Source organism: Dromiciops gliroides, chromosome 3, assembly GCF_019393635.1.
Source record: "Dromiciops gliroides isolate mDroGli1 chromosome 3, mDroGli1.pri, whole genome shotgun sequence".
NCBI classification, from domain to species: Eukaryota; Metazoa; Chordata; class Mammalia; order Microbiotheria; family Microbiotheriidae; genus Dromiciops; species Dromiciops gliroides.
This window is the reverse complement of record NC_057863.1, coordinates 320,817,967-320,920,768: the sequence shown is the minus strand read 5'-3', so window position 1 is coordinate 320,920,768 and position 102,802 is coordinate 320,817,967. Positions and strand designations below refer to the sequence as shown.

General features: G+C 38.5%; 2 protein-coding genes across 2 annotated transcripts; one reads left to right on the top strand and one right to left on the bottom strand.

Moving 5' to 3' along the window:
• The first annotated feature begins 29,365 nt into the window (after positions 1 to 29,365).
• LOC122750877 (germinal center-associated signaling and motility protein-like) lies at positions 29,366 to 48,746 on the top strand. The gene is made up of 6 exons (XM_043997749.1): positions 29,366 to 29,481; positions 36,670 to 36,732; positions 38,407 to 38,456; positions 45,255 to 45,283; positions 45,792 to 46,092; positions 48,539 to 48,746. Exons 1-5 carry the CDS (start codon positions 29,453 to 29,455, stop codon positions 46,089 to 46,091), a joined length of 471 nt encoding a protein of 156 aa, XP_043853684.1. The 5' UTR covers positions 29,366 to 29,452; the 3' UTR covers position 46,092; positions 48,539 to 48,746.
• Positions 48,747 to 57,780: 9,034 nt separating this feature from the next.
• On the bottom strand, positions 57,781 to 102,507 carry C3H3orf52 (chromosome 3 C3orf52 homolog). Its single transcript, XM_043993489.1, has 7 exons — positions 102,400 to 102,507; positions 87,411 to 87,540; positions 75,644 to 75,774; positions 71,038 to 71,108; positions 62,567 to 62,748; positions 60,702 to 60,744; positions 57,781 to 57,820 (listed from the first exon to the last, which is right to left on the bottom strand). Exons 1-7 carry the CDS (start codon positions 102,505 to 102,507, stop codon positions 57,781 to 57,783), a joined length of 705 nt encoding a protein of 234 aa, XP_043849424.1.
• Positions 102,508 to 102,802: the final 295 nt, after the last annotated feature.

The window sequence follows — 102,802 nt, the reverse complement described above, 5'->3', positions numbered from 1 at the left end:
TAAGTATACCATCATATCATCTGCAAAGAGTGATAGTTTTGTTTCCTCCTTGCCTATTCTAATTCCTTTAATTCCTTTCTCTTCTCTGATTGCTAAAGCTAACATTTCTAGAACAATATTAAATAATAGGGGTGATAATGGACATCCCTGTTTCACCCCTGATCTTATTGGGAAGGCCTCTAATTTATCTCCATTGCATATAATACTTGCTAATGGCTTTAGGTAGATACTGTTTATTATTCTAAGGAAAGCTCCACCTATTCCTAAACTCTCTAGTGTTTTTATTAGGAATGGGTGCTGTATTTTGTCAAAAGCTTTCTCTGCATCTATTGAGATAATCATATGATTTTGGTTGGTTTTCTTATTGGTGTGGTTCATTATGTTAATAGTTTTCCTAATGTTGAACCAGCCCTGCATTCCTGGTATAAATCCCACCTGGTCATAGTGTATTATCCTGGTGATCACTTGCTGCAATCTCCTTGCTAATATCTTATTTAAGATTTTAGCATCAATATTCATTAGGGAAATTGGTCTATAATTTTCTTTCTCTGTTTTTGCTTTGCCTGGTTTTGGTATCACCACCATATTTGTGTCATAAAACGAATTTGGTAGAACTCCTTCTTCAACTATTTTTCCAAATAATTTGTATAATATTGGAATTAATCTTTAAATGTTTGGTAAAATTCACCCGTAAACCCATCTGGCCCTGGGGATTTTTTCTTAGGGAGTTCATTAATAGCTTGTTCAATTTCTTTTTCTAATATGGGTTTATTTAAGGATTTTATTTCCTCTTCAGTTAACCTGGGCAGTTTGTATCTTTGTAAATAGTCATCCATTTCATTTAGATTGTCAAATTTATTGGCATACAGTTGGGCAAAATATTTCCTAATTATTGCTTTAATTTCCACTTCATGGGTGGTAACATCACCCTTTTCATTTTTGATACTGGTAATTTGGTTTTCTTCTTTCTTTTTTTAATCAAATTAACCAATATTTTATCTATTTTATTGGTTTTTTCATAAAACCAGCTCTTAGTTTTATTGATTAATTCTATAGTTTTTTTGCTTTCAATCTTATTAATTCCTCCTTTGATTTTCAGGATCTCTAATTTAGTGTCTAATTGGGGATTTCTAATTTGTTCTTTTTCTAGCTTTTTAAGTTGCATGCCCAATTCATTAATCTCCTCTTTCTCTTTTTTATTCATGTAAGCATTTAGAGCTATAAATTTTCCCCTAAGCACTGCTTTGGCTGCATCCCATAGATTTTGGTATGTTGTCTCATTATTGTCATTCTCTTGGATAAAGTTATTGATTGTTTCTATGATTTCTTGTTTGGCCCATTCATTCTTTAGAATGAAATTATTTAGTTTCCAATTGATTTTCATTCTACTTTTCCCTGGCTCTTTCTTACATGTAATTTTTATTGCATCATGATCTGAGAAGGATGCATTTACTATTTCTGCCTTTCTACATTTGACTATGACGTTTTTGTGCCCTAATACATGGTCAATTTTTGAAAATGTGCCATGTACTGCTGAGAAAAAGGCATATTCCTTTCTATCCCCATTCAATTTTCTCCAGACATCTATCATGCCTAACTTTTCTAGTAATCTATTCATCTCTTTCACTTCTTTCTTATTTATTTTTTGGCTAGATTTATCTAATTCTGAGAGGGGGAGATTCAGATCCCCCACTAGTATAGTATTACTATCTAATTCCTCTTGTAACTCATTTAACTTCTCCTCTAAGAACTTGGATGCTATACCACTTGGCGCATACATATTTAATATTGATATTACTTCATTATCTATAGTACCTTTAAGTAAGATGTAATTTCCTTCCTTATCTCTTTTAATGAGATCTATTTTTGCCTGCACTTTGTCTGAGATAAGGATTGCTACCCCTGCCTTTTTTACTTTAGCTGAGGCATAATATATTCTGCTCCAGCCTTTTACCTTTACTCTGTGTGTATCTCTCTGCTTCAAATGTGTTTCTTGTAAACAGCATATTGTAGGGTTCTGGTTTTTAATCCACTCTGCAATTTGCTTCCGTTTTGTAGCAGAGTTCATCCCATTCACATTCACAGTTATTATTACTGACTGTCTATTCCCCTCCATTCTATTTACCCCCTTTGTACTTTTCCCCCCCTTCTTTCACCCTATTCCTCCTCACCGACGTTTTACTTCTTACCCCTGCCTCCCCCGATCTGCCCTCCCTTTTTATCACCCCCCTCTCTTTTCTTTACCCTTTTCTCCCTTGCTTTTGTCCTCCCTTCTATCAGTCCCCCCCTTTCCCTTCCCCTTTTGTTTCCCTAAAGAATGAGTTAAGTTTCTTTATCCCAATGAACGTATATGTTATTCCCTCTTTGAGTCAAATCTAATGAGAATAGGGTTGAAACCATGTTCCCCCCTCCTTTCTTTCCCTCTATTGTAATAGGTTTTTTTCCACCTCTTCATATGATATAATTCATCCCATTCCACCTCCCCTTTCCTCTCCTCCCCATAGACTCCCTTTTTATCCCCTTAATTCTTTTGTATCATCACATCAAAGACAATTTATATTTATACCCTCTGTGTAAACTCCTTCTCTCTGCCCAAATACATTTCAGTTCTTAAGAGTTATGAGTATTATCTTCCTGTGTAGGGATATAAACAGTTTAACCTAATAGGGTAACTTTTTTTTCCCCTCTGTTTACCTTTTTAAACTTCTCTTGAGTCTTGTATGTTGAGATCAAATTTTCTATTCAGTTCTGGTCTTTTCACCAGGAAAGATTGAAAGTCCCCAATGTTATTAAATGTCCATCTTTTCCCCTGAAGGAAAATGCACATTTTTGCTGGGTAATAGATTCTCGGCTGCAATTCAAGCTCCTTTGCCTTCCAGAATATCATATTCCAAGCCTTGCGGTCCTTTAATGTTGAAGCTGCCAGGTCCTGAGCAATCCTGACTGTGGCTCCATGATATTTAAATTGCTTCTTTCTGGCTGCTTGGAGTATTTTCTCCTTCACCTGATAATTCTGGGATTTGGCTACAATATTCCTTGGAGTTTTCCTTTTGGGGTCTCTTTCAGGAGGTGATCGGTGGATTCTTTCAATGATGATTTTATCCTCTGATTCTATGATATCAGGGCAGTTCTCCTTAATAATTTCCTGGAATATGGTATCTAGATTCTTTTTCTGGTCATGGCTTTCAGGCAGTCCAATGATTCTCAAATTGTCTCTCCTGGATCTGTTTTCCAGATCAGTTGTCTTTCCAATGAGGTATTTCATATTTTCTTCTATTTTTTCATTTTTTTTATTCTGCTTGACTGATTCTTGGTGTCTCATGGATTCCTTATCTTCCAACTGTCCCACTTTAATTTTTAAGGCATTGTTTTCTTCAGTGAGATTATGCACCTTTTTTTCCATTTGGCTAAGTGAATTTTTTAAGGTATTGTTTTCTTCAGTGAGATTATGCAGCTTTTTTTCCATTTGGCCAAATGAATTTTTTAAGGCTTTGTTTTCTTCAGCTTCCTTTTCCAAGCTGCTGATTCTTTTTTCATAGTTTTTTTGTTTTCCTTTCATTTCTCTCCCCATTTTTTCTTCTACCTCTTGCAATTGATTTTTAAAATCCTTTTTGAGCTCTTCCAGGAAGGCTTTTTGTTCTTGCGACCAATTCATCTTCCCTTGTGAGGCTTCAGATGTAGACAATTTGAGGCTATTGTCCTCATCTGAGTTTGTGTTGGCTTCTTCCCTATTGATACAGAAGCTTTCAATGGAGAGGGCTCTTTTTTGCTTCTTACTCATTATTGCAGCTTATTTATTTATTCTTATATTGAGGTCTGCTCTGGGGGCACCAGGGTCCCTGTTTTGGGCTTCTTGTGCAGGGGTATAGGTGCTGTGTGACCGGGCTTTTACTCTGAGGCCTTTATGGTGTGTGGAGATCCCCCGCCCTGCACTTCCTGTCTGATTGCGCTCGGCCAGCCAGGCGCCAGACCCCGGCGTCTGATCCCGCCGTTCGTGGCCCTCTCGGCCGGTGCAGGTAGGTTTTTCCACTGTCCTTCTTGGCCACCAGATTTTTGAACCAGGTTCCGGGAGCCTCAGTTGTTCGGCTGTGGCCCGCAGCTCCTGCTGACTTGCCCTGACCCCCTTGGCGCTGGGTTGCTGCCCTGCGCTGGGCCTCCCTTTTGCCTGAGTCAGACCGACCTTTTCCTGAAGTCTTCTAAATTATCTCTGGTTGGAGGACTGTGTCTCTCTGTCTCTTTGCAGGTTCTGTAGTTTCAGAATCCGTCCAGAGGCTTGATTTAATGTTCGTTTTGAGGGAACAGAAGGAGAGCTCAGGCAGCTTGCTGCTTCCTCTCCGCCCCCCCAGATAGGCCTTTTCTTAACTCCATGTGTTCTTTTTTTTTTCTAATACCTAGTATGCTTTAATAAATGCTTAATGCCCAAAGACTGGTGCTAAATCTTCTAATTTAAGGTGACCACTTAGTAGGTTTTAGACATCATACCTAGAATTTTAGCCCTTACAATAAGCATCACTGGAATATTTTGGGGGGGAAAGCTTCTTTCCAAATAAAATCTCTCTGGTCCTGGTTTCCTGAAAATCCTTACATTCTAAATGACAACCTAAACCCTCTGGTTCTTTTATGTTTCTGTTCATTCCTTTCATGGGTGTAAGCTGTCCAGATCAGTTCCCTCTCCAACAAATGTTGATTAAGTCCATTCTTTACCCAGTATTGTACTAGGGAGAATAATAAATAACTGTAAAATATAGTCCCCAAATATTTTTGGAAGCTTACAATCAAGTCAGGAGATATGACATACATATAGGAAACAGTAGTATTATGGGGTAGTATAAAGGTTACTAAGTGATGTAGAGGGTAAGTACTATAGGAAGAAGTAGAAATTACTCTGCACAGCAGTGGAGATGGGACTCTAGCTGCATCTTGAAAAATGAGTGGGATTCAGATAAGCAAAGGTGGGGAAAAGTATAGCAGGTAGAGGAAAACTGCCTCAGTAAAGGCATGATGTTGAAAAAAGATCACTTGGAGGATAGTGAGGAGACCTATCCATTAATCTTCCTAGAGGAAATTAATTCATAAATGATAGTGATGAGAGATAAGGTTGGATATATTGGTTAGAACTAGATAGATCATGGGGGGATTTGAATGCCAAACTTGGTCTAGATTTTTTCCTATAAGTATAGAGGAGTCAAGGATTTTGAGGAGATGAGTAGCATAATGAAAGTGGTCCTTTTAATAATAATAATAATAATAGTAATAGTAATATGTATAGACTATGAAAGAGAATTCGAACTTAGGTAAAACTGGAAGCAGAGAAGATCCACATTAAAGGGCAATCGAGGGGCAGCTAGGTGGAACAGTGGATAAAGCACTGGCCCTAGATTCAGGAGGCCCTGAGTTCAAATCTGTTCTCAGACACTTGACACTTGCTAGATGTGTGACCCTGGGCAAGTCACTTAACCCTCATTGCCCCAACCAAAAAAAAAATAGACAGATTTTTAAAATATACAAAAACGGGGGCATCTGGGTGGTGCAATGGATAGAGCACTGGCCCTGGATTCAGGAGGACCTGAGTTCAAATCTGGCCTCAGACACTTGACACTAGCTGTGTGACCCTAGGCAAGTCACTTAACCCCAATTACCTTACAGAAAAACAAAACAAAACAAGAAAACAGGCAATTGCAATAGTCTAGATGTGTTAACTGTGGCACATATATGTACATAAAGGCATATATAGACAACCTGCATGTATGATGCATGCATATCTGTATACATATACATGTTATGTTATGTGCATATTTGATTTGGTCTCCAGCAATCCCTTTTCCTAGTCCACTATGCCTTTCTTTACAAAGGACTATATTTACCCTTAGAAGGTTTATTATACACCACCAATCTTGGCTCTGAAGAGGGTTTGAGAAAATGTACCTTATTTTCCTTTTTGCAGAGGTGGAAGGACTATGGATATGGTATTACATATACTATTAGGTATACAGTATTGCATATACCGTCAGGCACAATGTGTTGGTTGGTTTTGATGAACAGCTTTTTTTTCTCTTTTAAAATCTTTGCTCACTGAGTATAGAGGGATACTTTCAGAAATGAAGGTGATATAAGAACAAAATAAGTATTTAAAAATTAGATTAAAGAAAAATAATCTTTAAAAGGTTTAGGGCTTTAAATCAAATTGTGAACTATTAACGCTTGGAACTTAAAGAGGGGAAAAGGAGTCACTAAGGACATAGTAGAACTTACCTTGATCTGTCAAAAATGTACCCATACCAGGTGGTCAGAATGTAACTCCATAGAAAAGAGCAAATATGTCAACATGAAAGAACTGGGAAAACTTAAAAATGAGATTGTATTGTTATCTCAACCAGTCTTTGGTTAATTATTTCCTTCATCCAAATAGCTTTGGCAGCAACATCAATTGGTAGGATTCAGAGTTAAGGGTGAGGCATGAACTGCCTAAAAGTTCGTTAACTGATAACTGTTAGACTGTTTCCCATCTGTGTTCTGTCTCTGATACACTAAGACTGAGTAACTATGGGAGTGTTTTGAGTCATAAATTGCATAAAAGTTACCAACCTGTATTGGTAGAGAGAATTTTCTCATCCAGTAGTTCCCTATCAGAATGAAATTACAGTTTAAGTTCCTGCTCTCATTCCTTTTTGGGGAGGGAATGGATTGGCACAATACTCTAATTACTCACCCAAGTATCTGGGGGCTTAATCAGAACCTGACTTAACCTTCTATTCAGTTGTACTTTCAGAATAAAAAATTGATAATTTTTCATATCTTTCATTCTTTACACTCCCTTGCACAATATTCTTTCATTACCTCAAGAGATTCTGAGCTGAATTAATTTGACCTACTGTAATTACTGTAACAGTTGTAGTTAATCATTAAAAAATGTACCATGATATCTCAAAAGTCTTTAACGTCTTAAAATTTATTTTTTCCACCGTTTTTCTTAGGACTAGTTAACAAGGCTACCTTCCTTTCTTCCTTGAAGCATCCATTTTTGTGTGTAATATATGATGATTCCTGCTATTTGCTAGCACCCTGCTGTGAATAGATGAAGATATAAAACTTCAATGATTCTACCTTAACATCTCTTGCCAATGACCTCAGTAAAACCTGGATTAGACTCAGCATTTTTCTTAAAGACATTTTTAGGAATTCCTCATATCTAAATTTATGTTTTGTTCAAAGATCCCAGTATAAATTTCTGGTGTATTTTCTTACTCATAGAGATATGAAATAAGCTTATGTCACATAGTTAATATATTAATAATATTAGAGTTAAAATAACGATAATGCTGTATTTAAAAATTAAAGTGTCAATATTTGAATTTAAAACATTACTGCTGGACAAAGAGTCTTATTACCTTGTTTATTCCTGTACATATATTTTTCTTATCTTGGATTTCATTCAGGATGTTAAAGTGTTAGAGAAGAGGAACTATTTGAAGGGGTAGAGGAACCACAGAAAATTAGGGGTGAATTAATTTTTTCAGTTGTGTCTGACTCTTCATGACCCTATCTGGGGTTTTCTTGGCAGACATATTAGAGTGATTTGCCATTTCCTTCCCACTTCATTTTACAGATGAGGAAACTGAGGCAAATGTGGCCAAATGTTTGAGGCTGGATTTGAATTTACATAGATGATTCTTCATGACTCCAGACCAAGGACCGACCAGTGATCAGGGTATACCACCTATATTCCTGGACCAAGCTGCCAGTGCTTTAGAAGCCTGGAGCATTTCCCACCCATAGCTCTTTTCCAAAACAAAAAAAAAAGGAGAAACAAGCACATAGTTGAGTTCCTTGAGAATATGCTATAACATTTGAGAAAGTAGGAAGCTCAGGTGTCTGAGGAACCTCTATCTTTAGCAGAAAAGTCTTTCCTATGTTTGCGTCTGGAGTTTGACTGCAAAATTTGGGGAACTCCATCATTTATGAGCTGCCAAATAGTTGGAATTTTATTTAGTAAGTGTCTTACTAGCTCCTTTTAGAATACTAAAACTTAAACTTTGCAAGTCTCATACTGTAAGAAGATCATTTATTTGAGTTACTAATAGAACAACATAAAAAGATTTTTTTAAAAACTTGACTGGAAAACAGGTCAATAAGAGATAATTTAATAATCATAGGACTCCTTGAGAGTCCCCCCCACCCCAAGAAAAATTTGGACACTATATTTCAAGAAATCACAAATGAAAGCCATTCAGATCCATTAGAACTAGAAGACAAATTGTAGATAGAGTATATCAAAACCTCCTAAAATATCTCAAAAGGAAAAGTCCCATAAGTATCATTGTCAAAATCCAAGGGCTCTTAGGAAAGAAAAAATACAAGCATCCAGAAAGAAGTAGTTTGAGATCATAAGAAGAAGATAAGACTTGGAAATGAGAAAAATGTAATCTTCTAAGAAGCAAATGATAGAAGCTTGTAAGCAAGAATTTATCCTACAATGAGGAATATAATCCTAAAAGAAAAACAAATGGATCTTTAATGGAGGACTTTCAAGAATTTCTGAAGAAAAGGCTAGAGATTGGTAAGAATTTTGAAAACTGACATCTTTTTAGAACAGGAAGGGGTTCTTAATCTGGTATATGTGGATGGATTCCAGAGGGTTCCTGAAATTGGATGGAAAAATATAACTTCATTTTCACTCATCTTTAAATGAAATTTGGGGTTTCCTTCAATTATTTAATCATTATATCGAGGCAAGGGGTCTATATAATTCACTATACTGTATAAGGGGGTTATGATACAAAGTTTAAGATCCTCTGCTTTAAAATCTAAATATTTTCAGAATGTATGTGTGTGTCAGATAAGAAAAAACAGAGGTCCTAAGGGTTGATTGGTTCTGTTTTGAAGGTTCAAAGAGAAAAGAGAAAAGAGGGTAAAAGGAATATACTAGTGCAGAAAAGTGGAAGGAGTAAATGGAATTGATGTCTCCTAATTGGAGTATATGAGAATAAGAGTATACAAACATGGGGGAAGGGATGGATACCAGATAAGCCACACTCATCTGAAATGGATGATGAAAAGGTGAACCTACACACAAAGTGGTTTTTAAAATACTTAATGGGGGGCAGCTAGGTGGCACAGTAGATAAAGCACTGGCCCTGGATTCAGGAGGACCTGAGTTCAAATCTGGCCTCAGACACTCAACACTTACTAGCCGTGTAACCTTGGGCAAGTCACTTAACTCTCATTGCCCCACGAAAACAAACTACAACAACAATAAAATGCTTAATGCAAAGATTTATTTTTCTTAAAATAATTATTCTTTACTTTTAACATTTTTAAAAATTTTGAGGTCCAAATTCTCTTCCTCCCAACCCATTAAGAAGACAAGCTTGGTTGGTTGGTTGTTTATTGTCCTTCATTATTGAAAAGGACCCAAATGGCATCACTATATTAGCATTGTTATAGTGTATCTGACTGTAGCTGATCAGGTCAATATAAACTTGAATGCTATACCACAGGTCAGGTACAAATAGTCCATGGGAACATTTTTTCACATCTCATTTTTCTTTTGATCTACTTTAATTATGCTTTGACATTTTTTTTGTGTTTTGACCACAGGGTGGGATCCACACCTGTTGTGGCAAACAGACCAGGGTTGGGTAAACAGATCATTTTTGTGGCACCTTTTCCAGCCCCTTCCTCATACCAGGAGGTGAACAGTGTGGTCCTTAAAAAGCTGCTCAGACATAGAGGGTTCTGCCAAATCCCATCACTGCTTACAGTGAGAAGATTACCCTGTGGCTTGGGCTGCCTGTGTGCAGGGTTGTGGCTACAACTCCCAGTGTATCTGCACCTGCTACTTCATCACTTCCCTGTTGCCAGCAGACTTTGAGATAGGTAAAATGGTACGGGTAATGTCTTTTGGTTCATGCACAAATTGGATTGAAGGGAGGCAGAGTTGCTCAAAGTCATTGGCCTCACCCTCTCTTCCAGAGTCATCACCGTCCAGTGGAAGAACAGAGTCAAGATAGCTGGTGATGGCTCAAGATGCAGTGTCTTCAGTATCTAACCAAACTCTAAGTGCACCATAGTGCCTGCTTCAGCTGCCTTTATGGTTATTGGAATGTGTTGTTCTCATCTGCCCATTCCATTAGAGGAAGTCTAGACACCCTCCTAACTCACTGATAGGTTTGAAACTTCTCAGTTACCCTCAACCTAGTTGAGTCCATCTGCTGAAACAGTTTTCCAGGGTGTGGCCACTGCTCATGCAGTAGCTTCTTGGAGCCGCAGGTGAGAGTCAAAGGCTTAGTAGCTGTTACATCAGAGAAATACCCAGAAGGCAAGCAATATATCTTATAACTGAAATAGGTGAAATCATGCAAAAACATTGATATATTAGCAATGTTGCAAAAGGGCAAGAAAATCAAGAAAATGAAAGATTTATACTTCAATTTGCACTTAGAGTTCATCAGTTCTCTCTCTAGAGGGGCATAACATTTTAAAATATGAGTCTTTTGGAATTACCTTGGATCATTGTATAGATCAGAGTAACTAAGTCTTCCACAGTTCATCATTTTTACAGTGTTGCTGTTATTGTGTACAAGGATCTCCTAGTCATGTTCACTTCACTCTGCAACAATTCATGTAGGTCCTACCCAGGTTTTTCTGAGATCATCCTGCTCATCATTTGTTAATAGCACAATTGTATTCCTTCACAATCATCTCCACAATTTATTCAGACATTCTCCATTTGATGGACATTCCTTGTTTCCAATTATTTGCCCCCAGAAAAAGAACTGCTAGAATTATTTTTGTACAAATAGTTCCTTTTTTCTTTTTCTTTGGTCTCTTTGGGATACAGATCTTGTAGTGGTACTGCTGGGCCAAAGGGTATGCATTGTTTTATATCGCTTTGGACATAGGTCCAAATTGTTCTCCAGAACAGTTGGATTAATTCACAATTCCACCAACAGTACATTAGCATCCCTGCTTTTCCACATTCCTTCCAGCATCTGTCATTTCCTTTTTCTATCATGTTTAGCAAATCTGACATGTGTAGGGGCAGCCTAGGTGGTGCAGTGGATAAAGCACCAACCCTGGATTCAGGAGGACCTGAGTTCAAATCTGGCCTCAGACACTTGACACTTACTAGCTGTGTGACCCTGGGCAAGTCACTTAACCCCAATTGCCTCACCAAAAAAAAACAACACCTGACAGGTGTGAAGTGGAGGCTCAGAATTGTTTTAATTTGCATTCTTCTAATCAATAGTGATTTAAAGCATTTTTTCATGACAATAGGTAGCTTTGATTTCTTAATTTCAAAACTGCCTGTTCATATCCTTTGACCATTTGTAAATAGGGGAATGACTCATATTTTTGTAAAATTGACTCAGTTTGGGGCAGGTAGGTGGTACCATGGATAAAGCACCAGCCCTGGATTTAGGAGGACTTGAGTTCAAATTTGGCCTTAGACACTTACTTAATAGCTGTGCTGTCAGAGGCAGAGTCAAGATGGCGGAGAGGAATCAGCAAGCTGCCTGAGCTCTCCTTCTGTACCCTCAAAAAGAACATTCAATCAAGCCTCTGGATGGATTATGAAACTACAGAACCTGCAAAGAGACAGAGAGACACAGTCTTCCAACCAGAGATAATTTAGAAGACTTCAGGAAAAGGTCGGTCTGACTGGGGCAAAAGGGAGGCACAGCTCAGGGCAGCAGCCCAGTGCTGAGGGGGTCAGGGCAAGTTAGCAGGACCTGCGGGCCACAGCTGAACAACTGAGGCCCCTGGAACCTGGCTCAAAAATCTGGTGGCCAAGAAAGACAGTGGAAAAACCTTCCTGCACCAGCCAAGAAGGCAAGTTTCCAGCTGTAGGGCCACCTACAGGACAGGTGCGACTAGGCCTAGTGATATTAGCGCCCTCAGACAGGAAGGGGGGGGGCAGAACTGCACACACTTAAAGTCCTCAGTGTAAAAAGTTGGTGAAACAGCACCTATACCCCTGCACAAGAAGCCCAAAACAGGGACCCTGGTGCCCCCAGAGCAGACCTCAACTTAAAAAATAAATAAGCTGCAATAATGAGTAAGAAGTAAAAAAGAGCCCTCTCCATTGAGAGCTTCTGTATCGCTTGGGAAGAAGCCAACACAAACTCAGATAAGGACAATACCCTCAAATTGCCTACATGTGAAGCCTCGCAAGGGAAGGTGAATTGGTCTCAAGAACAAAAAGCCTTCCTGGAAGAGCTCACAAAGGATTTTAAAAATCAATTGAGGGGGCGGCTAGGTGGCACAGTGGATAAAGCACTGGCCTTGGATTTAGGAGGACCTGAGTTCAAATCCAGCCTCAGACACCTGACACTTACTAGCTGTGTGACCTTGGGCAGGTCACTTAACCCTCATTGCCCTACCAAAAAAAACCAAAACAAACAAAAAACAATTGAGAGAAGTAGAAGAAAAAATGGGGAGAGAAATGAAAGCAAAACAAGAAAATTATGAAAAAAGAATCAGCACCTTGGAAAAGGAAACACAAAGATTAACTGCAAAAAACAATTCCTTAAAAAATTCATCTGGCCAAATGGAAAAAAAAAAAAGGTGCATAATCTCACTGAAGAAAACAATGCCTTAAAAAATTCATTTGGCCAAATGGAAAAAAAAGGTGCATAATCTCACTGAAGAAAACAATGCCTTAAAAATTAAAATTTGACAGTTGGAAGATAAGGAATCCATGAGACACCAAGAATCAGTCAAGCAGAATAAAAAAAATGAAAAAATAGAAGAAAATGTGAAATACCTCACTGGAAAGACAATTGATCTGGAAAACAGATCCAGGAGAGACAATTTGAGAATCATTGGACTGCCTGAAAGCCATGACCAGGAAAAGAATCTAGACACCATATTCCAGGAAATTATTAAGGAGAACTGCCCTGATATCATAGAATCAGAGGATAAAATCATCATTGAAAGAATCCACCGATCACCTCCTGAAAGAGACCCCAAAAGGAAAACTCCAAGGAATATTGTACCCAAATCCCAGAATTATCAGGTGAAGGAGAAAATACTCCAAGCAGCCAGAAAGAAGCAATTTAAATATCATGGAGCCACAGTCAGGATTGCTCAGGACCTGGCAGCTTCAACATTAAAGGACCACAAGGCTTAGAATATGATATTCTGGAAGGCAAAGGAGCTTGAATTGCAGCCAAGAATCTATTACCCAGCAGAAATGTGCATTCTCTTTCAGGGGAAAAGATGTACATTCAATGACATTGGGGACTTTCAACGTTTCCTGATGAAAAGACCAGAACTGAATAGAAAATTTGATCTTAACATACAAGACTCAAGAGAAGATAAAAAAGGTAAACAGAGGGGAAAAAAAGTTACTCAATAAGGTTTAACTGTTTACATCCCTACACAGGAAGATAATAATCATAACTCTTAAGAACTATAAATTTATTTGGGCAGAGAGAAGGAGTTTACACAGAGGGTATAAATATAAATTGTCTTTGATGTGATGATACAAAGAATTAAGGGGATAAAAAGGGAGTCTATGGGGAGGAGAGGAAAGGGGAGGTGAAATGGGGTGAATTATATCATATGAAGAGGTGGGGAAAAAAACCTATTACAATAGAGGGAAAGAAAGGAGGGGGGAACATTGTTTCAACCCCAATGTCATTAGATTTGATTCAAAGAGGGAATAACATAAACGTTCATTGGGATAAAGAAACTTAGCACATTCTTTAGGGAAGCGAAATAGGGGCAGCTAGGTGGTGCAGTGGATAAGCACAAGCCCTGGATTCAGGAGTACCTGAGTTCAAATCCGGCCTCAGACATTTGACACTTACTAGCTGTGTAACCCTGGGTAAGTCACTTAACCCCAACTGCCTTACCCCCCTCAAAAAAAAAAAAAAAAGAATTGTCTTGTCTCACTTTAGGGAAGCGAAAGGGGAAGGGAAAGGGGGGGAACCGATAGAAGGGAGGACAAAATCAAGGGAGAAAAGGGTAAAGAAAAGGGAGCAGGGTGATAAAAAGGGAGGGCAGATTGGGGGAGACAGGGGTAAGAAGCAAAACATCGGTGAGGAGGAATAGGGTGAAAGAAGGGGGGAAAAGTACAAAGGGGGTAAATAAAATGGACGGGAATAGACAGTAATAATAACTGTGAATGTGAATGGGATGAACTCTGCTATAAAACGGAAGCGAATTGCAGAGTGGATTAAAAACCAGAATCCTACAATATGCTGTTTACAAGAAAAACATTTGAAGCAGAGAGATACACACAGAGTAAAGGTAAAAGGCTGGAGCAGAATATATTATGCTTCAGCTAAAGAGAAAAAAGCAGGGGTAGCAATCCTTATCTCAGACAAAGCACAGGCAAAAATAGATCTCATTAAAAGAGATAAGGAAGGAAACTACATCTTGCTAAAAGGTACTGCAGATAATGAAGTAATATCAATATTAAATATTTATGCGCCAAGTGGTATAGCATCCAAATTCTTAGGGGAAAAGTTAAATGAGTTACAAGAGGAATTAGACAGTAATACTATACTAGTGGTGGATCTGAATCTCCCCCTCTCAGAATTAGATAAATCTAGCCAAAAAATAAATAAGAAAGAAGTGAAAGAGATGAATAGATTACTAGAAAAGTTAGGCATGATAGATGTCTGGAGAAAATTGAATGGGGATAGAAAGGAATATACCTTTTTCTCAGCAGTACATAGCACATTTTCAAAAATTGACCATGTATTAAGGCACAAAAACATCATAGTCAAATGTAGAAAGGCAGAAATAGTAAATGCATCCTTCTCAGATTATCATGCAATAAAAATTACATGTAAAGGGGCAGCTAGGTGGCACAGTGGATAGAGCACCGGCCCTGAAGTCAGGAGTACCTGAGTTCAAATCCAGCCTCAGACACTTAACACTTACTAGCTGTGTGACCCTGAGCAAGTCACTTAACCCCAATTGCCTCACTAAAAAAAAAAAAAAAAAATTACATGTAAGAAAGAGCCAGGGAAAAGTAGAATGAAAATCAATTGGAAACTAAATAATTTGATTCTAAAGAATGAATGGGCCAAACAACAAATCATAGAAACAATCAATAACTATATCCAAGAGAATGACAATAATGAGACAACATACCAAAATCTATGGGATGCAGTCAAAGCAGTGCTTAGGGGAACATTTATAGCTCTAAATGCTTACATGAATAAAAAAGAGAAAGAGGAGATTAATGAATTGGGCATGCAACTTAAAAAGCTAGAAAAAGAACAAATTAGAAATCCCCAATTAGATACTAAACTAGAGATCCTGAAAATTAAAGGAGAAATTAATAAGATTGAAAGCAAAAAAAACTATAGAATTAATCAATACAACTAAGAGCTGGTTTTATGAAAAAATAGATAAAATATTGGTTAATTTGATTAAAAAGAAAAAGAAGAAAACCAAATTACCAGTATCAAAAATGAAAAGGGTGATGTTACCACGAACAAAGTGGAAATTAAATCAATAATTAGGAATTATTTTGCCCAACTGTATGCCAACAAATTTGACAATCTAAATGAAATGGATGAATATTTACAAAAATACAAACTGTCCAGGTTAACTGAAGAGGAAATAAAATCCTTAAATAAATCCATATTAGAAAAAGAAATTGAACAAGCCATTAATGAACTCCCTAAGAAAAAATCCCCAGGGCCAGATGGGTTTACAGGTGAATTTTACCAGACATTTAAAGAAAAATTAATTCCAATATTATAGAAATTATTTGGAAAAATAGGTGGAGTTCTACCAAATTCATTTTATGATACAAATATGGTGGTGATACCAAAACCAGGCAAAGCAAAAACAGAGAAAGAAAATTATAGACCAATTTCCCTAATGAATATTGATGCTAAAATCTTAAATAAGATATTAGCAAGGAGATTACAGCAAGTGATCACCAGGATAATACACTATGACCAGGTGGGATTTATACCAGGAATGCAGGGCTGGTTCAACATTAGGACAACTATTAACATAATGAACCACACCAATAAGAAAACCAACCAAAATCATATGATTATCTCAATAGATGCAGAGAAAGCTTTTGACAAAATACAGCACCCATTCCTAATAAAAACACTAGAGAGTTTAGGAATAGGTGGAGCTTTCCTTAAAATAATAAACAGTATCTACCTAAAGCCATCAGCAAGTATTATATGCAATGGAGATAAACTAGAGGCCTTCCCAATAAGATCAGGGGTGAAACAGGGATGTCCATTATCACCCCTATTATTTAATATTGTACTAGAAATGTTAGCTTTAGCACTCAGAGAAGAAAAAGAAATTAAAGGAATTAGAATAGGCAAGGAGGAAACAAAACTATCACTCTTTGCAGATGATATGATAGTATACTTAAAGAATCCTAGAGAATCAACTCAAAAATACTTGAAAAATTAACAACTTTAGCAAAGTAGCAGGATATAAAATAAATCCATATAAATCATCAGAATTTCTACACATGACCAACAAAGTCCAGGAGCAAGAGATAGAAAGAGAAATTCCATTTAAAGTAACAGTAGATAATATAAAATACTTGGGAGTCTACTTGCCGAGACAAACCCAGGAACTCTTTGAACACAACTACCAAACACTCTTCACACAAATCAAATCAGATCTAAATAATTGGAAAGATATCAATTGCTCATGGATAGGCAGAGCTAATATAGTAAAAGTGACAATACTACCTAAATTAATTTACTTATTCAGTGCCATACCAATCAGACTACCTAAAAATTATTTTATACAGCTAGAAAAAATAATAACAAAATTCATCTGGAAAAACAAAAAATCAAGAATATCCAGGGAAATAATGAAAAAAAAAATTCACAGGAAGGTGGGTTAGCAGTACCAAACCTGGAGCTTTACTATAAAGCGGCAGTCATCAAAACTATCTGGTACTGGCTAAGAAATAGAGTGGTAGATCAATGGAATAGGCTAGGCTCAGGAAATGCAGTAGTAAATGACACTAGTAATGTAGTGTTTGATAAACCCAAGGACTCCAGCTTCTGGGATAGGAACTCAGTATTTGACAAAAACTGCTGGGAAAACTGGAAGATAGTATGGCAGAAATTAGGCATAGACCAACATCTTACACCTTATAGTAAAATAAGGTCAAAATGGATACATGATTTAGACATAAGAAGTGATACCATAGGTAAATTAGGAGAGAAAGGAATAGTCTACCTATCAGATCTCTGGAAAGGAAAACAGTTTATGACCAAATAAGAGATAGAGAATATTATAAAATGCAAAATGGATGATTTTGATTACACTAAATTTAAAAAATTTCGTACAAACAGAAGCAATCCATCCAAAATTAGAAGGGAGGCAGAAAGCTGGGAAACAAGTTTTATGGCCAGTACTTCTGATAAAGGCTTCATTTCTAAAATATATAGGGAACTAAATCAAATTTATAAGAATCCAAGTTATTCCCTAATTGAGAAATGGTCAAAGGATATGAACAGGCAGTTTTCTGATGAAGAAACCAAAGCTATCTATTCCCATATGAAAAAATGCTCTAAATCTCTAATGATTAGAGAGATGCAAATTAAAACAACTCTGAGGTACCACCTGACACCTATCAAATTGGCTAAAATGACAAAAAAGGAAAATAATAAATGTTGGAGAAGCTGTGGAAGAATTGGAACACTAATGAATTATTGGTGGAGCTGTGAACTGATCTAACCATTCTGGAGAGCAATTTGGAATTATGCCCAAAGGGCGATAAAGCTGTGCATACCCTTTGACCTAGCAATACCACTTTTGGGTCTTTTTCCCAAAGAGATCATGGAAAGGGGAGAGGGACCCACATGTAGAAAAATATTTATGGCTGCTCTTTATGTGGTGGCAAGGAATTGGAAGTTGAGGGGATGCCCATCAATTGGGGAATGGCTGGACAAGTTGTGGTATATGAATGTAATGGAATACTATTGTGTTGTAAGAAAGATGAGCAGAAGGAGTTTAGAGAAACCTGGAGGGTCTTGCGTGAGCTGATGATGACTGAGATGACCAGAACCAGAAGAACATTGTACACAGTATCATTAACATTGTGTGTTGATCTACTGTGATGGACTATATTCTTCTCACCAATGCAATGGTACAGAAGAGTTACAGGGAATTCATGATAGAAGAGAATCTCCAAATCCAGGGGAAAAAAAGAACTGTGGAGTATAGATGCTGAATGAACCATACTATTTTGTCTTTGGTGCTGTTATTTTTCTATTTTGAGGTTTTTCATCATTGCTCTGATTTTTCTCTTATAACATGACTAATGCAGAAATATGTTTAATGTTATTATGTATATATATATCAGATTACCTGCTGTCTTGGGGAGGGGGGAGGGAGGGGAGGGAGGGAGAAAAATCTGAAATTGGAAAGCTTATATAAACAAAAGTTGAGAACTATCTTTACATGTAACAGGAAAAAAATAAAATACTTTATTACCAAAAAAAATAGCTGTGTTACCCTGGGCAAGTCACTTAACCCCAATTGCCTCAACCCCCCCCCAAAAAAATTGACTCAGTTCCCTATATATTTGAGAAATGAGACCTTTATCAGAAAAACTTGCTATAAAAATTCTTTCCCAGTTTCCTGCTTTCCTCATAATTTTAGTTGTACTGATTTGTTTGCACAATTTTTTAATTTTATGTAATCAAAATTATTCATTATAATTTCCATGATCTTTTCTATCTTGTTTGGTCATAAACTCTTCTCTTATCCATAGATCTGACAGGTAAAATTTCCTATGTTCTCATTTGTTTATGATATTACCCTTTATGTCTAAATCATGTACCCATTTTAATCTTATCTTGGTATCGTAAGGGGTTAAAATTCTAGCTAGTCTGTCTAAAATATCTAATGAGTGGTCAACAATAAATTATAAGCAAGAGTTAGACTTTTAAGCATTTATTAAGGAGAATAAGAATTTGGTAAAAAGAGAGAGAAAGGCCTGGATTCATCTATCTATTAAAGGGAGAGCACATTTCTAGCTCCCTTCGTCACCCGAGTCCTGAGGAAAGAGCGCAAGAGAGACAGCCACATCTCCTCTTCCTCCCACAAGCAAATGTCACTTCCTGAGGCCAAAGAAAAGCTGCATGGCCTTGCCCTCAGAGGCCTTCTCCTCACGGTGGAGCTTTCCTACAGTAAGTCTCCAGCAGGTGGCGTCATTCCAATTGTTACAGTATTGTGAGAATCAGGGTGCCACCCCCTCCTGAGAAAGACATTGTGAGAACCAGGGCAATGACCCCCTGAAAAGAAAGCATGTGACTAGTGTCCGAAGTTGTGTGGTATCCAGAAGTTATGCCTATTCATAGAATGCCTGTAAGTCATGTCAATCAATGGACCAGCCAATTAGCTTGGAGCTGTGTGTGGGGACTGCCCCTCTTCCTGTCCCACAGGAAGCTTCCACTGGAATGCATGGAGGATCATTCCTTTTCTTTTTTTTTTAATTTTTTAAAAAATTTTTTGTGAGACAGTTGGGGTTAAGTGACTTGCCCAGGGTCACACAGCTAGTAAGTGTTAAGTGTCTGAGGCCGGATTTGAACTCAGGTACTCCTGAATCCAGGGCCAGTGCTCTATCCACTGTGCCACCTAGCTGCCCCCCAAGGATCATTCCTTTTCATTCAGGAACCGGCATGTGGTGGCAGAACTTCATGTGTTCTCTTTGGAAGTATGGATAGCTACGTGAAGGCTGCTTCCTCTCTCTTCGCTAACCACTAATATAATTTAATAAATGCTTAAAAGCCTAAATTGTTGCCAAATTTATCAGTAAACTTAGTTAGTTCTGCCCCCCCCACACACACACTGAGGGGGCAGATAAGGCAGATAAGATACATTAGATTTTAAACATCATAGTACATAGTGTGAGATGTTGGTCTTCTAGTTTCTGCCAAACTACTTTCCAATTTTTGTCACATAGTGAGTTCTGACTCCAAAAGCCTGGATATTTTGGATTTTTCAAACACTAGATACTATGGTCATTTACTACACAAAGTGTTTTGTGTACAAATACATCAAACTCAATGAAACAAGCTGGGCATGAGTAGAAGCAATTTAAGGGAGGATAAAATGAGGTAAAGAATTGCAGCTATAAACAATAAACAGATTTCCCAATTCTAGAAGGTGATATAAAAACAAAACTGTAATTAAATGTGGTGCCTTAGATTTCCTCATAGACAATTGGGAAATGACTGAACAAGTCATGTTGTGTGAATGTAAGGCAATAATCTTGTACTATAAGGAATGGAGAAAAAAGTAACATCAAAGAATTCTGGATAATCTGAATTAATGTATAATAGAGAGGAAAGAACCAGGAGAAATGATTTCTCATAAATAGTCATTATCTTTCACTTGCCCAATTTTCATTTTCAAGGAATTATTTTCTTCAGTGAGCTTTTGTACCCCCTTTTTTATTTGGCTAATTCTATTTTTAAGGGGTTCTTTCCTTGGGTGAATTTTCATACAACTTTTTTCACTTGGACAATTCTACTTTTTAAGTCATTTTTTTCTTCAGTGGATTTTTGTTCCTTTTTTACCATCATGTCTATTCTGGCGTTTTCTTCAGTATTTTTCCCCTCCTTTACCAAGATGTTGACTCTTTTTTCATAACTTTCTTGCATCATTGTCATTTCTTTTTCCATTTTTTCTTCTCTCTCTCATTTGATTTTTAAAATCCTTTTTGAGTTCTTTCAGTAATTCTTCTTCGGCCTGAGACCAATTCACATTTTTCTTTGAGGCTTTGGATGTAGCCGTTTTGACTTTGTTATCTTCTTCTGAGTTTGTGTTTTGATCTTCCCTGTACCATAGTAACTTTTCATGGTCAGGTTCTTTTTTTGTTGTTTACCCATTTTCAGCCCTTACTTTTGTGCAACCGTTTTCAGAGCTAGATCTGGGTGTCTGTAATTTTTCAGTTCTTCCAGGGTGGTATGATCTAAGGAGACATGTGGTTACTGCTCCTCTGGCCTATGCTCCAGGCTGTGAGTAAGCATAAGTACTCTTTTCTACCCAGAAACTGTGACCAGGGTCCTCCACTCCTCAGAAACAAGTTCTGGTGTGCTAGTCCTCCTCATTTCCCTGGGATTGTGACCCAGATCTGTGTATAGTCAATGAAACAGAGTCCTGCAATCAGTGCCAGCAAAAGGACCCCTGTAATCTCCTTCTGACCAGTTGTCAGACCCCCTTACCATCTGTGGGCTGAAAGATCCACAAACCTTTGCTACAGTCACTGATTCAGTTTCCCCCAAGGCCTGCTGCTGGTTTGCTGGGTCTTGGCCTGCATTGGAGCAGCCTGCCCTGGAATACACTCCACTATCACCACAGTGTGAGAACTTTCCTACTTATCTTCTAGGTTGTCATGGGCTAGAAAATTGTTTCATCCTGCCCTTTTCTGGGTTCTGCCACTCCAGAATTCATTTTGAGACATTATTTAAAGTTGTTTGGAAGGGAAAATGGAAGAGTTCAGGTGAATCCCTGTCTTTTTTCTGCTATCTCGGCTCCACCTCCCATGCCACAACTTTTAAATACAAATAGTATTTTCCTCAGAATATTCTAGCAATTCATCTTCCAAATTTTAGAACTAATATGTTTGAATTATTAAATAATTTTAATTTGATTTGGTCTTTGGGTAAAGGGTCGAATTTTATCTCAATTGTTATGCCACATATCATATCTGTCTGCCACAAACAGAACACAAGTTTGACTCACCAAGCTATCATTAATGAACAGAAATTTATCCTGAACAAAGTAAATGTATTGTGACTGATTACGTGTGCATTAATTGGCTTCTGGTCACAGTTCCCTATCTGTTACTGTAGTTAATTCATTTCTACCCTGTTTTGTTCTTGTGACCTATGCCTAAAATGATATATCAGAGCAATATATATAGTTCAGAGACATCTATGAAACTCATCCCAAACCACCAACATTTCAGAAACTTTACAATCCAGGCACTAATCCAATCCCTGACCACTATTCATCATGGAAATAGAAAGTTGTAGCAAATGTAGCAAGGTAAAGAGAAAACTGTACTGAATAAGGGACACTCTATTTCTGGACTGTCCTGGGCCCTGAGTTCCCTCATCTATTAAATGAGGTTGGATGACATGACCCCAGAGGTACCTTCTAGCTCTAGATCTGTATTCCTATGATTTAATTCTATTAAGAAAGGAGGGAAGGCAGCTAGATGGTGCAGTGATTAAAGCACCGGCCCTGGATTCTGGAGGACCTGAGTTCAAATCCAGTCTCAGACACTTGACACTTACCAGCTGTGTGACCCTGGGCAAGTCATTTAATCCCAATTGCTCCATTTGGGGTTTTCTTGGCAAAAATACTATATTGGTTCACCATTTTCTTCCCTAGCTCATGTGCCAGATGAGGAAACTGAGGTCAACAGGCTTAAGTGACTTGTCCAGGGTCACACAGGTAGTAAGTGTCTGAGGATGGATTTGAACTCAGGAAAATGAGTCTTCCTGACTGTAGACCCAGTACTCTATCACTGTGCTGCCTAGATAACCACATGTTAGTTTATAGACTATAAAAACTGCATGTGACCCACTAACTGTCGGAGGAAAAAATAGTTGTTTTTTTTCTCTGCCTGGAAGGTTTGTACAGTTGCCACTAAAGTTCATTTTCCTTTATCCGCTACATATCAGATGCTCATATTGTTCCCTAGAGCCACTGTCATTCTTTCTCATAAAGTCCAGTGTCTGTGCCTGATAGCTACCATGAATTGAAGGTATTATGTCATTGGATCATAGATATAGAAATGGGACTGACACAAAGGCCATCTAGTCAATCCCCTCATTTTACAGAGGAAACACACAGAGTCATATGGACTAGTTAAGGCATTCCAAAATGAGACCATGACATGTTCAGTGGTTTATGAAGTAGGAGAGGGCTATATCTATAATAGTAAAGGAATTTACTTATTTGGCCTGGAGAATCCGAACACTGTGGGAAATAAGGGCAGTGAAGTGAAGTGGAGTGGGGATATGTGGGTTAAGAGATTTCAAAGCATTTAAATTTAATGTAAGAACTTTGGGATTCATTGCTGGATTTATAGGGTTTTATGAAGCACCCTCTCATTCCACTGTGCAAAAGTCTTTAGTGGTTCTCTTTTGCCCAAAGGTTGAAATAAAAACTACTTCCATGGTATTTTTTTTTTGCCTTTTTTAAAAAATCCTGAACTTCCCCAATAAAACAAATATTTCCATTGTACAAAATTAGAAAATTCATATACTAATGAGATGATTAAGACTTGTTAGAGTGGGCAGCTAGGTGGCACAGTGGTTAAAGCACCAGCCCTGGATGCAGGAGGATCTGAGTTCAAACCCAGCCTCAGACACTTGACACTAGCTGTGTGACCCTGGACAAGTCACTTAACCCTCATTGCCCCCCCCCACAAAAAAGACTTGTTAGAACTCCCTTATTTTACAGAGGAACTGTATGAAAACCAGGCCTAAAATGTCAAAAATCCTTTGCACATGACTAATGCATAACTATGTTTAATGTGATTGTCCATATATAACTTTTTTTAGTTAAGTATTTATTTATTTAAAGTTTTGAGTTCCAAATCCTATCCCTCTCTCATTCCCTCCCTCCCTACCCTCCCCCCTCCCCAAGGTTGCAAGCAATCAGTATAGACATGTGCAATTAGTACATATATAATTTAGATTGCTTTCCGTCTTGGGGAAGGGAAGGGAGGGAGGGAGGGGGAAAAATTTGGAACTCAAAATCTTATTTTAAAAATGTTGAAAACTATTTTTACATGTAACTGGAGAAAAATAAAATACTATTAAGATTGAAAAAAAAATTCTTTGTGGTAACAAAAGGTGGAGCTGTCAGGATGTGCAAGTAGTAAAAATTCTGAGGACAATAAGGAAATACTAGTCTATTTTTTTTGTCACCTATAAACCCTGGCGAGTTTCCCCTCCCCACCCCACCCCCTTTTAGGAGTTTATTAATGACTTGTCCAATTTCTTTTTCTGAAGTTCTTCAATTTAAATTCTCTCTTACTCTATTTATCTGAATATTTTTTTATTTTGTAGATATTTATCCATATCATTCAGATTTTCAGGGTTTTTTGTCTAGACCTTATGTTAACTCATAACTATTCTGCCTTTTGATACTAAACTTTGAAATCTTCTCAGATCACAACTTCTTATCTTTCCATCTTTCCCCCTGCTTGGTCCCTCTTAAACCTATTTTTTGATCCTCACTGTGACCTCCATTAACTCTAGCCCTTTGCCTTCTGTCTTTCCATCACTCCTACTCTGTCTTCACCTTCCTCTCATTGCACTCTTAATTAATCAATTATACATTGTAATTAACCAATTCAACTATAAAGTGTCCTCTCCCTTTGAATTTCTTATTTTCTTGTCCCGCTATTATCACTGCCTAACCCAAACCCTGTGTTATTCCCATCATCTGCCTTCCTAGATTTCCTTGAACTCAACATTTTGCTCAGGTTTGGACTAGACTCCTCCTCACTTCTCCCTTTTAGAACATTTAACTTCCTCCAAGGTTCAATTCAGCTGCCACTTAGCTCCTGACAGAGGTGATGGATTCAAGGTACATACCAATTTTGGACATGGTTATAGTGAAATGGTTGCTTATTTGTTACAAGAGCTTTGGGTTTTTCTGCTTTTTTCTCCTGGAAAGGAAGGGAAGAAGTAACAGGGAGATAAAATAATGTTTGTTAATTCAGGGGGAAAAAAGACTAGAAGGCATCTGATGTGCTCTATAACTGATGTTCTGTGATTCTGAGAATGATTGTGGATTATTTGGAGGTAGAAAGGTTCTCAATTTTTCTGAAATGGATCACTATAAACAATGAATTTTGGTTCTAAGAGAAAGCAGCACAAAACATGTTATTGTCAAGTCCCTCAAGTCAATTTTTTAAAGTTCATCAGGTTAAAAAAAGTACAAAAAATAATCAAGACAATTCACTAGACCATCAATGAAGATCTTAGGACAACAGCCCCATGAAGCAAAGCCCCAGGAAAGTGTTCCCCAGTGAAGAGAGACACTGAAATTTAAATCCTTTGGGCAAGGAGAGACCTTGACTCGCTTATCACTGTAGAACCCCAGGAAATCTATGATGACGAAAAGGCCACTGAAAAGTGAAACTGAGTAAGAGAGGAGGGGCTCTTTTGGAGTGAGGTTACTGGGAGGAAGAACTGCCTATCTGGTAGCTTTCCTTTTTAACTAAATATTCTAACTACTTAGGTCTTAAGCATGGTTATTTCTATGTTCCTGAGGAACACAAATGCTGTTAAAGTATAAATATAACAACTATTTAAATTATCTTATCATTCAAAGTATTTCTTTTAGTCTAGGACATCTTTTTTTTAAGTATCCAGGGGGCAAAATTCTGATTGCCTCACCCTAGTAATTTATTGTTGGGGTTCTTGTTGTGGAGTCATTATGTCCAACTCTTTGTGACCCCATTTAGGGTTTTCTTGGCAAAGATACTGGAGTGATTTGCTGTTTCCTTCTCCAGTTCATTTTAAAGATGAGGAAACTGAGACAAACAGGGTTCAGTGACTTGCCCGAAATCACACAGCTAGTAAGTGTCTGAGGCCAGATTTGAACTCAGGAAGATGAGTTTTCTTGACTCTAGAACCAGCTCTCTATCTACTGTACCACTTAGCTACACTACCCTAGTTATGACTCTGATAAAATCATAATGTGGGGCTTCTTAAATTCTCACCCACTTCCATCATTCTGTAGCTGGATCTGTAGGAGCAGTCAACAAGTTTACCAAGTCATCATACGGATTGGCTCATCAATCAAAATTTTGTCAAGTGACTGGCATTTCCAATATTATTTTGCAGTATTTCCCTTAACAGAAACAAAGTTCTCACTTTACATGAGAGGACCATTCCATAGACCTCTACTAAAGCTATTTTTACATAATGCTAATCCGTGCACAGATCTGGGGGAGAGAGGGAGGGAGGAAAAAAGAGAGGGAAGAGGGTCCATGCACCTGTGGAGGAAGGGGGCTGGCATATGGTTCAAGGACACATGGGGCCTGGGACAGAGAAGCAAGAACAGAAGGAGGAACAGACAAGTCAAGAAAGGGAGTGGGGGGAGCTCACACGTGGGGGCTGACATGGACACAGACAGGAAAGGACAGGTAACACACTGGGGGTTGGGGACAGACACATGGTACCCAAGTGCCATGTGACAGAAGCCAGAAGAACAGGCAGGTGGGCTGGCTCCTCCCTTTGGTGCTAGAGTTCTCAAGCCAAACCCCCAATCCTGTGCAGTCTGTCGGTTCTTCACTTTGGAGGATTTTCACTTGGAGGATTTTCTTTTTAGGGGTTGTGCGAGTGTGTGTGTGTGTGTGTGTGTGTGTGTGTGTGTGTGTGTGTGTGTGTGAGTGAGTGAGTTGGGGGTGGGGGCAGAGATTGAGCTGAGAGGCAAGAGCCAAAGGAGGGGATATACTGTGCAGTAAAGTTAACATAGGTGTTATGTTGTTGTTGTTGCTGTTGTTGTTTTTGCAATGCACATTTCTTTCAGAATTCTTTACATAAAGTTGAATTTGTATAATTTAAATTTACGTAAAGTGAGAACTACCTTATTCCATTCTGGTCAAACAGACTGGTGAAGTAGTTCCACCACACTGGATACTCCATTAGTGTTCAAAGGCCTTCAGAACCAGGTCCCTCCCTACTAGCTCCAGTCTCCTTATAACTTACTCCTGTCACATACTCTTCCACCCAGTGATGCTGGCCTGCTGGTTGTTGCAGCAACAAGACACTCCATCTCTGGGCTCTGGGCATTTTCTTTGGCTGTCCCCCATGCCTGGAATGCACTCTCCCACCATTTCCCAGTACTGACTCCCCTAGCTTCCTTCAAATCCAACTGCAGGAAGCCTTCCCCAACCCCTCTTAATTCTCATGCCTTTCTTCTGTTAATTACTTCCCATTTGTCTTGTCTATATCTTATTTGTATGGATTTGCTTCCTCATCTCTCCCATTAGATTATTAGATCCTTGAAAGCAAGAACTGTCTTTTGTTTGCTTTTATATCCCTAGAACCTAGTATATTGTCTGACATGTTGGATGTGCTTAATAAATTCTTATTGATTTACATTTCAGGAATATATTCCCACCTCATAGAATTCCTAGTTCTCTTCAAAACATAGTTCAAGTGACTTTTCCTTGGAGTTTAGTGGAGAAAGCACTGGACTTATGTCAGGAAGTCCTGGATTCCAATCCTGCCTCAGACATTAACTAGCTGTGTGACCCTGGGCTAGTCACAACCTCTTTGGACTCAGTCTCTTCACTTGTAAAATAAAGGGCTTTACTTGATGACCTCTAAAGTCCTTTTCATCTCTAAATCTTGTTGTTCAGTTGTTTTCAGTCCTGTCCAACTCTCCATGACCCTATTTGGGGTTTTCTTGGCAAAGATTCTTGGCATGGTTTGCCATTTTCTTCTCTAGCTCATTATACATATGAGGAAACTGAGGCAAATGAGGTGAAGTGACTTGCTCAGGGTCACACAGCTAGTGTCTGAGTCCAGATTTGAACTCAGGAAGATGTCTTCCTGACTCCAGGCCCCCCATTCTATCTACTGTACCACCTAGCTCCCAAAAAATAAGTTATACTCAGTTGGTATAAAGGCCATCTACAGTAGCCTGGTTACACATTTGTTGAGTATGTTAGTAGATTTCTTGGCAGCTGAGTCAATGGCCCTGAAGTCGTGACATATGCTGACTAATAGTGCACCACATGAAATTATCAACAAAATCATCGTGAAGTCTGATACAATAATGATGAGAGTGATACAGACCCAGAGAAAAAGTTCGAAGATGGTATAAGAAAGGGTGCTGGATTGAGAAATGTGGAGCCAGATTCAAATCCCCATTTTGCCAGTTAATTAGCTGAATGACTCAGACTCAGTTTCTTTCTTTACAAAATGTGGTTAAACTAAGTGATGTCTAAGGGTGCCCCCCAAGTCCTATGATCCTTTGTTTTCCAGCTCCTGCTTTATAATCAGCAGGGTGATAATTTCTGGGAATTGATCACTTTTTCCACCACCCGCCCCAAGTTTTTCACAGTCCCTGCCTTTCCCATCCTCATTTTGTCTCTTATCATAGGATCCTATTCTTAGAGCACTGAGACAATTTCCAAGGTCCTTTAGTCACAATTGTCCAACTCCTTCATTTTACTGATAAGGACTCGAGGCCCCAAGAGGTGAAGTCAGAGAAGTAGGTGGTAAGTAAGAAAGCTAGGGTTCCAACTCAAATTCTCGGCTTTTGAATCCAGTGTTCTTTCCCCAAAGTTTTTGATATATTGGAACCTATAGCACCAAAAAAAAAAAAAGAAATAAGTTAAGCTGGGGAATTGCATTCCTTGTCCCTGCTGTCCCTCACTCCCAAGGATGTAAGGCAATCCAGCCAAAAAGAAATCATGCAATTTCCTTCCTTTTTCTTTTCTTAAAGAAATATACATTTTGGAAGCAGCTAGGTGGCACAGTGGATAAAGCACCAGTCCTGGATTCAGGAGGACCTGAGTTCAAATCTGGTCTCAGACCCTTGACACTTACTAGCTGTGTGACCCTGGGCAAGTCACTTAACCCTCATTGCCCTGCAAAATAAAAAGAGAGAGAGAGAGAGAGAGAGAGAGAGAGAGAGAGAGAGAGAGAGAGAGAGAAGGGAAGAGAAGAGAAGAGAAGAGAAGAGAAGAGAAGAGAAGAGAAGAGAAGAGAAGAGAAGAGAAGAGAAGAGAAGAGAAGAGAAGAGAAGAGAAGAGAAGAGAAGAGAAGAGAAGAGAAGAGAAGAGAAGAGAAGAGAAGAGAAGAGAAGAGAAGAGAAACATACAACAAAGCTGAAAAAATAGATTTGGGATAAGGTTGTACAGAGCTTTAAAAGGTAACAAGAGGAGCCTAGATTCCATCTTAGAAGCAACAGGGAACCACTGGAGTTTATTGACTAGCAAAGTGACTTGGCTAGATCTGCCTTTAAGGACAATCACTTTGCCAGCCATGTGGAGGATGGGCTAAGAGCTGGGAAAGACTTGAGGCAGGGAGACCAATTTAGATGCCATTGAACTCATCTAGGAGAGAGGTGATGTGTGTCTGGACTGAGATTTCACACTAGTTTGCACATTCTATGTCTTCTCAGGGCTTATTGGAACATTGAGATGAGGACCACGAGCTTCATTATCTCACTCTCTAGCATTTCAGGAAGTCACATGCAGACCAAGGCACCCACAAAGCTGCAGATGCATTCCTTTCTTCTCCTCCCTCTGTTTCCTCCTTATTATCCTCCTCCCCTCTTTAGAAAACCCCTTTTCCTCCAGACCGAGCTTTAGACCAGCAGTTCAGTAGTGATGCTGTCCTCTACACATTAGAGTCGTCGCTCTTTCCCAAGGTCTGGTAAAGGGCAGACGAAGAGGGAAGTGAAACAAGGAGCCGGGCTTCAGAATCCTAATAAAAGGATGGGGAACTGTCTCCAAAGAAGATTCAGGTGAGTCCGGGCAGGCTCGGACCTGGGGGGTGGGGGGTGGGGAGCAAGGCAGCTACCATACAAGAAGAAACTTTGCACACAAAAAGGCTTTACATTTTTACATCTAGGATGGCTAGGAGTGGAGGATGTGGGTAGCAGAGGGAAGCTGCATAGCCTAAGACAGACCTGGACAGACCCAATAGAGTGAGAGGTGGAAGACACCTTATAAACCATCCAATCCAAGTTCTTCATTTGACAGATAAGGTCACCCGAGAGCTAGGTAATTTACCCTGGATCACACAGCTGGTCAGTGTCTGAGATGAGATTACCTGGGTTCAAACTCCAAATCTGATGCTTACTGCCTGTATCACCATGACAATGTCACTTAATCTCCTCGGGCAGCCTCAGATTCCTCTTTTACAAAATGGCAGTTTTGGAATAGATGGCCTCTGAGGTCTCCTCCAACTATCTAGCTCTACTATCCTATAATCCAAGTCTCCCTCTGTCCACTGCAGCAGCTACATGGCTCAGTGGATAGTGCTCTGGACTGGGAGTCAAGAAGTCTTTTTTTTGTCTTCCCAAGTTCAAATCCAGTCTCACCTACTTAGAGTTGTGTGACCCTGGACAAGTCCCTTAACTTCTATTTGTCTCAATTTCTTCAATTATAAAATAAGGATGATAATGGCACCTCCCTCACAAGGTTGTTGTGAAAATCAAAAATCAAACGAGATAATACCTGTAAAGCACTTAGAATAATGTCTGCTACATAATAGGCTCTGTATAAATACTCATTCCCTGGCCTGCTTCCTCTCTCTCTCTCTCTCTCTCTCTCTCTCTCTCTCTCTCTCTCTCTCTCTCTCTCTCTCTCTCTCTCTTGTTCTCACTCCAGCTTTTGTTCTCTCTCGCGCACGCTCTCTCTCTCTCTCTCTCTCTCTCTCTCTCTCTCTCTCTCTCTCTTATTCTAGCTCTTGCTCTCACTCTTGCTCTCTCCCTCACTCTCTCTCTCCAGAAGGGACCCATTTTCTGTGGGACAAATTCGCTTAAGCCTTTTCATGTCTCAGTTTTCTCATTTATACTTAGGGATTGCTTTACTGATCATTTGGGTGTTTGGAAAGAATAAGCCCATTATAGTGAAACATTCTGACGTGCTCAAAAATGGAATGTGCCAGTTTTTCTTTTCTTTGACAAGGGATTTCACTAGAGCAAAAAATCCCCAATGTAGAACCTCCTTCCACATAGGCAGATTAGCAATTCATCTGAAATTTATCATCTCAGTGCAAGGGTTCTCTACTTGTGACCTATAGAGGGGCATAGAATAGATTTTAAGTAGTCTGTGAACTTGAATGGGAAAAAATTCATCTTTATATTGATTAATATCTTATTTCCTTTGTAATTCGATGCATTTTGTTTTACACATTTAAAAACATAATTCTAAGAAGGGGGTTAGAAGCTTCAACAGACTGCCAAAGGGGTCCATAGTGGGAAAAAGGTGAAGATCCCTTGGTCTTAGAAAGTTAATTGCCTAGGACATTGAGAGGTCTACTGTGTTTGGGGGTAAGAGCAAGAGGCATGGTGTTGAGGGGCATCATGTGGAGGATCACACAGTTATGTGTCAGAGGCAAGATTTATATAATGCCTGCTGGGTCTGGTGCTCTACTGTGGATACAAAAACCAAAAATAAAACTAGTCTTTTTCTAAAGTTGCTTTCATTCTATTAGGAGATTTTACACACACACACACACACACACACACACACACACACACACACACACACACACACACACACACACACATTTTTGTGCAGTGCTTTTGGGAGTTTTAAGCTACTATAACTTAATCTCTGCTCCTGCCAGAGGCCTGCACTTTAGCTTCTCTGTCTGAGGGTGAGTAGAAGGTATGATGTTTCTGTCCAGATAAGCCTTTTTCATGTTTGAGAGTTCAAAAAAGAAGGGTGGGAGTAGTCCAGGGTACAGTCCAGGCTAGAGAATGAGGGATGTGTGCTTAGGAACAGTACAACTCTTGCAAGGACTCATAGGGTTCCAAATTTAATTAGATTCTGGGAAAGAGGATTCCGGGAAAGGAAGTGAACTCACAATAGTTGGTTCTTTCTCTAAAGTATTGTTTTTGTTTTTTAAGTTGCAAAAGGAAGTGTCTGGGGAGGGGATTGTAACTATTGACCAAAACAATTGGGACCCTCAGGGAGGGCATCTGACTCTAGTACCTCTGAGAGCTAAATGTCATCAGTTAAATGATGAATGATAGTTGAAATACATAGATGAGAAAAGGAAGAATGGGAGTAATTTAAAGTCAGAGCTGGGAGGTTTCTGGAAAGCCAAACTATTACAGGATAAAGAAAAGAAGTGATCATTGCCACTTGAAGTTCATAGCTTCTTTGTTACTGCAACAAACAACTACCTTCGGCAAAGAACTAGATGTTCTCTGTGCAAAATTTTACCCAATTAAAAAAAAAAAAGGAGGAAAACACAATACACAAAATCCCAGTTCAAACATAAGAAATAATGTTTTTTTAATAAGACTTTTCCCATCCCCAAGAGATTTTCTGTCTTTTCCAGAATCCCACATATTGTGTCTGCCTCAATATTATCTTTGAAAAAGGTAGGTCCCATGAGTCAGGAACTTTATATCTTTATTTCCTTCTATGTAAGCCACTGCCCTGTTCAAACAAGGTTAGGTAGCTAAGTAAACTTCTTCTTGAACTGGTTTTGGTTTCTAGTTCTGCTACTTCATGGCTGTGTGAACCTTGGTAAATTTCTTTACCTCTCTGGGCTTCATTTTCCATATCTGTAAAATAAGGCTAATAAAACCTGTATTGCCTGCTTGATAGTTATTAGAAGGATGAAGTGAAATAATAAATGGAAAATAATCTGTAAATTGTAAAGCACTACATAAACATAAGCTATTATTACCATTCCTCCCCAAATGGGAAGGGTGATTCAATACAATTCAATAAGTATTCCTTAAAATCCTATTATATTAGGGGCAGCTAGGTGGCACAGTGGATAAAGCACTGGCCCTGGATTCAGGATTACCTGAGTTCAAATCTGGCCTCAGACACTTGACACTTACTAGCTGTATGACCCTAAGCAAGTCACTTAACCCCAATTGCCCCACAAAACAACAACAAAAAAATCCTATTATATGACTAACATGGTAATGTTTTTCATATCTGATTGCTTACAACCTCAGGGAGGGGGTGGGGGAAAGGGAAGGAGGGATAAAAATTGGAACTCAAAACTGTAAATATGAATGTTTATTATTAAATAAACAAACAAACAAATGAGTAAATAAAAAGATGAGTGACTAAATGAATAAATAAATAAAATCCTATTATAAGCCAAGCACTGGTCTAGACTAGGGATAAAAAGACAAAGATGGCATAGTCCTTGTCCTTGGGGAGTTAATATTCTCTTTGAGGCATACAGTAAGTACCCATGTAAGTTAAACACAAGGTACATGCAACATAAATACAAAGTTTATCACATATAAAGAAGACTGGGTATGTAATGTGACACTAATCCTAACTTACTTCAATTATACTCATGTTGGCAAGTCTGAAGTTTTTCTAGAAAGGGAGCTAGCCACAGCTGCCACACTGCTACAAGTCACTTGTTACCCTAGGATGAAGGAAATATACATCTCTGCTCATGAACACGATCTACTGGGCTTCCAGTTATACTTTCCACTTATACAGTCAAGCACAATGACACCATTAGCTCTTAAGCATAAAGCTTTTGCTAAACAAACAAACAAAGCAAGAATACTATTTACTCAGTAGAAGAAAAAATAATGAACAATCAAAGCATAACAGTCCTCCCATAAACCTGGACCATGTATTTCCACCAGTGGACACAGGTTTTAGTTGTTATTTTGTTTTGTTTTTCTTAATTTGGTAAGGAGAGATAGAGTTGATAATCAGAAAAACTTAGCAGTGAGAAACATGAGTGGTGAACCTGATGTGTTGGACCTCAAGCCTAGATGTCTATGGTCTCTTGAGGGAAGTGTCTCAGCACATATCACCTGCTTCTCTTCTAATCCTCTCTGCTCCCCTGTTATTCTCAGGCTATTGAAACAGTGATAAGCTCTTTTGGTTAATAGCAGCTTTAAACCTGGTATCTACAGAGTTTCCCAGGTATCTGTTCCTTTAGCTAGTGTGACACTCTTTCAGCAAAAAGCATTCATCTTTAATACAGGAATCTATAAAGATATTCAGGTTTTGCTTTTTATAAATGTTGAAGGATTTCCCTTCTTCAGGCATAAAGGACAAGAAAAAGCAAAACAAGCATGCTTTTTTTTTTTTTTTTTGGTGAGGCAATTGGGGTTAAGTGACTTGTCCAGGGTCACACAGCTAGTAAGTGTTAAGTGTCTGAGGTCGGATTTGACTCCTGACTCCAGGGCCAGTGCGCTATCCACTGCACCACCTAGATGTCCCAAAACAAGCATGCTTTTGAAGGGGTTTCTCCTTTCTGATGCTGTAGCTGTCACTACATAGCAAGGAAGTTTGCTTTTCATCCACAGCAGAGGATTCTCCTTTTCTTCAATCCTCTATTTCAAACAGAAGATTTCCCCCAAACAGATCAGTTCCTCACATAAACAGCAGACCCTCTAGTTAGCTGGACTCTGCTTCCATCAACCCCTCAGCTCCAATAGCTTCTGAGTTCTGTCTTTTATCTTCAACCTTCTAATGTTTCAACTTTTCTCATCAGCATCTCTCATCAGTGTCTCTTATTCCTTCATTCAACTTCTTTGGTTGCTGACTCCTGATTGGCCTCAAATAATATCTCAAGTCAGAACTGCTTAGTATTCTTGTCATCTGTATCTCGTGTGCAGCTAAGTGGTACAGTGAATAGAGTGAGGAGCCTAAGATTTAGGAAGACCCTGGGCAAGGCTTGGGACAATTAAGGTATGTTTGAATGGGTAGCTAGGGGGCACAGCAGATAGCATGCTGGGGCTGGAGTCAAGAAGAATCATTTTCCTGAGTTCAAATCTGGCCTCAGACATGTACTAGCTCTGTGACCCTGGGCAAGTCATTTAACCCTGTTTGCCTCAGTTTTCTCATCTGTAACATGAGCTGGAGAAGGAAATGGCAAAATATTCCAGTATCTTAGGGTCATGAAGAGTGAGACACAACTAAAAAATGACCTAACGATCTCTCTCTCTCTCACACACACAAACACACACATACACACACACACACACACACACACACACACAGAGAGACACAATGCACACTCATCAGTAAATACCTAGAGATAATAATGGTGTTGATACACAAAGTATTTGTAATTTGATCACTATTACAGAATATGAATTACCATCTCAGAAAGGCACCTTAGTACTCCTTAACTGGGAAACCCTAGCCTTAAACCTAGGAGGAACCTTAGATGCTCTCTTGTTCACCAACATCCTTTTACAAATGGGGAAACTGTGGCTCAGAAACATTAAGTGATTTGTCTAAGGGTACACAGATAGTAAACAAGAGAGGCAGGATTTGAACCAAGGTTGCCTCTGATTCCAGATTAAGGACACTTTTTTCTCTTTCAGAAGAAGGGGGATGCATTTGATTTGCAATTAATAAATAGGAAAGGATTTGAATATTTTAGTTTGGGGAGGATGTTTGTTTCTTATTTTGTTTTCTTTTGGCTTAAGAGCCCAAAATATAAAAACCACCTGAGGAGGTTTTTTGTTTTGTTTTGTTTTGTTTTGTTTTGTTTTGTTTTGTTTTGTTTTGTTTTGTTTTGTTTTTCTTCAACGGTCATACTGGAAGTGGGGCTGAGAAATCTCCTTCCCTGGTTACTAGAGTCACATGGGCTAACAGGGAACCTGCTTTATCCTCAGCAGAGAATCTCCAGGGGAGGGGAAGGGGGGGGAGGGGAGGACAAAAGTGAAGGGCCTAATTTTACTGAAGGCAAGGTCCTATATGTAACATGCGGAACTTTTACAAAGAGAATATTAACCTCAAAAAGTATAATCACAAATATATAAATTTACTCCCCAATATGTGGGAAGTATAATCTCCTTCCCTATTGTTACCACCTCAGTCTCTGGGGAGGGGAAAGGGATTAGGTTCATATTTTATTTTGGTTCCCACAGAGCACAGTCCCAGTTTCAAGCCCAAAACCTATCCCTTGGGCTAGAGTCCCATGTGGCCTGGCTGATCTGGCTGGCTGCACCACCCTGCCTATGATCTTGTCCTAAGGTTCCCATGCCTCACACTCCCTATCTAATAATTATATCCCATCTCTGAAACTGAGAACAACATAGAACAGAAACAAACATTGCCAGGGCCATTTTTCAAAGCCAGGGGTAAAAAAAGGGAGCACATTCAGCTTCTTTGGTTGCCCATGTACACTAAGAGCAGCAAATATGAGGGACTGAAAAGAGTAGACTCAAAAAGTTGGTGGAAGAAAGAGTTAATGGCTCAGTCTTTCCATTTTTAAAGATTCCAGTATCCAATGGAGGGAGGCCGCTCCCACCCACAGGATAGGAGATAAAGAAGGCTCCATTTTAGCCCCTGCTACACTTGGAACAAATGGTAGAGTCTCATTGGACTGCGATTCAGTCTGCAGTCTTGCACAGAGGCAAAGGGGGTGAAGTTTATTAAGGGTTTAGCCATTGGAATAATGAAGAGGGAGGCACTGTGCTTGGTGTGAGAAATTTCTAGACTTGAAGTCAGAAAGACCTATGTTCTAATCCTAACTCATTTATTTGTGTAACTTTGACCAAGTCATTCAATCTGTCTGTACCTCAATTTCCTTATCTTTAAAATAAGTGGAGCACCGGCCCTGGATTCAGGAGGACCTGAGTTCAAATCTGGTCTCAGACACTTGACACTTACTAGCTGTGTGATCCTGGGCAAGTCACTTAACCCTCATTGCCCCACAAAAAACAAAACAAAACAAAAAATAGGAATAATAATAGCATCTGCCTAATAAAGCTGTGAGGATCACATGGAATAATGTATATTTCTTATAGCAAACCTTGAAGCTATTATAACAAATGTGAGTGGATAGATCACAGGCCCTGGAGTCATGAGGACCTCAGTTCAAATCTTCCTTCAGACACTTACTAGCTGTGTGACCCTGGGCAAGTCACTTAACTCCAGTTGCCTCTAAATATAAAAGATGGGGAGAATGGAAAGGGATTAAGAAGGACTCAGAGGAACACAGCATCTGGTATGTTTTATTGTAGATGGCCGAAGCTCACCCGAGACAAGAACAGGAAGGCCAGAATCTCAGAACAGAAAAAGTTCAGGTGAGAACCAAACTGAGCAAAATTTATTGCCAAACTGAATGTCATGTTATAGGGCCACTGACTTCAAAAAACACCTATGGAGGAGGCGTGGACTCCCGGCCTTGAGTCTCTCCTTTCTCCAATCTTTCCTTTACATAATTGTCAAAGTGATGCCTAAAACACAGGTCTGGGCACTCACTGCCTCAAAAAACTCCTTTAGCTTCCTGTTTGCCTAGAGGATCAAGTCTTGACTCCTTCAGTTGGCATTTAAATCCCTTCACAGTTTGACTCCAGCTTAACCTTTCTTGACTCATTACACATTACTCCCCTTTATGAACTCTCCTGGCTAGACAAATGGGCCCTCTTGCTATTCCTCAAATAAGACATGGCATCTCCTGTGTTCTTGCCTTTGCACAGGCTGTGGCCCATGCCTGGAATGCCTTCCCTCCTCATCCACAACTTTAAGAATCCCTAGATTCCTTTAAAGCCCAGCTCAAACACCACTTCTTACATGAAGCCCCAACTAATAGGCTAGTACCTAGATGGACCTAGAGTCAGGGAGACCTGAATTCAAATGTGACCTCAGACACTTAAAAGCTGTGTGACCCTGGGCAAGTCACTTAACCACCATCTGAATTAGTTTCCTCAACTGTAAAATAGAGATAATTTGTTATATATGTAACAGATATTATATGTTTATTATATCACAGAATAATAGCTTGTTGGGAGGATTAAATGAGATAATATTTATAAAGTGCTTAAAACAGTGACTAGCATACAGTAAGTGTTCAATACATGCTTATTCCCTCCCCTTCTTTCCAAAAAATTATCTCACATTTATTTTCTATCTCCCCTAAATGTTTGGGTGTTTTTTTTCTTTGTATTTGAATGCCCAATACACTGTGTCTGTCACATAGCAGATGTTTAAGAAATGCTTGATGATGATTGATTGTCCCCTTTGGACTCAGAAGACACCTTTAAACAGTGACTGACTGAAGGGAGAAGGCAAAACAGATCTCCTGTGCTTTTGAGTACTCTTGTCCCTTTAATATCCATTGCTATTCTGCACACTCACTTCACATATCTATGTAGCCAATCTCCTCGTCAATCATTTCATCTGTAGCTCTTGGTTTCTGTTTTTTTGAGGGGGCCACTTCCTGTCCCTCCTGCTTTACTGATAGTATTTGGAGGTTTGTGGGAAAGCGCCTTTACTGTCAGTTGTTCCGAAGTGGACTAAACTCTTTCCACCCCCTCCTTTCACAGTGGTCTGGGTCTGAAACACCAGAGGAGAATGGGAAACCAGGGGCTGTACATACAACCTCAGAAAACAAGAGTTGGCTGACAACAGTCTGTGGAGTAACTTGCGCTTGCTGCATTTTTTAAAGGAGGTGAAGGAAGAAAGAGCAATGAAGCAAACATCCACAGACATTTCTCAAGCAAAAATGTGCGCATGGTCATAGGCCTAGAAGTTTACGGTCTCCCTAGAACAATAGAACCTGTCAGGGGATCACAGCATTTCAGAGTTGCAAGGGACCTAATCCAAACATGGACTCAAAGTTTCAAGTTGTCATTAATGCAGTTAAAGCTTTGGGGGTATATTAAAAAGATTGGATCCAATCTCTTTCTGGCATTATAAGAACCTTTACAAATGTAGTAATTGTTGAGGTTTTACATTTTGTTTCCTTTCTTTTTTAGACAAATAGTGTCTATATTAAAGAGAAGAAAGAGGGAGCCCTACAAGGAAAGTAAGTTCTTAATTCCTGCTTTTTTTCATATTGATGTATTTATTTTATGAAGATTACATTTATAAAGGATAAATGTAAAGTCCTACACACAGATCTATAAAACTGAATAAATTGGTATAGGATATGTCAAGGCAAGGACTCAAATGAAAAAGTTCTGAAGTTTTATAGAAATTTGAGGTAAATGAATGAATACCCCTCAAACTGCTAATCTGAATTTAGATTGCATCAATAGAATATTGTCCAGGACTAAGGAAGTACTTGGTATTCACTCCTGATCACACATCTGAAGTACTGTGATCAAAAATTAGGCATCATATTGACATTGACAAACTAGAGTGTATTCAAAAGAGGGTAACTAGGATAGTGCTCCCACCAGGGAAGCAATTAAAGGATCCTGGAGAAGAGAGGTATTAGGGGAGATGATAATGATGGTGGTGGTGGTAACCAAAACTGTAGAGATGCTGACTTTTGAATAAATATAAGGTAAAACTTCTTAGTGATTAGTGCTGTCCAAAGATGGAATAGACTGCCTTGGGTAGAAATGTACCTCTCACAAGTTCACCAAGCAGAAGTTGTATGGCCATTTTTCAGAGAAGTATATACCTGTCATATATAGCCTTATAGTCTTATTTTTTAAAAATCTGCTTAGGTAAGCATGGAGTAGATGACTTCTGAGGTCCATTCCAATTCTGGGATTTTTATTTTAAATTTCTAAGCTGGCTAAACTATCCTGGTATGTATGTGCTTATGGAAGGAGTTCGAAGGGACCTATTTTAGTTGCTAAGGAGAAAGTCAAATAGACCTTTACAAAAAAAAAAAAAAAAAGGATGCATTTGAGGGCAAAAATGGAGAAAAACAGAGAGTATAATGGATCTTTGAGTCATCTACATATAGATGATAACTAACACATGAGAGTTGATAAGAGTGCAGAGAAAGAATAGAGAGATAGAAGAAAAGAGTTCTCAGTAAGGATTCTGGGCATACATCAGCAATTAAGGGACATAACATTGATGACTCAAAAAAAGTTGTTGGAGGAGTGATAAGTAGAAGGAAAACTAAGAGAGAACAGTTTCACCAAAACCCCTCGAGGAGAGAGAATCTAGGAAAAGAAAGTGGCCAACATTGTCAAATGCAGCAAAGAGGTCAAGAAGAATGAGGACTGAAAAAAAGAACATTAGATTTGTCAATTAAGAGGTCACCGATCACTTTGGGAAAATCCATTCAGGTGAATGATAGCACTGGAAGCTAGAATGGAAAATGTGATCCTATAAATTCACCATATTGATCCACCCTACATGCAGGAATGCTTCTCACCTTTTCCTGACATTACAAGGGTACCTGTGGACTTCTCTGGCTCTCCATCTGTCTTTATCCCTTACCCTCAACATATGACCAGTCTATCTTGTCTTCCTATTGTAACCCTGAATGGCTAACATGGCTAAAATTCAAACCCATGTCTTTTTACTCTAGAACTACTACATGATCTATCAACTAGGTGACACTGAGCCTGTCACTTAACTTCTGAGTGTCAGTTTACTCGTTACCATCATATTAATATCAGCTAAACCATTACCGTTATTATACCATGCTACTTCTCATTCTACTAAACGAAGCTTTTTCTTACAGCTTCAGTTGGGATATATTTATGTATGTATTCATGTTTATGCATATGTGAATAAAATTAATATGAAATCATATTTAAATATAATATAGAATACATATTTAATGTATGAACATATATAATATATATGAATACATAATATGGGTGTATAATCCAAGTTGAGCTCCAGGCCTGCATTGCCAATTGCCTATTGGACATTTTAAATTAGGTATACCACAGGCATCTCGAAGTCAACATGTCCAAGACATAACTCAATATCTTTCCTCCCAACCACACCCCACCATCCCTAAACTCCCTGTCTTGAAGGCATCATAGTTCTTCTAGACTTCTAGGTTCAAAACCTCAGTGTTAACCTCAACAACTCCTATCTCACATGTGCAATTATTCTGAAGAATCTCTTCTATCTAACCTCTTCCTTCTCTTCACACAGACACCTGATTAGTTCAAATCCCTCATGAATGCTTAACTATACTAAGAGAAATTGGTTTCTTAATTGGTTTTCCTACCTCAAGTTTCTCCCTACTTGAATTCATTCTCCCCATGAATGTCAACATGATTTTCCTTAAGCTCCGAATCTAACCATGTCACTAAATCAACTCTGCCTCACTTAAATCCAGTTCATGAATGGGTCAAGACATTACCCTATGATGTTATCAGTGCTCATCAAAAACTAAGAATAAATGACAACTGTGTCACTCCCCTACTCAATAAATGAGTGATACCTCCCCCCACCCCGTTGCCTCTAGAATAAAATACAAATCCCCCTGTTTGTTGGGGTTTTTTAAAAGTTCTTTAGGGTATTTAGGCATTTGGGGGTTTTTTCCCTTAATTTTAATTTTATTAGAGGAAAAATATATTTTTCTCTCCCTCTCCCCATTGGGAACAACAACAAAAAAGAATATTGTAACAAATAGGCATAGTCAAGCAAAACAAATTCCTGACTTGGCCATGTCCAAAAAAGATCTGCTCTGCTTGTTTTTTTTAAATGCTTCACAATTTTCTTCAAACTCTCTTTCACAATAATTATACAATCTTCTCTTTCCTATATTCTATAGTCTAGCTAAACTGGACTTCTTTCTGTTCCTCGCTAGGACACATATTCTAATGGAGAAAACTACAAAGATAAAATCTGTATCTGTAAATCAGATAGGCTCCATTGTTCTTAGGGTGCAGCAGCAAAGCATATGTTAATATGTTTTTGTTTAATATCATTTCCATGGATAAGGCCATATCCACTCCTGATGTTAAATCATTTTATGATGAAAAGGACTTTGTTACTGTCTAAAATCGTTCTTGTCTCAATCACTAATAGCTACCTTTGGTGTGGAGATAGAAGCTATGGAGGTTGCATCTCCATAAAGGTTGCTTCTTGAAACTATGTTTTGGGAACCAGGAAGTGGGTGGAACCAGTGATCTTGGGGTGTTTTATTCCTAGGGCTCCTGGGTTCTGGGTACTAGGTTTAATTAGACATAATGGGCAGACATGCCTGGTTCATGATCTCCTCCGGATAGACAAGGTCACAGATCCATTTAAGTATTTGAATTTATAGGAATGATTCCTTCCCAGTCTCTTTCTTTCCTTTTTATTCTAGATTTACTGCTTTTGGTTATCCATAAGTTCTTTATTTGACTCTGGTTAATAGTAAAATGATTCTATTTTTGTCTTTTGTAACTTCTATTTCCTAAACAGATAAGAATTCTTTATCTTACTGCAACTGCAATGTGTTCCATTAGTCCATCATATTTTTTAAAAAATTATGTCATCAGAAGACATACAATTGTTCTTATCGCATTAGTACTAATCTTATCTAAACCATCTCACACACACACACACACACCATACTCTGCCTATTTCACCCTCTGCTCTTCACTGCTCTTTTCTTTTTTCTCCTTCTTTATGATGCCTCAAATCAACATTTTCCTTTCCTTCTTCTTTTCTTCTTCAAGTCAGTTTGTGTCCCTCAATTATTTGTTTAAACAATACTATTATTTTCTGTAATTTCTGGGGCATGTTTATTTTTCTTCTTCTGTTTCTGATATTTTGCACTTCGGTAAAATACTTCTGATTTTCACTGAGTCTATGGTTTCATTTATATTTCTTCCAATATATTTCTTAATTGTCATTTCATTATCATTTTTAATGCATAGTACAGTGGTTGACACATATTGGACTCTTAATAATTATTTATTGATTGAATATTTATTGATTTTCCCTAAGATTTCTTTTAAGTACCCAGTTCTTCATTACATCTTTTGATTTTCTTTTGCTAATTTCATTTCTCCTTTTTTTCACTTCATTGTATTTATATCTACTCTATCTTGAGAAAATTCTAATTTTAGTTCTGATATTTCCTTTGTTGTTTCATGATATTTTTCATATAGCATTTTTCTCTCTTTTAACCCTTCATTGTGTCAGAAAGTTTTTGCCTGCTAATGTTTTGAGTTTTTCTAAAGGGAAATTTATTTTAGGGGTTTCTGCTCATTTGAGCTCCTTGAAATTCTATTGCTGTTTTTTGAGAGTGATATTCAGGAACTCTTCTGAATTATGGGTTTTTTGTTTTTGTTTTTGTTTTTTGTGGGGCAATGAGGGTTAAGTGAATTGTCCACAGTCACATAGCTAGTAAGTGTCAAGTGACTCAGGCCAAATTTGAACTCGGGTCCTCCTGAATCCAGGGCTGGTGCTTTATTCACTGCACCACCTAGCTGCCCTGACTCTTCTGAATTATAACTTCACTCTGTCATGCTCCTAAAAATTCTATCTTTATTTATATATCCTGGTAGCACAGTATTCTATAGATGGCAAGTAATTACTAATTTTTAAATTTTAGTGTGATATCATTCAATTAAATTCATGCCAGTTAAGGATTGCTTTAAAAAGTATATGGCATTGGGGGCAGCTAGGTGGCACATTGGATAAAGTACTGGCCCTGAATTCAGGAGGACCTGAGTTCAAATCTGGCATCAGACACTTGACAATTATTAGCTGTGTGACCCTGGGCAAGTCACTTAACCCTCATTGCCCCGCGCCCACCCCCCCAAAAAAAAGTATATGGTATTTTCCCACTAGTCTGTGGGGATACTTCTATTATGAAAGGGAGTAAGTAGTAGTGGTTGGCTACTCTGAAGACTGTGTCTGCCAGTCTAGCACTTTAAGGGTAGGGGTGAAGACTGTCTCCTAATCCAAAATCATAATATCCTTGTGCTGCCTCTGTGTGTAATCCATAAAAAAAATTAGGCTTTATTGAACTTGCTTGTTCCTTATCTGATTATGTTATTACTCAATCATTGAAATAAGATGAAAATATGTTTTTTTTTTAAACTGAGCAGGTTAGAAATCCCTCCATCACCCTATATCCGCTCCCCAATTTCTACCACAGGCTATAAGGGGTTGTAAATAATTTCCCCAATAGATTATTTCTATCTTCATCACTATGTGCATTATGCCTATTATTAGAAACCACACCAAAATTGGTTTCAAATGACTAACAACTGATGTCACTGCTTTGGTCAGATGTGAAACTCTAGCCACAATGCCAAACCACATCTATGTGATATAAATATCTCTCTAAATATATATCTATATATAATATATAATTCTATAAATTCCTCAGTAGTATATCATTTAGCTTCATGATACTCTTTCCTTCCTTCCTTCCTTCCTTCCTTCCTTCCTTGAGACTGAAGATCTTTTCCATGACCATTCCTCGGTAAGGTTTGGTGGCCTAAAGCAGTTCTCCTACATCCAGATCTGCTTCCTTGGGTAAACAATTTCCACCTCTCATTAAGTAGATGGTAGTGCCAAGGAAGGTAAAGGAAGAATGTTTTCCCTCTATTCAGATATTCCCTGCACCAAACTTTTCCCACCAATTTGATCTTCCAAGCAGCATATGGCAGTACAGGTTGTAAGGTTCTTTATTTCAGTTAATCTTTACAACAACCCTGTGGAAAAGGTGTGATTGTTATTATTATTCCATTCTACAGGTTAAGAAATTGAGGCAAGGGCAGCTAGGTGGTGCATTGGATAAAGCTCTGGCCTTGGATTCAGGAGGACCCTGTGCAAGTCACTTAACCTTCATTGTCCCACAAAAAAAAAAAAAAAAAGAAAAGAAAAAATTGAGGCAAACAGAGGTTAAGTGACTTTCTCAGAGCCACACAACTAGTAAATTTCTGAGATCTGATTTTGAACTTGGGTCTTCCTGACTTAAGGTCCAGTATTGCATCTATTGTGAAAACTAGCTGCCTAGGACATTTTGAGACTGAAGTGCTTATGGTATATTCAACCTGAAATATCCAATAGTCATTTGGTGATTTGAAACTGGAGTTTAGGAGTTTGAAACTAGGAGTTTAGGAAACTTCAATTACTTTTAAAGAGATGATCATTGAAACCATGGGATCTGAGGAAGTCAAACAAGTGAAAGATTATGAAGAGAAGAGAATAGGCCTAGGGCAGAATCTTAGGTTATACTTTCACTGAGGGACTGTGGTATGGATGAAAGTTTAGCTGAAAAGGGGGGAAAACATAACTTGAGGGGATGGAAAGGTCTAGTAAAGGTTTCTTAAGGATGAAGAGGTTTGGACATGTTTGTGGGCAGAAAGGACAGAAGAAGTAGATAGGAAGAGATTAAAGATGGATGAGAGGGTGGGAGGATGAGGGAAGGGTAATCTACGAAAGAAGATGAGAGGGCATGTGATCAAGAATATGTGGAGGGGCCTTGGTCTTGTTGAGAAAAAGGACTATCTCATCAGAGACTAAAGGAAGAATGAGAGATGATGTCAAGGGGTTTTGAAATAAAGAGAAGGGGAGAAGAACTCACAGTAAATGTTCTCTATTTTTTCATTAAAGTAAGAGGAGATGTCATCAGGTGAAAAAGTGGGGAGAGGGAGAGGAAGGTATGGGAACTTGGAACACCTTTTGTAGGGAATGGGAACAAGAAGCAATTAGGGAGAAGTAAAAGAATTGCCTTGCCATAGGGAAGTTAAATAACATGAATTTGGAGTGGACCTGGTCACCTCTGTCAGGACAGCAGTTCGTGCCTGCAGGAGAATAGGTGGTGGGTCCCAATAGAACAGACCTGCTCATTCATTTCCTCATCCCTAGCTCCATGCCTGTTAGCCCCTCAATCCTGCACCCCTAGAGGCCTGACCTTGTAGTGACTACTTTACTTTTCTTCTTCTAGGTGAAGAAGTTTCATCTGTTTACCATGAGGTAAGGAGAAACTCATTTTGCTTTTTTGAAACAGACATCCTAGAATGCAAACCCCACAGGTTTGGGCACCTCAAGGATGTGCGAGGGGCTGTAAATACAGGTATCATCTGGAGGGCATAAAAGGAAAGCCCTTTCCCTTCCAGCTGCCACAGAATTTGAGATTATTAGAAATCCACCCTTTTGCATGAAATGCTGTCCTCTCAAGTTTGAGAAATGCAGACCTTGGAAGGGGAACACACTAAGTTGTTATTTGTCACCAGTCTTCAAATGTTCATGGCTGAAGTTTTTCTCAATGATAGCTGGCTGAGAGCAGAGTACCCTAGCAAATTGGGCATCACTTGGACAGGGCAAGTCTGGGAGAGCACAATGCAGGATACTGTGTGTGAAGGAGGGATAGTTTATGGGTAGAATAGGAGAAGATGCAGCTGGAGGAGGGCTGTACAGAAGAGGGAGGCAGGAGAGTGTCTGAAGTGTACCTGAATGGCCTTTTTTTTTAATCAATTGGCAGGAAAACCATGAAGACAATGCAAAGGAGCCATTCTATGCCTGCATCGAGCACACGTCCCAACGAAGGCCTTCCATGAACTTCATAGAGGATAGTTATGAGAATATTGTCCCCAAGTGGAAGAGGCCCGAGGCTCAAAAGAATGAGACAGAATATGCCATTCTTAGGGTTGCTCCTAGCCCCAAGTCTTCCTCTAACTTGCAGGATGAGGAATACGAACTTATCATGCCCACTATCCAAAACTGTTGTCCTTCCCACCTTGACCTGATGAATTCAGGGAACTCTCCAAGAAACAGAAAGTAAGGTAATTACCCATAACAACAACAGTAATCATAGTAACAATCAATTCATGGCATTAGTAGAATGCTTTGTGGTTACAACGTGCTTTTATACACTTTCTCCTGATAGTGTAAGGCCCTAACGTAGGTCTCAGGGAAGCAGCATGGCACAATATGCTCTGAACTTGGAGTCAGAAAGACTTGGGTTCATATCCTGCCTCAAATGCTTATTAGCAGTGAGCCTGGTCAAGTCACTTAAACCCTTCTGTGCCTCAGCTTCTTCATGTGTAAAATTAGGGGGGGGTGGGGGTGGGTTAGATTTTCATTAGGGTCATTCTAGCTGTATATCTATGATGGAGTGACTGGTCCCAAAATAAGAAAAAAAGCCTACTCCTGAATCCCAACCCCCAAGCTCAGTGTTTCTTTCACTATACCACACTTTGTTGTTTGAGACCATGAAGTCACAAGGAAGCCTTACCAGAAAGACGACATTCTCAGGCTATGGCTTCGGGACCCATTTCCCCATATTGTTGTTGTTCATCCTTCTTCTCAAAGAGGACCAATGACATCATGAGGGTGATGTCTTGACTTGCAAGTGAATTGGATTTAAGTGAGGCAGCACTGGGCAAAGTCATTAGCCTCACTCTCTCCTCCAGGGTCATCTGAGTTTAACCAAGTCATAGGTCAGGATGACTGGTAATGGCCCAGGATACATTGGGAGATCTTGGCCTTTTTAAGTTCAGGTCTTTCCCAGGTCTCAGTTTGTCTGAGGTAACACCCATTCAGTGATTAAAGGCTTGGTAAGAATTGAGGCAAAAGATGGCCTAGTCTGTCATCATAAAAGAATAAATTTGGGAAGGGAAGACCTTCAGAGTTTCTGACCAAAATAGAAACAGTTGCTATTTACATTCATTTTGAGCCATCAAAACCCAAACGATCACCAAGTGTGGCTTGAGCTGGGGCATATTATTGGCCAATCAGTGAAAGCCAGAGTGATTTGGGTTTAAGGCATGATCCAGTAGCTCCATTTGAATCCCAATGGACTTTATCAAAGCCTGGTTTTCCAAAGCTCTCAAGAAATCATAAAGAAACTACATGGGAAAAAAGAGTTAATTGCCCCAGTTGTTTTGTTTTGGTTTTTGTTTGTTTGTTTTAATGATAGAATAAATAAGTAGGGAAGAGGAAAAAAAAAATCTAATTCCCAAACCCCAAGATACTTGTGAGGCTTCAACTATAAAAATTTATATATCTTTGGGCAGAACAGCCCATTCCAAACCCTTATCCTTCTCACCCAACCTTCCTAGTTTGAGGGAGAGGTCTTCCTGTACAAAAAAGAAAGGGTGGGGCAGCATCCTAAGGTAATCACTTACTTCTATGGCCAACGGCCAACTGGCCAATATTTTTTGCCTGCCTTGCCATTTTGTGTATAGGGAAACAGGAAGAACTTCAAACTCTGGAAGATGTAATCCATTTGATGAATTCCTCCCTCCTCTCTCCCTTCTTCCTTTCCTTCCTTCTTCCCTCATCAACAATTCCTAATTCATAATGTTAGAGCTAGAAAGAACCTTAGAGATAGCAACCCTGTAATTGTTTTTCTAATTTATTTTTCATTTTAAGCATTTATTTTCTGTCCTTCCCAAACCCTCACATTTAAAAGAAAAAGAAAAAAGGAAAACAAAACCCTTTAACAAATATGTGTAGTCAAGAAAACAAATTCCCATAATTGTCCACATATAACCTTTATAGATGAAGAAATTGAGGCCCAGGAAGATGACATGACTTGCTTAGGGTCACACACTGGTGGAACTGAAACTATAACTGTGCTCTCCTCACTCTTGGCCCAGCCTTTTTTACAGTCTATCTAGGAAATGTCCTAAGAACCAAAGAATCCAAGAACCAAAAGAAAATCATGCACAGAAAAGTTTTTTAAAAAAACACTAATGAAAATACTTCTGCAGCTCCTGTCTCTCTGATTTTATCTTTTTATGATTACTTAAAGTAAAATCCTCTGCCCTTAAGGTGTCTTGGAGTTATGCTTGTTCTGTTAATAAGAACATCTTAGGTCAGTTTGGGATGAGAATGGAAGTATCTTGGGATATTTACTGACATAGATTGATCTGAGAGCAAAAGTTGAAGGCTAAGGAAATGTTAGAAATAAAATCCAATACATAAGATGATTAAGTCCATTAATAAGAGTTTAATAAAGGAGTAGAAAGATTATAAGTTCTCCACTGTTGGTACATTTAACTAGAGGCTGAAGGACCCATTTAAAGATGTTATATTGTCTTGGAGGTTTTTGTTTTTAATTTTGTTTTAACAAATTGGGTCATGCAGAAAGAGATCAGATGTGCTAGAGGCAACTTTAACTGGTCAACAAGGAAATTATTAAAATTTTCAGTGTGAGCATTTACACACCAGAAATCAGTAAATGCTAAAGAATTATGGCTAATTGATTGTTTTGTTTATTTTTAGATTTAAGAAAGTGATGGAGAAAATATTATTAATGACGATTAAACTTAAAAGTGTCAGACCTACATTTTTTAGAGGCAGTTATTAATCATTTACTAGCAAATCTATAGTCCTGCTTATATTTATGCTTTTGTTCCTAAATGTAAATTCATTTTAAATAATGTGCTGACTGCTAAGTCTATATCCCAAAGACATTTTTAAAAATTGAAAATTTACTCTTTGTACAAAAATATTTATAGCAGCTCTTTTTGTGGTGGTTAAGAAGTGGAAATTGAGGAATGCCCATCAATTGGGGAATGGCTAAACAAGTTGTGGTATATGATTGTGATGGAATATTATTGTACTATAAGAAATGACAAGCAGGATGATTTCAGAAAAGACTTACATGAAGTGATGTGAAGTGAAATGAGCAGAACCAGGAGAACTGTGTACATAGTAATAGCAATATTGCACAATGAAAAATTGTGAATGATTTTGCTATTCTCAGCAATACAATGATCCAAGAAAATCCCAAAGGACAAATGAAGCATACTATCTGCCTCCAGAGAAAGAACTAATATTGTTTGAATACAGACTGAAGCATGCTATTTTCAACTTAATTTCTTTCATTCTTTTCTTTTTTTTTTTGAGAATTTATTGTGGCTTGTACCAAATGACTAATATAGAAATGATTTACATGATTAAACATGTATAACCAATATTTGATTATTTACTGTCTCAAGGAGAGGGGAAGGGAGAGAGGGAGGAAGGGATAGAATTTAGAACTCAAAACCTAAAAACTTAAAAATAAAATGTAAAAAAAATAGTTTAAACATGTAATAGGGGGAAATAAAATATTACATATTAAAAAATAATAATCTGCTGAGCCCTCAAAGAGGACCTCCAATAATTTGTTAAATAGAATAAAGTATTGAGTAAGGAATAGACCTATCAGCAAAATTACATTTAACTAAGCACTAATGGACTTTAGATGGTTGGTTTATGGGCTTCATCTGCAACTTGGGCATTTTGGAAACACAAAGGCTTAAAATATTACTCTCCTTTCTTCTTCTCAATTGTCTGAGGCTAGATTTGAACTCAGGTACTCCTAAATCCAGGGCCAGTGCTTTATCCACTGCACCACCTAGCTGCCTCTCTCCTTTCTTTTAACATCTTTTAGTTTCTGGATGTCTTGCTTTTGAAAAAATTTTTATTCTGAACTTTAGAAATAAAACATGCCTTTCCATAACATAGTAGAATAAAAGGGGAAAAAAATAGATAATTGGCAACAAAACTGCAAATCTATTGTGTACAATTTGCTATTCCTTTTAGATATATAATAGTTATGTAACTTTTCCCCTTTTTTTCTTCCACCCCACCCCCTGCCCTAGAGTAGGTTACCATTAGATTTAAATATGTGTGTATATACAGTTAAAGTAATTACTATAGACTCAAGTTTTGGGTAAGCTTATTATCAATTTCTGCCTGTAAGGAATTAACCAAGCATCTTTTCATGGTCCCAGGAGAGCACATTTGGCATCTGTCCAAGTTTTTTTATCCCTTTTTGATAAGAGGCAGATCTATGGATATTTCTCTCAGACCAAAGACCTCCTCCTGGTGGTTGAGTTTCAGTTCATATAACCTTCCACTATAGGAGGTCCATCACACAGCAAATGAATCTAATTGGTTAGCTTTATTCAAATCTAATTGGTTGACACGATTTGAAGGTGAGTTATATTAAAATGAAGTCCAAGGATGACATAAGTGAAAGGAATGCAAGACCCCCACTCAAACTGGTCAGAGCAAAATCCGTTGATCTGGGTGTGGTTTAATCTCATCAGAAAATCCTTGGGCTATCTAGACAACAGAATAAATCTTCACCCAATATTCCTCTGCAAGCTTGAGGTTGGGATGGGTTTGAGCTAGATAAAATGATAGGATCTCTCAAGGAGAGCTGGTCTTTGGGTGGAGGAAAGAGATGACTAAAAAGGTGAGATCTTGGTTATCCAAGATATCGATTATTAATAATTATTTCTCACATACACATATAACATATATGTGTGTGTGTGTGTGTGTGTGTGTGTAACTACTTTATACATATTTCTATTTATCTATTTCTCTGGATGCCTCACTTCTTGCCAGGCAGGGATGAGCCCTAGGGAGAAAGTCAATAAGGTCAATACAGTTATCCTTCCACATCATGAATTTCCCCATTGCAGTTTCACTATATTGTGGGTAGGCATAAGAAATTAAATAGGAGTTTGGGGGGAGTTTTATGGAAGCCACAGGTGACATGTGAAGGCCAGCAGATGACACAGAAAAAAGTTTAGAAACTCAGAAATGTATAAAAAATATATGTATGTATGTGTACATATATGTATCTGTGTATATATGCAAATATTATCGAATATCAATATATTATAACATCAATGTATTTTTTCTTTTAATCCCATAATAATTCAGACTTCTTCTCTAGGACGAAGGGAGGGCCAAAACACTTTACATTAATTTTTCAGATCATGGGTGGTGGGATGGGCAGGGGAGAGGGAGTTGGGAGGAGGGCATCACACCCCTAACCCTCATGATGTGTATTGGCCTTCAGAATTAACCTGTATCATATTCACACTGTTCTCTTTTTCTGGCATCTAGTATTTATTTCCTCTGTAAGTTTAGGCAAATAATAATATTTCTGGGCCTTAGCTTGCTGATCTGCAATGAAGGGGTTGAATTAAATAATGGCTAGATTCCCTTCCAGCTCTCAATCCTGAGTACCTCTATTTAACCATTCAATTCCAGTCATTCTTTAAAACTCAAAAGCCACCTTCTCTAAGGAAGCCTTTCTGTCCTTCCCTCCCCCCTCACCATCCCAATAGCTGCTTCTCCCATCAGATCTCAGGTAGCACTGTTTTGTTAACTCTCTGATGCATTTTATTATCTATGATGATAGCTGTGAATGCTGTCTCGCCCCCTGCAGGACTGTTATCTCCTTACTGTCAAGAGACTGTGTTTTGTCTAAACTTTGTATCTTCACCAATACCCAAAACAATGCTGTGCACAACATAGGTGTTTAAAGGACTTTTTTTGGGGGGGGGGGGTGCAATGGGGGTTAAGTGACTTGCCTAGGGTCACACAGCTAGTAAGTGTCAAGTGTCTGAGGCCGGATTTGAACTCAGGTCCTCCTGAATTCAGGGCTGGTGCTTTATCCACTGTGCCACCTAGCTGCCCCCATAACATAGGTGTTTAATAAACATCTGTTGTATTGGACCATACTACATGAATCTATGTCAGCACATTTGCTGCCTGCTCACTCACCTCTCTATTGTGATTCTCTGGGGCCACAACATGAAACTACTATTTCTGTGCTGTTATTTGGAGAATATCCCAGAACTGAGTTGTCTATCTTTAATGTCTCAAGTGCTCCAAAGAGGATATACTTTTAAAAGTTTCATTCTCTTTACACTTGAGTGTTGGAAGAAAGAGAACCAACAATCCCACCTTTTGACATTTATTTCCTACATGATCTCAGGCAAGTTGCTTAACCTCACTGGTTCTCACTATCCCCTTCTATAAAATGAGACTATTTACATTTTTACTAATTTACATGAAATGAGACCCAATTTACTGAGATGAGGGTTAAGTGACTTGCCCAGGGTCACACATCTAGTAAGTGTCAAGTGTTTGAGGCGAAATTTGAACTCAGGTCCTCCTGAGTCTAGCTAGGGCCGGTGCTTTATCCACTGCGCCACCTAGCTGCCCCTGATATGAAGACTTTTAAATTACTAAATAGTAAATTTACTAGTTTACATTAAATGAGACCTAATTTACTGATATGAAGAGTTTCGAGGTTGATGGCCTTTAAAATCCCTTCCAGGCCTACATCTGAGTCTATGATCTTACAAATGATTATTCTACTCAGGGATGTGCTAGATTCAGCTACTGGCTTAGGAACTGGATTGCTAAAATTTCAATATAAGCATTTATACATCAGAAATTGGCAAACACTACAAATCGGGGTTTAATTTATTGTTTTGTTTTCTAGACTTAAGAAAGTGATGGAGAAAGTAGAATGCAGATTAAACTTAAAAGTGTACACTTTATTTGCATTTTGTTTATTTTTTGGAGAACGGTTGTTAAATGTTTACTAACCCATCACTGGCCATACTACAATACAACAAATACTGACTGTGCATAGAAAATACTGTACCAAGCTGTGAGGGCCTGCTGAGCCCTTCTGAAGGCTGCTCATCCACCTTTGGTGTGCAGCTGGTGACCCAACTCTCACCTGTGGCTCCAAGAAGCTGTAGCATGTACAGTGGTCACACCTCAATAAACCATCTTAGTAGATAAGCTAAACCGGGATGAGAGTAATCCTATGGGCCTTAAACCCATCTATGAGTTAAGGGAACGTCTACCCCAAGCATGTGTGGAATGGGTGAACAAGAACAATTTGTTCCAATGACATGAAGGCAGCTAAAGCAGGCAAACGTGGAGGGCTTACACTGTGGTAAGAGATTGAAGACACCAAGGTCATCTACTGCCTCCTAGGCCATCAACACCAATCATCCTAATTTTTGTCTTGACACTGGAATTTGATGACTATGGAAGAAGGAGTGAGGATTAGCTTCACTTAAATCCAATTCATTGGGGCAGCTAGGTGGCACAGTGGATAAAGCACTGGCCTTAGATTCAGGAGGGCCCGAGTTCAAATTTGGCCTCAGACACTCGACACTAGCTGTGTGACCCTGGGCAAGTCACTTAACCCTCATTGCCCCAACCCCCCAAAAAAAATTCAATTCAATTCACACACTTCAATACATCATCCCATGATGTCATTGGCCCTCTTTGAAAATGAAAGACAAACAACAACCCATAGATAACATTTTCGTTTTACTTGTTGGCTATGTACGCATAATGATTGGTGATATTTAGGAGATGGTTTAACCAAGGAAAAATGCTAAGTATCATAAGATGGTAGAGAAAGGTACAAGGGCCCACAGAGGGAAATAACTTGCCCGAGGTTATACATTTTGTTGGTGGCCAACCTGGAACTGGAAGTTGGGCCTCCCACTCCCCAGTCTGATGCACCTTCCTAGGCAGGCTTTCAAGTACCATGGCTCACAAATGAGGGAGTTAATTTTGGACAAAGAAAACCTCCTTAGGATCCCCCAAACCATTTTAAAATAATTAAAATTGATTCATTCCATCGTAGAGAATAGTCTTATTATACAAATATGTAAAAAATTGAGAAAAACAAAATATTACACAATAAAAAGTATAAAACTTTATTACTTAATAAATATGACAAAAGGGAGTTGAAATTGGAAATAAGCTAGCTTTTAAGTTGGAGACACATAACCTAACAAACCATATAAGCTCTTTTCAGATACCTTTACAATTCCATTTTATCCATTTTACTTCCTACTTTGTACAGAATAGTAGTCCTGTTCTTTACTCCACCTTCCAGAAGAGTAAACCTAAAGGTGGGCTTAAGGTCAAGGTCATGAGCATACCCATATTGGCTTTTTGGTTGTTTGGCAGCATGGTAGCAAGTACAAATAGCCCAGGATATAGAATTCTGAATGCCAGATCTCTTATTTGCTATGTATGTGGCCTTGAGCAAGTCGCCTCTCCTCTGTATCTCATCTCCAAAAGGAGGAGTCAGACCAGAATCATTTCTAACTAAGACGCCTTCTGGTTCTAGACCCTAGAATATCCATGCTAGAAATCTTTCCCCAAGCTCTTGTAAGGGAAAAAATCTGGCACACAGGCCCCCTCGGGATTTCCTTTCTAGTATTATACCTACAACTTATAAATAACTACATGATCACAAATAAACAATCAATCTTTGTTTTACATGGAGTGCAAAGAGAATCAAAGCCAAATAAAAACAAGGGAACCTATAGCCAATTTTAAAAGTTTGGTCTAACATTTCCAAGCCCAGCCAGCTTGGGCGAAACTCACTTTAAAGGTTCCCAATGTGGTCTCAGGGGTGGACAAAGCCAGAAGAGACCCTCTGAAGGTGAATCCCAGAGACTACCTACTTCTTAAGAAAATGAGGATTGGGGTACGTCTGTGTTCATTTGATGCTTTCGTTCTATTCCTGGCTCAGTCTGAGAACTTAAACTAATCGCTTTTTCTGACTTTGTTTTTAACAATTATTAAGGAAATAAGCACGATCTGTACCCTCCCCCCACACATTTCCTTCCAAGTGTTCTACAAACTCTTTGTACAACTATACATTTAGCATCTACTAGATACAAACGGACAGTACTCACTCTTACTGTCTCTCACTTATTCTCTTCATAGGGGGCAAGTTAAAAACGTTCACAGCTTTGATATTTCCAGCTTAGGATGTTACTGTTGGGGCATTTGATTGCTTGATTGCTATATATCTAGCATGTATATAGCGAGCTAAGGTTTGCAAAGTACTTTATAAAAAAATCTCATTTTATCTTCCTAACAACCTTAGAAGATCTACTAAGGTAGACGTTAAATGACTAACCCAGGGTCACTCGGAGCTAAAAAGAAAAAAAAACATTAAAGATATCTAGGAACATCATACAAAATAATTTACTGTGAGAAATACTTTCTTATCCTCTGCCTTTAAAAAAACAAAATAGTTTCATCTTCTAAAATCCACAGACTTTGCATCTTACATGTAAAACATACAAAAATATGGCAAAGGAAAATCCCATAGAATTTAAAGTGCTGTCCCTGAAATGATAACTCCAAATTAAATTATCTATCTATCTTATGAATGAAAGAGAATATTCACATTCCACATAGTTCTGCAATGTACCTAAAAAGGGATAGGAGTTGGACCTGTGATTTCACTGGGTAGGTTCTCCTATGAGGAAACTGCTTTTACCTATGTAGATTGGTATCTTCTCTGCAATTTACAGTCTTAGAGAATTTCCCGGAACACCATGAGGTTAAGTGACTTGCCCAGGGTCATGCAGCTAGTATGAGTCAGGGTGGAACTTGAACCTAAGTGTTCTTCACTCCAAGGCCAGCCTTACATCCATGACACAATGCTGCCTTTAATGTGCATAAAAAGCAGGTCAAATTTGGCCTTCATTTTGCAGAAATATCTATTGCAGGGAGATTAGAGGAGAAAAATATGCATGCAAATAAGGGAAAGATACACACTCCATCTCACTGACTTATGCCTTAAGTTCAACTTAACTCTAAGACAATCAAGACCAAGGATCCTTCATATTTTAACCATGAAACATTTCTTTGTGGAAAACACCAAAGGAATCTCTTCAACAACATGAAATCCCTGTATGTTAAACTGGAGACACTGTTTCTAGTGACAACCACCAGGTGGTGCTGCTGAGTCACAGGCTGGTAAGTTTATAAAGTGAATCTAGTGCAATAGGAGAGAATAGCTTGTACTCTACAATCGTGATGTCAGTTTACCTCTTCAAGATAATGCCAATACTTCAGTGTTTGGAGATATTGAATAGTCAATGATATTGTGCATTTATAAGAGATTATCTTTCAATCCACAATAGTAGATCTCCGTTATCAAAAACTTTTAAGTGTTTCAAGGCACTTTCCATCCATTAGCCCATTTGATCCTCACCACAATTCAGTATTGTTGTTCAATCATTTCGGTCATGTCTGACTCTTCGTGACCTCATTTGGGGTTTTCTTGGCAGAGATGCTGGAGTGGTTTGCAATTTTTTTCTCCAGCTCATTGTACAGATGAGGAAACTGAGGCAAACAGGGTGAAGTGACTTGTCCAGGGTCACACAGCTAGTAAGTGTCTGGATCCAGATTCAAACTCAGGAAGATGATTATTGCTGAGTCCAAGCCCAGTACTCTATCCACTACACCACCTAGCTGCCCTGATAATTCAGTGAGGTAGGTGCTACTGTCTTCATTTTACCAATAAAAGAAGCAAGGCAGAGAGAAGTTTTTTGCCCATGGTCACAAAGGTAGTAGATATGTGGGGTTTGAACTCAAGTCTCCCTGACTACCAAGCTGAATGTTCTTTCTGCTGCATCATCCTGCCTATTACAGATAAATCATATGTTTGATCATTCAGTACTCCAAAATGCTGAGGAATTGGGCTGAACAGGCAAACTGATGCAAGGAAGGATGTCAAACCTAGCACTAAAATAGAGAAATGAACAAAAAGCTTCACATACATAATAGTGGCCCCAAATGCCAGGTCATCTTAGTGGGTCTCTTGTTGTTTAGTTCTTTTTTTAGTCATGTTTGACTCTTCCTGACCCCCCATTGGGGTTTTCCTGGCAAAAATACTGGAGTGGCTTGTCATTTCCTTCTCTAGCTTGTTATACAGATGAGGAAATTGAGACAAACAGGATTAAGTCACTTGTCTAGGGTCACACAGCTAATATATGTCAGAATGGATTTGAAATTCAGGAAGGTGAATCTTCCTGACTCCAAGCATGGCTCTCTATCCACTGTGTCACCTAGCTGTCCATAGTTTCCATATAGGGTAACCCATATACTACTGACATATGATAACAAAAGAAGGCTATGTGATAGAACAAACACAAAGTACCATAAATTTGTGTGGCAATAATTGAACTAGGGCCTCCTAGTCTCATGTATGCGATCATAGCTTTATTACTTAGTACTTTATAGTACTCTAAAGTACACCTGTGCTAGGAGGTAGATTATACAGTCCCCATCTGCTGTCCAGGAACCTACAGATAAATAATTGACTCAGTTCTTCCCTTCAAGTCTTCTTTTCTCCATTAGAGACCCATAAGCCTCTAGTCTTCCACGTTATTCCTTACAGTGGGCGAGTGAGCTCCCAATCACCCAAAAGGGTTATTTCAAATGACAATTGGAAATGCAGGTTCCACATACTAGGGGGTAAAACATGCACCAGAAATGTGCCCATTTGGTGAGGAGACAGGCCGCTGAATACATGCACAAGAAATTCCTCCCATTCCCATCTGCCTTTCCAAGCTTATATATCTGGAGCTATTCACGTGTGATCATGCTAGTTAGTGGGACAGCAGGGTCCTAAGTAGCTATAGGAGATGACGTTTTCTTTACACTCCATCCAGCAGAGGGCTCTCTCAGTGGCTTTCATGATGGCCTGTTCTTCGGCCCCATAATGGGAAGAGGAAAGTAGACTTCCGGACTGTGGTAGGATAAGGATTCCAAAGGATGACATCGGAGTCTCAAGCTAATGCAGTCTTCAGAATCATGGCATTTGTGGATTTCCATCTCTAATATGAAGTGAGTTTTCTCTTTCCGGAAAAGTAACAGATACTAGAAGACTACTGCCTTCGGAAACCAAGGGTCTGACTCCATTTCACTCTGGAAAAGGGGGAAAAAAAAAGAAGAAAAAGTTCCATTATTAAAGTTCCATTATTATTTTTTAAAGGGAGTCAGTTTTCTGAAAGGTATTTTCATTTTGTATTTTCTCATTTTTTCCTAACCTCAACTCCTGAACAAAAATCCATTTTCTTCTCCATTACACACACACACACACACACACACACACACACACGCCTCTAGTGTGCTGGGTGTCCTAAAAGGTTTAATGTAGTTTTAAGGGTTGTTTTTTTGTGGTTTTTTTATGACAGTAAACAGCACTAAGACTTTTGGGACACCCTCTGTATGTACCAAGTAGTTTACAAAAGTTTAAGAGTATATAAGCTAAGACCTAGAATCCAAATCGCAACTATTTTTAATATATCTAAACTTTATATATATATATATATATATATATATATATATATATATATATATATATATATATAAACTTTGTCAGTGCTTAAATGGATGAGTAAAATAGATAATGAAATTGAAAAATAAACTCTAAACTTTCTTAATTTAAAATTTAAATTTAAAAATTAAAATTTAAAAAAAAACAACCATACCCAAACAACGATTTTATCATGTGGCTGACGTACACAAAATTTTATATGATAGATTAAAATACATAGATTTATTTAAAAGTCAGCTAGCATTTATTAAATGCCTACTATGTATCAGGCACTGTACTAAGAACTGTATGTATAAAGAAAGGCAAAACATAGTCATTGCTCTCAAGGAGCTCACAGTCTAAACCTCTAATATATGTAAGAGGAGGCACATAGGTGGCTCAGTGGATAGAGTGCTGGACCTGGCATTAGGAAGACCTGAGTTCAAATGTAGCCTCAGAAATTTACTAGCTGTGTGACCCTGGACAAGTCCCTTAACCCTGTTCATCTCACTTTCCTCATGTGTAAAATGAGCTGGGGAAGGAAATGGCAAAAAACTCTAGTGATCCGCAGGGTCACAAAGAGTCAGATATATCTGAACCACAACAACTATACATACACATATCTATACATATACAAGTGTATGTGTGTATATATATATATATATATATATAAACATATTGTAATTTTCCTCAATAAAGAACATTTCATATTTATATAGTGCTTTGTACCTTATATAGTATGTTCACAATAAACTTGAGCTAGGTAGTACAAGTATTAACCCATTTTACAGATAAGGAAACTAAGGTTAAGGGAAGGGGCTTACCTTTATCAGATTCTTACTAAGTACTCAGAGGTGGGATTCAAACCCAGATCTTGTTACTTACTCCCAGTTCCATTGCTCTTTCTACTATACTATATTCACTCCTACAACCCTCATAATTTTTTCTCACCAATCTTCAGAGATATAGTAAATAACTTACTTTTTGCTACCCTAGAATTTTGTATTCCTTTTGCCCAAGGCTTTCCAGACCTCCCCCAATTTTTCTTCTCCCCTCTGCTCCCATACACAAAATTTTAATTCATCTTTAATGAATAAATCTTTCATCTCCCCAGTGAGGCTATCACAAAATACTGCTATTTCACCATAAAATAGCAATCAAATGGATATTATTCCTCTCACTGGTCTCTCATGATTAAGCTCCAAACCACCTCTCCTCTTCAGGTAAGAAGATTCACTGCTCTGTAACGAAGTGGCTTTTTGCCGGCCAGCATCATGATGCTTAAACATTGATCAAATTAACATGTCTGAGCATCTGCTCCATTCACTGCACTCTATTGGGTAGTAGGACGATAAATATAGATATAATGAGGACCTTACACTCAAGAAGCTTATGATCTAAGTGTGGGGAATCTTCAATTACAAAACATCAATTACAAAAGAGAAAAAAGAAGTACCAAGGATTTGATTGTAAGATCCTTAAGAGGAAGGAATGTCATTTACCTTTCTTTGTACATCCAGGTGGTAGAACAGTGCTGGGTACAAAGGAGATGTTTCATAAATTCTTGTTGACTAACTATTGACTGCAGATAGTTCATAGGACTGAGGATTTAAAGCCAAGAATTTCTCTTATACCCAGAGAACTTTTGGTTAATGTATAATCCTAATGGGTCTGAATTATCAGGCATCCCAATATATAATCAAATCCCCTATTTCAATAATATATAAATAGAAGATAGGAATCAAGGTTCCATATTTTTAAAAAAAAAGATTTTGACAAAATGGTATAAGAAATGCAAGTAGAGGAGTCATGTTTCTATACAAGGAAAATGAATTTCAAATGTGTGGTAGAATAAGCAGAGGAGAAAGTTGTAGGGAGGACTAGAAATGAATTGTATAGATTAGAGTAATAAGAAAAAAAAAGTTCGATAGAATTATTGGAAGGCAAAGAAAGAGAGGCTGCTAGGTGGCCCAGTGGATAGAATGAGGAAACTGGAGTAAGGAAGACTTCACTTCTTGAGTTCAAATCCTGCCATAAACTTTTATTAGCCAAGAAAACTCGAAAAGGGGTCATTAAAAGTTGGACACAACTAAAAAACTACTAAACAACAAAGAGACTGAAAGGTTTTGTTGTTCAGTTTGTCCTACTTTTTGTGACCCCATTTGGGGTTTTCTTGGCAAAAATACTGAAGTTGTTTATTATTTCCTTCTCCAGCTCATTTTACAGATAAGAAAACTGAGGCAAACTGGGTTAAGTGAATTGTTCAGGGTCACACAGGTAGGAAGTGTCTGCTCTAGTATTTAACCTCAGGTCTTTCTGACCCTAGGCTCTGTGCTCTATCCACTGAGCCACCTACCTGCCCGAGTGAAGGGTTTATAGATTATTAGAGCTAAAAGTAGCCCTTAACACCACTTCTCTTTTAAATATGCAGAGAATTAAGGACTAAAGGTGTTAAGTCACTAGCCCAAGGTCACAAAGCTCATTACTCACAGAGCAAGGGCTTGATCCTTGATTCCTGGATCCTTGCACTTAGCTTTTAACAAGTTTACAAGACATTCTGTTAACTTTTAAAGACCGGCTTTAAAAAAAAAAAAAGACTGTTTAGGAGAAAAAGGCATGTGTTTACAATCAGTTAACTTCATTGTTCACAGGTGTGAGGTTATGACACTGTTTAGGTGGCTGAAGAGTAAATTAAATTAGGCTGGTTCTGAGTTATATCCAAACTAGCAGGATTTAGTGGCCTTGCTGTGAACAGTAGTTTAATTTAAAACACAGATAAAATAAACTTTTGCATAATATGAAGATATTTCCACTTTGATGTTCCATTGGCCCCTCAGAGTTGATTTGGCCCAGACTGAATTCTTCACCCTCTTTAGAAAATAAAACATCTAGCCCTAATATTTGTATTTAAAGTGCCACCATCTCTGCAGGCATCCAGGCTCAGAACTTTTCATTTCTTTCCTTTTCCCCCATCCCATACATCTAGTCAATGACAAATCTTGTACATTCTGTCTCTAAAATAGTCCTTAATCTATTCCCTCCTTATAGCTAAGGCTAGTTCAAGCTCTTGTTTCTCCATATCTTGTTGCTGCTCAGTTGTTTTTTAGTGATTTTCAGTGATTTCTTAGCAAAGATACTGAAGTGATTTGCCATTTCCTTCTCCAGCCCATTTTACAGATGAGGAAACTAAGACAAACAGGGTTAGGTGACTTACCCAGAATCCCACAGCTAGTAAATATGTGAGGCCAGATTTGAACTCAGGAAGATGAGTCTTCCTTACTCAAGGAGTGGCACTTTATCCACTGTGCTACCTAGCTGCCCCTACGGCTTTGATGACCCTGAGAAATAAACCAGTGACTAAGTAAGACACAATTTTGCTTTTTTGTTGTTGTTTCAGTCATGTCCAACTCTCCGTGACCCCCACTTGAGGTTTGTTGACAGAGATACTAATATTCTTTGCCATTTCTTTCTCCAGCTTATTTTAAAGATGAGGAAACTGAGACAAATAGGGTTAAATTACATACCCAGAGTCACATATCTAGTAAATATCTGAGGCCAGATTTGAACTCAGGAAGATGAGTCTTCCTGACTCCAGGCCCAGCATTCTATCCACTGTACCACCTAGCTGCTCATCTTCATATCTAGATTTATGTCTTCACATTTAGATTACTATTATTATAACCTCTTAACTGGGTTTCCTGTCTTTAGTCTCTCCTCTTTTCATTCTATTCTTCTCACTGTTTGCTTAAAAATATTTTTAGTGGGGGCAGCTAGGTGGTGCACTGGATAAAGCACCAGCCCTGGATTCAGGATGACCTGAGTTCAAATTTGACCTCAGACACTTGATACTTCCTAGCTGTGTGACCCTGGGCAAGTCACTTAATCCTCATTGCCCCCCCCCACAAATATATATATATATATATATATATATATATATATATATATATATATAGTGGTATTAAGTTATGAACAGCACAAGTGGTTTGGGTAGTGTCTTATGATATAGGACTAATTGACTTAGAAGTGGAATTCAGCTCTGTGTGATGCAACTAGGTGGTCTAGTATCTAGATCACTGGTCAGGAAGACCCAAGTTCAAATATGGTCTCAGATACTTAGTAGTTGTGTGTCCCTGGGCAAGTCACTTAACCTCTGCCAGCTTCAGTTATTTCACTTGCATCTCTCCCCCATGATTGTTGTAAGAATAAAATGAGATATTTGTAAAGCATTAAGCAAATTTTAAAGTGCTACAAAATACTAGTTATTATTATTCATGTTTAGGCTCAGCATCCATGTTTTTTCTCCACTTGTATTTATTTTTTCCACATCTATACTCTGTGATGCCTACAATACTTACAGAAGAGTGAGAGAGAAGCTGGATCAATCCCCAGCGTTTTACAGGCTGGCAGACTCTCATCATGAAAATTTTGACGTAAAATGCCCAACACTAACTCCTCGCTCATCATGTACTGCATAAAGTCGTCATCCTCCGATGGAACTGCAAAGTGCAGGTGGTATGTCTCGGTGGAGTTGTCACTACTGAACAACAATTCAAATACAGAGATAGTAAACACAGAGAATACAACTGGATGATAGTCACTTTTAATTTTCCTTTATAATAATGGGTGGTATTTCTAAAATGCTTTAAAACTGAAAAAATGCTTTATAAACATTATATCTCTAGAATCTTCTCCGTCCCATCCCCAAAAAACCTTGTGAGATATGTATTACAACTATGAATTTCCCCATTTTATTTTGGTTTTTGTTTTGTTTTTAGACTTTTTATTTTCCAAATTACATGTAAAAGCAAATTTTGACATCAATTTTTTTTTTAAAAACTTTGTGTTCCAACTTTTCTTCCTCCCTCCCCTCCCATGCCCACCCCAAGAATTCAAACAATTCAACATAAATTATGCATGAGTAGTCATGGAAAACTATTCTACATTATCTAGGTTGTGAGAGAAAACAGATAAAAACAAAACTTCAGATTAAGGAATTGTCAAAAAAAAAAATGTGTTTCAGTCTGTTTTCAGATACCATCAGTTCTTTCTCTGTAGATGGACTATAATTTTCCTAAGTTCTTCAGAGTGAATTTCCCCACTTTAAAGACAGGGAAACAGGCTTGGAGAGTGACATTCCCACTGTTATCAAAGCTAGAAAACTGACTTTAGAAAGTAGGTTTCTCCTGACCCCGAGTCCAGAGCTTTCTCCACTACCCCATGAGGCTTTCTAAGTAGAGTGTATATGAGGGAAAGATGTCTAAAATGCCTTTCCTTGAGAAGAAATTACATTCATAACAGCATGCCCTGCACTGTTCATGCTCCATCTCCACCCTAGATAGGTTGGGAGTAGAAGTGAAGTAACAACTTATACCTCTATAATACATAAAATATATTGAAATTATTAGTATTATACTATATATTAATAACTAAGTAATGATTTGTGATCCTGGCTTTTCTCCTTCTATTTCCTCAATAAGGCCCAGCTCTTATTAAAGTCAGTCTCTGAAGGACTGATTGATGCAGTTACTCCTAACCCTCAGGGACCCCACCCAACTAGGAAACCTAATTTCTGTTTAGAGTCTAAACAGAATCCAGTCTGGGTAAGTCCTTACCCTGAGGGAAGGAGCCCTTTGTCCTTGGTCCTCTCCATTAGAGTTTAGGGTGACTCAACTCATAAAGGACAAAACTAACCAGAGAGGTTTAGCTGGAGTTGGCTTCCCTCTGCCCAGATTGTTGAAGGCTGCTGAATCTCATGATCAAGTCTCAATCCCAGCACGAAGAGCTGAAGACTTTTAGTACACCTCCTCATGAAATGTCCACCAACAAAGACTGATCTTCATTTATCAAGGGAATTCCCCTTCAGAAGGTATTTATGATAGCTCAGGGTCCCCTTTGGCATCTTTGTTTACCAAGAGAAACCAAAAACCATCAATTTACTCATTGCTGGCTAGTTCTAATTAGTAAACTGATTATTAATTATCCAGAAATTCTGTCCCTCAGGGCTTTTCATTCATCTCAAAATCATCTATACATATAATTAGCCACAATATACCCAACTGTCAATATCTTTTCTTCTCCATTTTTCCCATTTATGTAGCTTTTAGTAATAATAATAATAATAATAATAATAATACATTTATTTTTAGCATTCATTTTTTAAAAATTTTGAATTCCAAACTTTCTGCCTCCAGCTACTTCCCCACCCCCTGAGAAGGCAAGCAATATGATATCAATTATATGTGTTAACTTAATGTACCCAATTCATAGTTATAACAAGTGTGCTGGGGACAGGGCCCACAACATGAGCTGACCCAGCCAAAGCTGGGTTACCCTAGTGTAATTCTCCCCTCCCCTCTGACATGGAGGGACATGGAATGAGGATAAGAAAAGGAAGTCTTCCAGAGAAATTGTATACTCTAACCTCAAAAGTGTGTGCCCACATCCAACATACTGACTATTGTGTTTCAAAGCAGGGAACTCCTTGCCAGTGTAATAATAGACTCCTATAGCTTCTCAAATGGTTCAGACTAGAGGCAAGTAGGCAGTGTGGTACAATGGGAAGAGCTCCGCATTTGTAGTCAAAGCATCTGGGTTCAAATCCCCCATTCTACTACTTATCCTTCTTATACTATTCTACATACTAATCTATGACCCTATCATTATGGACAGGAACTTTGTGTGTGTTGGCCATATGCCTTAAGTCAAACATCTTAACCTTTCTTTAGCTTATTCCCCCTGCCTCTAAAATGAGGATACATATATAAATGTGCTCTGAGAGATACTATAGGGATGAGTTAATTAATGGCTAGAAATCCTAGTTAAATGTGGCCTAAATATTTAACCCTAGCTGCAACTCCTATCTTGTTCCATTGATTCAAGATGACTCAAATGGAATTATCAGCAATAATAATTAACAAAAGTATAGATGCTCCCCTTGGGAGTATCCTCTCAAAGCAGTACCCTGTGGAAATGCAAGCAATATTTAAATTCCTATAAAAAGGAATTGAGATTTAAGATGAACAGGTAAATGTCACCCTCTAGTGGTCACATTCTCATTAGCCTTTTACAAACAATAAGGCCCAAACCAAGTGACTACACAGAATCACAGAGATTCAGGAAAATGGTCCTCCCAGCTTTTGCTGGAGGGCCTGGGAACACAAACCAGTATATTGCCTTTCTTTGTTATCCCCACTGTTTAGTATAGTGCCTGCCACATCATAGGAACTTAATCAATTTTTATTGACTCAAAAGCTTCAGTTTGCCTCTTTGTACTTTCTTACCCATTACTCTTAAGCTTTGTTCGACTTTGGACAATAACGCTGGGTTTCATGTCTCATGAAACCTCTTCCTTTCTCTAATTATTCTTTATTTCTTGTTTTGCTTTGTTTGCAGGGCAATAAGGGTTAAGTGACTTGCCCAGGGTCACACAGCTAGTAAGTGTCAAGTTTCTGAGGCCGGATTTGAACTCAGGTCCTCCTGAATCCAGGGCTGGTGTTCTATCCACTGCACCACCTAGCTGCCCCTAATTATTCTTAATAATAGCCAACACTTTAAGAGGAGCTACCAGGATAGTTATTCTTGTCTCATTTACCTCAAGAGCTTCCTGGAGAGTTAGCTGAAATAATGTTTATGACATGATTTGTAGATCATAAAGCAATAGAGAAGTAGGAGCGGATGATGCTGTTCTATTTGTCAAGGGCTTGGCCAGTTGGGAAATTCTTGTAGGCGATGGAGTGGCTAGTAATCTAGAAAGGTGGGAGTAAGAGGCAACTGTAGGGGCAGCTAGGTGGCGCAGTGGATAGAGCACCAGCCCTGGAGTCAGGAGTACCTGAGTTCAAATCCGGCCTCAGACACTTAACACTTACTAGCTGTGTGACCCTGGGCAAGTCACTTAACCCCAATTGCCTCAATTGAAAAAAAAAAAAAAAGAGGCAACTGTAGCCAGCTAGTTCAACACCCCCCCCCCCAAACCTCCTTACCATCTCTTGGGTCCCTGACCCTATAATTAATTATCCCAGTGGACAATGGATGTCCTATGGGGGAGACCAAGGCATAACCAGAAAAGGCCTCAGCTGCTAGACCTAGATTCTGGTTTCAGCTCTACTGCTAACTCTGCCCAACTTTGAGCAACTCCCTTCCTTTTTCTAGGCCTCATTTCCTCATTTGTCCTTGGACTTGAACTTTCACTCACCAGTGGAACAGGCTGTTATGAAGAGGGTTGGGCAATAACTAAGGGCAAGTACAAAGCAAGGCTTTCTACCTCAAAGATCAGTGAAGAAGCAAAAGGGAAGAGACATATCTGGGAGTTTCAGGGTACCTACTACTCAGTCATAATTCAAATTCTCGTAAGGGTAAGCCAATGGGTATTTCTTTAGTCATTCCCAGATGGATGAGCATGCCTCTGACTTCCAATTCTTAGCCACCACAAAAAGAACTGCTATAAATAATTGTGTACCCATCAGTCTTTTTCTCTTTTTGGAGATGTCTTTGGGATATAAAACTAGCTGTGGTATTATTGCTGGATCGAAGGGTTTTATTTTGGCCCAGATACTGGAGTGGTGTATTGTTTCCTTCCCCAGATTATTTTGTAGATAAGGAAAGAGGCCCAACTCCCCGGGAAAGATGGAGGGTTTATTCAGCAATGGTGGTATAGGGTCAGAGATCAGAGATTTAAAGTTAAAAGGGAACTGAGAGGTCATCTAGTACAACTGTCTCATTTTACAGATGAAGAACTAAGTCCAAGTGAGGTTACATGATTTGCCCAAAGTCACATAGAGAGTAAGCAAGTCAGGTCCACAAGCATTTATCAAATGCCTACTATGCGCCAAGTGCTGTGCTGAGCACTGAAGATACAAAGCAAGACAAAAAGAACCCTTGGCCTTGAGGAGCCTACAACCCAATGTGGCAGACAACATGTAAACAACTATGTACGAACAAGATTCTATTTACAATAAATTGGAAGTGGATTCAGAGGGAAGGCACAAAGTTTAAGGAAGACAGAAAAAGCTTCTTTCAGAAGTCAGGAAGTCAGGGCAGCTGGAAGGCCGAGATGAGGAACAAGAGCAGTCCAGGCATAGTGGACAGTGTAAACGCTCAGAACTGGGAGATGGGCTATCGTGTTGGAGGAAGAGCAAAGGGGCCGGGGTCGCTGGTTCAGAGTACACAAAGGGGAGGGAGGGAGGTTAGGAAGCCCAGAAAAATAGAAGTTCAAGTCATGAAGGGCTTTCAAATCTGAGCAGAAGATTTTATGTTTGATTATGGAGATAATAGGGAGCCATTGGAGTTTACTGAATGGGGAGCCAGTGACGCAGTCAAACCTATGCTCTGGAGTAGAGAAACTTGAGACAGGCAGACCCAACAATGGGCTATTGCAATAGTGTGGGTGTGAGGCAATGAAGGCCTGCACCAGAGTTGTATTAGTGCCAGAGGAGAGAAGGGGGTATTTGTAAGAGATGTTGCTAGAAAGTAGCAAAGGCAGGATTTGAACACAGATGCTATAACTCCAAAACCAGCCTACTTTTCACTGTGTCACACTGCTTCTAGATGAAAGTCTTCACTTTCAAGGAATTTACATTCTATCGTTAAGTCATTTCAGCTGTGTCTGACACTTCATGACCCCATTTGGGGTTTTCTTGGAAGAGATATGGGAGTGGTTTGCCATTTTCTTTTCCAGTTCATTTTACATATGAGGAAACTGAGGCAAACAGGGTGAAGTGACTTGTATGGAATCACACAACTAGTAAGGGTCTGAGGCTGCATTTGAACTCAGGAACAAGTGTCTTCTTGACTCCAGGTCTGTTACTCTACTGCATCACCTAAGAGACCTACCCTTCTCAGATACATGTTGGCTGTGGATTAGAGATGAAATTTGAACTTAAGTCTTTTTTCATTCCCAAGTCAATTCTCTTCCCAGTACACCACGATCCTCTCTGTTGTAATCATTTGTATATGCTCCTCTACCTAGGGAAAGCTAAGTGGCACAGTGGATAGACCACTGGCTCTAGAGTCAGGAAGACTTGAGTTCAAATCTCACCTCAGACACTTACTAGCTGTGTGACCCTGGGCTAGTCACTTAACCCCAATTGCCTTAAACATCTGGGCCCATTTCCAGATGTCCCAATATATGTCTTGCTACTGGACCCAGATGGCTCTGGAGGACAGAGTGAGGCTGGTGACCTTGCACAGCCTGCCTCACTTAAATCCAATTCAGTGCAAATCATGACATCATCTCAATGTCATGGTCCTCTTTGAGAACAACGGGCAAACATTACCAACAACAACAATATTCCTCTACCTACCACTGGACTAGAAGGTCATCAAGAACAAGAACTATGTTGTTTATTTCCTACATATCCCCAGCAGCAACAAGCAAATGTAAAGTGCTGAATAAATGCTAGGGTGTGTTTTGTTTTGTTTTTAGAAATTCCACTTATAACCATTCTAAAGGACCTTTGAAAAATGCTTGATGGGCAGGACCTTGATGAAAAATGCTATGCACTTGCAGAGAAATAACTGATGGTCTGAATGCAGATTGAAGTATGATGGGTTTTTTTTTAACTTTCTTTTTTTCTGTTTTCTTTCACAACATGACTAATATAGAAACACATCTTGCTTGAATGCACATATGTAACCTTTATCAAATTGCTTGCTTTCTCAATGAGCGGGGACGGGAAGGAGGGTAGGAGGGAATTTGGGACTCAAAATTGTCAAAAATGAAGGTTAATTGTTTTTACATGTAATTGAGAAAAAATTAAATATTAAAATTTTAAAAGAAATTCCACTTATATGTGAAGTAACTAAATATTCCCCCAAGGTGACAGGAGATAACTGAAGTTGGGGTTAAAAAAAATAAGATGAAACAAGTATTTACTAAGCCCCTACAATGTACCAAGCACTGTGCTCAGTGCTCTACAAATATAACTTCATTTGATCCTCACAAAAACCCTGGAAAGTAGGTGCTATTATTACTCCCATTTTACAGTTGAGGAAATTGAAGCAGAGAGAGGTTAAGTGACAGGGTCACACAGCTAGTATGTGTCTATGCTCAGATTTGAATTTAAGCCTTCCTGACTTCAGACCCAGAACTCTATCCACTGCACTACATGTCTTTTATATAATCTTTTTTTTTTTAATTTTATGGGGCAATGGGGGTTAAGTGACTTGCCCAAGGTCACACAGCTAGTAAGTGTCAAGTGTCTGAGGCCGGATTTGAACTCAGGTACTCCTGAACCCAGGGCCAGTGCTTATCCACTGAGCCATCTAGCTGCCCCCACTACATGTCTTTTAAACAAAATTTTTTTTAAAAAAGGACAACATTTCATCTTGTTAGGTACATGTGGAAATGGGGAGGCCAGAGAGAATGCATAAGTGCCTCAGATTTTATGTACCTTCCCCTAGTGATGCAATCTTGTTCTTTCAAAGTCCTCAGCCAAATCTAGCAAGATTAACAGCAGTAGCAACATTTCTGTAGTATTCTAAGATTTACAAAGTGGTTTTTCTTGTGACCACGTTGTGAAGCAAAGATGAGGTACAGAGAAATAACAGCTTAATGTATGTTGAGTTGGGATTTCGATCAAGGTCTCTTGACTCCAAGTCTAGAACACTCTGGGAATACATTTCTATATTGCAGTTGCACATTCTACCTGTCTCAATTAGACATTCAGTAATATCCTATGCTGTCTTAAAAATCTTCTATTCTTTTCTTTTTCTCCCGTATCTTCATTTGTCCTACCTTAGAGAAGACCATGAACAGGGATCATTGAAACAATGAAAAACTAGGGCTTTTGCTGTTAAAATCTTTTGAGTATCCATTAGTCCTCTAGGAAAATGAAAAGTCATTCCTATTCCTTCACATAGGTCCCAGGGATGTTGAATAGATTAGGGAAAGAAATGCCTGAGTTACTCAAAAGTACATAATAGGGGCAGCTAGGTGGTGCAGTGGATAGAGCACCGGCCCTGGAGTCAGGAGTACCTGAGTTCAAATCAGGCCTCAGACACTTAACACTTACTAGCTGTGTGACCCTGGGCAAGTCACTTAACCCCAATTGCCTCACTAAAAAAAAAAAAAGTACATAATAAATACTAGAATTATATAATTTATATTCTACTGATTTTCCAGTGGTGTTACTATTTCTTCCCTCTATAAGCACTTACATCTATTAGATGAGAATGATGAATGGTTGTTCACATCTCTTACTCAATCATGTTTCCAAAACACTTGGACAATCACATAAGTTTTGTACTGCAAGGGACCTCATAGTCTACCTTTCTGTCAAAAAGTCATCTATGATAAGCTAGTAGCTAGTTCATCTTTTTATATTTCTAGGGGAAAACTTCCTTTGATTGAACTTTGAGGAAATATACACAACAATACCATGGGGAATAGGAAACAGAGACTAAATCTGTAATTGGTATAGGGAACTTCTAGATTTGGAAATGCCTACTCATGTCAGACTTTGAATTCTATTGACCTTATTAAATTGCCTGGGGCACTGAAAGGTTTTCTAAATTACTTCCCTGGGGTCACATAGCCAATATGTATCAGAGAAAAGTAGGTCTTCCTGACTCCAAGGCCAGGTTTCTATCCACTATGACTTTATAGAAAGTCACTATGATGGGGGCAGCTAGGTGGTGCAGTGGATAAAACACCAGCCCTGGATTCAGGAGGACCTGAGTTCAAATCCGACCTCAGACACTGGACACTTATAGCTGTGTGACCCTGGGCAAGTCACTTTACCCTCATTGCCCTGCACCGCCCCCCCCCCAAAGAAAGAAAAAGAAAGTCACTATGAGCCCCAAATTTCTAATGACCACTCCACATTCTTACCTGGAGTCAGCTATTTCAACTGAAGCAAAATATCGGCTCAGAGCTGGAGATGAACTGTATACCATTGTGAGCTGTGGAGGGAGGAGAAAGGATAGATTATTTCCTCATCCTAAAATGCAAAAGTATTTCTTTCCAATGAAATTCTGCTTTAGTCATGTATAAATATATTTACAAGTTCAGAAGCTAGGTGATACAGTGGACAAGAGCAAAACCCAAATTTAAATCCAGTTTAAGACACTTATTAGCCCTTTGATTCTGGACAAGCCCCCCAATAATTTAAATAACACACACTTAACCTATCTGCTTTAGCTTCATCATCTGCAAAAATAAGAATGATAATAGTTCTTACCATTTTTTTCTTTTTTTAATCTTAGTAGTATTTTATTTTTTTCCAGTTACATGTAAAGATAGTTTTCAACATTCATTTTTATAAGATTTTGATAGTTATTTTTGCAAGCCTTAAAGCACTATACAAATTTTAATGTTGCTATTATTGTTGTTATTAATGATATATAGGATCAGAGGAAGGGAAAGATATGACCCAACAATCAATTTTTAAAAATAATTTCATTTCCTGCTGAAATCAATGGGATCAAGTAACAAACACAGCCATTTTTTTTACAGCACGATGTCATCTTATCTGCTTGTTAGTGTTGTGGATTAGAATTGAGAGCATCCCATGACCACAGGAAAAACAGAAATACAGAGATAGAATGGAAAGTCACAAGATGATAGTGATACAGCTAACAACAGACTTTAGTCTATCTCACTCCCTAATCTACCATCTAGAACCTGAGTAACACTGCTTCTCTGGGGCCAAAAAAGGAGAGAAACCTTTGGATCAAATAACATTTTTCACACTATTAGAAAAATGCCCTAAAATGTGAAGGAAAAGAGCTTCATCAATCATATTTCTATCTCTTTAGCACCAGGGCATTTTACAGATCACAACTTTTAAAAAAACCCTGGGTATAGCAGTTTTTCCTGGATCCAGCCTAAGTGTTCCCTTAAACCTTGCACTTACTCCATAGCTGTCCCCAAGTTTCTCCTGAATAGTTTCTTCCTCCCAGACTTAAGTGGACCCATAGCCAAACCCTAGAAGCAATTATGATAAGACCAGTTTATGCTTATCTGACTCTCTAAAGTATTTTTACTATACAGTCTATCTTTTCTCTATGAGGGACCAGGTTAGCTCCCAGACTTTCCCCAGTTTATAATCAAATCTCTGAGTTTTTTCTGGAGTTATCATTTTGGTATCCATAGATGTGCCTGTGGTTGAGATAGGGACAACTGGATGGAATGACCTCTATCACCACATGACACTGTTCCATGAGAACACTGAAGAAGAAACTACTAGGGTTATAGGACCCTGAAAGAAGAATCTGCCTCATATTCTATGACCAGCCCAATACAGAATATCATGGGACATTCCACTACCTCCCCAGAACAAGAGATCATCACAGTACCTGGAGCCATTCAAGCTGACACATTTATAGCCCAAATCCAAGTATATTGGTGTTTTGAAGGGAGAGCAGTTGATAAACATACATATGGGATAGGGATAGGGACTAGATGCATGACTACATTTATATAGGGAACTCCCAGGTGATGAAACTCTCTCTACCAATGAGGGCTGATAATTTTTCTGCAACTTATAAACTTACAAAGTTGGCCAGAACACCAAGAAGTTAAATGACTTGCCCAGGGCCACACAGCTAGTACATGTCAAGAGCAAGTCTTGAACTCAGGTTTTTCTGGTTTTGAAGCCAGCTCCCTAATACACAAAGCTAGTTCTCAAACAAATACATGTGAATGTGGAAATCAAACAAAACTCTCTCAGAAACCTAACTGAGAGTATGAAGCAAGGAGATTATTACTCACTCTGAATCAAAGGATAATTAGAAAACAACTGCAGGCCTCTGGTTTATCAGAGATTTCATCACTAACTTTCTAGTCAAGGCAGAAACAGGTTGGACCTTGCCTTAATATAGGAAGCACAAAGAACTGGCAGGGGAAATTAAGTGGAACTAATTTTTTGATGTCTTATCTTTAAAATGGTATATATACCTGGTTGAATGCTTAGCATAGTTTTCAAAATGATATGAGAATCTTAGACCAAACCACTAATCATAGAGGGAAGAAAAACCTGGCAGGTAATTGGGAGAAATTTAGGGAATATTGTGCTTTGCAAAGCATGCTAAGCCAGGTAGAGGATACCTGCCACATTCCCCCCAAACTCCCATTAATCATCTATCTCCAAGAATACTGGCATAAGAAGGGAAAGATGGCAAACAGAAAAAAAACCAAAACAGACTCACTTGGAACTATGGCCAAAGGGTTATAAAATTGTGCACACTGACCCTAGCAATACCAATACTACTAGGGCGGGGGGAAGGGGAGGGAGAAGGAGAGGGGAAGGGAGGGGAGAGGAGTACTATAAAGATTTCCCTAGACATTCAGAAAGGTAAACAGGTTCTAATTCCCTTCTCTGTTCCTATTTCACTATTGAAATGATGGGACAAGTCTCTGGACCTCAGGTTTATTTTTTTTTCCCATCTATAAACTAGAAAGGATAATATGCCCCACCCATCCCCTTCACAGGGATGTGATGGCAAGAAATGAGCTGTCCCCATGGGAGCACCAGTTCTCTGGATCAGTGAGACAAGGTGTGACACACACACACATTCACATTCCTTTTGCCTTTAATCCCCAGAGTTATCAGTCCAGGGTGGGATTTTACCCTGAGGAGGCAAATACCTTGGGTGTGTTTCCAGATAATGCAAGCTTAAACTAAAGGAATTAACAATAGACAAATGACAGGGAGAGTTTCATAGTGAAGACTATTGACAGGAAATATAAAATAATGAGAAAAAAACCCCAATCACCTAAAGAGACAAACTACCACAAAAGGAGCCATTAAATGTCATCCTTAGAGGTACAAAGGGATTTTCTGTAGGGTAACGTGAAAGAAATCAACCTCTATAAGAAACCTTACAAGGAGCCAAATGGAAGTCAAATGATAATTCAATCTCACAAGAGTCCAAAATCCAATCCAGTTTTTGCTTAACTTCTTAAGTTCCTATTCAGGAGTGGATATTGGCCAGAACCACAGCTCCCAGGTAGAATCTATTCTCCTAGAAGTGATATTTAAGGTACCTGATCCAATTCTGGAACCCCCCCATCTTTCCAGACTGGGACCAAATCAATACCAACTTGAGTGTCTTTTTGAGACCCAAGGTGTTGGGTTAGATGAATCTATCAAAACTTCCAAATTACTATCAAGGAAGAAAAGTAGTTGGATTGTGGAGTCTAAAATCAAATATGACTCCTCACTGAACTCTGTGTAATTATAATAACCAAACCTGGCTCTAGAGAAGAAATGAGAAAATAGATGTCTGACCTCCCCTTTTTTCAGAAGTGCTGGTGGGGATGGTGGGGTTTAAGGGTAGGAAACATCACAAATACATCAGACTAAGTTCCTTTGATAGTTAATTTTGCTGAACTAGTTTTTTTTCCTCTTTTTAAAAATATTTATTACAAGGGATGGCTTGCTGAGTAACAAAAGGGAGGGTGATATAAAAACAAAAAATATCAATATACTTTTTTTTTAAACCTGGTTTCCCTTGATGAATAGGCAGAATTCAGAAAAACCTGGAAAGACTTACATGAACTGATGCTGAGTGAAGTGTACAGAACCAGAAGAACATTATACACAGTAACAGCAACTCTGTGTGATGATCAGCTATGGTACACTTAACTCTTTTCTGCAATACAATGATCCAAGATAATGCCAAAAGACTCACTATGGAAAATGCTCTCCAGATACAGAGAAAGAACTATGAAGTCTGATCAAAGCATACTGGTTTCACTTTTTTTGTTGTTTTTTCTTTCTTGTGGCTTTTCCCTTTTGTTCTGATTATTCTTTCACAACATGACTAATATGGAAATATGTTTAACATATTGCACATATATTATATATATATATATATATATATATATATATATATATATATCTCAGATTGCTCATTGTTTTGCAGAGAGGAGAGAGAAAAAAGAGGAGAAAAATTTAGAACTCAAAATCTTATAAAAAATAAATGTCGATTACTAGCTGTGTGACCATGGGCAAGTCACTTAACCCTCATTGCCCCACGAAAAACCAAACCAAAAAAGAAAAAATGAATGTTGAAAACTATCTTTACAAGTAATTGGAAAAAATAAAATACTATTTACCAAAAAAAAAAAAAATCCGATTGCTCTCAGATCTTTAGACCTATGGATTTCCTGGAATTGGTCCAGAAATAGCAAGAGTTCTAAGAGAACAAACCCCAGGCCCAATCCCAAACTATCAAGGCATCTGACCAGTCTTGATGCATTTGACTACAGGTCAATCAATTTCATTCACTATTCACCTACTACTCCCACTGAACAAAGGGGAGAGGAAAGAATTAAGAGAGATTATTGTAGTGATTCATTACAATAATGATAATGAAAAACACTTAAATAGCATTTTAAAATTTACAAAAAACCCTCCTGAATTTTCATTTCTGCCCAAATCAAAAAGAAAGGTTCAAGACGGAAACCAGTTAAATTTAAAAGGTACAATTACCCTTTCACTGAGCTCATTAGATAATGTGTCCTCTTCGGTAATACACTCTTCTGGAATCTTTAGTGTGACCAAAAATGTTTTATTAGATGATAATTCAAGTATTTCATTTTCATCTTCATCACTGTAGCTTGCTAACATGAAAAAAAAAGGAAATCAAGTCAAAATAGTAATTGAGAATAAATTAAAAGTTTATGTATTCCAATGGCTATTGTGAAAAAAGGAAGGAAAAGTATTGTATTATGATAAAAGAACACAAAGCAAGGCTACAGTTTGCATATAGTAAGTATAAATAGAAACACAGGTAACAGAAACAGTCTTAAATCAAATGAATGGCTCTGAAGGCCACCAGTAAGGAAGGCTCACCTCTAAGTTCACTTTGTAAAGGTTGAGCCACATCCGCTTTAATTCTCAGATACTCCACACACAACAGATTCTGGGATGAAAGGCATTAATTCAACTTGGCTAACAGATCCCTACAGTGCAGGTTGACTTCAAAATCTGTCCACAGATATCAGGGTATCTAAATGTTATGTGTCACTAATATAGTAAAGATATGAATTGATCCAACCTTTCTGAAAAAGAATTTGGAACTTCACCAAAAAAGTCACTGAATTGTTCAAGTCACTAAACTTTAAGCCAGTGATGCTATTGGTAGGCTCAGATTTCCTAAAAGATCAAATAAAATAGGGAAAGGATCCATGTTAAAAAAAAAACAAAAACAAGAACAAAACAAAAAACAAAAACAAAAAAACTTTTAGAGCAGCACATTTTTGTTGCAGGAAGGAAATTAATGGGAGAATGGTCGAACAAATTATAGTATATGAATTCAATAGCATATTACTGTGTCATAAGAATATAAAGGAGGTGGATTCAGAGAAATAAGAGAAGATATATTAGGGAAAAAAAAAACACAGAGCAAAGTAAGTTCAACCAGAGGAATAATTTATACAATAACTACATTGTTTATGTTGTTGTTGTTGTTGTTGTTGTGTGGGGTTTTTGGCAGGGCAATGAGGGTTAAGTGACTTGCCCAGGGTCATACAGCTAATAAGTGTCAAGTGTCTGAGGCCTGATTTAAACTCAGGTCCTCCTGAATCCAAGGCTGGTGCTTTATCCACTGTGCCACCTAGCTGCCCCTACAATAACTACATTGTAAAGAAAAAACTAGGGCAGCTAGGTGACACAGCAGGTAGAGTGCCAGCTTTGAAGTCAGAAAGACTCATCTTCCTGAGTTAAAATATGGCCTCAGACACATTCACTGGGTTACTTGGGCAACTGTTCACCAACTGTAAAATGAACTGGAGGAGGAAGTGGCAAACCACTCTAATATCTTTGCCAAGAAAACCCCAAATGGGTCATAAAGCATTGGACATAACTGAAACAAATGAACAACAAAGAAAAACAACTTTGAAAGACTTAAAAACTCTGATCAATTCCCTAAACCATCATGACTCTATAAGACTGATAATATACGAACCATACATCCCATGTGTTAACAAAGAAGTGATGGACTAAAAGTGCAGAATGAGACATACATTTTCTGACACGGTTAAAGTATGGATCTGTTTTGCTGGAATACACTTCTTACAAAAGAAGGCTTTTAGTTTTTCCTGTTTTTTGGTTTTGTTTCTTTCTTCTTTTGCTTAGGGTAAAAGAGCTGTAAGGGGAGAGGATAGTAATGGTGATTTAAAAAATGAAAGAAAGGAAAGAATCTTAAATATTTGTAAATATATACAGTAGAGATAAGAAAGTTCTGAAAGAGACAGGGACAGGCAGAATAGTAAAGGAATTACCATGGTAAACTTTTTATATACATAAAACAATTTGAACATAATTCAGCTTTATAATTTCATATGTAATGTTCTTTTTCTGTTCTTTATATATGAAAATGATAATATTTTTTTTTAGTGAGGCAATTGGGGTTAAGTGACTTGCTCAGGGTCACACAGCTAGTAATGTGATAATATTTCTTAAAGGCTGTAACTATCATAAAAAATTAATGCTACATGACTTACTTTTGTATCATTAGGGAGCCAGTATAAAGAAGTTACTTTGATCAACAAAATTAAAACTGAAACTAAAATAAATAAATAAACTGGATTTATAAAATCCAGTCCACTACACTCCATCCCCCAAAGCACCTTTAAAAATGGAGAGGGTTGAGGCAGCTATGTGGCACAGAAGATAAAACACCAGTCCTGGATTCAGGAGGACCTGAGTTCAAATCCATTCTCAGACACTTGACACTAGCTTTGTAACCTTGGGCAAGTCATTTAACCCTCATTGCCCCTCAAAAAAAAAAAGTCAAGGGTTTATTTTATTTTTGTTATTTTTAAACCAGTCTTTGTCTTGGACTGATACATGGAATTAAAATGTTGACAAAATATTTGTCCAGCAGAAGAAAGCCTTTGAACTTGGCCTCTGGCTCGGTAGTGTTTAGGAATCAAATTCTTGTAGACAATGAGTTTTGTGTTTCCACTAGTGTTCTAATGAGCTCTAGCTATTAGCTAATTGTTTTTTAATCTGTTCAATTTAAAGGAAAAACAAACCTTGAATCTGAGATCTGCCACTGCGGTTGTATAACCAGTTATTCACCCTTAGCCCAATGCTACCCCAGTGGAATAGGGTACTATGACTTACTGTCTCTTGGAAAATGGGAAATAAATGGGTAATAGGAACTACAAAACCCAGCCATCAAGCCTGCTGGTGATGGCCTGCAGTAGTCACAGAAAAAGCAAGCTGAATCCCTTTTAGGGCTTATATCTAAATTAGAGATTGGGTCTTAGGTTTTTATGTTAACTCCTTTTTTTGCCTTCAACATCACTATGACCTTGGTCACTTCAATCTTCTGGGCACTGGACTCAAGGACACGTAAGCTTCCTTCCACCTCTAAATCTAGGGACCTCTAATCCCATGACTTCAAAGATCAAATGCAGGCACAAGATTATGTAAGAATCTTCAATAGGCAGTGATTATAGGTCTTCCAATCTGAATGGACCACACATCTTGGTCTTCATACAGCAAGTATTTATTAAGAGTCTCCTACAAATTGAGAAATGTGCTAGACATCAGCACAGGAATACAAGAAGTTGTAAGACATGTTCCCTGTCCTATATGGATTCAAAATCTAGTAGGCAAGATAGACCACATGCACAAAGAGATGTTCAGCGCTAAAAGCCCAGAGAATACTGCAATCAATAAATGGCACAGGAGAGAAAAGAAGAGGAAATGGGTAATTGGGAAAGATTTCATGGAGGAAAAGGGACCCCCAAATAACAACAATGATGATGACGATAGTGACAACAATGACCACAGCAATGACAATAATAAAGTTAGCATTTATATGGCACTGTAAGATTTGCTAAGTTCTTTACTTTAGTTGCTTCATTTCATAATATGGACCTTAGAGGAAAGTTAAGACTTAAACAAACTGGAAGTAGAAAGAAGGTGGGGAGGGAATGGAGGGCAATGGCATTACAGCAAGGAGAAATAGTTTATGTAAAGGTTTAAAGGTTCTCTTTAGAGAGAGGAAAAAGAGAGACAGACAGACAGACTATAAGTAAGCAAAGTAAGGATTCTTTAAAAGTCAGTAATGGAAAAGAATATTGGAGAAGCATTAACAATTCATGAGCTTCAGGGTAAATGTGCTAAGTGATATCTTAGAAAAATTACCCTGCAGGAGTATGTAGAATGCATTGAAAGAGGGAAGAGATTAGAGGCAGAGATTCCAGCTTGAAGCCTATTGCAAAAGTACAAACATGAGGTAATGAGAACTTAAACTAAGCTGCAGCAGGAATGAGAAAGTAAGAATGTGATGAACATTGCCAAGGAAGGAATGACAGCACTTGGCAACTGGCAAGATGTGGGGGTGTTTAAAGAAGAGCCACAAGGAAGACTACAAGTCTTCCAGCCTTGGTGAATGATAGAATAATGGCAAATGGATAGAAATTTAGAGATGGAGTTTTTAGAGTTGGAAGGCACATTAGAGTTCATCTAATACAGTGCTTTCATTTTATAGATGAAACTAAAATCTTAAGAAGTTAGGGTATTTTCCCATGTTCACTCAGCTGAGATCAGAAGCCAGGTTTCCATATTTAATGGAGGTGGGGGAGCGGCAGGGGATGGGAGAGGACCAGGTTTGGGAGGAAAAGATGATGAATTTGGTTTTATACATGTTCATCCTAAAATGGTAATGGGACATTGAAGCTAAGATGTTTAGCAGACAATTGGAGATTGGGAACTGACATGCTTGGGAGCTGGATATATCAATTTGGGTACAATCTGTAAAGAGATGGTATTTGAAGGCATGAGCATAGATGACATTTATGAGGAAGGTGAGAATGAAAAGAGTTGAGGGCCAGTAACCCACAATTGTAATTTCCTGGTGTGGGGGAAAGAACTCTGGTTTGGGAATTCCAAAAAGCTGACTCTCCAAGCTATGTGACCCAAGGTGAGTCATTTAAGTCTGACTTTCCTCTTTGTAAATTAGAGATAAACGATACCAACCTTACCTACCTCACAGGGTTCCAGTGGGGTTAAGTGAGATAATTGTATTTAATCACTTTGTCAGTCTTATTATCACTATGCTGTTACTCTAAACCTGTTCCTTGGGATCTTAGCACATCAGAACAGAAGGTCAAATGAGAAATTTTCCACTGAGAAACCCCTGAATATTCAGCCTGACCTAAGACAGACCAGGTTCAATAGTTGCCCAAAGGCTAACTCTAGAGCAGAAGCTTAGGTGTCAGGAGGCCCAAGTTCTAGAGCCAGCTCTGTTTTTTACTCACTGTGTGACCTTAAATGTGACCTAGCTTTAAATGGACCATGGTTTGTTCCTGTGTAAAATGAGGGGTATGAGCTTTAGGGTACCCCCCTCCCATCTCCCACATTCTGGCCTTCCTTCCAACCTACTCATTTGGTGGATGAACAGAGGAGAACCATAGGAAATCTTGCTATCTATGCCTGGAAAAACTGAAGACTGTTTCCGTTGCTTTTTAAGTGTAACAATTGTCTGGCTTCCAAACCCCGATGGATACCCGACTCCCATTCTCTTAAATCATAGTTTTAAGGTTACCCAAATGGAATAATTTGTTGTTTTAATTTTTTTCCCCAGGAAACTAATTTTTATTAATGTTTTCTACTACCACAATAGCTATGCAATGCAAAGAAATTGTTCTATGAGGTTTTTAATCCTAATGACTGTGTTCTCAAAACCAGACATGCTTTCCATAGGAACATTAACTTTGGGAGAGAGGGTGATACAAATCTTAAGAATTCATGTTCTCTGGAGCAGGGAGGTGGTGCAGTGGATAAAGCACTGAATTCAGGAGGACCTGAGTTCAAATACAACCTCAGACACTTGACACTTACTAGCTGTGTGACCCTGGGCAAGTCATTTAACACTCATTGCTCTGCGCCCCCCCCCCCCCAAAAAATCATGTTCTCTCTTTCGCAGGTCACATTATGACAAGGGTTATTTTATAAAGTGCCTTAATGAAAAAAAGGGAGGGGGAGGGGAGCAAAACCCCAGAAAAGCAACTTTTCTGGGGCCTATTTTAATTTAAATACCAAATCCTAAAACCTCATTCCCAGACTATCTCATATTCCTTCCTGTCACTTTTAAACATGTGAGTGTGGGGAGGCTAAGTGGCACAGTGGATAAAGCACTGGCCCTGGATTCAGGACTACCTGAGTTCAAATCCAGCCTCAGACACTTGACACTTACTAGCTGTGTGACCCTGGGCAAGTCACTTAACCTCCATTGCCCTGCAAAAAAAAAACAAAAAACAAAAAACAAAACCTAAAATAAACATGTGAGTGTGTGGATCATTCTCTGTACAAGGGAAAACAAAACATCTTTCCAGACCTTACCTATTTCCTGGCCTTCTAGAGATTCATTAGGAGAGTTAGCTGTCGCTGAATGTTCATGGGACGCATCTATCCCATGGATTCTACCATTCCATGAAATGCAGTCATTCTCTCTCTCTCTCTCTCTCTCTGGGATCTTTCAGGGTCTAGTTTTCTATGAGCATTATTTTTTTTATTCAAAAGTGAATTGTGACTGTAAAACTATCATCTGTGTTTCCATTATTTTACCCTTTCTGTTGCTAGCTGAAAAGGTCTTTAGGAAACTAATGACAAATACACACAACATGATTTCAGCATAAAGTATAAGTGCCTGGGTATTTTTGAGCCTGTACTCAGAGTCAGGTATGTTATGCTGTTATTTTGAACCATAAACATTACAGTAGCTTTTATGGGGTCATTTAGTTTGTCTTCAAATCTTAATTCTGCTTTAACTTTTTTGTTAACTTTTCTGTGTGTGCACATGTATATTTTTGTGGGTGTGCATGTGTACATGTGTGTGTATGTGTGTGTGTGTGTACAATTGTAAGAGCTGGAAGAATGGGTATTCTAGCCTTGGTATTCATAACAGATAAGAACTGGGTTTTTTTTGCCTTTAAATTCATTAATGCCTTGAACAAATGAGCTTATTTTTATTTAAAAAAAAAAAAAAAGGCTGAGGGGTGAGTCCAAAAGAAGACCAGTGTTCTCAGTAGATAGTGTCCTATAGAGGAAACAACATTGGTTCTGGAGTTAGAGGATCCAAGTTCAAATCTAGCCTCTGATGCTTTCTGTCCTTCCATGTGTGTAGACATGTTTATTTTATTTAGTATTTGTTAAATTCAGAATTTTTAAAAAATTATTATAAAAAGGACTACTTGCCATGTCCTATTTTCATCCTGCTCTTTCCCATCTCTGCTTTGCTCATGCCATTCCCCATGATTGGCACCATCACCACCACACATACACAGAAAATATATACACTGAAATCTTTCTTCTCCCAGGATGACATATTTATATTTGGAAGGGATTCCAGAGACAATATATACCTACCCCCTTATTTTACAAATGAGGAAACTGAGACCCAGAGATCATATTAGTTATTCAAGGTTCCTCAAGGCCCAATCCAGGTATCACCCATAGCAGTTGGATTTTTTAACTGGGCTTTTCATTGGAGTATATGTATCATATATTTATATATCTATTATGTATATGTATATATTTATATATGTATGTGTGTATGTATGTATGTGTGTGTGTTTTTGTACAGACACACATCTATCTATCACTCTGTCTCTCTGTATATAATATATATCTGTCCCAAAAACAGTTTTAAGGTTAAAATCACACTAAGAGGGGCAGCTGGGTAGCACAATGGATAGAGCACCGGCCCTGGATTCAGGAGGACCTGAGTTCAAATCTGGACTCAGACACTTAATACTTACTAGCTGTGTGACCCTGGGCAAATCACTTAACCCCAACTGCCTCTCAAAAAATTGGATGGATGGATGGATATAAATAAATAAATAAAACACACTAAGACTTTTGGGAAACTATTTGATCTTGTAGTTATGTATATACATTATATTTTCCAGTAGATTATAAGCTTTTTCAAGACAAGAACTGTGTCTTATTTCATCTTTATATCCACAGCATCTATCCACAATATCTATCAGCATGCCCAGCATGACAGATATTTCATAAATCTTTTCTGAATTTGATTTATAAAACTGTTGGAAGTGGCCGACACAACGGCACTTGACTGCTACTATGGAGGCTGACACGGGTAGATCACCTGAGCTCCAATCTGCAATAGGGCTAAGACAGTCAAGTGTCCATATAATTCTAGCATTAATAAGGTGAGCCTCCCTGGACTGGAGGGCCACTGGGTTGCCTAAATAGAGGAAGCTGCTTCAGGTCTCTAAGAGTGGGTCAAAGCTCCCAAGCTGTTCAGCAGTGAGATTGGACCCATGTGTGGCTGAACTCAAGAAACCCAGGGAGACCAGAAAGGACCTATGTACCCACCCACAATGTCTCACACATTGCCCTGTACAGTAGGTATCTGATAAATATTTGTTGAATGAATGAATCAACAAACGAATGGAGTAGTAAGAGAGGGGATAACTGGTAGGGTGGTAGAGCATGATGCAAGAGAAGTTAGAGTAGAGATTAACCTTGGAAATGAGACACAGCTTCCTGCAACAGGAGGGAAAGAAGAAAGCTGAATTATATTACTGAATGGAGAGGATGGATAAAAATCATTACTCATTTATATAGCACTAAGGTTGACAAAGGCCTTCAGAGAAAGACAACCTGATTCTCTGAGGTAATGAGAGAGGCATGGCCAGGAAAACATCTCCAAAATGTGAGGCATTGTGCTGGGGGCCATGGAAGCTATAAAGTTGTATAAGACCTAGTCCCTGTTATACAGCATCTTAGCAATTTGGCATCGACCTCTGCCAAAAGACTAGAATTTTTCCCATGAGTCACCCTATTTAGGAATTTTAGACTTGTGAAACCTGTGTGTCTACTAATAAAATGTGTTGTCATAAGCTATCTTCTGATACTTACTCCCTCTTCAGAAAGAAAACAAATCTATTCCTCATAGTATCACTTTAACATGTCATTAAAAAAATCAATAAATAAAAACCCCAAACTATGTTTTGGAGTGAGGAAGGGAGCACAGGTTGGGATGTGTGACATCATTGAGTCATTTTTATTCAATATCTGCCTACGCTTTGTATCCTACAGTGTTAGTTCTCTGAAGCGAAATGATGAGTTCTATCTCTTATATAGACCAAGAAGGACGTATTTTGAGGGAAGGAAACAATTCTCTCACAAAGTAGAGATATGCTATGCAGATATATCTCCAAATGGACTGAACATGCAACCTTACAAAAGTAAATGGGTTTCAAAGAGATCACAGAAGAGGAAAAAGGACCCACATGCACAAAAATATTTATAGCAGCTCTCTTTGTCATGGCAAAGAACTGGAAATCGAGGGGATGCCCATCGACTGGGGAATGGCTGAACAAGTTGTGGTATATGAATGCAATGGAATACTATTGTGCTGTAAGAAATGATGAGCAGGCAGATTTCAGAAAAACCTGGAAAGATTTAAGTGGACTGATGCTGAGTGAAGTGAGCAGTACCAGGAGAACATTATACACAGTAACAGCAACACTGTGTGATGATCAACTGTGGTAGACTTGACTCTTCTCAGCAGTGCAATGATCCAAGACAATTCCAAAGAACTCATGATGGAAAATGTTCTCCACATCCAGAAAAAAAGGACTGTGGATTCTGAATGCAGATTGAACCATACTGATTCTAATTTTTTTGTTGTTTTTTCTTCTTTTTTGAGGTTTTTCCCTTGTGTTCTGATTTTTCTTTCACAACATGACTAATGCAGAACTGTATTTAATGTGATTGTACATATATAACATATCAGATTGCTCTCTGTTTTGAGGAGGTGGGTGAGAAGGGAGGCAAGGAGAAAAAATTTGGAACTAAAAATCTTATGAAAACAAATATTGAAAACTATCTTTACATGCAGCTGGAAAATAATAAAATACTTTTATGATTTTTTTAAAAAGGCAAAAAAATAAACAGGTTTTCAAGAGGCCAGTGAGACTCTCTAGACACCATATTTTCTCATGCTTTTTAAGAGTATATGGCAGAAGGCAAGGGCCTCACATCTCTTCCTACTCCAATCTATCCTCTACATGCTCCAAAGAAATTTTCCTAAAACACAAATTTGACCATATAATTTCTATCATTTCCCCATTCAATAAACTCCAATGGCTGCCTATTACCTCTAGGATCAAAAATAAACCATTCTGTTTGACATTTAAGGCTTTTCACAACTGCCTCCTCCCTATCTTTCCAGTCTTCTTACATAAGATATTCCAAAAAAACCTGATACAGTTTTGGGTTTTTTGTTTTGTTTTGTTTTGTTTTGCAGGGCAATGTGGGTTAAGTGACTTGCCCAGGGTCACACACACAGCTAGTAAGTGTCTGAGGCTGGGTTTGAACTCAGGTCCTACTGAATCCAAGGCTGGTGCCTTCTCCACTGTGCCACCTTTCTGCCCTTTGGTACAGTTTTAACTTCAAACTTTAATTGCTTAAAACTACACTAGGAATTTTGGAACACCTACATTACTCACCTCCACCTCACCTCTTGGGTCCAGTCATACTAGCCTACTTTCCATTTTTCAGACACAGAGCTCTTCCTCTGTCCTCCATGTCATTGCACAGACACTCTCTCTCTCATACCTGGAAGGCTCCCCTTCCTCACCTCCAGCCTCTTTGAATTCCCTGCCTTCCTTTAAGACTCAGCTCAAAGGCCATCTTCTACAGAAGACCTTTTCTAGTTCCCCAAACTACTAATGCCTTCCCCTCTAATATACAAAGTATATATGCAGGCATGTATTATTCAGTGTTTGACAACCTGCTCTCAAAAATGTATGAATGTGTGTGTGTGTGTGTGTGTGTGTGTGTGTGTGTGTACATGTTAGACTTTTAAGTTTAATCAGCATCATTAACATTTTCTCCATCACTTTTTAGGTTAGACAAGCAACAAAACAATAAATCAAGCCCTGATTTGTAGCTATGATGTTTGAGGTGTAAATGAATGCACTGAAAATTCTCAAGAGCTGGCTCAGTGCACCCCTAACTACATGGATCTTGTTTAACTATATGTGCGCACAGACTCTCCCATAAGAAATCAGGCTCCTTAAGTGCAGAGACTGTTTCTCCTTTTTCTTTGCACTCCCAGGACTTAGCACAGTACCTGTACATAGTTTTAAAAATGCTTATTGATTAATGGATCAATGGATCATGATTCCTAGGGAAGATAAGTGATTCTTAGGAAATTATACCTTTTTTTAGTTGAAATAGAGCTCAGAAACCATCTACTCCAACCCACATCCCAATAACATGACTAAGCAGTGGTCACCTGGCTTCTGTTTGAAGATCTCCTATGAGAGGAAGTCCATCTACTAGGTACATCCCATTCTACTTTGAAACAGCTTCAATTGTTGGGAGGTTTTTCCTGAAATCAAGCCAAACTTTGCCTTTCTGCAATTTTTGTTCATTGCTCTAGTTCTAACCTCTAGGGTTAAACATAACAAATTCAATCCTTTTTCCTCATGAGGACCCTTTGAATATTTGAAAACAGCTACTATGTTCCTAAGGAAAAAAAACCAATGTTTTTGTTACTCCCCACAAAATGTCTTTATTCCTTTCCACATTGATATTAAACTGGTGTCCTGATATGCATTTATTCATCACACCCCCTTCCTTCATATTTTTTAATTCTTTTGATTTTTTTAGCTTTGTCATTTTCAAAGTGTTTTCACCTCTTATATAATCTTATCCTCTCAACTACCCTCTGAAGGAGGCAGGACAAATGATTGGACCAGTTCATAACTCCAACAGTGCATTAGTGTCCCTATTTTTCCACATGCCCTCTAACATTTGTCATTTCCCTTTTCTGTCTTATTAGCCAATTTGATGGATGTGAGGTAGTACTTCAAAGTTATTTTAATTTATATTTCTCTAGTTATTAGTGATTTAGAGCATTTATATGACCATTGAAAGCTTTGATTTCTTCTGTAAAATGCCTGTTCATATCATTTAACCATTTATCAATTGGGAAATAGCTCTTATATTTATAAATTTGGTAAATCCCTTATTTCCAAACCACTTCCATATCCATATTATGTAGTCATGTACTCCACTTCTAGGCCACTGAAAAGAAATAGGACAACCCAACCTAGATAAGCAAGATCATACATACACACACACACACACACACACACACACACACACACATACACTATACATATATGCATGTATAATAGTGTATGTATATATATATGAATATAGATATGAATCAAATTATCTTTTTAAAAATTCTTACCTTCATGGATAAATATGCCTATCAAAATTACTAGAATGAGGCTTATGAAGACAGAAACAATTGCCATCCACAGTTTACATTTCCCCTTCACAGGTTCATTACAGAATTTCCAGGGGTTTTGTCGTCTAGCCTAGAAGATAGAAGGGCATGATCAGCTAGCATCGAACAAGGTAGCAAAGTAGACTTTTACGAGTGTTCCAAAAATGTACTCATCTGCAAAAATATTCAGTAGATCTTCCCATGGTTTACACTTACTTAACAGAAAATGTCCATACATAGAATATACATCCAGCAGAGCAAACTTATTTCTGATAAAGATTCCCAAGAGCCATAAGCTTCATGGTAATACTAAGATTACCACCATGTCTCAGGCTCTTGATCCTAGAGAAAGAAGTCATCCCTGCAGCCAGAATCATAACTAGGGCAAGCTAACCTGGGCAAGGGCAATGAAATATTAAGAGGACGTTAAGTATACTGAGTGAGCTCCCTAATTTAACCTGCTGATAACTTGGGAACTTCAATCTTGCCCATCACAGAAATATCAGGATGTGTTTCCACCACCACCTTTACCAGTTGGTTTGAGGACACATTTAGCATTTCTTGCCTTGGGCACCAACGTTGCTAGTTATGGTTCTGCCATTGACTATAATCAATAAGGAAAATGTTGGAGGGCAGCAGCTACTTTAGACTTGAACCATTTCCCTTGAGTATCCAAATTCTATCTAAACTTCAAGGCTCAGCTCAAATTCCACCATCTTAAGGACACATCTTTAACCACTCTGTCCTAAGAGAGCATCCCTTCTGAATTCAGGATCCCAAAGAACAACTAGATGTCCACAACCTCCTTGAAGGTAAAGACTTAAGCTATATACTTCTTTGTATCCTTGCCTCACTTTCTCCTAATGCTTACCCCATATAGTAGACATTTAATATTTCTTGACTCTTCAACAGAGTATCAGGGCCATCCAAAAGCCCCTAAAGTTGCTCTATAAGAAACTATCCATCTGCTGCATTTACCTCATCTTGGCCTTTAGTCACAAAGTGCAGCCTGAAGTTTCATGAGGAATAAGAATGCTGAAGCATGGTACTGGGGTGGAATGGATACAGGTCACCTCTTCTGTGCTAAGAATACTTCCTGGAGCTTACAGAAAAGTGTTATGCCTCTACTGTCCAGGACTGCATAGAGGTCCTATCATAGAAATCGTGTTCTAAAGAAATAAAGTATGGATCAGTGGAATAAATTAGGTATACAATATACAGTAGTAAATGACCATAGTAGCTTAGTGTTTGATAAAGCCTAAGAGCCAAACTCTTGAGACAAGAACTCACTATTTGACAAACACTGCTGGGAAAACTGGAAAACGGCATGGCAGAAACTGAGTATAGACCAAAATCTTACACTGTATACCAAGATAAGGTGAAAATGGGCACAAGATTTAAACATAAAGAGTGATACCATAAGCAAGTTAAAGGACCATGAATATTTCTCTGTCACATCTATGAATAAGGAAAGAATTTGTAACTAAACAAGAGATAGAGAGCATTACAAGATGTAAAATGGATAATTTTGATTTATTAAATCTAAAAGTTTTTGTACAAACAAAACCAATCAACCAAGATTAGAAGGAAAGCAGAATGCTGGGGAAATTTTTTTTACATTAAGTATCTCTGATAAAGGCTTATTTCTCAAATAAAAGAATGCAAGTCATTCCCCATTTGATAAAGGGTCAAAGGATATGAACAAGCATTTTAAGATGAAGAAATCAAAGCTATCTATAGTCATGTGAAGAAATGCTCTAAGTCACTATTGATTAGAGAAATGCAAATTAAAACAACTCTGAGGTACCACCTCATACCCATCAGATCAGTTAATATGACAGAATAGGAAAATGATAAGTATTGGAGATGGAGGGAAATTGGGACTCTATTGCCCTATTGGTATAGTTATGAATTGACCCATCCTTTCTGAAGACAAATCTGGAACTATGCCCAAAGAGCTATAAAAGTGTGAGTACCCTTTGATCCAGCAATACCACTACTAGGTCTATATCCCAGAGATCAAAAAAAGGGAAAAGAACCTACTTGTATAAAAATATTTAAAGAAACTCTTTTTGTGGTGACAAAGAATTGGAAATCAAGGAGATATGTATCAATTGGAGAATGACTGAACAAGTTGTGGTATATGATTGTAATGGAATGATATTGTGCTATAAGAAATGACAAAGAGAATGGTTTCAGGAGAAACCTGGACTTATGTGAACTGATGCAGAATGAAGTGAGCAGAACCAGGAGAACAAGATACATAGTAACATCAATATTGATCAACTGTGAATATTTTAGTAAGTCTTAGCAATACAATGATCCAAGATAATTCCAAAGGACTCATGATGAAAAATGCTATCCAACTCCAGAGAAAGGGCCGTCTGAATGCAGATGGAAGCATACTATTTTTCACTTTATGTTTTTGTGGGATTGTGTGTGTGTGGGGGGGGGCCCTGTGTTTTCTTTCACAATGTGGCAAATATAGGAATATGTTTTGCATTATTGCACATATATAACCTATATCAAATTATTTACCATTTCAGAGAGGGGTGAAGAGAGGGAGGAACATAATTTGGAACTCAAAATTTTAAAAAATGAATGTTTTAAATTGTTTTTATATGTATTGGGGAAAATATTATTCAAAAAGAGAAATAATCATCTAGATCAATACTACCTAAAACCGGATAATTTGCTAGAGAAGAGGCCTCTCTGAGTGGAAATTTTTGTAAATGAACCCTTATATTCTTGGAAGATGCAAATAATAGATAAATAATACAAATAATACATTCTTGTAAAATACACAGGAAGTCAAAGTGTCAGATATGGAAAGATGTTATTGTTTTTGATCCTTGAATAAGAGAGGCCTGGGGTCATTAAAATAAAAATAGACCCATAAAATCTTGGGGCAGGGAGGTCCAAGATCTTGAAAGGTTACATAATTCATTTCTTTTATTCCAAATAATAATTTACCTTAATTCTCTCAGGAATAGAAAAGCCCTTTCATATCTCTCCCAATTCCCCTCCAGAAATAAATAAGGGGTTCCCAGGTCTAGAACATTACACATCAAGTCAGATATTTTTAGATGTGTCACCTGGTTTTACTGACTTTTTTCTCTTCTTTCTCTTTTTTCTTAAAAATTATTTGTTATAAGACATGGTTCCCCAAGAGGGAGGAAAGGAATAAAGGATATAAGTAGAAATCTAGATGATATAAAACAATGTTAATAATAAAATGTATTTTTTAATTAAAGAAAAGTCCTGTCTGGTTTTAAAGACATTCATTCATAATTTCTCTTAGAAACTTTGTTGGTTTTGTTTGTTTCTTTGTTTGTTTCTTTGTTTCTTTGTTTGAGGAGGCAAGAGATAGAACAGCTGGGTGGTAAAGTGGATAGAGCACTGGGCTTGAAATCAGGAAGACTTGTCTTCCTGAGTTCAAACCTGGCCTCAGACACTCAGCTGTGTGACCCTGGGTAAGTCACTTAACCCTGTATACCTCAGTTTCCTCACCTGTAAATGAGCTGGAGAAGAATACAGCAAAGCACTCCAGTATCTTTGGGAAGAAAACCCAAATGGAGTCATGAAGAATTGGACATGACTGAAAGGACCCAACAACAACAGAGGTATAAACCTCAGATTTTATTAGTTTATAGAGTTTCCATTGTGGAAATGTTCTTCACCAATATATATCAGCAAATTGTCTACACTCCTGGCTAAATTAGTCTTAGAGAATTGCTAAGGACACTAATGACTTGCCTAGAAACACATAGACATGTATATTAGAGGTGGTACTTCTAGCTTCGTCTTTTTGTAACTCTTGCCAGAATTTAATAACACTGTCCAACAGAAACTCTTCTTTCTATTCAACTTAAATCCCTTGTGACAATGATCGAATTCATTTCTTTGTATCTCGTCCTCAGTTGTAACAGCGAAGAGCTGATAAATAGCTTTCACTTCATGATATTTTCAAATCTAGGAAAGTTTATTATGAAATCTTTGAGCTTTCACTTCACTAAATAAGACTGTTGCTATTATTTATAATCCCCTTTAAGCCACTTAACTTCTCTGTCCACACTGAGGATTGCACAGTCCTAGAGCATCCAGAAGAGAAATGCCACTTCCTCCTTCCCTTTCCATCTTGACCTTTTTTCTCTTACCTTGCATTCTAAGCCAATGAAGTAGCCACAAGATGGTATTTCATTTTATTGGACTGGAGGTATTGGAAACAAGAAATCCTTCACCAAACTCACATGTTTTCAAAGTATTTCCTTCTACAAATTTGTATACACTGGGTATGCACCCTGTCACTGGGTGAGTCATGTTTAATCATCATGGTATCTGGCTGTCCTCTGAATGACCTCCAAGTTCTCCACACTAGCCTTTGGTTGGAGTCAGGTCTCAGAATGCCCAGGATAGTCCAACAAAGGCTGAATAGGAAAGTAGGATCCTCTTTTGGCTCAAACTATCCTGTTCTGTTTAACCCATCAGCAACAGACATTAAGCAAGAGAGAAAGAATTTCCTGACACGCAGGGAAATGTCTTCATTTCCACATCAATCTTTCCAAGTTTCAATTGAGTAGCCCCTTCATTTCTTGTCCCTAGTACACAGAGTTATCTATCTCCTGGCTTGACTCACTCTCCCAAACTTCTTTACCGCCTTCCTGACCACCTTCTGAAACCTGGAGAAACCTCTCCCTAGTCCAGATCACCATTTCACGAGGGGCCCTAGCTTTGGTCACATCACTCTTGGCTTGACTTTCTCAGGACTTCTCTACCTCCTTCCTATCCACTTTGGCCCTTCTCAGGTTCCCTCCTACCTCCCATAGACCCTCCCCTTTCCAGTTCCCTTTATACATTGTCTTTTTCCCTTGGAATGTAAATCCTCTGAGGGTGGAAATTATCCTGTTTGCTTGTAGCTATATCCCAGAACATACCACAGTAGCTGGCACAGACTGAGCACTTAATAAATACTCTATCCATTTTTCTATCTATAAAACTTACAATTTCTGACATTTATATGGGGTATGACATTATATGATGATTTTCCCTCCCCCTCTCTCTCTTTTTTCTTCAGGGCAATGAGGGTTAAGTGACTTGCCCAGGGTCACGCAGCTTATAAGTGTCAAGTGTCTAAGGCTGAATTTGAACTCAGGTCCTCCTGACTCCAGAGCCAGTACTTTATCCACTGTGCCACCTAGCTGCTCCCTATGATGATTTTTAAAAAACAAAAACATCAGAATTTTCATATAAAAATGCATGCAGAACAGAGGGTTTTATTTCAGAGGATCTGAGATTAAATCTTGCTTCTGCTGTTTATTAGTTGTATAATCCTTAATTGTTTTGCACCACAATTTCCTCTTTTGCATTTTTCCAATGCAACTACATTTATTAAGCACTTCTTATATATAAAGCATTGTTAGGTAAAGATAAAACCATCCCTGCCCTCAAAGATCTGAAACTCTACAAGATCAGTCAACAGGGCCTGGGATAAGTAAAACTAATTAATCAACAGCATTCAATAAGAGGGACAGCTAAGTGGTACAGTGGATAAAATGTTGGCCCTGGAGTCAGGAGGACCTGAGTTCAAATCTGACCTCAGACGCTTATTAGCTGTGTGACTCTGAGCAAGTCACTCAATCCTGTTTGCCTCAGTTTCCTCATCTTTAAGATGAACTGGAGATAGAAATGGTAAACCACTCCAATATTTTTGTCAAGAAAACATCAAATGGATCCATGAAGAGCAAAACTTATTGTTTACCCTTTGCTCTTGAAGAGAACCAATGACATCATGAATTTGATGTCTTGACTGGCTTGTAAATTGGATTTGAGTGAGGCAGAGCAGCTCAACAAATTAATTAAGAGATGACCATGTGCCAGACATAGTGCTAAGTACCAGGGATACAAAGAAAGGCAAAAACTCAACCTATGCCCTCAAGGAGCTAATATTCTAATAGGAGAAACAACACATAAATAACTATGTCCATGCAACATATAAGAGAGAGACAGAGAGAGACAGAAAGTACATGGAAGGTAATCTCAGGAGGAAGGTGCTAGCAGCAAAGTGGATCAAGGGACATCTACTACTGCAGAGGGCTGTATTTGAGCTGAGTCCTGAAGGAAGTTATGGAAGCTAAGAAAGTGAAGAGAGGAAGGAGAGTCTTCTAGGCACTGGAGACAGCAAGAGCACAGGGTTGGGAAATGGATTATCACAGGTGAAGAACAACAAATAACTGGATCACAGAATGTGTGAAAGGGAATTGTGTCAGAAGACAGGAAAGGCAGAAGGGGCCAGACTGAAAAAACTTTAAATGCCAAAGGTTAATATGTGATCCTGGGGTAATAGGGAGCAACTGGAACTTTAGAGAGACAAAGGATAGATTAGGACAGTTTTCAGCTAGTAGAAAGTGTAGCTTTGGGGGATGTGTAAGATGAGAGAAGGTGTCACAAGAGAAGTTGGGGCTAAAGTGGGCTTTGAACAGAGAGGAATTTTTTTGTGTGTGTGAGGCAATTGGGGTTAAGTGACTTGACCAGGGTCACACAGCTAGTAAGTGTTAAGTGTCTGAGGCCAGATTTGAACTCAGGTCCTCCTGACTCCAGGGCCGGTGCTCCATCTACTGCGCCACCTAGCTGCCCCAAACAGAGAGGAATTTTGAAGTCAGATGAGGATAGAGTACATTCCAGGTTTAAAGGAGTAGCTTCTATGGCTTTAAATGCTTGGCTAGGGGGGCAGCTAGGTGGCACAGTGGATCAAGCACTGGCCCTGGGTACAGGAGTAACTGAGTTCAAATCTAGCCTCAGACACTTGACACTTACTAGCTGTGTGACCTTGGGCAAGTCACTTAACCCCCATTGCCCCACAAACTAAACAAAACAAAACAAAACAAAAAAACTATAAATGCTTGGCTGAAGGGTGTATTTTATCCTAGAAGCAAAAAAGAAAGCACAGAAGGTAGCTTTCTGAGCAGGGGGAATGAGCCAGAAACTAAGAAATGCTCACCCAGAATGTGATTCAGGCAGTCACATGGAGAAGGAATTGAAGAAGGGCAGTCAAGTCAGTGGCAGGAAGACCAATTAGTAAGCTATGAAACAGCAGATCAGAGATGGTAAACATGTGGCCTTCAACACTCCCCAGGGCAGCCTCAAGTAACATGTAACAAAATAAAAAAATATATAATACAATGCTAATTTGTGGTTTTCTAAGTCAATATGTGACTGTAGTGATCGTTATATACAATTTAACAGTCCATTTCTATTTGGTCAAGATGAGAGATAAGGCTAAGACTAGTATGGTATAGATAGGGAGGAAATTAATGCTAGAGATGTGACAAAATGAATAGGATCTTGCATCTAAGTGGATATTGATCTGGTGTTGAAAGGGTAGAAAAAAGGAAACAATTACTAACATTAAGAATATGGATGGGGGCAGCTAGGTGGCATAGTAGATAAAGCACCGGCCCTGGATTCAGGAGGACCCAAGTTCAAATCCAGCATCAGACACGTGACACTTACTAGCTGTGTGACCCTGGGCAAGTCATTTAACCCTCATTGCCCTACAAAAACAAAAACAAATAAACAAGAATATGGATGAACAAGAAAAGAGTTGATGGTGTCTTCAATGGGGTGAGGAAAATTGGAAAATGAATGGCTTGACAGAGAAGCTGAATTGAGTTTTAGACATGTTGAATTTAAAGTATCAATAGGACATTGAGATGGAAAAATCTCTAGGAGGAATGTGCAAATGTAAAATGGATTCAGAAAAGAGATCAGGGATACACACAGGTGTGTATATGTGTGTGTGTGTGTGTGTGTGTGTGTGTGCGCGTGTGTGTGTGTGTGTGTGTGTGTGTGTGTGTGTGTGTGTGTGTGTATGGAGAAAGGGGCAGAGAGGGGGCAGAGAGGAGCAGAGAGAGGGAAAGAGCAGGAGGGAGAGAGAGAGGGAAAGATAGAAACAGGGAAAGAGAAAGAAATTAAGAGCTATCAGATCCATTGTAGAAAGATACCCATCGGAGAGAAAAGAGGCCAGAATAGAGCTGTGGAATAGGAGCTAGGTAATAATTCAAAAAAAAAAAAAAAAAGGAGACTGAAAAGGAATTGTCAGACAGATGGGAAAACTAGAACAACAATGCAACAGGAAAAAAAAAAAGTAAGGGGGAAAAGGGAGCAGATGATAAGACCAAAAACTGTAGAAAGTTCAAGGAAGACAAGAGCTGAGAAAAGACCACCAGATTTTATCAGCAGCAGGTGCCACAATGGATAGAGCACCTGGGCCTAGAGTCAGGAAGACTCATCATCCTCAGTTCAAATCTGGTCTCAGACATTTATTAGCTGTGTGTCACTTAACCCAATTTGCCTCTGTTTCCTCATCTGTAAAATGAGCTGCACAAGGAAATGGAAAACTATTCCGGTATGTTTGCTAAGAAAACCCCAAATAAGGGGCAGCTAAGTGGCGCAGTGGATAGAGGACCAGCCCTGGATTCAGGAGGACCAGAGTTCAAATCTAGCCTCAGACACATGACACTTACTAGCTGTGTGACCCTGGGCAAGTCACTTAACCCCAATTGCCTCTCTCTCTCTCTCTCTCTCTCTCTCACACACACACACACAAAAAAAAACAAACAAACCCAAATAAGGTCATGACACAGGACTCAAAAACAACTGAATAACAATCAACTGACAAAACCATATCAATAGCATGGTATGGTCTGAAGCCAGGTTGCTTGAAGATTGTCAGTGAAGGAAAAGCCACTATTTCCTTAGGAAACCCCTTCCATTTTTAGATTGCTCTCAACATTAAAATATTTTCCTGACATCAAGTCAAAATTTACCTTTTTGCCAAGTGTTTGAGGAACTAAATGTAAGCCATGAGTTAAGGTGATTTATAAGAGTTTAACAGTGAGAGAAAAGAGACATCAATTGTTGTGGAGTAGATGGCAAGGTTTTTTGTTTTATTTTGTTTTGTTTTTACAGGGCAATGAGGGTTAAATGACTTGCCCAGGGTCACACAGCTAGTAAGTGTCAAGTGTCTGAGGATGAATTTGAACTCAGGTCCTCCTGAATCCAAGGCCGGTACTGTATCCACTGCACCACCTAGCTGCCCTGTTTTGTTTTGTTTTTAACAGAGGAAACTTGACTATATTTGCAAGCAATACAGAAGGGACTGATGCATAAAAGAGACTGAATATGACAGTGGATTGGAGTAGAAGATCTTTGAGGAATTATCCAAATCTAAATCTATGATCCATGGTTTTAGAAAGTTATAAGATTATTCACTCCAGTTATTCTACCATTGCTCCAAAACTTTGTTGGGAAATTCCTCTTTTGGAGTGGCCTTAAGAAGCAGTTTGAGGGGCAACTAGGTGGCACAGTGCATAAAGCACGAGCCCTGCATTCAGGAGGACCTGAGTTCAAATCAGACCTCAGACACTTGACACTTACTAGCTGTGTGACCTTGGGCAAGTCACTTAACCCTCATTGCCCCACCAAAAGAAGAAGCAGCAGTTTGAACATTCCATGAGACCAGTCAGACTCATTACTTCTTAATCGTATTCTATTCTTCACCCAAAGCTGCGTTTCTTAGGGAAATCAACCATTTGATTTACTAGCTCTCTGTGTGCTTTTTGGTCACTTGGAAAACATCAAATCCACCCTCAAAGGATGAAGATTTCTCACCACTGAGGTTATTTCAAAAGACATATCACAGGCTTTTGGAATGGAATCAGAGAATTCTGGATTTGCATGGCTTCAGCAACCATGCAGTCCGACCCAAGGAAACTCTGCTGAAAGGGGATGCCCCTCTGATAAGGGTTTGTCCAGCCTCTGCCTAAAGACTCCCATGAAGGAGAAACCCACTGTTTCCTGGGGAAAACCACTTGCATTTTTAAACTGCTCTAATTGTTTGGAAGTTCTTATAGACATTAAATTCCAATTTACTACTTTGCAATTTTCACCTGTCACTCCTGGTTCATCCATGTGGGGACAGACAGAACAAGTCTGACCCCTCTCTTACAAGACAGGCCTTCAAATACTTGGACAGGGTTATCATTAATAGCATGTCCAAAGAGTTCCCAAAATACTCTGCACCATGCCAATGTCAGAGGAGTGACCGTATAACATCCTAAGGTAAGTATTTTTATGAACTTACTTACTTGGAAATAAAAGTCCATGTATGTACAAAAAGAAAATAGAAATCAGTCTCATGTTCTAAAAGTCATACTTGTTATGGAGAAAGCTCAGAGGGTTGGCTAGAAAAAGGAAATTACATTTCAGATTCCCTTAAGGCAGGTATTTCTTAAATAGTGTTCCCTAAAAGGGATGGCCCTTGTAACAAAAACAACCTGAAAGACCATATAAGACAGATAAGCAATGGACACAGAATGGGAGCAAAAACATTAGCTCTCATGCCTAGCTGAAGGTACAGAGAATTGCTGTTTGGGATGGCAAACAGTATGATATGCTTTGCTTCTTTAAAGGCCCCTCCCCCCATTAAATAACAATACTTAAACTTCTTTTTTATTGATCTCTGTGTGACAGTCCAGAACAAAGAAGTAGAGATGATCACCTCTTTTCAGTGACCTAGAAAAAAATGAACATGTTGGTATATGACTTAATATACTAATATGGTGGGGCTGTGGAATCAGGGAGACCTGAGTTCAAATTTTGACTTCAGACACTATTTGTGTGACCCTGGGCAAGTTACTTAACCTTTGTTTGCCTCTGTTTCCTCATCTATAAAAAAGGTATAATAATAGCACCTAGCTCCCAGAAGTGTTGTGAGAATCAAATGAAATAATTGTAAAGTGCTTAGCACACAGTGCCTGACACATAGGAGGTGTTATATAAATGTTCATTGTTATTATTATTACTAAATTATGAGAGTATATATTTTGAGATGAGGAGTCCCTTTTAAACTGACCCATCCCTATTTCAACAAGAAATTTAGATTAGATGCATTCTTGGACATTTCTTCCTCTAGTGAAATTACAATAGGAGTGAGTAATAACAAAAAGTAAGATTAGTATATCATCCAGTTCTGAGTTTTCTCAAATAATGTCAAGTCTTTCCTGGTCATAATACCAGTGCCTGTGACTAATGGGACTCAAATCATGCTGGACTTAGTTTCAGTAAGGCTTGAGTTCAAATCTGACTAGTATCGGTCTCCTCATCTGTAAAATGGGATTAATAATAGCACCTACCTCCCAGTGGCCACAGCAAACAGGTAGTAGTGATTCTGGCTTCTCCACTTTCTAAGGCCCTCAGCCCTGATCTCATTTTCTACCTCTCCATCTTTAAGGCCTGCTACTGTGGCAAAAGAGAGGCAAGGATTGTGGCATTTTTAAGTGAGATGAGTTCTGATGATGGTGAGGAAAAACTAAAGAGGTTTGAGAATCAGTAGGATAAAATCACAGGATAAAATAGTTTAAAGGTGAAGTTAGGCAAACTAGTACATTGCTGGTAGAGTTGTGAGTCAGCACAACCACTTTGGAAAGCAATTTGGAAACAGGGACATTAAGTGACTAAAATGTCCATACCTTTTAACCCAAAGATTCCACTACTAGGTTTATGCTCCTAGGAAGTTATCAATAAAAAGAAAGTCCCTAATATACCAAAATACTTATAATAGTGCTTTTTGTGGTAGTGAAGAATTGGAAACAAAGTAGATGCCCATCGATTGGGGAATAGCTAAACAAAATAGTGGCATATAAATGTAATGGAATATAACTTTGTTGTTAGGAACAACAGGATAGATACAGAGAAACATGGAAAGATTTACGTGATCTGACACAGAGTGAAGTAAGTAAAACCAATAATAAACACAGTGACTACAACAATGTAAACAGAAAAAATGGCCATAAGACAGAAGTGACATTGTGAAATTACAAAAAACAAGTGTGGTCCCAGAAGACATTCCCACCCCATTCCTTTGCAGAAATAGGAGGTCCGCTGGTTTAAAAACATAAAAATATAATTCCATATATTTTTAGACTTCTAAAAAACCGTATCAGCTTTGCTGACTTTTTCTTCCTCTATTTCCCTTTTTCTTTAAAAAAAATATGCTACATGAGATGGTTCTCTGAGGGGGTGGGGAGAAAGGATATTGGATGAAATTCTGGCGATGTAAAAAAGATATCAATAAATTTGTTTTAAAAAAGAAAATGGAAAAAGGAACTTCCTTAAAAGTACATTTTTAGGGGTAGCTAGGTGGTGCAGTAGATAAAGCACTAGCCCTGGATTCAGGAGGACCTGAGTTCAAACCCAGCCTCAGATACTTGACACTAGCTGTGTAACCTTGGGGCAAGTCACTTAACCCTCATTGCCCTGCCCCCCCCCTCCAAAAAAGTACATTATTATTATTTACATTGTTATCATCCTTGAAGTGACAGCATTTCAAAATACCAGCTGAGAAGGTGTGCCTGGCACATATTTGGCACTTAATAAATGTTTATTGATTGCTTTATTGATTGATCATAGCCAGAGTAGCTTTCAGTCTTGGTTTTCTCTTTCAATCACACCAGGCCATTCTTAACCTTTCTTATGTCTGGTGAAGTTTATGAATTCCTTCTTAGAATAATGCTTTTCAATGCATAAAATAAAGCATACAGGATTACAAAGGAAATCTATTACTGTATATTGAAATGCAGCTATCAAAATATTGAAAAATTAGTTCCTGAACCCCATGAAATCTACCCATGGATGTCTTTCGGAGCTATAGACCCTAAATTAAGAATCTTTGTCCTAGAATCAGGTAAGGAAAGGGACAGGAAGCTTTTCTTTCCTTTCCTAATGTGACCTTCCAATCACAGGAATTCTAATGGCTATCACCTTTTTTTTTTAAAATCAGATTCCAGATCTCTCAGCTGCACTTGTATACAGGTATCACGGAATTTTAGAGTTGGAAGGGGCATTGGAGGTACTTAGTCCAACCTTATATACAAATAATTTCTATAATAATCATAATAAATATTATTCCTAATTTTTAAAATGGGGCATAAATAGATACAAAGAAGTTAAGTGGCTTGCCCAAGGTCAAATATAGGCACTCAATAAGTGCATGTAGGCTAAAGAGCTATTTGAATTTTAAGTGATTTATAGCTTCTTTTTTATTCCAAGAATAAAACTCATATCTCTGGAACCCCTCTACACAAACACACACACACACACACACACACCCCATGAGACAGAAAACCAGAGAAAAAACACAAGTTTATATAGTATTTGACATATACACATCATAAGCATTAGACTGAAGTTCCAGACAATATTTTGGGGTTTTTTCTTCTAAGATACAGAGTCCCAGTCCCAGGCACTGGCTTAGATTACTGATACACCAAGTGCATACCTGTGGCCATACGTAGTAAAAGCTAGGACATTCTCTGAATTCCCATTATTTCAAATCCAAGAGAGAAGCCAGTTTGTTCTCACACAAACCTTTTAACAGAATTATGTGTACCTGGAAATAAAGTACCAGGATACCAAGTATATGTTGCTAAGGGAATAGGAGAAAGACAAGTCCTGATGAAAATCAACAATTCTTCTAAGCAGGTGAAAAGTGTAGACCAATATCCTTCATAACTGCCATTCTCCCATCTCATCTTCTCTCCCTCTCTCCTCCTGGGGGACTGTATGGGGGAGATGTGGGCTGGTCTGAGCATACAAAGTGTTGACTGGCCTGCAGTAAATCCTTAATAAAAGTTTGCAGACTAAAATCTGGGGTGGGAGTGAAAGTGGATAGATAGAATAGAAACAGAATCAACCCTTAGCCCACATTTTCCTTTAAGCCAATTCAACCCTCTGACTTCCCTCTTGCTTGGAGTTATTGGGTTGTTTCTTGCTGGTTTTCAGTGTAAAAGATGATGACTTATTATCTATTCCATCTAATATTTACTCACCATAGAAATGAAAATGTCATTTTCAAGCAATCCCAAAAAGAAAAACTCCATAGTTTATTGATACTGTTATAAACAATTATACTAAAAATGGCTATTGTCTGGCACCCATAGTTTCAAATACACATTTTAAAATTATTTTGCAGTTCTAACAGAATTACAAATAAAAGGAAACCAGCATTTGTTTTAGTAACTGTAGACAGTTATAGCCAAGGAGTATTTAAAGTATATCAAATCAGCCCTGTGGCATCACTGTGTTTCCAAATAGACACTTATTCAACAACTTTGAGGAAACATTAAAAATGTTCCAGGAGAGACAGCAATATTGTTTAATGAAGAATTGTAAAAGGCTTAATTATTCTGAACAATACAATGATCCAAGACGATACCAAAGGACTATCGATGAAACATACTATCCACCTCCAAAGAAAGAACTGATATTGATGGAACACAGAGTGAAGCATGCTATTTTCCACTTTCTTTTATTTTTTTCTTTTATTCAAGTTTTCTTATGACTAATATGGTAATGTTTTACATAATCGTACATGTATAACCTATATCTGACTGCTTACCGCCTCAGGGAAGGGGGAGGGGACAGAGGGAAGGAAGGATAAAAATTGGAACCCCAAACTATAAATAAAAATGTTTATTACTTAAAAAAAAAAAAAAAAGCTCCAGGACACTACACAGAACACGACAATTTAACCACAAGATTGAGGAAGAAAAGGGCCCCGAAACCTAGAGTCCCGGTCCATAAAACCTAATCTACCGCTATCCACCTAGGGAGACCAGCCAAGAAGCCACTTCCCTCGTCAATTTGATCTGGAAGTTGTGGGACATCCTAGACGTGGTCCCTGCCCAAAGAGCTCAACATTTCTTCCTTGGGGTTTCCAATGGCACTATTCGAATAAGCAACATATTCTATATTCATTTGTTTTGGGTCAATTTAGCTAGGGTAATTTTTAAAAGTACTTTATAGGAGGTCTATACTTAAGTCTGCCACCTCCATACTCAGGAACTTCAGATAACCTCGCCAGGCGAGGGAGACGCAACGCTCTTCTTCCTACCTGGGCTGGCTCGGGGTCCTCCACCTGGAGACAGATAGCTTGCGGAACCGTCCCGTTCAGAGGCTCTGCCTCTTCGGACTGTCGACTGAGCTGGGAGAGCTCAATCATAGCATCAGCCGGGCGCTGGCAGCCTACTCCCGCCCAGTGGGAGAGCAGAGGAAAGATACGGGCAGGAGTCGGGAGAGCTAGGAGCCTGCCAGGAAAACTGAAGGGCTCTGGCCGGAGGTTCGCACTCACCTGTTCAGGTTCCCTCTCGCCCCGCCCACCAAGAATCACGTGTCTGGGAGCCGGGCGTGAGCCGGCCGGGAGGGGCAGGTCATACAGACTAAACCCTGGGCCAAAAGGAGGGCAAAGTCTGTGTGGGGAATATTTGCTGTGTCCGTCCTAGCAAAGGGAGAACTTG

Excerpts from the sequence above, each read along its gene's own strand:
- LOC122750877 (XM_043997749.1), top strand. The coding sequence starts at position 29,453 with ATGGGGAACTGTCTCCAAAGAAGATTCAG. Across the intron at positions 36,733-38,406 it reads TCAGAACAGAAAAAGTTCAG|ACAAATAGTGTCTATATTAA; the intron begins GTGAGAACCAAA and ends TTTCTTTTTTAG. Across the intron at positions 38,457-45,254 it reads GAGGGAGCCCTACAAGGAAA|GTGAAGAAGTTTCATCTGTT; the intron begins GTAAGTTCTTAA and ends TTCTTCTTCTAG.
- C3H3orf52 (XM_043993489.1), bottom strand. The coding sequence starts at position 102,507 with ATGATTGAGCTCTCCCAGCTCAGTCGACAGTCCGAAGAGGCAGAGCCT. Across the intron at positions 87,541-102,399 it reads AGGACCCCGAGCCAGCCCAG|GCTAGACGACAAAACCCCTG; the intron begins GTAGGAAGAAGA and ends TCTATCTTCTAG. Across the intron at positions 57,821-60,701 it reads AAGGATCAAGCCCTTGCTCT|AGTGAAATGGAGTCAGACCC; the intron begins GTGAGTAATGAG and ends CCCCTTTTCCAG.